The sequence below is a fragment of the Oryza sativa genome, chromosome 2 (assembly GCF_034140825.1).
Source record: "Oryza sativa Japonica Group chromosome 2, ASM3414082v1".
Taxonomy (NCBI): domain Eukaryota; kingdom Viridiplantae; phylum Streptophyta; class Magnoliopsida; order Poales; family Poaceae; genus Oryza; species Oryza sativa.
Window position 1 is genome coordinate 11,904,144 of NC_089036.1, and position 136,958 is coordinate 12,041,101.

The window sequence follows — 136,958 nt, forward strand, 5'->3', positions numbered from 1 at the left end:
AATGTTTCTCGATCACTGTCAACCCCTAATTATATGGGCATGGCAGCAGGGTGATGAAATAAGTGACTGTCAACTGTCAGGTGCGCTTGGCGCTCAGTTTAATTCAGCTGTCCACGTCGTCGTTGCCCCAAGAAAAAGTGCACCGAAGGTCCCTTAACTTGTCAGCAACCTCAACTTATCAACGAGATACAAAAACATCCTCGAACCGTAAAACCAGATATGCAAGATCCCTTAACTATACAAAACTGATCACAACAGATCCTTTAGTGGTTTTCAACCCGGTTTTATCCTACGTGGCGCTGAGTCAGCGTGGGACCCACGTGGGACCCACATGTCAGCCCTCTATCTCTTCCCCTTCCTCTCCCTTCCTCTCTCGACTTGGTGCGGCGCCGACGGTGGACCAGGGCGAGGCGACGGCCACGCAGTAGGCCCTGACCGAGAAGGACCGAGTGCCGCGGTGTCGAGCAGGCTGGGGAGAAAAACGGCGGAGGCCGAGGGAAAGTGGGAGGTGCGCGGCGGCTGCCTCTTTCCACGGCGTGGAGGATGTTCACAAGCTCCGGCATGAACCCGGCGTCGCCCATGGCCTTCTTGATGTCCTCCGAGACGTGGCACAGCCGGTGCGCCGCCTTCAGGGCGCAGTGCTGCAGCGTGACGTCACCGTTGCGGAGGAAGACGAGGACGCGGTCGAGGAAGCCGGCGGCGACGAGCCGGGATGTCGAGGCTAGCGAGGACGCCGACGCCGTCGGCGCTTCGCTCCGCCGACCGGTCGCTCGCTGCAGCGCTCACCCGCTGCGCATACGTGCCCACTGCCGCTCCGCTCCACTGCGCGCCTGACACTCACCGACGCCCCGACCCCTCTGTCCTCGGCGAGCTCGTGTACAGCGTCCCCGGCGCCAAGAACGTCGAGATGCCCCTTCTCGCAGCTCAGGCACGTACATGAACTCTCATGCATGCAATTATCCATTTAATCATTGTGTTTCTTGCTCATAATCATCTACGAGTTCTTGTTAATGGCGATGGATCACTTGACTAAGTTCAAGTGCGGCGGGTTCGTGCTGGGTCTCGCCATCAACCACTGCATGTTCGACGGCGTCGGCGCCATACAGTTCGTCAACTCGTGCGAGGGGTGTGCCGCTCTCCGCAGGTCGCTTTCCCGCACCACGAGTTCGCGCAGATCGACGGCGGCGATAACGGCGGCTCGCCGACGCAGGACGGCGCCGAGCCGCTCCTGCACAGGTCGTTCTGGTTCACGCCCGAGTCCATTGCCCGCGTCAAGGCGCTCGTCGCGGTCGACGGCGGCGGCGGCGGGCGCGCGCCCACGACGTTCGAGGCGCTGGGCATGGGGCACGCGCGGCAGAGCAAGCTCCTCTTCGCCGTGGGCGGGTGCCCGTGGTTCACTTCGCCTCCTCCGGCAAGGAGACGCCGGGCCCAGCTCCACGAGCGTGGGCGCCGCTCTCCGCGTCCGAGCCCGGTGGGGACCTGGTGGTGGTTAGGCCGGTGTGCGCGACGGTGCTGACGCGTAAGAAGTGCGGCCCGCTGGAGGACATGGCGGCGCGGCGATGGGATTCGTACCGGTAGGCACCGCTGCCGCCGCCCTCCCCTTATCCCTTGTCGCCGCCGCCGCGTGGCCGGTCAGCGATTGTGGGACCTCCTCTCCCGCCTCACCCCGGCGACCTCCCCAGTCCCCACCCGCTGGCCGGCCTTCCGAGAGGAGAAAAGTGAGAGAGAGAGAGAGGAAGGGAGAGGAAAGAGAGAGAGGTGATGACATGGCTTACTGACATGTGGGGCCCACGTGAGTCCCACGCTGACTCAACCGCCATGTAGGACAAAATCGGGTCAAAAACCACCGAAGGACCTAAAGTGAACGGTTTTGTAAGTTGAGGGATGTTATATATCTGGTTTTGTGGGTCGGAGACGATTTCGAACTCAATGACAAGTTGAAGGACCTTGGGTGTACTTTTTCCTTGGCCCCAATATATCCATCTTGGCCCGGCCCAAATTCGTCCATCACTTCCCATCCGGCCCATTAAAAGAGGCCCAAATTCTACCAGCTTATCTAATGGGCCTCACTGAAGCACTCCATTTCGGCCCAGACTCTCTCCGACGTCTCGGTGGGCTACCTCGCCGCCGGCGACACCCTCTGCCCAATCGCGCCGCCGCCGCCGCCACCATCGCCCCGCTGACCGCCTCCTCCCGCGGCTGTCCGAGCGGCGCGGCGCCTTCGTCTTCCCCTGCTCCGGCCCGCCTCTTCTCTGGTGAGCGAGCGCCTGCGATTCCTTCCCCACCTCTCTCTCACTCGAGTCCCTCCGACGAGCCCGGATGCAGGAATGGCCCGCCGTCTCCTCCTCCTCCACCACCTCCGCCGCCGCTACTCCGTCTCCGTCTCCTCCGCCGAGGACATGGTCGTCTCCTCCCTCCGCATCCTCTCCTCAGCTAGCCCTAGCGAACCAACCACTCTCCCTCCTCCTACCATTCATCCCGATCCGGATGCAACGGCGACGAGCCCTACTACTGCTGCTGCTGCTGCTCTCCTATCCCCCGCCGACCGCCTCCGCGGGGTCTTCCTCCTCAAGCCCCCCGGCCGCGCCGCCCTCCACCGTGCTCTCTCATCCACGGGCATCGACGCCGCCGCTGCCCTCTCACCGGAGGTGCTTTCCGGCGTTGTCAGCCACGGCAACTTCAGTGGCGCCGCCACTGTCGACTTCTTTGACTGGGCCATCGCAAACAGCAAGCTCCCGCCATCCGTCGATACCTGCAATATTGTCATCAGGGCTTTGGGCAGGAGGAAATTCTTCGCCTTCTTCGAACCCGCCCTGGAGATCATGCGTAAAAACGGCGTGTCTCCTGACATAAGCACGCTGGAGATCATCATCGATAGTCTGATTGCTGCTCGGCATGTCAACACAGCCATCCAACTGATCAACACTGACCATTTTGGACTTGGAGTTTGGCAAACTTGCCAGAGAAAGGAGATCTTTACTGTCCTCATCAACTGCCTCTGTCGGAGGTCGCATGTCGGTCTCGCCAGCTCGCTCTTGCAGGCTTCTCGTGGAGAGACGATTGATCTTGATAACCATATGTATAATGAGGTTATTGGTGGTTGGGCGAGGTTTGGGAGGGTTGATAAAGTGGAACATTTCTGGGAAACGATGCTGGAAGATGGGCTTGTACCCGATCAGGTTTCATATTGCCATCTCATCGAGGCATTGGGTAGAGCAAACCGGGCTGAGGAAGCACTACAGGTGTTTGAGAAGATGGTACATGAGGGATATTGTCCAACCACGATGGCTTACAATGCACTTATTTTTAATTTTATATCGGTGGGAAATTTTGACAGATGTATCAAGTATTACAAAGATATGTTAGACAACAATTGTCCTCCAAATATTGACACATACAGAAAAATGATAAGAGCCTTTTTGAGGGAGCGCAAAGTGGCTGATGCACTTCAAATGTTTGATGAAATGTTGAGTCGAGGAATTCTGCCAAGTACTGGGATGATTACGTTATTCATTGAACCACTCTGCACATTTGGGCCCCCTCATGCTGCCTTGCTGATCTACAAAAGGAGTAGGAAGGCTGGTTGTAGAATATCCATGAAAGCTTATAAACTTTTGCTTGAAAGGCTCGCTATGTTCGGGAAGAGTGGAACAGTTCTACAGATTTGGGAGGAGATGCAAGAATCTGGGCATCCATCTGATAAGGAGATTTATGAGTTTATTGTGAATGGGCTCTGTAATGTTGGTAAGGTTGATGCTGCTGTTTCTGTGGTGGAGGAATCAATTCGGAAAGGCTTCTGTCTTGGTAGAGTTGTTTATGGCAAACTGAACAACAAATTGTTGGAGATGAACAAAGTTGAGACTGCATACAATTTGTTCAAGAAGGTCAGAGATGCACGTGTAATTGCTAATTCACGTAACTATTGGCGTGCTAACGGTTGGCACTTCTGACTTCACCCATTTTCTCATTCTGATGGTAAAAAGTAAGCTATTTGTTGTTACTAGTGAAATCTGATTGGTTTTATATTGGAGATATATAGCGTTTTTTTTTTAAAAAAAAATGCATGGAGCTAAAACTCAAAATGGGTGATGAAATACTGAGTGACAGGGAACTCTTGTTGGCCTGTTACATCATTCAAAGGTCAATTGAGCTAAAAGAAGAAATGCAGCAAATAGGGTGACCTAGTGAGTAGGAATTGACGACAGATACTATTGCCCTTTGCTCTGCTGTTAAAATTGAATGTTTTCATGTTCAGAAGGTTTGAACACTGCTACTACCACTCTACCAGCAAAAAGCAGCTCACGGATCATGCTGGAAAGTGGAAATATAGTCCCATTGAGAAAACTTTCAAGATCATTCTCAGTTTGCTCTTTCAGTGGGAATTCATGAATCCATCTTTTTCAGAGGAATGTCCTCTTCATGCTCATGCAGGCACAATTATTTTATTCTCCAATAAATATTTCATCTTTCTCGGTACGTGTTTTTACCAACATAAAGTTTTGATAGCCTGATCTAACATGTAACATAAAAGTGGTATTGCATAGTGGTTTTGTTGCACTGGAGAAGATATTGGGTCCAATTCTAGTGTTTAGTTACCTAAGCATTGGATAAGTACTGGAGTTTATCATGACAGATTGTTTTTCAATTTAGTTATCGAAAATGCAGCTTTGACATTCTTTTATTAGTATACATTTGAGATAGAATATGTTCATAATAACTTTTTGATAACCACTTTTATTTTTTCTCCTTGCAGCCACTTAAAATATTATCAAAATATTTTTATCATAGGTCAGAAAGGTTGACTGCGCAACTTTTTGCAGTTGCTAATTCTGTCCAGAGATCAGGAGTAAATTATTTACCAGAATGTCATGGAGGTGTGGGGTTTCCAAACCTGTCATTGTTCAATCTGGCATCATTTGGGAAACAAGATTGGCAGATATTTTACAAATTCTAATGCTCTTTGTGTGCAGGGATGTTGAACTAGAAAGAAAGGTTTCTTCTCAATTACCAGTGGCGAGTTATTAGCAGCAAGGTGCTTGAGCAAGAGACTGAGAGAGCTAACTAGAACAGTTTATAGAAGCTCCACAAATTTTTATTTCGGTCCCTGAGTATCTCAATATCAGTGTTTCAACACCCACTGATGAGGCTCTGGTACCAAGAGATTGATCTGATCACTGATAGCAGTGTTTGGAATGACACATACGACAATGTTCTTTTCTCCTAATATTGATACAATCTTGATTGCAAAATTCAGGACTTGTCGGCCTGGGCTCATGGGAGACATCAGGTTAATCAACATTCAGTGAGATCCACATACAGTTTGCTCATTACGGACTGGAGTTGTGCTGAACTGGAAGCAGACTCCAAAGGTGAGGTTTTCTGTTGGAGAGAAGATTTGGCTTCTTGCCTACTTGTTATGTTGTTCAAGTACTCGAGGTGCATTGATCGTCTCACACATGTAATCTGTGGTGCTGAGGTCGAACCTATCACGCGTGTTCCTGTTGAGTGCATAGTAGCCAAGGATTTCTGGGTACTTTTTTTTCCAAAGAAATGATTGTTACTCCCTCTGTTTCAAGTTATAAGACTTTCTAGCATTGTCCACATTCATATAGATTTTAATGAATCTAGGCACACACATATGTCTAAGATTTATTAACATATATATGAATGTGGACAATGCTAGAAAGTCTTATAATATGGAACGGAACGGAGGAAGTATCATTTTCAAACTTGGAGGTGTACGTGTTACCATTTTCATTTGTGGTGTGCGTTCATTATGGATATCCAGGAATAGGCGTTGGCATGGAGACAAGCTGTGATATGGGCTCTGAGTACAGCTTTTGGTCTATGGCAAATACCCTACCAAACAATCCGGGACTGATTAGAAGCTTGCGTTGATTTGAAACACATATAACCAGGGCAGAGATATCTCTGATCGTCAAGAAACCCAAAGAGAGCATAGCAGGAATTTCTTCTAATCATTTGTTTCATGTTTTTTTTTCTCATGATGTCGCAACAGTGTTGAGCACGTACGGTGCTAAGGGTATGAATAGTGGTGTAATATCAATTGTCAGGAAGGAAGATTTGATCCTTTATGATTTGGGTAGCATTATATCGTTCATGTCATTGTATAGACTGCTTATAGAAGTATAATGTTAATCATATGAATCCTCTGTAGATAATTATATGTTAATAGAAAATCTATCATACGAATTATATATATTATATCTAAAAATGAGGTGAAAAGTTTATCCAAATAGCTGATGTCGAAATTGTGCCCTAAGCAGAATGTTTGTAGTAGAGGAAGATGCACGTGGCTTTTTTATCACCTTTCTTGCAAATATGCCTGCAAATCGATTGTAATCCTGCTCAAAGCTACTAAAAATAGGAATTCCATAATTCTAAAAATAAAAAGTAAGAAATTACACGATTCATATCTTGAAGATCGCAAGTAAAGAACCCATAACAAAATTACACGACTGAACGGTGCAAAGAAGCATGACACCAAGATTTCCTAGAAGCATTACACCCATAACAAATTCATATCTAAGTGTCATGCTTCTTTTGGCAACCAAGATTTCAAACCTCACAGGTGAAGTCATACAAGCTTGTCCAGTCCATATCTACTAGCCTACTCCCAGGAGTATTTAAGGCTGTGTTCGGTACTCTGTTTTCCCAACTCTCCTCTCTCGTTTTCCGCGTACACGTTTTTCAAACTGCTAAACAGTGTGTTTTTTAAAAAAAGTTTCTATACGAAAGTTGCTTAAAAAAATCATATTGATTCATTTTTGAAAAAAAATAGCTAATACTTAATTAATCACATGCTAATGGACCACTCCGTTTTCCGTGCACGGGAGATGGGTTCCCAACTCCCACCTCCGAACACAGCCTCGTGCGCGATCATAATATCCCTTCAGGAAACATGTTAAATGTTATTTATAGTAATTAGCTAAAATAAGTGTCCGTATAACATACTTTGTAAAGAAGCGTAGTTATAACAATAACATATATATTCTACGTCGTAATGCGGCCTGTTCACCGTTCGCGTGTCCGATTATAAATTATGTATTCCATTCGTCCACAAATATAATTAGTCCTAGGTTGTTGTTTAGTAGAGTTCAAGATTGAGGTGAAAATACTTAGATACCCCGGAGAATTTACTCGTTTGGAGATCCCCCGTATAATTTGGAAAATTTGAAGACGGACAGAGTAGATGAGAATTTCCATTTTCCAAACGACAACTATGAATAGAGATGTGTATTTAAAATTTATTGGTGCCCAATTACTTCCTATTGAGAAAGTATAATATTTTTATTATTCGCACTTGATGTGAGATCTGGGGTTGTAGTGATTGGCATTGCAATGTTTAATATGCCCTTTTTCACATGGGATCAACCGGTTCTATTTTATGTTTTTAAAGAAGAGCATATAAAAAAATCTCATATGCACTTATAAACATATTAAAAACCAAATCTTATATATATTTATGGACCTATCTAACAGTCAACTAACTCAATCAACAACTATAGGCCCAAGCTCCCTGGCTCGGTGCAGGGATGCGAGACATGGACGATGCTGTAGCTTGTAGTTCTTTTTTTTTTTCTTTTATTTCTTTGCTCTCTAATCTCTACTATTTTTATCTCTTTGCCACGATGAGGGAGTGTTGGAAAAATCCATAATACCCTCAATAGCTGAGATTTATTTTATCTATTTGATCATTTTATGATTCTAACAGATAATATTAATCAGATGATGTGACTTATCCTGGTTGTATTCTCAGATTCATTCTTCACTAGTACTCCCTCTGTCCCCCAGAAAAAAAAAAGGATCCTAGTACAATAAATCTGGACGTTAGGAGAGGTCACATCCCCTCCTAGGTTACCTTTTTTTTTTTTGAACGGAGAGAGTAGAGATTAGAAATGATACTTTGGGATGGATGTAAATCCAAGCAAATTGCTTCATCTGGAACTCTACCAAACAAAATAAAGGTAATGTGGCTATTGCAGGAAAATTGACGCCAGATAGAACAGATAATGTAACCTCATGAATATACCAAACATGGAATTCAATTTTGAAATGTTTATAGTAAGAATCAAATTGGGGGTAATGTTCATTGTATTGTTAAGCACATAATGAAATCATATGGAATAACACAATCAATACAGTAACGCTAGTCGATAGCCTAGCAATCTGAATTGGATTTCGAACATAAATGTTCAGAACTGCTTCCATGACAAGTAAGAGGCCAGCCACATCGGTTCATCATCAATGTCGAAAGGATCAGGAACCAGCCTCCGGTTGGATGAACTGCTTCAGGATTTGGAAGATGCTTTACTTCATCATTCATCCAGAAATGTGTGGACAAAAGGCCCACTCGAGATTCCAGTGCACGGAGCTGCTCTTTTTTTCTTCTGCTAGTCATCAAAAAGGGTAGAGACAAGCAGGTGCTGTACAAAAGATGATCTCACTGCAGCTCGCCTCCGCCTTCTCTCCCTTTCTTCCTGACTAAGATTAGAATCAGAGCTGCAAGAAAGATAGTCGATTAACATACGCTCTTGTTCATAGAGCATGACGAGCTCAATGTCAGTGTGTATAAACCAAATAATAACTTGGTCCCACCTAGATAGATGGTCAGATTTATTAGTGGGAATTTCCTCAGATTGCCATATTAGTATAGTTATAGATAAACCAACTTTAGTGTGGATCAATAGAGCTCACAAGTTTATAGTGACTTATAAGCTGAGTTTACTTACACAATTTATAGCATACAAATGAACTTTAGGATGTACAAACAGTAACACAATTGGTAGGAATGAAATCTAGGCCAAGCAGATCTACAATTTTGAGTATCGGAAAGCATATCTGAACTGGTAAATTGAGGATTATTTGTTCACAAAGTTATAATAATTTTATCTGGGATTAAGACCTAGAAAACCATACAAGGCACAAAAATAGTACTAGTAGCACACAGGAAGGTATTGATCATACCTTGCCTTCCAAGTCTTTGAAGGCAGTGTTCTTTTAAACCAATTATTTTCTACCACAGCTAGAGCAGAAAATTTCGCTGTATCTTCGGCTTCGGATGAAGATAAATTTAAAACAAGTGAAGATAGTAGTGAATCAGTGACTGAACTTGCTGCATTGGTACCACTGCTTCGACTACTGTTTCCAAGAAGAACCTTTAAGTAGGTCTCCTGTAGATCTCTCCCTCCAAGGGAGAGAGCATGGTTGCTAGGAACAGCAACTCTGCGTAATCTGTGATGTCTCTGCAGGTAATACACCATTAAGGAAACATATGAAAATAACAGTTCACAAAACATGATACAGAATTTAGAGACTTTTAACATCTCAAAAAGGATATTCTAAACAGGTAGCTGTGCTGAAGGGTTATGTGATCCAATAAGTCCTTTGAAATCCTAGCCGAGCAAACCGGGCAAGCCTGTGGAGAGTATACAAGTATGGTTAGGGAGTAGGAACTACAGAATATATCATATGGAAGGAGTATTAGGTCCACCTCGTTATTGTACCAAAAGCTGGCTGACTTTTTTAATTTATAAGCCCTGAATCTGGTTTTTGGCTTAATCCTATATAAGAACTGTGTAAATATCTTGCTTGTGTGCATCATGATGTTGTTTTCACTATTGAAATGAACATATTCGGTACTAAATCACGTTACTGACAAATGTTCATGTCTTCAGAAAATTGATAGCACCAAACTTGACTATAGTTCGATACTTCGATGCACCTTCAGAAGGAGCTTGATTTTTTATACCAGCAGTTTCCACAGTTTCCAGTATAACCGTGTTCCCAGTTAGTCCAGCGCAGTATGCCAATCCCAAACCAACCCTTAGTCCCCTTAGTATAGTATCCTTATGGCAAAAGGAACAATTGAGTTCTAATTGTCTGGTCTGGCTAGAAAAGAAGATCTATGCCTTAATTGTATGTTCTGTCTTTAAAATGAATATCTAGGCATTAGTGTTTTCTTTGTCCTAGATCAAATACTGTCTGTTAAATTAATCATTTTAGAGAGAGATTAAACTATGCAAATAACATATTGGTACCTGGGTATTGCAAGCCCAGCCTTTAAACATTCATAGAGAAACCTCTCAACATTTAAATGGATCATTTAAAGAGATGACATTGGATAAGAATTAAAACAAATCATTCCTGCAGCATACAACTATAAATTAAGTAACAAATTATACAGCATATGCAACACAACAAATTAAGGCAATCATATCAGAACGGTCCAATACACATCAAAGTTAAACTTTAACCTAAAGGTTCATGTAGCCAATGTGTAACAACTGCAAAATATGAGTATTTCCATTTAGCTTCTTCTCACAATCTCTCTCCATCATTTATGTATTAATTCAATATCTCCATGTAGTAACAAAACACTGATTATTCACAACGAAATTTAGTAACCTACTCGAGTTCTACAAGGTTAATCTATGGCTATCCAAAATGAAAGAAACAAAAGGAGTGGATATGATTTCTCACACATTTGACTGACTTCAGATAAAAGAAGCATATAAGAAAATACAGAAAGAGAGTAGAAAGCAGAGATACTTACCACAACTTTAGACTCAAAGGGGTGCTCATCCTCTAAATGGGCACAAAGAGATGTAATGTCATGATCTTCATAGCAGTAAGGACATGGGAAGTCTGGCCGTACCTCGTCCTCTGGCTCAACATCATCGTACCCATACCGATCTGCAAGTGAATTAATTTAAGACATGCAAAAGTTAGATAGTATAAAATGAATGTTAATTTCAATCAGGTCTCCATAAGGCAAACAAATAGAACATCAAGAACCAGAAGAAAGCAAACCAATCTCAAATAATTGCAAATATCCGAAGAAAGAAATAACGCAATATTGTCAAACCAAATCCGAAAGCGTCATTTCGCGACTTACATTTGAACAGGGAAAACGTAGCATTTCAAAAACGGAAAATCAATATGAACGCACTGAGTATTCAAAAGATTATCACGTTTGGCATAGGTGCATTTCATCAAAGGTCAAATCTTTCAGACGAGTCAAATAGGCCCCCATCAAAAGTTCAAAACCAAGAAATGGAGCCAAATGAGACGAAACAACGATGCATGCTCAATCCTCCTCTTATTGGTCCTCACCGAAACAACATGAATCCAAACACAAATCAATCGAATTCCTAGAAATCAACCCATCACAAACCGAGCCTCAAAAGACTCAAACTAGCGACGACGAATCGAGAGATCCGGAAAGGGGACATCCATCCTCCGCGGCCAGACCAAAATCTTCCGCTCAGGGAAACAAAAAATCGCGGCTTGGCTTTCTACGCCGGATCAAGAAAGGGGAAGAAATCAAGGCAAGGTATACCGAGGTGGGAGTGCGACGCGGCGGTGGCGGTGGCGGTGGCGGTGGCGTGGTGGTGATTCTGGGCGCGCTGCAGCGCGTACTGGCGCTTGGCGGCCATGAGGCGGGAGATCCAGTGGTCGGAATCCATGGCGCCGCGGGCTCCTCCTCCTCCGCGGGTCGCCGCCCGGATCTCCGCGTATCGTCTCGTCTCCTTCCTCTCGTCTCGTCTCGTCGCCTCCCCCTCTACACGGCACCACCAACCAAAATAATAAAACAAAATCAATGGCCGCTGTTATTTTTTCTCTTCCATTTTTAAAAAAGATATTTTTTTTGTTTGTTTGGTTGATACAGGGGAGTTAGTCGTTGGGAATGGCAGTTGAGATAGTACACTGTACATGCCTACGTATAGCCAGCAAGACAGGGTCTTTCTCTTTTGTCTGCTTTGCACGTTTTCTTTATCTTTTTTCCTTTTTTTCTATGTTTTTACTCGTATTTTATTTTTATTAAAAATAAAATAAAGTATATTATATACTACATATTAAGGGTTTTAGTACGTAAGCAATAAGTTGTAAAGTAGTTATCGGATTGGCTACTCTCTTATTTATTGTGAGCACTGTCGACATTTGATGTCGCGATTCCGTTATTTGCATAGGATAGGGATCGTTGGTACTAGGATATATGCGAGATTGAGGTAAAAGAGACAGAGACAAGGATTTTTATACAGGTTCGGGCCCCTGAATTGTCAAGTAATAGCCCTACATCCTGTTGGCCGAAGCCGGTCATTGCTCTTATTCATCATAATCACACCGGTACAATATTTGGGGTAGCCTATCTAACTATTGTCGACATAGCGGTCTGAAGTTCTGACTTATAGTCGACAATAGGGTAGCCTTCCTCCTCGAATCCGCATCCGGCGAGATCAGAGACAGCGCTATATCTCTCCTGACGGTATCTGTAGGCACCGTAGGGGACTAGCCATGCCTATCTCTGAAGTCGATGTCCGGCATCTTGTCTTGGCGTATGTTGGCTTGTATGTTGTTCCATGTATGTTGATTGTGTCCCCTCTCCTCCTAGGGGGCCTTGTATTTATACCCATAGGTGTCCCCTTGTCCAAGTAGAACTAGGGAAACCAATATGGATACAATCCGAGTAGTCCTTGTCGTTTCCATGTAGAACTCTAGTTGTCTTTCTTTATCCGGAACTACCTCCATATCCGAAGTCAGTTTCCGTATAAGACATGGTATGTGGTGGGTCCTGCCGAGATTTAGTCAACTACTATTAGGTGTGTGGTATCCATAACCCTGACAGTAGCCCCCCGACTTCAATGCAAATGAACAAATTCATATTCTCAACCGCAGACCTTGGAGTAACTGTTATCGAGCTCACGTGACCGTTCTCAGTAAGTTCAAAGATAACTTTAGACTTCCCTTATCAGCCTCGTGCGGGTACCTATAGGGTTTGTCTGAGTCAATCTCCGACGTCAACCAAGAAAGTACAGAAAGTACAGAGCATACGACTAAGTCTCCCGTCTTACTGTAATCGAGAATTTGGATTGAAGTCAAGAAATTTTATCTCGGTGAGTACACCATCTTTTCATTTTGTATTCCTTGTCGAGATCCACCAACCGTTCTCGAATGGTCAAGAAGGCGCAGAGTCTGCGACGAAGCCTTGTCAACATTTATCATACTCGCCTTAGTCGATCTTGGTGTAGAACCATAGAGACATGGAGTCTTCAATGATGTCGAATAGAATTTTCCTGAAATCAATACTCAGAAAAGAATATTAGATGGAAATAGCCCCTGAGCGAACGCTCAAAGGGTGACATGTTATAATATGTATGGAAAACTGAAAATAAATTAAATTTACAGACCAATGTTTTGTGTACGAGCGTCTTCTCTTTTACCGATTTCGGTCAGTCAGTTTGTTGAGTCATACACTCTCCCTAGCCCCTAGCCTTGTCGTCGGAGAATTGTTCTCGGAGGATAAGGCTCTTGGACCCTTGACCTGCCTTGGTTGAAAAAGCACTGACCCTAGCCCCCAGCCGTGAAGTTGGAAAACTAAATTTCCGATTGCACGGCTTGGTTAATACGCACGGTAAGAACTCTTACATGACCAGATCTTACATGGTCGTTTGTCTCTGCATGATCTGACAAGGCCTTATCCGCTCTGGGTGTCCCTAGCCGAAGTTCCCTTAGGTTCCTCGGAGGCCTTGCCAGGACAGCGTAAAGGGACAGTAGGATTGGTTTCAACTCTAGGTGTCGTCGTGGTAAGGGATCTCTGGATAAAACACTTGGTGATATTGTGTACCTGATATCAACTTTGTTGGAGTAGAGGTAATAGGAGGATCGCTACACCGCTGGTCGAAAACCAGTTGTAGCCCCAACTCGACCACTTAAAGTAAAGGTAGTGGGAGAATGGCTACACCACTGGTCGAGGACCAGGTAGTAGTCGTAACTCGACTACTTAAAGTGGAAATGGTGGGAGAATCGCTACACCGCTGGTCGAGGACCAGGTAGTAGTCGTAACTCGACCACTAGAAGTGGAAATAGTGGGAGAATCGCTACACCGCTGGTCGAGGACCAGGTAGTAGTCGTAACTCGACCACTAGAAGTAAGGCGAGAGAGATCACTACGTTTTACTGGTTTGAGAACCAGGAGTAGGAGTCTCTTAATCACCTATAGGGGCGCTAAAGTTGATTTATTACATGTGCATCTCATGTGGCCAGCATGACTCACATACCCAACTTATAGCATATCTGGATGTCCGTTCGCAATCATATCGGGTGATCAAGCCGACGACGTTCACGAGGAATTATCCGTTAACAGCCTTTTCTCGAGTAGTCCAGCCATGGCCGGTGCTATGAGATAGATCGTCGGTCTCCGTTGGCAGGTTGGGCGCGATGACTTTGCATTTGTCAAGATCGTTCTCGATAATGGGGTATACTCGACCACAACCTACTCGAGTGCTCAATTGTTCCTGAAAAATATTTTCTAGAAGGCAAGACATATAGCAGAGAATATCGAGTATGCACTCAAAAAACTGCATGGATCTTCTAGCATTATCAGGATATAACGAGCAGATTAAATATCAAGCATTATGTAAACCGTAAACAAGCATGATTTATACAGAGGAATACAGAGCGAGCCCCCAGCATTAAACCGTAGTTGGTTTAATATAGGGAATATTCGCACAAAAGATATTGTATAAAAAAAACATGCTCTAGGTAAACATAATAAATTATAGATCTGACAATGTTGTATGATCTGATAAATTGCAGATAAAATATTGCGTACCTTTGTAGATACATGCCGGATGTATCTACGAAATTAGTAGATTAATTTAAAAAACCAATCTACCAATTACCTTGTTGCGTACTCGTTCGACATCATACGATCTGACATCTTTTGGTACGCCGCGAAGCTTGAGGCTTGGATGATCTCGATAGACCAAGTTGTCGATGACGATGATGGTTCCGATCTGGTTAGGTTGGATCTCCCCCTCAGCTGAAGTCGTCGAGTAGCTCGTTGTCGGAGAATCCATCTCTTAAACCCATCTCGTCGAAACCTTGAAGCACCAAAAGACCCCCTACCTGGCGCGCCACTGTCGACGTTTGATATCGCGATTCCGGTATTTGCATAGTATGGGGATCGTTGGTACTAGGATATATGCGAGATTGAGGTAAAAGAGACAGAGACGAGGATTTTTATACAGGTTCGGGCCCCTGAATTATCAGGTATTAGCCCTACATCCTGTTGGCCGAAGCCGGTCGTTACTCTTATTCATCATAATCACACCAGTACAATATTTGGGGTAGCCTATCTAACTATTATCGACATAGCGGTCTGAAGTTCTGACTCGTAGTCGACAACAGGGTAGCCTTCCTCCTCGAATCCGTATCCGGCGAGATCAGAGACAACGCTATATCTCTCCTGACGGTATCCGTAGGCACCGTAGGAGACTAGCCATGCCTATCTCTGAAGTCGATGTCCGGCGTCTTGTCTTGGTGTATGTTGGCTTGTATGTTGTTCCATGTATGTTGATTGTGTCCCCTCTCCTCCTAGGGGGCCTTGTATTTATACCCATAGGTGTCCCCTTGTCCAAGTAGAATTAGGGAAACCAATATGGATACAATCCGAGTAGTCCTTGTCGTTTCCATGTAGAACTCTAGTTGTCTTTCCTTATCCGGAACTCCCTTCATATCCGAAGTCAATTCTCGTATAAACATGGTATGTGGTGGGTCCTGCCGAGATTTAGTCAACTACGATTAGGTATGTGGTATCCATAACCCTGACAAGCACGTTTCCTCAATTGATCTAGGAATTTTTATAAAAGAAATTAATACCTTTTGATAATAATATCTAAGTTCGTCTAAACCATTATATTCCTTATAATTAAATTGATAATCATGACCTTCATTTGATATATTTAAGTGCAGTGTGCGTATTATTAGAAATATATTCTAGATAAAAGATAAATCTATTTTTGGCTTTATAATATTTAATTAATCTTGCACTAATGACTCGTTTCGTGTGTCCAAGATAAGCTCAGCTATTGAGCTAGATTAAAGCCTAAGTCGGAGATAGAAGCTACACTTCGACACGGTGTCAAAACAATATATAAGATCTTTAATTTTCAAATATTATACGAATAGAGAAAACACATAATACCTGAAAATACGTTCATGATAATTTAGTAATATCATTTTGACATATTATTGTCTTTTACCTAGGAAATGGAAAATTTTTAGAATTGTTAGTCACAATTAGAGTTGTTTTTATTTTATTTATATTTTTATGGATGTTTGAATGAAATGCGCCTAATTAGAAACTCTATATAACATATATTTTGCATAGTAAATATAGGCAGTTTGATTTTCTATCTAATAAGTGAGAAAGAAAAAGAAAAAAAGAATGATGTGGGTCCAGTGTCGTACGTACGTATCAAAGTATGGACGTACTTTCTTTTTTTTTTGAAATACCTATACGTGCACGTACAATGCTAGTTTTTAGATAAATTTAATTGTATTTTTTATAATAAATCTAATGGTCAGAAATAATGGGTCCACCGGATTTTAAAATTTATTAGAGTGACACGTGACGACTCGAGAGCGTTTATAGGATGCCACATGGCAGCCTTGGAGCGCCTGTAGCAAGTTTAATGGACTTTTAGTATATAATATATAGATGTCACCATATTTATAGGATTTTTTTTAATTTTTTTTCATAATTTCTCGATTTAAATTTACATTTTTCATATTTTATAATTTTTTTCACAATTTTTTACTTACATCCTTCGAAATTCCCGGTGGGATTAGTTCCCGGCCCTGTTGATTTCACGGTTTTTGGGAAAAACCGGTCGGTTTCCATGGGGGAAAGCAAACCCTTGTTAGCCAAGATCATAAGTTCATACTTCATAACCAAGTAGCCAACACATCGTCCATCGGCACGCGACGGCAGGGATTAGTTTTCACTCTTCCTGTGCTTCGATCGCAGAAGCAGCAAGGGTGGTGGTGGCGGCGGCCTCGTTTTGCCTGCAAAAAAAGCAGAGAGGGAAAGCCAGGGGCCCAGGGCTCACCTGATCGATATATATATATATATATATATATATATATATATATATATATATATATATATATATATATATATATATATATATATATATATATATATATATATATATATATATATATATATATATATATATATATATATATATATATATATATATATATATATATATATATATATATACACGCTCTAATCTCACCATATGTCACTCTAGGGAATTATAGAAAATAACAAAACATCTAGCCGTCGATTTTCACTAATATACGGTGGACCCATATTTTCTATCATCGGATTTACTTAAAGAAAAAAAAGGCCCACACCCCACCGCTGCCATTATATATCGTAGGTATATGTACGTATAATTACTTATGTACGTATCATATATCGTCCCTGCTCTCACCCTAATACATGAGGACGATGCCCACCTATTTTCAAGCATTTTTCTTAATTAATATTGGAAAACATATTTTGTATTAAATTATTTTAAACAAATATACCATCTAAATAGATATTTTTTAATCTGTGCACGGCATGAGATTATTTGCAATAAAATTTAGAATTCAATACCCAAATTAAATGCATTTTAAAAGTAAAATAAATGTATTTCCTAGAGACTACATATTGGTTCACTCGATACATTTTTAGAAAAATCACATAGATTTTTAAACTATATGATTAGCAACATTTAGCTTATATTAGTAAATACAATACCCGACATATTTTCTAATAGATCTAAAATTATATCTATCTTTTAAAAATAGATAACTAAAGACTAGAACCCGTTGGAATATGTCTTAGGAAAAAAAATCTCCGCCCCTCATCCTCAACCTGCTGTACATATATCTCCTCTGATCCTCTCCCGTTCTATTTTTTAACTAACAACCTAATATTAAAAAACAAAGCTAAATGGTTTATAATTTCTAAATTTATATTTGATTTTTAATTTGTTTGAACTATTGTTTTATTTACAAGTAATTACATAATTCAATATCCATCATATTTGTTTTTTACTATATAAAAATTAAAATATTCCTTTGCGGGAAACTAAATGACAATGAAAAACTATAACAAAATAACAACATGTATTATTTCATATTAAATCGGTCTACGTAATAAAAACCAATTAAACACCCTTTAGAGCACACTTAAATCACCATATGTCACATTTTAAAATTATAAATATTTCAATTAAATCAATGTCCTGAAAATCAGAAATAATCTTAGAAATTTTGAGAAAAAAATTAAACCTATCATCATTGGTTTTAATGGTTTTAAGTTACATTATTTGGAGAAATTAGAAAAATAAATCGCATCTACCTCCTTGTCCCCCTCACATGCGCGCAGACCACTTCCTATCCCATTCCTTTTTTTGCGTAGGAGTAAACTAAAAGAGAAATAATTAATATATTAAATTAACCATAATTTTTAAGCTGCACGTCTGATTTCTAAAAAAAATGTTGCTCTGATTATAACTAAACTAGGAATTTAAGATCGCTATCCTTATATTTTTCCTATATACAAAATATGACATTCGACCACATCCAGCCCACGACCCTATGCGCTTTGCATACCATCTAAATATGATTGAAATACCTTAAACAAATTGGCTGCATATATTACATCACTATACATCATTCTGCAAACATGTATAGCTAAATTAAATCAATAGTATCCAAACAAAAATTACAAAGTGAATTATAAAACATTTTTTTATTGAGGAAGAACACCCCTACCCTTTTACATGTCATTTGAATTGCTGTAAAAGAATTACGAAATAATCCAATACAGGTTGCATCATCATATGTTGTTTCTCGAACATGCATAGGTAAATTAGATATGCACTATCTAAGCAAATATGACTAACTAAAATATGAAATCCAAACCACCAATACATAGAAAATCCAATGGCTTTAGTTTGAGAAAAAAAATCCAATTACTTCGTGAACTTTTGTAAAATGTGCTAAAATAATCCAAGCATGCTAAATGATCTTTCGTGTATCTGCTCTAAACTATGTTACCATCTAATTGACTTTAGATGATGCTTAATGCACTTTTAGTATCTCATTGATGTATGTTCAAGCGTGCTAATTTGTTCTGGCCTTCTAAGCATTCCGAGTAACTCAGTTTATTTTCTTTGTGCATAGACCATTTAAAAGGTGAATCATCCCTATATATGAACATTAATCATTTGCGAATATATTTTTGTTGATATATATACTTGAATGATTAACTTTGGAGATTTTACGATATAACAAGACATGGAAATAGGACTAACTAAGTTTGACCAAAAATGTGATCACCACTATGATGAATCACAAGGCAACCTCCATAGGTGCAATGACCACATCTCAACACGGTGACTAGGAACTGCGAGCTGCATGAAAACTGTTTGGCGGGGAAAAAGGAACAGTGAATTTAGCAATTCACTAGGTCTTACGTTTTCACCAGCAGGGCCCAAAGCATTCAAAAAACAAAGAAAAAAAAACACCTTGCTTTTAATTTAATAATCATGTTTTCTTAACATACTAGGTGTAGCTCCGATGATGATGAAGATTATAGATAATTGCTTATACATATTAATTAAATACTATATAGTATATAGCGTAGAGAAATTATCAAAGTGATGCCAACGAAGAATATTTGTTGAGGAAATGTACTTCCAAAACATGGCAGAGGCTATCTGATAAATATGATTTGTTTTCAAATGTAGCCCACGATACATGTCCGCGCGAATGCGCAGGCTACCTTCCTAGTTTCACATAATAACCACGAAAACTTTGACCTTTGGAAACATAGAACTACCGCGTTCAAAAACTCGTATTAGAATTTATGGTTAGGTTTTCCTATCATCTTAATAGAGCATTGGCCATCCCGTTTAAGTTCAAATATACCACCGCTCTATTTGGATGATGAACGAGCCCCTATAGTCGATTCTCTTGCGAATTTTCCAAAGTTGTTATCCTCTATTATTATGTATCAAAGTTGTAGTAGTTCCGTAAAATTGCCACAACAAATTGCAGCCATTTGTCATTACATATATTATACCGATATATAGTCGGGAAAATATCTAATGCAAACCACATATAATATATAGTGAAAACATGGAAACTACCTTTGGATCGAGAAATAAACGTTCGAGATTCGTCCACGTCACCCTGAGTTAAAATTTAACTCGCAGATTCACTCATGAGTTGAAATTTTACTAGGAGTTAAATTTTAACTCATGGTGACGTGGACGAATCTCGGACGTCCATTTCTCGATCCAACGGTATCCATGTTTCCACTACATATGTGGTTTGCACTACATATTTTCCCGTGGTTTTGCAAAACCAATCTAAAGAATATGCTATGCAGTCAAACATTATTACCCAGCCAGAAGGGTCTCCTGCACTTTAACCAAGTTTACAAGAGATGGAGGCCTTTCTGAGAGGAAAGCACCTCCTACATTTGGCAGCAGGCGACCAGATATGAATAAGAAACAGAAGCAAAATACTACACGATCAGCAAAGGCTATATGACGACACTGTTACAAGAGCTCCAGTTCGTGCCAGAATATCATGTAAACAAAAAGACAACATTATGTCGGCACCAGGCAACAAGAGTGTTTGCTTCGAACCAGCATCCTTCCACTGAATGGAAAAAAAAAGGGGGAACATTTCAACTGGAACTTCCCCATATCTTTTTTAATCATGGATTTTATTTCGTCAACACTTGAGCCCTCACAGCGGCCTCCATTCATCGCAACGGACCATGCAAAACCGCCAAAAATATAATGCAGGAGGTTCCCAAAACGTTTGTTCGTGAGCCAATGCTGCAAGAAGCCAAAAAAAAAAGGGGTCAAGGAAAGGAAGAGGGGAAAGCAACATAAATATTCAAGCCTATCAATACATTTTTTGTTTCAATAAACCTTTAGTCCTACAAACCTTCACTGCTTCTGGCCGGATCTGTGTTCAGTAATTCTGGTGGCGCTGATACGTCCAATTTTGACACCCAGGAATAGCATATTTCCAAGATCTTGGATCCCGTAGTTTAGGCCCTGAATATGGGAAACGGTTTGATTATTTCACTCCGTACATCAACTACACCGATGCCAAAACAAATTACCATAGAAACTTACAATGGAATGTATTACACCAGTCATAATGAATTGTTCATGGAAAAGAAAAATATTCCCATCTTATTGATGGAAACTGAGAAATGGTGATTCTTTTTCTTTTTTGAGATGGATAAAATGGTGATGCACTACTACTACTACTACCGTGTATTTTCACGTGTACTGAAACACTCTGCAAGGAGAGAAATTGTGTGCAATCCAGATTAGAGCACCGTCAGCATTAGTTTCTAATGGGCCGCTAGTCTGAAAGTAAACTCCCTATCAACCGGTCTGCCATAACAGAAAGGTCACATGGGAATAAGAATTACTAAAAGTGCATCTCAAAACATTGACAAACCAAATGAACACCGTGTAGAGAGAGAGAGAGAGAGAGAGAGAGACGAGGAAATGGAATGATACCTTCAATAGGATCGCTTGAGTGAGCATGTGACAAGTCATGGTAGGTGCTTATAAAGAGGCTTCATATTTATGGCTGGGCAGTATTTGACGAGAACCCTCCTGAGAGCAGAGTAATTCCCAAGATTACCAGGTAATGATGTCAGACGTTTGCAATTCAAAAGTCCAAAGTCTTCTAATGCAGGTAGGTTCCCCCAATCAGGCGAGTCCAACTTATTGCAGCCCCCAATACTCACGTCCACGAGTTGATCCAAATTCCCTGATATGGAGCGAAGCTCTGGACAGTGATAAATTGACAAGTTCTTGAGAGATGGAGGCAGATTTCGAAGCATGGCCAACTTATCGGAACCCATTATGAATAGGGTATCTAGGCAAGGTAAATAGTTATTTCCTGGCTTCTCTGAGACACTTGTGGGCGTGAGGTCATTGCCATGCTCCACCTGTAAATTAATCGGACTCTGTATCACCTGTCCCCCTCCCCCATAAGCACTGGAAGTTAGGACACCCTCTAATACATATGTATGTTATAGATCGAGGAAGGACGAACAGCTATGTTAAGCTTTTGCAATGTCTTATCTCTAGTTTTGTTAGCTGTGGCAGGAGCTGATCCCTTGCTTGTGTTGCCGTTCCATTCACTTGTGCACGGCCAATTATATTAGAGCATAAAACAATGATCAATTCCTTCAAGGATATCAAGCTTAGGAACTCTTCCTCTGGCCAGTGGATGAGAGCATCGCACCGACTAATTTTCAATTTTTGAAGTTGTCCAAACCATTTCCAAATCCCAACCACAGGTTGCAATGGACTTGAGGTGAAGAGAAAGCAGCATCCTGTAATTTTGATTACTGAAATTGATAATTCATGATTCTGATCAAGCTCCAGTGTTGTTTCACTGTCTCTAACTGACAATTTTAAAACAGACATGACGACATGTATCTAGTGGATGTGATTAGGGAAAGGGATAGCTGTGCCATGTCTTCGTTTAGCTTGACAACCTTGACCTTTGGTGGTCCAGGCAGACTCGTCAACTTCGGACAGTTCCTAATATCAATCTCCTCAAGCACTGGAAAGGACAGCTCTTCTTTTCCTGGTGTTGCCACCCAGCTCTCGAAGCTCTCTAAATCATGTAATTGGAGTTTCTTTAATGCTGGAAATTCCACATATGCCATTTTGCTGCACATGCTCTGTAATTTATCTACCTTTATCAAGTGAAGAATTTGAAGGGCCCTCAAATGCGAAAATTCAGGGAAGTCGGTACACAATGTACAGCCAACAAGATGGAGCTCAGTCAGATGTTGCTGAAACAAACTAAGTTCTTTCATCCATGTTGGTGCACCTCTGCCTTTATAGTTAACAATTCTTAGCATCTCCAGCCCACCATGAGGTTTAAGAGCATCTAGCACCTTCGCATGACAATCTTGTACTAGTTCCTCAGGACCCCCACTATTCCACTCAAGAGATAAATGTTAGAATTTCAATGGTTACTCTCATTGAGAAGAGGATGGCACTCGAGATGGGGCAATTTTCTGGTTTTCTTCATTCACTAAACACAAAAGCCATGTCCTCCCAAAGAGGATTGGATACATATTTATAGCTGCTTGTAGCAGCCATGCAGCCATGCTAGTCTAAGAGGGTGCTGTCAGCATCCCAACAAACTGTCCTAGAGCAGAGCATCCCAACAAACTGTCCTAGAGCATCTCAACAAACTGCTGTCCTAACTGTCCTAGAGCATCCAAACTGAAAGTAGAGATGCTGTCCTAGAAAGCTGAAAAGCAGGAAAAAGGCACCACAAGACCAAGACCAACCAGCCAAGACTTATTCCTACATTCTCCCCCTAAGTCTTGTGCGCCGTCTTGTGGGAGAGTTGAGCCATCCCGATCCGGGAGCAAAGCTCAAGGAACTTGATCCTCCCAAGGGGTTTGGTGAGCAAATCCGCAAGCTGGTCCTTGGTGTTGATGTAGCTCGCCTTGATGCTCCCTTCCTCCAAGTAGCTTCGGATGAAATGGTACCTCACTCGGATGTGCTTGCTCCGTTCGTGAAAAACGGGGTTTTTTGCCAGGGCCAGAGCGGACTTGCTATCCACCCTGAGCTCCACCGCTCCAGTATCTCTGCCGAGGAGATCACTAAGCAGTCGAGCAAGCCAGAGCGCCTGGGTCGAAGCGGCGGATGCTGCCATGTACTCGGCCTCGCAGCTGGACAGGGCCACCACCTGCTGCTTGATTGACTGCCAGCTAACGAGGCACTCGCCGAGGAAAAAGAGAATCCCGCTCGTGCTCTTGCTGGTGTCGATGTCGCCGGCGTGGTCGCTGTCGCTGTACCCGACGAAGTGTGCCTTGCCAGGACACCTCGGGTAGTAGAGACCGTGGTCGAGAGTCCCCGCAACGTAGCGGATGATCCTCTTCACAGCCTGCTGGTGCTCCGTCGTCGGTCGCTGCATGAACCGACTGACGTAGCCGACGGAGAAGGCCAAGTCCGGCCGTGTGTGGGTGAGGTAGCGAAGGCTCCCCACAAGACGTCGGTACTGTGTAGCATCCACCTCCTCCGCTGTGCTGTCGCGGCTCAGCTTCAGTCTCTCCTCCATCGGAGTGAGAGCTGGGTTGCAATCGGTGAGCCCAGCCAGCTCAACGACGCGCTTGGCGTAGGCGGTCTGTCGAAGCGTGATCCCGGAGTTGTCCTGGTGCACTTCGATCCCCAGGTAGAAGGAGAGAGGCCCCAGATCACTCATCTGGAAGGTGGCCTTCATCTCCTCCTTGAACGCCGCGACCTCTGCATCCTTGGTGCCGGTGATCACTAAGTCGTCGACGTAGACACCCACCAGCAAGGCATTTCCTCCATTGCCCCGCCGGTAGATGGCCGCCTCGTGCGGGCTTTGCTCGAAGCCCATCCCCTTGAGCGTGGAATCCAACTTGGCATTCCACGCCCTCGGTGCCTGCCGCAAGCCGTAGAGGGCCTTGTGCAGGCGTAGCACCTTGCCCTCCTTGCCGGGGATCACAAATCTCGGCGGCTGGTGCACGTAGACCTCCTCCTTCAAGTCGCCGTTTAGAAACGCCGACTTGACGTCCATGTGATGGACGCCCCAGCCTTCCTGAGCAGCCAGCGCAAGAAGGAGTCGCACGGACTCCATCCGTGCCACGGGAGCGAAGGCATCGTCGTAGTCGATCCCCTCCTGCTGCACGAAACCGCGTGCCACCAAGCGAGCCTTGTGCTTGACGATGGCTCCGGCTTCATCCCTCTTCAGCTTGAACACCCACTTAAGGGTGATCGCGCGGTGACCACGAGGGAGGTCAGCAAGCTCCCAGGTGCGGTTCTCCTGAACCGCGTCCATCTCCGACTGCATCGCGGCACGCCATGCCGCGTGTTTCTCGGCCTCTGCAAAAGACCGAGGCTCACCGTCGTCGCACGCAAGGTGCAACTGCGCCTCCAGGTTGCGAGGCACCAGTCCCGGCACCGGCTGGTCGCCGAGAAGATCCTCCATCGTACGGTACCGTAGCTGCTCGCCGTCATGGTACGCGTCGATGCGCTCCCCGTCGTGGGAGAGCGGAGTAACGAACTCCACCGGGCTGCGCTCAACACGAGCTGGCGTCGGAGTAGACGTGCCCGGAGGAGTGGCTGTTGGTGCTGGAGCGTGTGGGGACACCGGCTGGGGTGGTGTCGACGAAGAGCTCGTCGTAGTCGAAGTCGTGGCCCGAGGGTGTGTTGGTGTTGGAGTCGGTGGAGGCTCGGGGACTGGGGTAGACACGCTCGGTGAAGAAGAGCTGCCTACTCCCCCAGCTCCCTCGAAGTGGACGTACTCGATGGTGAAGTCGTCGTACGTCGGAGTCGAACCATCATCCACCGCCTTGTCCCATACCCACCCTCGCCCTTCGTCGAACACAACATCGCGCGTAATGCGCACACGCTGTGTCTCCGGGTCGAGGATGCGGTAGGCCTTCGAGCCCTCCGCGTAGCCGATGAACACCCCTGGGGTGCTCCTGTCGTCGAGCTTGCCGATGTGGCCAAGCTCCTTGGCGAACGCGAGGCAGCCGAAGACCCGCAGGTGGGAGACCGCCGGCTTGCGCCCATGCCAAGCCTCGTACGGTGTCCTGCCATCGAGGGCCTTGGTAGGCGAGCGGTTGAGGATGTAGGCGGCCGTCACCACCGCCTCCCCCCAGAAGATGGCCGGCATCCCCCTCTGCTTGAGGAGGGCCCGAGCCATCCCCACAACCGTCTGGTTGCGCCGCTCGACGACGCCGTTCTGCTGTGGGCTGTACGGCGCGGTGTAGTGGCGCTGAATGCCCTCATCAGCGCAGTACGACGCGAATTCAGCTGCCGTGAATTCGCCGCCGTTGTCGGTGCGCAGCACGCGCAGCTTGCGGCCGCACTCCGCCTCTGCAGCAGCCTGCGCATGCCTGATGGCGTCCGCAGCCTCTCCCTTGCTGCCGAGGACCATCACCCACATGTAGCGGGAGAGGTCGTCGACGAGCAGCAGGAAATAACGTCGTCCTCCTGGTGTGGCCGGTGTCACTGGGCCACACAAGTCCCCGTGCACGAGCCCGAGCCGCTCCTTGGCTCGGAAGCTCGTCTGCTGGGGAAAGGGGAGCCGCCGCTGCTTTGTCACCACGCAGACGTCGCAGAGCTGCTCCACGTGGTCAAGGCACGGCATGCCTCGCACCATCTCCTTGGCACTGAGCTGCTTCAGGGCCTCGAAGTGGAGGTGCCCGAAGCGCTCGTGCCACTGCCACGCCTCGTCGTCCCGACGAGCGGCGAGGCAAACTGGATGTGCGACCTGCGCGCTGAGGATGTAGAGTCGATTAGTGCCTCTGGTTACCTTGGCAAGAAGGCGACGACGGCGATCCCAAATCCTCATGAGTCCGTCCTCGACCAACACGCGTGAGCCGTTCTCATCCAGCTGTCCCACGCTGATGATAGAATTCCTCAACGCGGGGATGTAGTAGACTCCGGTGAGCAGCCTGTGCTCACCGGACTTGGCGGTGAAGGTGACGGAGCCAACACCCTTGATCTCCACGCCGGAGGCGTCCCCGAACTTGACGGTGCCTCGGACGCTGGAGTCGAACTCGGTGAAGAACTCCCGTCGGCCGGTCATGTGATGGGTGGCGCCGGTGTCGAGGTACCACCCATCAGCCTTGTCGTTGCTGGAGCCGTCACAGAGGGAGACGAGTACCTTCGGCTCATCAAGGTGGAGGAAAGCCGCTGCGGCCGGTGCCGCTGGAGGTAGCTCGATGCTTGCGTGAGCTAGGAGCAGAGCCGGCTCTTCCTCCTCCACCCGTGCGACGTGGGCCTGGCCGCGTCGTGGCTGTCGACAGTCTTTGGCCCAATGGCCAAGCTTGCCACAGTTGCGGCAGGTGTCGTCTCGTGCCGGCTTGTGGTTGCCGGTGGCAACGCCCTGGGCGCCTCTGCGGGCGCCACCCTCGGCACGTCTTCGCGCCCACCGTAGCTGGACACCTCCCCGCGCCTTGCGCGGCTTATGGCCGCCTGTCGGGGAAGATGACTCCCCCTTCCTCCCGTCACCCTGAGAGGCCTCCCACTGCTCCCGAGTGAGATGGAGCTTCCCGCCGATGGTGATGGGCCCCGAGAGAGGCCGTGGCTCATCACCATCGACGACCTTGAGGCGACCTAACGCCTCCTCGATCGACATCGTGGAGAGGTCCAGCAGAGATTCAATCGAGCGAGCGATCTGCCTGTACTTCTCAGGGACGCAGCGGAAGAGCTTCTCGACAGCTCTCTCCTCGTCGTAGGTGTCGTCGCCGTACTGCACCATTTTCTGCAAGAGAGTGTTGAGACGGAGAGCAAAGTCATCAACATCCTCACCTGGCTTGAAGGCCAGGTTCTCCCACTCCTTGCGGAGTGCCTGCAGTGTGGACTTGCGGGCGCGGTCGCTGCCGATGCGTGCCGCAGCGATGGCGTCCCAGGCCTCCTTGGCAGTCCGCTTCTGGGAAAGCGAGAACTGCATCTCGGGCGGAACTGCAGCGATGAGGGCATCCAGTGCCCGCCGATCCTCGTCGTAGTCGACGTCACCGTACCGGACTGCCTCCCACATGTGCCGCACCTGGAGCCTCACCCTCATCACCGCGGCCCACTCGATGTAGTTGGTTTTGGTGAGGGTAGGCCACCCACCGCCGGGACCAAAATCCCTGACCACCGTCTGGACGCCGTGGTGACCATGGCGCCGGTCAGGGGAGAGGGAGCCGTGCCGCCTGCGAGGGCCGCGTGCGGGCTCCGGGCTGCCGCCGGCACGCCCGCGCCCGTCTGGGTTCCCGTCGGCGGGCGCACGGTCCCTTGGGCCGCCGCCGCCGCCGTGGAGGTGGGCTGCTGCCCACCGCTCTGCTCGCTCCCGTGCCCTTCCTCTTGCCAGCTCCTCAAGCTCCCTGTCAGCGGTGATGTCGCCGGCGATGGAGCCGTTGATGCTGCTGCGCAAGGTCTCAACCTCTACCTCCGCCGCACGTGCCGCATCTTCCGCCGCCTCCGCCTCCGCCTCCGCCCTGGCTGCTGCCAACTCCGCTGCCGCCAGTCTGGCCGCCCTCGCTGCTGCTGCAGCGGTCTGAGCCGTTGCTCGCCTGCGCTCTTCTGCTGCGGCGAGCTCGGCGTCCTGCTGACGCCGAGTGCTCGAGGCGACCGAACGCCGAGACCGAGCGTCGGACATGGCGCACCTCCGGGGGGCTGCTGTGTGGAGAGGGGGAAGGGAAAGGGGAAGGAGGGGCAACCGGTGCTGCTGCTGCTGCTGCTGGCTGAGAGCTCAACCGAGCTTGGGAAGGGGTGGAACAAGAGATGTTTAGCCTACAGGAAAGTGTGGCTCTGATACCAGATGTTAGAATTTCAATGGTTACTCTCATTGAGAAGAGGATGGCACTCGAGATGGGGCAATTTTCTGGTTTTCTTCATTCACTAAACACAAAAGCCATGTCCTCCCAAAGAGGATTGGATACATATTTATAGCTGCTTGTAGCAGCCATGCAGCCATGCTAGTCTAAGAGGGTGCTGTCAGCATCCCAACAAACTGTCCTAGAGCAGAGCATCCCAACAAACTGTCCTAGAGCATCTCAACAAACTGCTGTCCTAACTGTCCTAGAGCATCCAAACTGAAAGTAGAGATGCTGTCCTAGAAAGCTGAAAAGCAGGAAAAAGGCACCACAAGACCAAGACCAACCAGCCAAGACTTATTCCTACATTCTCCCCCTAAGTCTTGTGCGCCGTCTTGTGGGAGAGTTGAGCCATCCCGATCCGGGAGCAAAGCTCAAGGAACTTGATCCTCCCAAGGGGTTTGGTGAGCAAATCCGCAAGCTGGTCCTTGGTGTTGATGTAGCTCGCCTTGATGCTCCCTTCCTCCAAGTAGCTTCGGATGAAATGGTACCTCACTCGGATGTGCTTGCTCCGTTCGTGAAAAACGGGGTTTTTTGCCAGGGCCAGAGCGGACTTGCTATCCACCCTGAGCTCCACCGCTCCAGTATCTCTGCCGAGGAGATCACTAAGCAGTCGAGCAAGCCAGAGCGCCTGGGTCGAAGCGGCGGATGCTGCCATGTACTCGGCCTCGCAGCTGGACAGGGCCACCACCTGCTGCTTGATTGACTGCCAGCTAACGAGGCACTCGCCGAGGAAAAAGAGAATCCCGCTCGTGCTCTTGCTGGTGTCGATGTCGCCGGCGTGGTCGCTGTCGCTGTACCCGACGAAGTGTGCCTTGCCAGGACACCTCGGGTAGTAGAGACCGTGGTCGAGAGTCCCCGCAACGTAGCGGATGATCCTCTTCACAGCCTGCTGGTGCTCCGTCGTCGGTCGCTGCATGAACCGACTGACGTAGCCGACGGAGAAGGCCAAGTCCGGCCGTGTGTGGGTGAGGTAGCGAAGGCTCCCCACAAGACGTCGGTACTGTGTAGCATCCACCTCCTCCGCTGTGCTGTCGCGGCTCAGCTTCAGTCTCTCCTCCATCGGAGTGAGAGCTGGGTTGCAATCGGTGAGCCCAGCCAGCTCAACGACGCGCTTGGCGTAGGCGGTCTGTCGAAGCGTGATCCCGGAGTTGTCCTGGTGCACTTCGATCCCCAGGTAGAAGGAGAGAGGCCCCAGATCACTCATCTGGAAGGTGGCCTTCATCTCCTCCTTGAACGCCGCGACCTCTGCATCCTTGGTGCCGGTGATCACTAAGTCGTCGACGTAGACACCCACCAGCAAGGCATTTCCTCCATTGCCCCGCCGGTAGATGGCCGCCTCGTGCGGGCTTTGCTCGAAGCCCATCCCCTTGAGCGTGGAATCCAACTTGGCATTCCACGCCCTCGGTGCCTGCCGCAAGCCGTAGAGGGCCTTGTGCAGGCGTAGCACCTTGCCCTCCTTGCCGGGGATCACAAATCTCGGCGGCTGGTGCACGTAGACCTCCTCCTTCAAGTCGCCGTTTAGAAACGCCGACTTGACGTCCATGTGATGGACGCCCCAGCCTTCCTGAGCAGCCAGCGCAAGAAGGAGTCGCACGGACTCCATCCGTGCCACGGGAGCGAAGGCATCGTCGTAGTCGATCCCCTCCTGCTGCACGAAACCGCGTGCCACCAAGCGAGCCTTGTGCTTGACGATGGCTCCGGCTTCATCCCTCTTCAGCTTGAACACCCACTTAAGGGTGATCGCGCGGTGACCACGAGGGAGGTCAGCAAGCTCCCAGGTGCGGTTCTCCTGAACCGCGTCCATCTCCGACTGCATCGCGGCACGCCATGCCGCGTGTTTCTCGGCCTCTGCAAAAGACCGAGGCTCACCGTCGTCGCACGCAAGGTGCAACTGCGCCTCCAGGTTGCGAGGCACCAGTCCCGGCACCGGCTGGTCGCCGAGAAGATCCTCCATCGTACGGTACCGTAGCTGCTCGCCGTCATGGTACGCGTCGATGCGCTCCCCGTCGTGGGAGAGCGGAGTAACGAACTCCACCGGGCTGCGCTCAACACGAGCTGGCGTCGGAGTAGACGTGCCCGGAGGAGTGGCTGTTGGTGCTGGAGCGTGTGGGGACACCGGCTGGGGTGGTGTCGACGAAGAGCTCGTCGTAGTCGAAGTCGTGGCCCGAGGGTGTGTTGGTGTTGGAGTCGGTGGAGGCTCGGGGACTGGGGTAGACACGCTCGGTGAAGAAGAGCTGCCTACTCCCCCAGCTCCCTCGAAGTGGACGTACTCGATGGTGAAGTCGTCGTACGTCGGAGTCGAACCATCATCCACCGCCTTGTCCCATACCCACCCTCGCCCTTCGTCGAACACAACATCGCGCGTAATGCGCACACGCTGTGTCTCCGGGTCGAGGATGCGGTAGGCCTTCGAGCCCTCCGCGTAGCCGATGAACACCCCTGGGGTGCTCCTGTCGTCGAGCTTGCCGATGTGGCCAAGCTCCTTGGCGAACGCGAGGCAGCCGAAGACCCGCAGGTGGGAGACCGCCGGCTTGCGCCCATGCCAAGCCTCGTACGGTGTCCTGCCATCGAGGGCCTTGGTAGGCGAGCGGTTGAGGATGTAGGCGGCCGTCACCACCGCCTCCCCCCAGAAGATGGCCGGCATCCCCCTCTGCTTGAGGAGGGCCCGAGCCATCCCCACAACCGTCTGGTTGCGCCGCTCGACGACGCCGTTCTGCTGTGGGCTGTACGGCGCGGTGTAGTGGCGCTGAATGCCCTCATCAGCGCAGTACGACGCGAATTCAGCTGCCGTGAATTCGCCGCCGTTGTCGGTGCGCAGCACGCGCAGCTTGCGGCCGCACTCCGCCTCTGCAGCAGCCTGCGCATGCCTGATGGCGTCCGCAGCCTCTCCCTTGCTGCCGAGGACCATCACCCACATGTAGCGGGAGAGGTCGTCGACGAGCAGCAGGAAATAACGTCGTCCTCCTGGTGTGGCCGGTGTCACTGGGCCACACAAGTCCCCGTGCACGAGCCCGAGCCGCTCCTTGGCTCGGAAGCTCGTCTGCTGGGGAAAGGGGAGCCGCCGCTGCTTTGTCACCACGCAGACGTCGCAGAGCTGCTCCACGTGGTCAAGGCACGGCATGCCTCGCACCATCTCCTTGGCACTGAGCTGCTTCAGGGCCTCGAAGTGGAGGTGCCCGAAGCGCTCGTGCCACTGCCACGCCTCGTCGTCCCGACGAGCGGCGAGGCAAACTGGATGTGCGACCTGCGCGCTGAGGATGTAGAGTCGATTAGTGCCTCTGGTTACCTTGGCAAGAAGGCGACGACGGCGATCCCAAATCCTCATGAGTCCGTCCTCGACCAACACGCGTGAGCCGTTCTCATCCAGCTGTCCCACGCTGATGATAGAATTCCTCAACGCGGGGATGTAGTAGACTCCGGTGAGCAGCCTGTGCTCACCGGACTTGGCGGTGAAGGTGACGGAGCCAACACCCTTGATCTCCACGCCGGAGGCGTCCCCGAACTTGACGGTGCCTCGGACGCTGGAGTCGAACTCGGTGAAGAACTCCCGTCGGCCGGTCATGTGATGGGTGGCGCCGGTGTCGAGGTACCACCCATCAGCCTTGTCGTTGCTGGAGCCGTCACAGAGGGAGACGAGTACCTTCGGCTCATCAAGGTGGAGGAAAGCCGCTGCGGCCGGTGCCGCTGGAGGTAGCTCGATGCTTGCGTGAGCTAGGAGCAGAGCCGGCTCTTCCTCCTCCACCCGTGCGACGTGGGCCTGGCCGCGTCGTGGCTGTCGACAGTCTTTGGCCCAATGGCCAAGCTTGCCACAGTTGCGGCAGGTGTCGTCTCGTGCCGGCTTGTGGTTGCCGGTGGCAACGCCCTGGGCGCCTCTGCGGGCGCCACCCTCGGCACGTCTTCGCGCCCACCGTAGCTGGACACCTCCCCGCGCCTTGCGCGGCTTATGGCCGCCTGTCGGGGAAGATGACTCCCCCTTCCTCCCGTCACCCTGAGAGGCCTCCCACTGCTCCCGAGTGAGATGGAGCTTCCCGCCGATGGTGATGGGCCCCGAGAGAGGCCGTGGCTCATCACCATCGACGACCTTGAGGCGACCTAACGCCTCCTCGATCGACATCGTGGAGAGGTCCAGCAGAGATTCAATCGAGCGAGCGATCTGCCTGTACTTCTCAGGGACGCAGCGGAAGAGCTTCTCGACAGCTCTCTCCTCGTCGTAGGTGTCGTCGCCGTACTGCACCATTTTCTGCAAGAGAGTGTTGAGACGGAGAGCAAAGTCATCAACATCCTCACCTGGCTTGAAGGCCAGGTTCTCCCACTCCTTGCGGAGTGCCTGCAGTGTGGACTTGCGGGCGCGGTCGCTGCCGATGCGTGCCGCAGCGATGGCGTCCCAGGCCTCCTTGGCAGTCCGCTTCTGGGAAAGCGAGAACTGCATCTCGGGCGGAACTGCAGCGATGAGGGCATCCAGTGCCCGCCGATCCTCGTCGTAGTCGACGTCACCGTACCGGACTGCCTCCCACATGTGCCGCACCTGGAGCCTCACCCTCATCACCGCGGCCCACTCGATGTAGTTGGTTTTGGTGAGGGTAGGCCACCCACCGCCGGGACCAAAATCCCTGACCACCGTCTGGACGCCGTGGTGACCATGGCGCCGGTCAGGGGAGAGGGAGCCGTGCCGCCTGCGAGGGCCGCGTGCGGGCTCCGGGCTGCCGCCGGCACGCCCGCGCCCGTCTGGGTTCCCGTCGGCGGGCGCACGGTCCCTTGGGCCGCCGCCGCCGCCGTGGAGGTGGGCTGCTGCCCACCGCTCTGCTCGCTCCCGTGCCCTTCCTCTTGCCAGCTCCTCAAGCTCCCTGTCAGCGGTGATGTCGCCGGCGATGGAGCCGTTGATGCTGCTGCGCAAGGTCTCAACCTCTACCTCCGCCGCACGTGCCGCATCTTCCGCCGCCTCCGCCTCCGCCTCCGCCCTGGCTGCTGCCAACTCCGCTGCCGCCAGTCTGGCCGCCCTCGCTGCTGCTGCAGCGGTCTGAGCCGTTGCTCGCCTGCGCTCTTCTGCTGCGGCGAGCTCGGCGTCCTGCTGACGCCGAGTGCTCGAGGCGACCGAACGCCGAGACCGAGCGTCGGACATGGCGCACCTCCGGGGGGCTGCTGTGTGGAGAGGGGGAAGGGAAAGGGGAAGGAGGGGCAACCGGTGCTGCTGCTGCTGCTGCTGGCTGAGAGCTCAACCGAGCTTGGGAAGGGGTGGAACAAGAGATGTTTAGCCTACAGGAAAGTGTGGCTCTGATACCAGATGTTAGAATTTCAATGGTTACTCTCATTGAGAAGAGGATGGCACTCGAGATGGGGCAATTTTCTGGTTTTCTTCATTCACTAAACACAAAAGCCATGTCCTCCCAAAGAGGATTGGATACATATTTATAGCTGCTTGTAGCAGCCATGCAGCCATGCTAGTCTAAGAGGGTGCTGTCAGCATCCCAACAAACTGTCCTAGAGCAGAGCATCCCAACAAACTGTCCTAGAGCATCTCAACAAACTGCTGTCCTAACTGTCCTAGAGCATCCAAACTGAAAGTAGAGATGCTGTCCTAGAAAGCTGAAAAGCAGGAAAAAGGCACCACAAGACCAAGACCAACCAGCCAAGACTTATTCCTACAATAAATGCGTTAGTTTCTCTTTACTTCCAAGACTGGCAGCTTTTGCTTGAGCTTCCGTTACATTTTCTAGACCAGTCAACTCTAATTCTCCGACAAGATTTATGTTTTCGAGTTCGGAAACATTGCTGCAACTAGAGCTAGAACCCACCACAAAAAAGGTTAATGTCTGTAGAGAAGTCAGTTGTCCAAGGTCAGGAGGCATGCATTCCAATGATTCACATCCACCAGTGTAGATATGGCGAAGGTTTTTCATATACTTCATAGCATTTGGAAGCCGGCATAGAGAGTCACAATCAGAAACGTCCATTGTCAGTAGATTATATAGTAAACTTATTTCTTCAGGAAGTTTTTTGATCCACCAATTGTTGGAAAAGTTAAGATACCTAATGTATTGCAAGTGCCTTGGCCTGATTGGAAGTTTTCTCAATCGACAGAGTTGCATTGCCCGTAAAGAATTGTGCTTTGATAACCGTGGTGGAGAGACATAAGTGTAGGGATCTGTATATAACAACGTTTGGAGTGTTGGAGATTGCTTCTTCAGCATACCATCCAGATGAGTGTGAATTTCTCGGTATGATATGAACAAGTGGCGAGTAGGATTTATAAATGACTTCATGTCGGGCATATTGACTATGGTTGCACATTCTTTCCCCATAACAGATAGAGCCACATCATGCATAAGATCATGTATCTTGCACACCATTATGTAACGGAATTTTGGTCTTCTTACATAATAACCAGTCGGTGGAGGGGCTTGTTCCACATCTTGAAAGAATGATCTCCAAGCTAGATCATTAAAAATTTCTTTGCCTACCATGTCAGGGTTATCTTCCTCCCGTGCAGGTATAAAGTCATGAGCCATCCAATGTTGGATCAATCTCTCCACATTAATCGGATAATCTTTGGGAAACAAAGCACAAAATGCAAAGCATTGCTTCATGTGTGGTGGTAGGTCATCGTAGCTGAGCTTTAGTATAGGTAAAATCTCTGTCTTCTCATTGCAAATGTTGCTTTTGACTAATATATCCTTCCATTCTTGCATGCTAGTCTTGGTACTCAACATAGAGCCAAATGCTTTGGCTGCCAAAGGAGAACCGACACATCTGTCCACAATCTTGTCAACAATTACATCTAGCTCGTCACTGTTTGGCTTTTGCACTCTGAATGCTCTGCTCTGGATTATTTCCTTCATATACTTGTTACCCAATTTTTCAAGGTTATATGCTCCAGGTACACCCATGGTCATAACTCGAGCTACTTCTGCATCACGAGTTGTTGTCAGTATCGTACTGCCCCTGCCACCTTGCTTAAGGCATGTCAACAGTTTTCCCCACTTGTCAGCATCCCGATTCCATACATCATCCAGCACAATAAGGTATCTCTGTCCACTTAATTCTTTCTGGAGATCCTGCAAAGCTTTCTCATGATTTTTCTCCTGGCTATGGCAGATGTTTCTTGCAATGTTACCAATGTCGAAATCATCTGACACACAACACCACCTTTGGAGACTGAAATGCTCCTTGACTTGAGGTTCATTGTAAATGAGTTGCACAAAAGTAGTCTTGCCCAAACCACCCATTCCAACGATAGGAAGAACCATGAGACCCCCATTTCCCTCCTGCTCAACCAATATCTTTATGATCTTCTCCTTCTCCTCGTTCCTAGATCTGCTGGCAATGTCCTTGTCAGAGTCAATCATTATGCTATCAGTCTGCCGCCACTGCATCGATGGTGTCACTTGCTGCCTTTGTGTGAATCCAAAGTCATTCATCTGTCTGACAAGGACATCCATGGTACGCACAACCTTGCTCAGCTTCTTGCTCATTCTGTAACGGAATACAATAGGGTTACGAGAAGGGAAGAGGCTTATAACATCCATACCGAGCTTGTTGTAGTGCCCCTTTTTCTTGGCATCACGCCGGAGCGCTTCATACTTGAACTCATCAAAGACATCGATCACTTCATAGGACACATTCTTGAGTGCTTCGAGCCAAGCACTACTCCTGGTCGGCTAGCCCCCTTCTGTGCATCTTCAATGACATCCAGGATGGCCGGAAGCTTGCGTGCCAGGCTATCACGCTGCTCTTCCATGCCTTTCATCACCTTGTACTGCTCCACAAGGTAGCTCGACACCTTCTCCTTCAGCAAGGAGACCAGCGGCCTGATCACCACCATCTCTGCCATTGTTGCTATCGCCACTCACGAGGTCACGCTTACAGAACACACAGCAGCTTTGGAGAGCTCAAAGGCGAAATTATTTGGGACGAAAGAGCGCGTCAAAAGGCATTGGCTTTCTGAGTCAGTCAAGCAATGTTCGATCATAGAATATTATTCCTGCACAAACGCACAAAGGTCTCGAGGAAGGAGGCCTGAAGCTGCCAGAAAGAGAAGAATCAAGGAACCCTACGCGTTGGCCTCCTAAATGCTCTTTTACTGTTGCATAGCTGAATAGTTGAATGATTTGTGATAACTATTCGAGGCTATAAAATTAGAGAATGGATTCGAAACATTATTCATATATAAAAAGTTCTTTTAACTCCCATCGCGCTGTTTAGGAGTTCAGAAAGCTGGCCTTTAATCCATTCATCTATCCAATAAAGAAATAGGAGAATTTAGAAAAAGAACAGAAGAAAATGGATAAGATTAGGCATCAGATTAACATCAAGCAACACAAAGATGGGACCATGATAGCTCAAAAGAGCGATTTCATTCAGAATAGTCGCTCGTAATGATGATTCGATTTGGAAAGTAATCGCCAACAATTAAAATTCAGGCATTCGTGTACTTGATAGCACTCTACACCTAAGCAGCTCCAACAATACCATGGTAGTAGTGCAACAAATGCAAATTCTTAACGCAACAAAAAGAAATGTTCTTCTGTTACAGAAGAACTACACTTATTGTAACAACTCTATGAAGCCAAAAACATTTTTTTTTGCTGCTTTCGAGAACTAAACATTACTTGCATCAGCACTCGAGAAACTGATTTGCAACAAAATACAGAAGTCAGTACAACAGTACGAGAAAGATGCTTTGGAACAACTAAAAACTATATATTTGCAACGTACAAAGAGCCCAATTTGCAACATTACGACAAAACCATTAAAAATAATTCGGCTAACCTTGTCTTATCTCAGCAGGAGGAACCACCGCAACAAATTGCCGCAGCTCCGCTGCTACAGTAAATCCGACCAAGCCATCAGTGGCAAAGCCCCGATCTCCTCCTCCTCCTGGCGTCCGCACGAGAGGCGGCTGTACCTCCTCTTGCTTGCAGTAGCCATGGCTCGTAGGTAAGGTTGGATCTACGGGAGTGTCCAGATCTAGGGAAGAGTGAGATAGAGCAACAGGGAGAGAGATGAAAGGGGAAGATGAACGGTGAACGGAGAAGAAAAGAACTCGTTTGGATGACGATTATCAAAAATTCTAAAAATAAATTTACTACACTCTTACTACCCCCATAAGTTTTAGAGGTAGACACGGTTATTAACAAAAATAGGTAAAATTAAATGGTGAAAAAATTATGATTGGTTGAAAAGTGGAGGTAGATGGGAAAATTGAACAGTGAAGGGTTATGATTTGTTGATAAGAGAATGTTGATGAAAAAGTTGTATTTTGGGATAAATTGAAAAGGCTAAAAGTTATTATATTTTGGAATAGAGAGAGTACAATATATTTATACAACTCCACGTAATCTTAGGTCCAAAATGAACTCACACGTTGAGATCTTTATCTCTATCTTTGTCTCTACTACTATATAAAAATTGAAGATGTTTCCGCAAAAATTTTAGTATATCATGCGTGTTTCAATCAGTTTTGATTTTATTTTTTCATCGTATTCTTTCTTTTTATTTATGCTATAGTGTTCCTCTTATCCTAGATGTACACGAATTAATTTGGTCCGCACCTTTTTACGCACGCCGCGATCAGGCTGTTTTCCAAATACGCATTTCGCGCCGCCGCAAAACTTTATCAATCAAATCAGAACCAAAAAAAAAATACGCAAAACTTCACGCGTCGCGCGTCCTGTTTTTGTCAAGGATTTTCGTCCATCTCCGATAGATCATAGCGCGGGAAAAAATAGAAGGCACCCCATCGTATATTGTGGATGTGTTCAGTTTACGAAAAGAAAATTTTTCGATGTCATGAATGACATTTGATCGGATGTTGGAAGGGGTTTCGGACACAAATGAAAAAAGTAAAAAACTAATTTCATAACTTGCCTGGAAACCGCGAGACGAATTTATTAAGCCTAATTAATACATCGTTAGCACATGTAAGTTCCTGTAACACTTATGAGTAATCATGGACTAATTAGGCTCAAAACATTCGTACCACGATTTCCATGCAAAATGTGCAATTAGTCTTTTTATCTATATTTAATGCTCCATACATGTGTCCAAAGATTCGATGTGACGTTTTTGAACTAAACAAGGCATGTATTACACCATACTCCCTCTGTCCCCAGTATAAGAGATTTTAACATTTTACTTCTACTGTTTAACCATTTGTCTTACTAAAAAAATTTAGAGTTATTATTTATTTTTTTACTTACTTTATTATCCAAAGTACTTTAAGCCGAACTTTTCGTTTTTTATATTTGTACAAATTTTTTTTAATAAAACGAGTGGTCAAACAGTGCAAGTAAAATGTCAAAATCCCGTATATTAGGGGACGGGTGGAGTATCAGCTGTTTGGATTGGTTCACTATGCACGAGTATTTCATCATCCTTTCGCCCTTTGCGATTCGTCGGTTTGGATATTTTAGAGCAAGTATAATAGTAGGCTATAAGTTGGCTAAATGTTAAGGTGGGGGAGAAAAGAGAGGAGAGAGAGGAGAAGCGGGCGGTAAACTTACAGCCGGCTTAGACACATGAACCAAGAAACTCTGTGAGAGAGACAAGTGGATCTTGTATTAATTGTAAAAAGCTAACTATTATATGAGTAGGTGTCGGTGACATGGGATCAGGAGTATCATGACTAGAGGTTTGAGGCAGACACAATCGCACACGTGGCCTGGCACCCCCGAGGGACGTCGGGCCCGAGGGTGATGTGTTCGCCCTCCTCTTAGTCCCCCCGAGGGGGTCGGGCCGCACCCGCCTCGGCCCCGAGGGCCGAGGCGCCCCGACCCCTCGTGGGTTTTTGCTCCGAGTGTATGGGTTAGGTGAGCACAGTGGGGCTCACCTAACCACATTTTTTGCGGTTTGGCTGAGCGTGTCACGCCGCATGTAACGCAGTGCAGTGCACTCATTTATCCGGTCTGTGACCAGTCACAGACCGGTCAGATCGCGGGTTAGGTGGCGACAGGCGATCTGACGCACGCCTCGCCCCATCCCGTCAGGACGAGGGCTTCTAGGCGCTCGCCCCCAGCTGGAGCTAGCGTGTTACCTCCCAGAGATGGCACGATAGTCCTGGTCAGATATATGCCAGGCTTCATCCTAACCATTACAGGCAAGATGTTGTGTGAAGAAGGGCGAACATGTAGATTGCTAAGCTGACACGTGGTGGACAAGAATGACCGACGTGACTGGTCTGACACCGGTCATGTCGTCAGCGGACAGCCACGATTCCACGTCGCATCTGCTCCCGGCGAAAGTGGAGGTAGTTGTGGGCCGTCTCATCAGAAGGTGACTCGGACGGCAACTATACAAATCTACGTCCATTTATGAAAAGGTGGGGTAAGTCCCCACAAAAAAGAGAGAAATGGTGCATGTGGTATCCCCTTAAGATATAAAAGGAGGACCTTGCCCACTTAGATGGGGGACTGGACTTTTCCAGATTAGGAACTCAGAACAAGGGAGAGGCTGGCATATACTTTGTAGCTCCTTCATACACAGATCTCCCAAAAACACAGGAGTAGGGTATTACGCTTCTCAGCGGCCCGAACCTGTATACATCGCCCGTGTCTTGTGTGTTTCCTGTCTCGCGAACCTTCCACATACAGAGAGCTTAGAATCTCACCCTGAGTCCCCGGCCGAACTGGCAAAGGGGGGCCTGCGCGGTCTCCCGGTGAGGAGCCCCACGCTCCGTCATCTGGCGCGCCAGGTAGGGGACTCTGCGAGGGATTTTCTGAGCTCTCGCACTCTTTCGTGTGCGCCAAGCTTTTCCTGTTCAGCCCAATGGCCGAGCCAGCAAAGGCGCACGACCTCTCCCCGAGTATGAGCGGTGACGACGGGGAGCCAAACCCACGCCGTCGAGCTCGTACTCCACCGCCCCCTCCACGCCAAAGTCCTAGGCGGGAGAAGGCGCTCGAGAGGGCCGAAGGATCCGCGACTTCGACACCCACTGGAGGTGGAGAAGGGCGGCGAGATGGGGAGCGTCGCCTCCTCGTCTACGGCGACGGCAGCACGCCCCAGGGCGCGCTCCAAGCTGCGGGCGCGCTCCTACGTCACCCGCCCGTCGCCCATGACCCGGAGTCTCCAGCCCAACGTTGGCTGGACGATGTGGCCAAATTGGTCATGACTGCACGGCAGCGCCTAGATGCTGGTGGGCGGTCCTCCGCCACCAAGGCCTCTGGTGCTGCTACCACCGGCTCCGCGTCGTCAAGACGGAGGGCGCGGCGAGCGGCAGCCGCTGTTCGCCATTCGGCCGCCACTCCTTCGTCAACGCCTCCGACCCGGGAAGATCTGCGTGGGGAACCGGATGCCCGCATCAGTATCGAGCGTCGGCGTAATGGCCGACGTGCTCCCCACGCAACGGAGGGCGCCTCCTCGTCCGGAGTGTCACCTCACCACGGACGCGGGGATTAGTCCTCCGTGCCCCCGGTTGGTGGTGTCGGCTGTAGAGCCTTTGTGGCGAGCCTTCGGAATGTCCGTTGGCCCCCAAGGTTCCGGCCCACCATCGCCGAAAAATATGACGGGAGCGTCAACCCCGCCGAGTTTCTCCAGGTCTACACGACCGGGATCGAGGCCGCCGGGGGTGACGACAGGGTCATGGCGAATTTCTTTCCCATGGCCCTGAAAGGACAGGCGCGGGGTTGGCTAATGAACTTGCCACCCGCGTCTGTCCACTCTTGGGAGGATTTGTGCCAACAGTTCACCATGAACTTCCAAGGCACATATCCGCGCCCAGGTGAGGAAGCGGACTTGCACGCAGTACAGCGAAGGGATGATGAGTCACTTCACTCGTACATTCAGCGGTTCTGTCAAGTCCGCAACACCATACCATGCATCCCTACACACGCGGTGATTTACGCGTTCAGGGGGGGTGTGCGGCACAACCGCATGCTCGAAAAGATCGCCTCCAAAGAGCCCCAGACTACCGCGGAGCTTTTTCAGCTCGCGGACCGAGTGGCTCGTAAGGAGGAGGCATGGACCTGGAACCCCTCCGGTTCCGGTGTGGCAGCTTCGGCCGCCCCCGGATCCACCGCTCGGATAGGGCGGCGTGATAGGAGGAGGAAGAAGAGGTCAGCCCATACCGACGACGAGGGTCATGTCCTCGCCGTCGAGGGCGCTTCGCGGGCCACCCGAAAGGGGAGGCCTGCGGGAGACAAAAAGAACGAGGCCGGCGCTCCCAACAGGGAGCGCCCAACCGGCAAGTGGTGCACCGTCCACAACACTTCCCTTCACGACCTCGCGGACTGCCGTGCAGTCAAAAGTTTGGCTGAGCGGACGAGGAAGTGGGAGGAGGAGAGGAGGCAGGAGCGCCGAGAGGGCAAATCCCCGGCGGTTCCTTCCGGTAATCGGCGAAGTGAGGCCAAGCAGAAGGCCCCCGCCGAGGACATCGATGACGGCGATGATGACCTAGGTTTCCAAGAGCCTGGAGCCACCATTGCCACCGTCGATGGGGGAGCGTGTGCTCACGTTTCTCGCCGGAGCTTCAAGGCCATGAAGCGAGAGCTTCTGGCCGCGGCCCCTACTCATGAGGCGACGTGTCGGGCGCGGTGGTCGGAGGTTGCCCTCACCTTCGACCAGACCGACCACCCACCGTGCGTTGCCCGGGGAGGGCAGATTGCGATGGTGGTTTCTCCCACCGTTTGCAACGTGAAGTTGGGGCGTGTCCTCATTGATGGGGGAGCGGCCCTCAACATCCTTTCCCCTGCGGCCTTTGACGCCATCAAGGCCCCGGGGATGGTGCTCCGGCCGTCCCAGCCAATTATCGGTGTGACGCCGGGGCACACGTGGCCGTTAGGTCACATCGACCTACCGGTCACCTTCGGTGGATCCGCCAACTTCCGCACGGAGCGGGTGAACTTCGATGTGGCGGACCTCAGTCTGCCCTACAACGCGGTCCTGGGGAGGCCCGCGTTGGTGAAGTTCATGGCGGCGGTCCACTACGCCTACCTATAGATGAAGATGCCAGGCCCCGGTGGCCCCATCTCTGTCCATGGCGACCTCAAAATCGCGCTCGCTTGTCTGGAGCAGCGCGCGGACCACCTCGCCGCTGCGTCCAAGCCCGAGGGTGGCGACGAGAGGCTTGGCGCCTCCGCCTCCGCCACCCCGAGGCAGCGGATGATCACAGGCGACGAGGTCCCGGTCAAGGAGGTTGCCCTGGGCGACGGCCCGTCCAAGACCACACGGATCGGTGGTCTTCTGGACGGCAAATAGGAAGACGCGCTCGTCTCCTTCCTGCGGGCAAACGCTGACGTCTTCGCATGGAGACCGGCGGATATGCCCGGGGTCCCCAGGGAGGTGATTGAGCACCGTCTCGCCGTGCGGCCGGGCGCAAGGCCGGTCCGGCAGAAAGTGCGGCGGCAGGCCCCGGAACGTCAGGCCTTCATCCGCGAGGAGGTGGCGCGACTTCTGGAGGCCGGATTCATCCGTGAGGTCATCCATCCGGAGTGGCTGGCGAACCCGGTGGTCGTTCCCAAGGCGAACGGCAAGCTTCGGATGTGCATCGACCACACCGACCTTAACAAGGCATGTCCTAAGGATCCTTACCCCCTGTCTCGCATAGATCAGATTGTCGACTCCACTGCGGGGTGTGACCTTTTGTGTTTTCTAGATGCATACTCTGGTTACCATCAGATTCGCATGGCTAGGGAGGATGAGGAAAAAACTGCGTTCATTACCCCCATAGGAACCTATTGTAATATGACAAAGCCCTTCGGGTTAAAGAATGCAGGTCCTACTTTTCAACGTACTACTCGAATTTCTTTGGGTAGCCAATTAGGACGTAATGTTGAGGCTTATTGTCACGTCCAGATAAATTCATCCCGAAAATAAAAATCATTCTCTAAAAGGAATAATAGAATTAATTAAAATTCGAAAAGAAATTGGCAAACACTAAAATACGTACAAGAAAAATCCGAATGTGGCCCGGAGAATTTTTGTTAAATTCTCCTTGGTCTAAAAGGAGCCCTCAAATTTTACTTGAATTTTCAGAGCACCGGAAATAATTATTAAGCAACAAAAACAATTATCAAAGTTTATTAAAAAGAAAATCTAAAAATAACCCTCTCTTTCCCTTTGGGCCAAGTTTGGCCCAAAGTCCTCTCTCTCTCTCTCGGCCCGCGGCCGAAGTCCCTCTCCCCTCCCTCTATTCCTCTCCCTCTCCTTCTCTCTTGGGCCTTCCCTTCCCCTCGGCCCAGCTCCCTCCTCCCTCTCTCTCCCGGGCTGTCTCTCCCCCCCCTCCCGGCCTGCCCGGCCCAAGCCGCCTCCCCCTCCTCTCCTCCTGGGCCGGCCGCCCGGCCCAACCCGAGCGGCGCCCTCCCACCCGTGCCGCGCACGTGCGCGCGCGTGCGCGCCGTTGCCGCGCGCTGACCGCGCGCCCGACCGCGTGGGGCCCACGCGTCAGGCGCGTCGTCTCCCTCCTCCAGCCGCCCGGCCACCTCTCTCTCTCTCCCGGAAACCTAGCTCGCTCCCTCCTCCAAATCCGCTTGATTCAATTGGCCAATTCCAAAATTAATTGGGGGGTTTTAATCCCCATTGAATCCTCTTCAAATGCCCCCAAATTCCCCCTTGATTCGTGCCTTCAATCCCCGGGAACGGACGCGCCAAGTCCGGCCGCTTTCCATGGCCGTCGGCCGCCATTCCCGCCGCCGTTCCGACCTCCCCCGTGGCCGGCTCCCTCTTCTCTCATATAAAATGGGATCCTCATCCCCCGTTCTCTCGTTTTAGCCCCCTCCCGAGCCTCCCCGTGGTCCCTAGCCATCTCCCCGCCGCCCTCCTCTCTCTCCCACGCCGCCGGCCGCCTCCAGCCGCCTGTGCCGCCTCGACCGTGCGCCGGCCGGCCGCGCCGTCGCCTCCTCCAGCGTCGCCGCCACCTCCTCCACCCCGGCCTGCCCTCCGTTTCGCGCGGTGACCGCCGGAGGCGCGTTCCCGCCGTCGCCCTTCTCTTTCCTCCGCGCCGGCCGCCTCCAGCCGCCTCTCCCTCCTCGCCGGAGCACCGTCCGGCCGCGCCGTCTTCTCCCTCGGCCTCGCAGCCACCTCCTCACCCTCGGTCAGCCCTCCGTTTCGCGGGGAAAGCACCGGAGACGCGTCCTCGCCGGCAAAACAGTGGCGTTGCCGCCACTGTTCCACCTCCGGCCGCCACTGTCGCGTTTCCCGTGCGCCGGCCGACGTCGCCACCACCTCCCTCGGCTCCGCGACGCCGCCCTCCACCCCGGCTGCTCCTCGGTTTCGCCGGAACGCCGTCGCCGCGCCGGCCTCTCCATCCTCTTCGTCGCCGGCGTCCTTTCGGCCACCCATTCCTCCTCGTCGGCTCGTCGCCCCGCTGCACCACCACCTTCTCCAACATCGCTGCGGCGTGTTCCACGCCGTCCTCGTCTCCGTGCAGCCGCTGCCGGCTGCCCTCGTCGCCTCCTCGCCGGCTCCGGTCGTCGTCGTCGTCGTCCTCTCGTCGTTCCCGGTTTCGCTCGTTGTGGCGTTCGTCCCTCCGTCAAGCCGTTCTTGTCCGTCGTCCGCGTCCGTCAAGTGTGTCGCTGCAGCCCCCGTCGTCGTCTTCGTCCTCGGCTCCGCGTCGTCAAGCCTCGTGCCGGCCGCGTCTCGCCTTCGTCCAAGGATCGCCGCCGAAGTCGTCCCCTCGCCGTTCGTCTCCGTAGTTCCCGGCCGCCTCCGCCGCGCCCGTTCGTCGTTGTCGTTCCCACGCCTCGTCGCGTGGTGGTAAGGATCCCTCTCCCTCGCTGCCCCGTCCTCGTCTTTTCGGTGTCGCCCGTACCCGTTGTGCGGTCGTCGACCCCGGTACCCGTGTACCGGTGTCGGTAGTCGTTCACGTGTGCGGGTGGTGACCGTGTAGTGTCCGTGTTAGTGTGCCCGCTCGGTAGCCGCGTGGTTTCCACGTGTGCAACCCGTGTGGTGTCTAGTGGAGTCTGTTTGTCGGCCACTCGCCTCGGTTGACACACGGGGTCCGCTTCCGTCGACCCGTGGACCGTCTCTGTGTACCCGGTCTACCGCGGTCCTTTAGGTTGACATGTGGGGTCCGCATGTCAACGGCGCAGCCTTCCTGTCTTTTCCAGGCTAGCGCTTCCACATGTTTTATATTTGCAAAGCTTAATTATAATAATCCGCAAATCTCCATATAACAGCACTAAACTTCGGATGATCATATCTTGGTCATACGAGCTCCGAATCGACCGTTCAAGTCTCTTAATGTTTGATATAACCTAAAGAACCCTGTGCTTTCTTTTTATGTATTGTTATTGCTTCTTTATAGGCTTGTAGCTTTGCTTGTGTGCTTCGCGTAGCTTCTGTCGTTCCGGAGGTTCCCGAAGCGTGGTTCGTGGTCGTCGCCGAAGGTTCGGAAGTCCGTTCTCTCTGAGCAAGGCAAGTCACATCATCCTTGAGCATATTGAATCCCAGTTTATAAAATTATTTTGATTTAAATTAATGCATTATCGCTTTATTTAAATTCCCGCGTTATCACTGTTTTATTTAGCCATGCCTATTTACCTTTGTTATGACCTTATTATTATTGCTATTGTTATTATTACCTTGTTCACCCTAGAATAAACAAAACCCCAACTAGTGGGTACTCTATTTATGGTTCCACTAGTATGAACTTAGGTAGATGCTTCGCTGGTTAATTAGGCAACATTAGGTGGTTTTTATAACTTTAGACTTTGGGAATTCTCATATCATTTGGACACTATGGAATTGTTGGATTATGGTGGAATTGGACATACCCCTCTCTTCCTCTTTCAAAGCCCCTAAAATCTGTTTTCCGGTGGGGTTTGGGTGCATGCCAGTTGTGGGAAGTAGCACCCCGGCCACTATAAGGATTAAGCTCGGGCCTCTGTTGCAAAGCACTACCGTACTTCCACATGTCTAGTGGGTAAGGCTTAGTTTGTGGCTCAGTCTGGTTATAAACAAAAGTACACGGATTGGAGATGGATGAAGTCGGGGGTCGATGGACATTCTCCAGGGCAAATGAAGGCTACACGAGCTGCGGCCCGGTAGTCGAGATGTCATGGCACAGGGCTGGCGTCCTGCTGCTAGGGGGCTCAATCCTGCCTGCCTGTCCCGGGGGTTCCGGCCGTAGGTGGGGTTGGGTCGGTACTCTTGTCTATGGCTAGGATGGGTTGGAAACTATGTCACGTCTTCCGTCCATATACCGTGGTGGTATGTGGCACGTGGTTACACGTGAGGAAGATGTGTCTTGTGGGTAAAGATGTACACCTCTGATCAGAGTATAATCTATTCGAATAGCCACGCTCTCGGTTATGGGCAAGCCGAGCAATGTACCCAAGTTAGTGTTTTAATTCTTAAAACCTGCTTAACAACTAAAATGTGGAATGGTTGGCCTGGGTTGGCTTGGGACGAGCTGGGACCCAGGGTCGGGTTGCCAGTTCGGTCTGAATCATCGTAGGCCTTGGGTTAAGGCAGGTTCGTGTGGGTTCACGACCTTGTTTAATAATATTGTATAGCTCTAGAATCGTGTTTATAAAATGGCTTTGGGTAACTAGGTGACTTTTAAATGCGGTTTACTGCAAAACTTAACCCCTATTATTATCCCCTTGTACCCCCTTGCATTAATCATGCATCTGCTGGTGTGACTTGCTGAGTACTGTGGTTGTACTCACTCTTGCTCAATCTTTTCCCCCCCTTCAGTAAGAGAAGCTTTGGAGAAGAAGTCTTAGGTGGAGTCCTGGCTTATACCCCAGTTGAGCGCCTATGAAGATGGAGCCGTAGGCCCGCTAGTCCGCTGCTGTTTATTTTTGATTGCCAGGCCTGAAGTGCCTTTGTAATAATGTAAATATTATCGATATAATAAAGATGTGTCTTTTATATCATGTTTGTGTGGTGTACCCCGGCTTTTCCTGGGACGGGGATTAATACACTAGCGTTCGGGAAAATGCAAATTTTCTCGGTCGCGACAAGCTGGTATCAGAGCCATCTCGACTGTAGGATAAGCCAAGTGGATAAAACCTAAGGACATATTTTATAAATGAAACTATTTGCGAAAGTTCCTTTTCCTCCTTTCCCTAATGCTATTTGCAAAATGTTTACTTCCTTCTTCCTTCTTCGGATTTCAACTAGTACTAGATGGTCAGGTCAGTGAAGAAGAAGACATCGTCAGTTGTTTGCCGAAGCTCCGGAAGACTGCAGGATCCGCTAGCGAAGTGGAGGAAGCAGTGAAGCCAGCTGTGAAGCAGGAGTGAAGATCTTGGGAACCAGTCGTAGAACCTAAGCCGTCCTCTAGGATAGAGTCGTTTGTCGTGTGTTTCCTTGCTTGTGTGTGTAGCGCGTGGTTTGCATCGGTGGGTTGTGATGTAACCATGCTAGGTTGTTTGCTTAATCAACTTGCAGAATAAGCAAAACAAACAACACATCAACAAAAAGAGTTAGTTCCTTTAAGGTCTTGTCCCTAGTTCTGGTCGATTCTTTCCTTGTATGCTTCCCCTCTCAACCTCTACCTTGTGACAGATGGATAACACTGGTAACAAAGGCTATGGGAATGATGGATCCGATGACTCAAGAACCCAAGCCAATGGGAATGAGAAAAGCATCAACGAAACCTCACCAGAGCTAATCCAAATTGTGGTTAACCAAACCAACATGTTGGCAACAGCCTTTCAACTATTACAGAATTGGAACAACCCAGCAGGGGCAACCAACGTTCAAGTACCTACAGTCCAGCAACAGTGCAAGTTATCAGAATTTCTCAAAACTGAGCCTCCAACCTTTGCCATTGCCGTCGATCCTATGGAAGCCAGTGATTGGTTGCGCACAGTCGAGAAGAAGCTAGGGTTGATTCAGTGCACCGACCAGGAGCGGGTTGGCTTCGCAACTCATCAGTTGGTTGGACCGGCTTCAGAGTGGTGGGATAGCTACGAAGCATCACGGCCAGAAGGATATACCATCACCTGGAACGAGTTTTCATCTGTATTCAAGAGATCACATGTTCCCGCAGGAATGATCACACTAAGAAAACGAGAGTTTCGCTACCTGAAGCAAGGAGATTTGACCGTCACAGAGTACCTGCACGAGTTCTATCATTTGGCTCACTATGCACCAGAAGATGTGGAAACGGATGAAGACAAACAAGAGAAGTTTCTCCAAGGGTTAAAAGATGAGCTTGCAGTGCAACTACTCCTAGAGGATTATGAAGATTTTGAGAAACTTGTGGACAAAGCCATGCAACTTGAAAGTGAGCATAATCGGATGACGAACTGCAAGAGAAGGATTGTCAACATCCCAGTATTTCCAGGTGGTAACCAAAGACAGCGCACTGAGCCACTTCAGATCACCGGATCTTCTGTTGTGCATCAAGAGTTCCTGCCCCAAGAAGATGGACGCAATGCAGACAACAACACTAGCAATACTAATGATGATGATACCACCAACAACCATGGTTCTTGCCCCATTAGTGACCACTCGAATAAAGCGTGCAATGTCAGTAGCATTCACCAAGATGTCAACGATAGTATCAATGTTGGAACCCAGAATGACAACCTTAGCAATTTTGACACTGAGAAAGACTCCAATGGTGATAGCAACTATGGTACCACTGATGCCAATGTTAGCAAGGATTTCCAACCACCAATTCCAACTCCAAGTCAAAATGATAGTCCCCAGATGGACAGCTCAGTAAAGAAGACGTTGATTTGTTACAACTGAAAAGAACCAGGTCATTTCTCTAGAGATTGTCCACAGCCGAAGCGTAACCTGCGCCATCACTCCGGCCATTATGCAAGAAGAAGACAAGTCACTCGCCTTGTGGTCACTGGAGCAAACGCCGTACCTGTGAGGCCTCATGTTAATCCTAACCCATAGTAGAAACAATGTACCGATGTTAAGCATCTTCCCTTTTTGTTTAAGGTAGTGCCTTGTATTCATGTAATAAGGGAGAAATGGGTAATGCAGACAAGTTCTATTAGGATTCTTTTGGAAGATGCGGATATGTGATTATGTGTATAATTGCTTACTGATAAAGGAGACCTAGGGTCTCATTTCAGAGGAATCATATACTAATCTCGAGTTAATAACCAACCTGTTGATGGAAAAGAAAACCAATTAAACTGTGTTGGATTAAAAAGCCAAAGAGACTTTTGTTTGGACTGAGAGTTTCAGATGTGTCCTCTTTGGATCAAAGGCAACAACCGCCAGTCTAGCTTTTGACGAACCACTTGAAGGTTTCTCTGAAAGGCAGCAGGCTCAAGTACCACATCGTCACCAGAAGCATCCGCAACTCTCGGAGTGAAGAGTACTTAGTTGACAAAGGTCAAAAGATGATTGATAAAAGATATCGAAAAAGATGTTTATTACCAGGCAAAGAAGTAGGTCGAAAGGTGATTGATAAGAGAAATCGGGAAAGAACACATCAAGGTCAAAGGTGTAAAGGAATACGTTGAATGCTAACGGAGGACAACATGAAGAGAATAGTGGGAAGTAAACTGAATGTAAAGAAAGTGAATCCGAGTTGCTTGTTCATGGGAGCTATTCCCAGTTATGAACCAAGTGATATGTTCGAAGATAGTTTACAGAGGTCAGATTAAAATCACATGTAACAGCGAAGCTTCAGATTTGGCAGGGTAACGATCAAACAATAACAAGTCCAGCAGTAAAGTCATCTGGAAAGGCGTCAAAGCATGTCAAGTGGGATAAGTTGGCTCTGTTGAGAAACATAATTGAAAAGCGAAAATTATCGACCCTCGCATCGAATAGCGGAAGTAGCTAGCACCCGGAGACCAGGAAAGCTAATATGAGGCAATTTGTGGCAACTTAGAAGTAAATGACAAGCATGATATTCTCATGATGACAAGCATGGTATCCTAGTAATGACGAGCTGATCTCGACGCATAACGTGAAATGGGTAACTTCTATGAGGTTGACGCCAAAAATATGAACTATGCGAAGTTCTGGAACTGAAGCACCATCTTCAAGTGCCGCAACCCAGTCGAAGTCAGCTAAAGGTTCAACCAGGGACAAGTCAGGTGAAGAGAAGATTCCATCTGCAACAGGAGATCGAGCCAAGCAGTCCAGAGTGGAGGAGTTCTGCTAGGCAAGTTTGTTATAGAAGACGGAGCGGAAGAAGTCAGACAAGAAGAGAAGACCGCTCAACCTATCTTCTTGCTAGCCTCCTCGAATCTCGGGGACGAGATTCTTGTAAGGGGGGTGGATTTGTCACGTCCAGATAAATTCATCCCGAAAATAAAAATCATTCTCTAAAAGGAATAATAGAATTAATTAAAATTCGAAAAGAAATTGGCAAACACTAAAATACGTACAAGAAAAATCCGAATGTGGCCCGGAGAATTTTTGTTAAATTCTCCTTGGTCTAAAAGGAGCCCTCAAATTTTACTTGAATTTTCAGAGCACCGGAAATAATTATTAAGCAACAAAAACAATTATCAAAGTTTATTAAAAAGAAAATCTAAAAATAACCCTCTCTTTCCCTTTGGGCCAAGTTTGGCCCAAAGTCCTCTCTCTCTCTCTCGGCCCGTGGCCGAAGTCCCTCTCCCCTCCCTCTATTCCTCTCCCTCTCCTTCTCTCTTGGGCCTTCCCTTCCCCTCGGCCCAGCTCCCTCCTCCCTCTCTCTCCCGGGCTGTCTCTCCCCCCCCTCCCGGCCTGCCCGGCCCAAGCCGCCTCCCCCTCCTCTCCTCCTGGGCCGGCCGCCCGGCCCAACCCGAGCGGCGCCCTCCCGCCCGTGCCGCGCACGTGCGCGCGCGTGCGCGCCGTTGCCGCGCGCTAACCGCGCGCCCGACCGCGTGGGGCCCACGCGTCAGGCGCGTCGTCTCCCTCCTCCAGCGGCCCGGCCACCTCTCTCTCTCTCCCGGAAACCTAGCTCGCTCCCTCCTCCAAATCCGCTTGATTCAATTGGCCAATTCCAAAATTAATTGGGGGGTTTTAATCCCCATTGAATCCTCTTCAAATGCCCCCAAATTCCCCCTTGATTCGTGCCTTCAATCCCCGGGAACGGACGCGCCAAGTCCGGCCGCTTTCCATGGCCGTCGGCCGCCATTCCCGCCGCCGTTCCGACCTCCCCCGTGGCCGGCTCCCTCTTCTCTCATATAAAATGGGATCCTCATCCCCCGTTCTCTCGTTTTAGCCCCCTCCCGAGCCTCCCCGTGGTCCCTAGCCATCTCCCCGCCGCCCTCCTCTCTCTCCCACGCCGCCGGCCGCCTCCAGCCGCCTGTGCCGCCTCGACCGTGCGCCGGCCGGCCGCGCCGTCGCCTCCTCCAGCGTCGCCGCCACCTCCTCCACCCCGGCCTGCCCTCCGTTTCGCGCGGTGACCGCCGGAGGCGCGTTCCCGCCGTCGCCCTTCTCTTTCCTCCGCGCCGGCCGCCTCCAGCCGCCTCTCCCTCCTCGCCGGAGCACCGTCCGGCCGCGCCGTCTTCTCCCTCGGCCTCGCAGCCACCTCCTCTCCCTCGGTCAGCCCTCCGTTTCGCGGGGAAAGCACCGGAGACGCGTCCTCGCCGGCAAAACAGTGGCGTTGCCGCCACTATTCCACCTCCGGCCGCCACTGTCGCGTTTCCCGTGCGCCGGCCGACGTCGCCACCACCTCCCTCGGCTCCGCGACGCCGCCCTCCACCCCGACTGCTCCTCGGTTTCGCCGGAACGCCGTCGCCGCGCCGGCCTCTCCATCCTCTTCATCGCCGGCGTCCTTTCGGCCACCCATTCCTCCTCGTCGGCTCGTCGCCCCGCTGCACCACCACCTTCTCCAACATCGCTGCGGCGTGTTCCACGCCGTCCTCGTCTCCGTGCAGCCGCTGCCGGCTGCCCTCGTCGCCTCCTCGCCGGCTCCGGTCGTCGTCGTCGTCGTCCTCTCGTCGTTCCCGGTTTCGCTCGTTGTGGCGTTCGTCCCTCCGTCAAGCCGTTCTTGTCCGTCGTCCGCGTCCGTCAAGTGTGTCGCTGCAGCCCCCGTCGTCGTCTTCGTCCTCGGCTCCGCGTCGTCAAGCCTCGTGCCGGCCGCGTCTCGCCTTCGTCCAAGGATCGCCGCCGAAGTCGTCCCCTCGCCGTTCGTCTCCTTAGTTCCCGGCCGCCTCCGCCGCGCCCGTTCGTCGTTGTCGTTCCCACGCCTCGTCGCGTGGTGGTAAGGATCCCTCTCCCTCGCTGCCCCGTCCTCGTCTTTTCGGTGTCGCCCGTACCCGTTGTGCGGTCGTCGACCCCGGTACCCGTGTACCGGTGTCGGTAGTCGTTCACGTGTGCGGGTGGTGACCGTGTAGTGTCCGTGTTAGTGTGCCCGCTCGGTAGCCGCGTGGTTTCCACGTGTGCAACCCGTGTGGTGTCTAGTGGAGTCTGTTTGTCGGCCACTCGCCTCGGTTGACACACGGGGTCCGCTTCCGTCGACCCGTGGACCGTCTCTGTGTACCCGGTCTACCGCGGTCCTTTAGGTTGACATGTGGGGTCCGCATGTCAACGGCGCAGCCTTCCTGTCTTTTCCAGGCTAGCGCTTCCACATGTTTTATATTTGCAAAGCTTAATTATAATAATCCGCAAATCTCCATATAACAGCACTAAACTTCGGATGATCATATCTTGGTCATACGAGCTCCGAATCGACCGTTCAAGTCTCTTAATGTTTGATATAACCTAAAGAACCCTGTGCTTTCTTTTTATGTATTGTTATTGCTTCTTTATAGGCTTGTAGCTTTGCTTGTGTGCTTCGCGTAGCTTCTGTCGTTCCGGAGGTTCCCGAAGCGTGGTTCGTGGTCGTCGCCGAAGGTTCGGAAGTCCGTTCTCTCTGAGCAAGGCAAGTCACATCATCCTTGAGCATATTGAATCCCAGTTTATAAAATTATTTTGATTTAAATTAATGCATTATCGCTTTATTTAAATTCCCGCGTTATCACTGTTTTATTTAGCCATGCCTATTTACCTTTGTTATGACCTTATTATTATTGCTATTGTTATTATTACCTTGTTCACCCTAGAATAAACAAAACCCCAACTAGTGGGTACTCTATTTATGGTTCCACTAGTATGAACTTAGGTAGATGCTTCGCTGGTTAATTAGGCAACATTAGGTGGTTTTTATAACTTTAGACTTTGGGAATTCTCATATCATTTGGACACTATGGAATTGTTGGATTATGGTGGAATTGGACATACCCCTCTCTTCCTCTTTCAAAGCCCCTAAAATCTGTTTTCCGGTGGGGTTTGGGTGCATGCCAGTTGTGGGAAGTAGCACCCCGGCCACTATAAGGATTAAGCTCGGGCCTCTGTTGCAAAGCACTACCGTACTTCCACATGTCTAGTGGGTAAGGCTTAGTTTGTGGCTCAGTCTGGTTATAAACAAAAGTACACGGATTGGAGATGGATGAAGTCGGGGGTCGATGGACATTCTCCAGGGCAAATGAAGGCTACACGAGCTGCGGCCCGGTAGTCGAGATGTCATGGCACAGGGCTGGCGTCCTGCTGCTAGGGGGCTCAATCCTGCCTGCCTGTCCCGGGGGTTCCGGCCGTAGGTGGGGTTGGGTCGGTACTCTTGTCTATGGCTAGGATGGGTTGGAAACTATGTCACGTCTTCCGTCCATATACCGTGGTGGTATGTGGCACGTGGTTACACGTGAGGAAGATGTGTCTTGTGGGTAAAGATGTATACCTCTGATCAGAGTATAATCTATTCGAATAGCCACGCTCTCGGTTATGGGCAAGCCGAGCAATGTACCCAAGTTAGTGTTTTAATTCTTAAAACCTGCTTAACAACTAAAATGTGGAATGGTTGGCCTGGGTTGGCTTGGGACGAGCTGGGACCCAGGGTCGGGTTGCCAGTTCGGTCTGAATCATCGTAGGCCTTGGGTTAAGGCAGGTTCGTGTGGGTTCACGACCTTGTTTAATAATATTGTATAGCTCTAGAATCGTGTTTATAAAATGGCTTTGGGTAACTAGGTGACTTTTAAATGCGGTTTACTGCAAAACTTAACCCCTATTATTATCCCCTTGTACCCCCTTGCATTAATCATGCATCTGCTGGTGTGACTTGCTGAGTACTGTGGTTGTACTCACTCTTGCTCAATCTTTTCCCCCCCTTCAGTAAGAGAAGCTTTGGAGAAGAAGTCTTAGGTGGAGTCCTGGCTTATACCCCAGTTGAGCGCCTGTGAAGATGGAGCCGTAGGCCCGCTAGTCCGCTGCTGTTTATTTTTGATTGCCAGGCCTGAAGTGCCTTTGTAATAATGTAAATATTATCGATATAATAAAGATGTGTCTTTTATATCATGTTTGTGTGGTGTACCCCGGCTTTTCCTGGGACGGGGATTAATACACTAGCGTTCGGGAAAATGCAAATTTTCTCGGTCGCGACACTTATGTCGATGACTTGGTTGTAAAGACGCGTAACCAGGAAACGTTACTCTCAGATCTAGCGGAAACTTTTGAGAGTCTCCGCTCCGCCCGCATAAAACTAAACCCCGATAAGTGTGTGTTCGGTGTACCTGCGGGCAAGCTTCTCGGGTTCTTGGTCTCTACCCGAGGCATTGAGGCCAACCCCGAGAAGATACGGGCTATAGAGCGGATGCGCCCCCCCAGCAAACTTAGGGATGTGCAATGCGTCACCGGTTGCATGGCCGCCCTAAGTCGGTTCATATCGAGGCTGGGAGAGAAGGCGTTACCCTTATTTAAGCTTCTCAAACGCTCTGGACCGTTTACCTGGACGGAGGAAGCCGAAAATGCTCTCACCCAGTTGAAGGCGTATCTAAGCTCTCCCCCAGTTCTGGTCGCCCCGGAGCCAGACGAGCCCTTGTTACTCTACTTAGCGGCGACCCCGCAAGTAGTTAGTGCGGCATTGGTTGTGGAGCGCGATGAGGACAATTCTCATTTCACGCTTCCCCACCCTGTGCCGACTTGGCCCGGGAGAGAGCAGGGAGGAGAGGCTCCCGAGCCGAACGGTGGCCCAAGGCCCCCGACGACCGGAGTTGGCCCTCTGCCCGCTTGTCAGACGGTGCTAGGAGCCCCCGACCCCCAGGAAGGCCCTGAGGCCACTGTGGGAAGGCCGCACCTATCGCCCTTTGACCCCGAGGCTAACCCTGTGCTGACTCGACCCGGGAAAGAGCAGGGAGAAGAGGCCCCCGAGCCGAACGGAGGCCTAAGGCCCCTGACGACCGGAGTCGGCCCTTTGCCCGCTTGTCCGACGACGCCAGGAGCCCCCGACCCCCAGGACGGCCCCGAAGCCACTGTGGGAAGGCCGCCCCTGTTATCCTCCGACCCCGAGGTCATCAGCACAGAAGACAAGTGCGCCCCGCGAGGCTGCTTGGACGAAGAGTGCCCCAGGGATGCGGCCCCTAGCGAAGAGGATCGGCCCCACCGAAAGGTGCAGCGGCCCGTCTACTTTGTTAGTGAGGCCCTCCGGGACGCCAAAACCCGATACCCTCAGGCCCAGAAGATGCTTTACGCTATTCTGATGGCCTCGAGGAAACTGCGCCATTATTTCCAGGCGCATCGGGTCACTGTAGTTACGTCTTACCCCCTCGGTCAAATCTTGCATAATCGAGAGGGTACAGGACGGGTGGTGAAATGGGCAATCGAACTTTCTGAGTTCGATTTGCACTTTGAACCACGCCACGCTATCAAGAGCCAGGCCCTCGCCGATTTTGTGGCAGAGTGGACCCCGGCTCCCGAGCCCGTCTCGATCCCCGAGGCCAGCACGGACCCCTCGCAGCTGCCTCACACCGCCCACTGGGTAATGCAGTTCGACGGCTCCCTGTCTCTTCAGGGCGCCGGTGCGGGGGTCACGTTGACCTCTCCGAACGGAGACGTCCTCAGATACTTGGTCCGCCTCGACTTTCGAGCGACCAATAATATGGCAGAGTACGAGGGACTCCTTGCCGGACTCAGAGTGGCAGCTGGACTGGGGATCCGCCGCCTCCTGGTGTTAGGCGACTCCCAGCTGGTCGTTAACCAAGTCTGTAAGGAGTACCGGTGCTCTGACCCGCAGATGGACGCCTACGTGCGCCAAGTACGGCGTATGGAGCGCCATTTTGACGGGATTGAGCTTCGGCATGTGCCCAGATGGGATAACATGATTGCCGACGAACTCTCACGGCTCGCGTCCTCGCGAGCCCAGACCCCACCGGGCGCCTTTGAAGAAAGGCTTGCCCAGCCGTCGGCGCGACCCGACCCCTTAGGGGAGACGGATGCGCCTGACCGGCCCCCGAGGCCCGTCGGAGTCCAGGCCTCGGGACCCGAGGGGAGTGCTCCCAACTCCCTTAGATTGATTGCTTGGATCGCCGAGATCCAAGCATACCTCATAGATAAGACTCTACCCGAGGACCGCGAAGGGAGTGAACGCGTCCATCGCATTTCCAAACGCTACGTGCTGGTAGAAGGGACCCTCTATCGGCGCACGGCTAATGGAATCCTCCTGAAGTGCATTCCTCGGGAACAAGGCGTTGTGCTTCTTGCCGATATCCATGAAGGCGAATGCGGAGCCCACTCCGCTTCGCGCACCTTGGTTGGTAAAGCTTTTCGCCAAGGTTTCTATTGGCCGACAGCTCTTAATGATGCGGTCGACCTGGTCCGGCGATGTAGAGCGTGTCAATTCCACGCCAAGCAAATCCATCAGCCGGCCCAGGCCCTGCAGACCATACCACTTTCGTGGCCATTTGCTGTCTGGGGACTCGATATCCTGGGACCGTTTAGGCGGGCCCCGGGCGGGTTTGAGTATCTGTACGTCGCGATCGACAGGTTCACTAAGTGGCCCGAGGCTTATCCGGTCGTCAAGATCGATAAGCACTCCGCACTTAAATTCATTAAGGGCATCACGGCCCGGTTTGGAGTGCCTAACCGTATTATTACGGATAATGGCACCCAATTCACTAGTGAACTCTTCGGCGACTACTGCGAAGACATGGGCATCAAGCTCTGCTTCGCCTCACCTGCCCACCCCAGAAGCAATGGCCAAGTGGAGCGCGCCAATGCGGAAATCCTCAAAGGCCTTAAAACCAAGACCTTCAACATACTCAAGAAGCACGGCGATTCATGGATCGAGGAGTTGCCAGCGGTGCTCTGGGCAAACCGAACTACACCAAGCCGAGCAACCGGGGAAACGCCTTTCTTCCTCGTCTACGGCGCGGAAGCGGTTCTCCCATCCGAGCTCACCCTGAGGTCTCCTCGGGCCACCATGTACTGCGAGGCTGATCAAGATCAGCTTCGCAGAGATGACCTCGACTACTTGGAAGAGCGAAGGCGGCGCGCGGCCCTCCGAGCCGCGCGCTACCAGCAGAGCCTGCGGCGCTACCATCAGCGTCACGTCCGAGCCCGATCACTCTGCGTCGACGACCTCGTCCTACGCCGCGTCCAAACGCGTGCTGGATTGAGCAAGCTTTCACCAATGTGGGAGGGTCCGTATCGAGTGGTCGGCGTCCCCCGGCCGGGCTCCATACGGCTGGCCACGGGCGACGGCACTGAGCTCCCTAACCCGTGGAACATCGAACACCTTCGTCGCTTCTACCCCTGAGGGGGGGGGTCGGGTGTCAGGTTTCGGGCTCGGGCCAACCCCGCACCCCCTCGGGCGTGTAGGGTTGGCCGGGGGCTGCCACACATGCACATTCTTATTTCTTTTTCAGTATTTCAATAAAAGCAGTTTCAATTTCCTAAAGGCTGTATCTGTGCTGTTTTTTCCTTTTGAAGAATCTTGACTTGAAATAGGTCACTCGTGCTCAATCCTGCCCTCGGGGGCTCGGGTCGGCTAAAATCGCCAAACGGGGCCCAGAACCGAGCCGTGCCCCGAGGCGTGGTGAACTCCGGGGGGGAATCGGCAAAAACCCACAATCGGGTCACCCATAACCCTCGGTCACCACGTTCCCGGCCTGGCCAGTCTCGACATGTGGATCTCCCCAGGCACTAGCCCCGACCCGCGCCTTTTGAGGACTAGAACCTGGGCACGAGCCCTTATTCAAGCTAAGACACAAAAGGACCACGGCACAGATCATCCTCATCTCATACTCATAGCAAGATGAAATTAACACAAAAATTTCTTCATTTTTGATTACAGATTAAGTTGATCTATACAAAAAAGAGGCCCGAAGGCCTTAGAAGAAAGAAAAGAAGAAAAAACTGAAGAATGGCGGGGGTCTGGGGGCTCAGTCCGATGCGCCCGGATCGCCGGCCTCGTCGTCACTGTCGTCTGCACCACCGGCATTGCCCTCCTCGTCGGAGTTGGGGGCGAACGCGAGCCGAGGAGCCGAGCCCTCGAAGCTGTCGACGATATGGTCGGCGGCATCCCGGACCTGCGCGCGCGCGCGGTCCTCGGTCCCAGGAGGGAACTCATCCAGCGCCATCCATGGAGAGAAATTGGGGTCCCTGGCCTGGTAACTCGCCAGGACGAGCTCCACCGCTCCTTGGGCGAGGTTACTCGAGGATGACTTAATCGTCTTCTCGAGCTCCTCGGGGAGCCGTTGGAGAGCCCCAGCCATCTTCGAGAGGCGCTGGGCGAGGCCTCCCTGGTTGGCGGCGTACTTTACGGTCCGCCCTCTCCAGAGGCCCACTTGCCGACCGGCGCAATCTAGGCGGGAGACGGCGTCCCAAAGCATGCCGGGCCCTACCTCGCCTGCCAAGCGGAGGGCTTCGACCTCCCCGGCGGACGAGTCTAGCGCACCCTGCAGATCGGCGATGGTGCGTTCGGCAGCTGCGAGGCGGGCGGCTAAGTCGCTTTCGCCCGCGGCCGCCCCGCCGCTGCGCGCCCTCGCGTCCAGCTCCTTCGCCCGCGCCTCGAGCTCAGCGGCCCGTTGGTTCAGTACGGCCCTCTCGGCGCGGGCACCTTCCAGATTACGGCGCGCCTGCTCCTCCTGCGCTGCCTCGCGGAGGGACAGGCTGTCCGCCAGCTGTTGCGCCGCGGCCTCGGCCCCCTCGAGAGCTCGCTCCCGCTCGGTGAGCGCGTCCTCGCGGAGGCGGAGCGTGAACTCTTCTTCGGCGCAGGCAGCCTCGTGCGCCGCCAGCGTTGCTTCCCGGATGGTGACGGCGGCCTCGCGGTCCGCCAGATCCCTCTCCACGACGCAGGCGCGCTCTTCCAGCGCCATGGCGCGCGCCTCAAGGGCCTCTTCGCGCCGCCGGGACGCCGCTTCGGTCTCCGCCGCCCGCTGTTCTCGGGCAGTGGCAGCGTCAAGCACCCCCTGGGCGGCGTCGAGCTTCTTCCCTAGCTCCGCCTCCCAGCTCCCGTATTGAGGGCGGAGGGTGTCCTGCGCCTCGTTCATCACGGTGGTGGCAATGAGGGCAGCCCCCCGCTCCTCCTCCACTTCCTTGGCGATCTCCGCCAGCACCTTCTTACGGGTTTCAAGCTCCGAGACGTGCCGGCGGTGAGCCTTACGGCCCACCTCCACCATGGCCTCCACCGAGCGTCGCCCCTCTTCGACACGCGCCCACGCGGCGTCGAGCTCCGCCCGCTCTGCCTGCAGGGCCTCCACCTGGGCACTTAACCCATCCAACACCGTGGTGTTTGCGGCGGCCAAGGCCTGCAGAAGGGGCTCTGCGTTCAGTGGGGCGATAGAAGGCGTGGGGAAGAGCCGCCTTGGAGAGGATGCCACGCGGCTCGGGCCGCCGATGGAAGTGCCGGACTCGGGGATGTCCCCCGGACCCGGTTGGTCCTGAGCGTCGCCCGAGGGAGTGGGCCCAAGCGACGCGCCCGCGGCCTCGTCACGAGCTGCCTTGGAAGTCTCCATCGCCTCGTCCTGGCGAAATCCGGCCTCCTCCCGAACGGCTTCCTCGGCCTGGCGGGCCCGGGCGACTTCCTCCCGAGCGGCTTCCTCGGCCTGGCGAGCCCGGGCGGCCTCCTGGGCGGCCTCCTCGGCTTCCCGTAGGCGATCCACGGCCTCTCGCCGGTCAGATTCCCGCCTGCGGGCCTCTGCGGCCGCCGGATCCTCGGCCTCAGACTGGCCAGACTTGGAATGGCGGGAGGGACGCGACGGGATCTCGCTGAAACAAAAGAAAAGACCAGAAGATGAACAAGATGGGTGAGTGAAAACTCGCGTTGAGAGAATGAATACAGCCACGATGGGTGAGAGACGAACCTGCGAGGGGGTCGGTTAAACGACCACTTTGGAGGGGAAATGAGGTTTCCCCGAGATGGTTCTGTCTCCCCCATCTTGCGGGGCCGCTTCTTCTTGCGCTCCCCCTCGGGCTGCGATGTTGGCGCGGCCCCCTCCGGGCGCCTGCTGCTGGCACGCGCCACCCCGCCCCCTCGGGGAGGAGATGGGGGAGGTGTTCCTCCCTACTTCCTCTTCCCCCGGGCGTCGGCAGGGCGGCTGCTCCCCGGGCCCCTGTCGCGGGACCCAGAAGCACGACCCCCTCTCGGGGTAGATTGTTCCCCCCTGCGGCTCCCGCCTGCGCCGTCGTGGCCCTTTGGAGCTCGCTCCTCTGAGGCCCCGACCACCATCATAATGGTCAGGATGGAGGCGCGGTCTGGATCGCTGCAGAGGGGGAGGATTCCTTGGGGAACGAGGGCCGCCTCTATGGAGTTGAGATTCAGCACCCGTTGGACCAATATCTTGAAGTCCTTAGGAGCCCAGTCCCATCTCACTTCCTGGTGGGTCCTCGTGAAGTCTTCGGACCCGGTGTACTCCCAGGCGCCCCGAGCGCATCGCTGGAGCGGCGCAATCCGACGACGGAGGTAGTCGCCGTACACCATGGCCCCTGTGAGCCCCTGGGATCGCAGGCCCGCCAGGCGGTCGAGGACGGCGTCATAGCCATCCCCCAGATCTACCGGCGCCTGCCAGCTGGAGGCCTGCGCCGGGGGCTGGCTCGGAAGTCGGAGGCGCGCTTCGTCGGCGAGGGGAGTGTAGAACCAGTCGCTCTTCCAGTCGTCCCACTTCTTGCGGAGGGCGCAGGGGATGTAGCGGTTCAGCACCGGCCCCCGTGGCTGGAAGTAGCAGCCACCGACTACCGATGGCGGCGACACCGACTGCACGGTGAAGAACCACCGGAACAGCCGAAGAGATGGGCGCACCCCAATGAACATCTCGCACAGATGCGCGAAGATGGCCAATGTCATCACCGCGTTGGGGGTGAGGTGCGCCATCTGGAGATCGTAGAACTCCAGAACATCCATGAAGAAAGAAGAAAATGGCGGAACCAGCCCTGCCATTGCAAAGGGGAGAAAGAAGACGGACCGCCCCGGGTAGTCTGGCGCCGGGCGTCCCTCGCCCAGCGTGACTATCTCCCGGCCGGTGGCAGATTCCGGCATGAAGCGGCGCGGCAGCCCAGCCTGCCTCTCGCTCACGATGCGGGAAGGCGGCAGCACGCTACCATCGAGCAGAGCGGAGCCCCGTGCCATGGCGCCGGAGGAAGAGAAGATTAAGAGCGAGCGCGTGTGGCGAAGGTAGGGCACAGGAAAGAAGGAGTTAGGGCGCAAGCGGCGAAGACAAGGGGAATAATGGCGAAAGGAAGGAAACAGATCCCTTCCTCAGTGCCTTTATACTCTTGCCAACGCCGTGCCCGGCTCCACGCTTCTCGCGCCCACTATTTCGCCCCCTCGTTTCTCGCGCCCACGCTTCCACTAATCCCATTCGCCCGCTTGCGGCGCATGAGGTGGATATGCGGTTGTGGCAGTCGAGATAGATCATATCGTGCGTGCGTTAATTACGCTCGCCGACCGAAGCGACGTTACCATATCTCCAGACGAAACGAATCGCCATGTCCAGATTCGTGTGCTACTCAAGTAATGTGGCGGTATTGAAGAGACCGCTCATTATTGACAGCCGAGTTACCATTGCCGATGTGCGTGGTTTGTGACCGTTGGTTTTCTGCCCAATTGTGGAGACCGGTCCCACCTGTCACCAAGCCTTAGGAGTGGCGTCACGCCCGACCGTTTCCCTTAAAGAGGGCGATTGCCCTGGCATAACGCCGGGGGCTACTGTCGGTGACATGGGATCAGGAGTATCATGACTAGAGGTTTGAGGCAGACACAATCGCACACGTGGCCTGGCACCCCCGAGGGACGTCGGGCCCGAGGGTGATGTGTTCGCCCTCCTCTTAGTCCCCCCGAGGGGGTCGGGCCGCACCCGCCTCGGCCCCGAGGGCCGAGGCGCCCCGACCCCTCGTGGGTTTTTGCTCCGAGTGTATGGGTTAGGTGAGCACAGTGGGGCTCACCTAACCACATTTTTTGCGGTTTGGCTGAGCGTGTCACGCCGCATGTAACGCAGTGCAGTGCACTCATTTATCCGGTCTGTGACCAGTCACAGACCGGTCAAATCGCGGGTTAGGTGGCGACAGGCGATCTGACGCACGCCTCGCCCCATCCCGTCAGGACGAGGGCTTCTAGGCGCTCGCCCCCAGCTGGAGCTAGCGTGTTACCTCCCAGAGATGGCACGATAGTCCTGGTCAGATATATGCCAGGCTTCATCCTAACCATTACAAGCAAGATGTTGTGTGAAGAAGGGCGAACATGTAGATTGCTAAGCTGACACGTGGTGGACAAGAATGACCGACGTGACTGGTCTGACACCGGTCATGTCGTCAGCGGACAGCCACGATTCCACGTCGCATCTGCTCCCGGCGAAAGTGGAGGTAGTTGTGGGCCGTCTCATCAGAAGGTGACTCGGACGGCAACTATACAAATCTCTGTCCATTTATGAAAAGGTGGGGTAAGTCCCCACAAAAAAGAGAGAAATGGTGCATGTGGTATCCCCTTAAGATATAAAAGGAGGACCTTGCCCACTTAGATGGGGGACTGGACTTTTCCAGATTAGGAACTCAGAACAAGGGAGAGGCTGGCATATACTTTGTAGCTCCTTCATACACAGATCTCCCAAAAACACAGGAGTAGGGTATTACGCTTCTCAGCGGCCCGAACCTGTATACATCGCCCGTGTCTTGTGTGTTTCCTGTCTCGCGAACCTTCCACATACAGAGAGCTTAGAATCTCACCCTGAGTCCCCGGCCGAACTGGCAAAGGGGGGCCTGCGCGGTCTCCCGGTGAGGAGCCCCACGCTCCGTCAGTAGGCTAAGAGAAAATTACAAATAACCTTATAGCCAACAACAGGTTAACGGTATTATTAGCCTTGCTGTTAGCCGGACGAAATAGCAAGGACGGTCGGCGCCGCATGGCGTCGCTGTTGTCGCGGGATAAATACCGTCTGTCAGGATGACTTGCCGAGAGAGTCGTACCTGCGCTCTGGTTCAGTTTGATGTTCCCGAGCTGGCCAACAAGTGAGAACCCCACGGTCGTGCATGCTGGAGTGGGCATCCTTCTAGGCACGTCGACGCCGCCATGCACCACCATTGCCGACCCGGAGTACGTAGCCGCGCGCGTGCACTCCTTGGATCGTTAAGCCGGTGATCGTGGCCAATGCGAGCGGCAGGTAGCTTCTCGACGTGACGAGTGACGACACGGGGCGCACAACGTGTGATTGCTCACGCTCTCGGGTACGAGATCGATGTTTCCTGCTCTCCATGGACAAAGCTAGCATGAACTAGTCATTGGTATAGACGAGTTAATATACCGCAAAGCATATGCTCTACGTACATCATCCAAAAATTCATATATAATTGACAAAGTGAAGCTTTGATGCGCCGGTCATGACGTTCACTGGTGGAAAAACCATTTTTGGTCGGTCGACCAGATTTCACAATAGTCCCGGTTATATTAAAAACCGGGACTAAAAACATCTTTAGTTCTGATTTAAAAGCTCCAGGGTATTTTTCAATCTTTAATTACCAACCGGGACTAAAGATCTATTTGTAGTTCTGGTTGATAACACCAACCGGGAATAAAGATCTCCATACGTTTTACTCCCGACCAAAGATTTGTAGTTCCGGTTGGTACCAACCGAAAAAAAGATCGACGCAGATATCGGAGAGATGTGCCGATCGGATAGAGGCCATCTCCGCCTCTCCTTTTGACTCCTCTCCTCTCCTCAACATTATCTTCTCTCTCCTTTAACTCCTCTCCTCAACCTTATCTCTATTCCTCTCCTTATCTATTCCTCTCCTTCTCCTCTCCTTCTCCTCTCTACTACAGCGGCGGGGCGCGGAGGGCCGGCCGGCGCGAGGGCGGCGGGGTGCGGAGGGCCGGTCGGCGCGGCGGTGGCTGGCGGCCTCGCGGCGGCGCGGGGCGCGGAGGGCCGGCCGGCGTGGCGGCTGCGGCATGCGGTGGCGTTTTTTTTTTTTGGAGAACTTGTGATTCGTATTTGAAATTGTTGTGTGATGTATTTGATTTGTGTGTGATGTGAATATGTGATGAATTTTTCAGAAGTTGTGATGTAATTTTTTTAAGATTTTGTGATGTATTTGAGATGATCGATTTGTGGATTTGGAGGCAATTTGAGGATGATTGATTTGGGATTATGGGGACAGGATGGGGTGAAATCAATATATTAAAAACAGTGAAGAAAAGAAAAGAATAAAGAAGCAACCGGATCTAGCCTCTTTAGTCCCGATTGGTAACACTAACCGGGACTAAAAATGCTTTATCTTTAGTCCCGGTTGGTTTTTACTCCCGGTTATTTCACCTGGGACTAAAGATAGCGTCCCAAATTCGTAGTCCCGGTTGAAAAACCGGGACTATATAGGGGTTACGAATTGGGAGTAAAAACCACTTCTCCACCAGTGGTTGCACGGTAATTAATCTGATCCAGCATGTTTAATAGGATAATTAAGATTGTGACAAACTGAAGGGTTAATCTGTTAACAGAAGTGTAATTGCACAAGTGCTAATCAGACACTACACGTGCATGTGTAAATTATTATCGGAGTTGGTGTAAGATCGCTTGCTGATTAGCTTAATAATAAATACAAGCTTTAGTTGCTTGATATTAATATCTCTCATCATCATTCATATCAATGCATTTCAACGGACGGGCATTTTCTAGTATATATAAAAAAACAAATTCAATGTACGAATAGTAGTGTACCGTTAACATCTGAATTTCTCTTTTTTTCCCTTCATGTATAGATCGAATTTGAACTTGATTTTTGATGGATTGATAGATATCACTATACTCTACATGACTTCATTTTCATTTATAAAAAAATCATAATTTTGTATCGAATTTAGAAGAAAAAGGTACGCGTGAGACATCCCCTCGAGAAATTAGAATCCACTCCCATTGCTAAACCTAGCATCATTTTTTTTATATAGATAGGAGAAAATGAGTTGTGATCGTAAAGAAAAATAAGAATGGTGAATATAAAATGCTAAATGATTTATGATAATTTTATTAGTAGTTTTGTGATATTTTATCTTAAAATATATAGTTGTGTGATAAATTTATTGTTCAATTTATAGTTTGTAATATTTTGATTAAAATGTCTGTAGTTTTGTGAAATTTACCAAAATGAATCTGGAAATCATAATTTATATAGCATGATAATAAATAAAAGCTAAGCTACATTATTTAGGAAAATAAAAAAGCACACAAGAAATTAAAAGTTAAACTTCATTTGTTCTGTAGTTACAATTTTTTCTGCAAATTTTGTTTTAGAACATAAAAGTTCACATTTTCGGTTCTATACTATCAAGAGTTATCGGTTACTTTAATAGTATCCAAAGTTCCCTCTATTCCCTCTATTCCTTTTCTTAAGGACTCCCATCATGTTTTCAATCATTTGCCATTCACTTTGACTCTGTTTAGGAAGCTTATGATTATTGGAAATGTAAGCAACCGGCTGGGCAGAATGTAAAAACATGTTTTGGAAGCTTTAGATTCTTTAAAAAAAAAAGCTCTAAAGAAGAAGCTAAGCTAGAAAGTTTTTCTAGCTTTTAGTTTATTTTCTAAATTTACAGCTATAGCTTCTTAAAATCTAGAAAAAAAAACTAGAATATTCAAGGGAGCTATTGATTTTAGAAGTTGTATCTACCCCAAGCTACCCTAGACATGCTCTAGAAAGGCAGGTTTTTCACCTTCTAGCTTCTAATTCATTTTTTTAATTTTACAAATACATCTTCTAAAATATAGGCGAAAATATGAAAAGTTTGAAGATTCTAGAAAAAAAAAACAACAGCAAGAAAACCCCCATACAGCACATTTGGCAAAGATTGACTATATAGAAAATTCCCTTTCTATCCAAAAGGGTTGAGCGTCCATCTATTTCTGTCCCCGTCCCATTTGTCCGTACCACAAGTACATGGACACACCGATGAAGAAATCATATCTCGATCTGTATATAGTAGAAACAACTCACTAAATCAAGAATATCGAGCAGATAAGGAAGATGCATTTTTGAACGATCAAAAAAAAATGCTTCTTCTTTGAAGACCTAGGACTGCCTAAATCAGTAGACAAATTTATCCATCCAAGTCCCTGAAGAATGCGAGCGAGCTAGGGGTATAAATACACCACCCCGCAAAGGGGAGGTTCCATGGGGAATGTGATACAATGTGCTCGATATAAATTACAAGATATAATTATACGCATTTTCCACCATCTCATGCAACTCTTCTATACTTGTAAAATGTAAAAACATGAAAACAGTATATGCAACTCTTGTTTTATGGCAACTGGTCATTTCTTTGAGCCAAATCGCGTTGAATAGAGGAACCACAGAATCCACATTGGAGATATAACAACAAAATATGCCTGCAGTTTGGTCAGGGAGAAACTTAAAAGGTATTCCAACAGGAGTAACACCAACGAGACAAAGGGAGTTGTTGAAAAGTACTCACCAAGCAGAACGTAATTATCTCAGTTGCGAAACCTCTACTGTAACTATTGGATCTCATTGCATCCTGGAGAAATATCTGGACCTACATATATGTAATTCATGAATTTAGTTACATATTCATGCGTTGGAGTCACAGGATAGCAAGTTAACCACCGTCATGTGAAGCCCTTTTGGACCCATTAGAACATGTTCAATCGTCAAGACACTGTTGTATGTAATTTTTCTTCCACATTATTTATAGACAGCACATGAGACATGATGTACAATAAGTTGCTTCCTCCGTTTCATAATGTAAGACTTTCTAGCATTGCTCATATTCATATAGATGTTAATATGATTAAGACAGTTAAAAACAAGTCAACCAAATATATCAAGGGCAAAGGACTAAAAGATGATATTGGAAGATGGGTACCTTATGATGAAAATTTTGAGCCAATAACATGAAAATCTTGAGTTGTTTATAAGGTGCAGAAATACATGATCGGGAGATGGATCCACCCAAGAAGAAGACATTAGGCTTATCAACATCGCGAATATGCTGGCCACATATTGCCTTACAGAACCGTGATACCTGTAAAAAGTTGGAACATATGTCAGGAGCAATGACACAAAATCATTATCCATCAAGAAAATTAGGTACCGCTAGCTTACCAATGCTTCTACATCAGTAATACAAAGAACTTTTATGGAAGCATGAACTAAGAAAACTTCAAGGACTTCGAGTGCTTAGCACAATATTTTCATAGATACCATCCAACCATTTCAATATGTTATATATATCACTTATCAGTATATTTTGCATGCTTAATGCAGCTAGGTGAGAACATGGTTTGAATTGCATACTTACAAATATTAATAATGCATATTGCCTAATAAATAAGAGGTGAACACATATATGGGTTCACCAACATGGAAACATAATCATGTAGGCACCTCATGGTAGGGTCTGTTCATTGCTTGTATGAAACTCCTGCCATGTTTATATGTATGAGAAAAGCAGGACTTTGTGTATGATACCCCCATAAGAAAAGTGCCATGAAGATTCCTGAAATACTGCAGATAATAAAACCATCAACAAAGAACTCTTGGAAATCAGAAAGGGATAAAGATTCCAGTTTGCACATCATTTACACAACAGGTGATTAATGATGTGTAAATTAACTGTGGTACTGAATGACTGTAGCTCAATTTGCATAATGATTCTAAGTGCCTAAATAAACTTAGGAATTTAATCCCATTGGCTTATAAATCATATAAGCCAAAAATCTGACTTAGAAAACTAAGCCAATAAGCCTAAGTAGCCCTTAGTATGGCAGTATAACGAATTTTAACATAAATAAGTGAATGTAGTCGTATTTTAAAAATGTAAATAATCAGAGTCTCAGATGAGCGTGTTTAATTAAGCTGTGAAGAACAAATTTCTGGAAGGTTTTGATAATGCGATACAAGACCAATTCACATCAAAATATTGCAATAAACTTGTAATATTTAGGAAAAGAAACATGCAAAATATATACATTGTATTTGGACCGCAAGATGCAGAAATTATATAATTCACAAGTATATACTGAACGCGAACATATTAATATATATAAACTGTCAATATACCTTAAGGACTAAATCTTTTCCAGGCCATTTATAAGCAGTCTCGGATAACCTGCTTCTTTGATGAACTTTTGATGTCATCATCTGCATTCATTTCACTTGATGAATAAACTAGTGAACTACTTCTGCATAATTTATAGCAGCACAAATATATGGTAAATTACCTTCGTCAACACAAATGCCTGTTCAAGTTGCCGAATTTGGATCCATTGTTCTGCAATTACACCTTCCATCTGATTCAAAAATTGTGAAACTAACAGTTGTTAAGCTTTTGTGAGATAGGTATAAAATAAATCTAGTAGCAGTGTAGCACCAATGAACATTAAGGTCAATCATAACGACGAATGGCTGCTTTATAAGAATGTTCAGCACTTCTTATGTGTAAGGGTAGCTCTTTGAAAACTAATTCTAGATAGCTCAACTGAACCACATAGTTTTTGCTCTTCATTGTTAAGACTTAAAACAAGCTACAGAAGATGATTTATATATTTTTTTACAAATATCTTTATTACACCATAGCCTCTTGATAAGCCACAAATGAGCACTTTGAACTTTACAAAAATAAGCATTAAACATGTTATTTTCCTCTGTCGAAATAATTAATACAGGTGACATGAGTAATGAGTCAAAGAAAAAAAAATTAAAACAGTAGCATTCAAATCCTACAGAGCATGATTCTGTTTATCTGATGACGAAGAAGGATAAAATAACTTAACAAATTTCCGACCTTGTCTGAAGGAAAGTAGATATTACTCTATTAAAGATTCAACTGATCAGTTACATAATACCTTTTTGACTTCTGAACTCAGAGATTCAACCCTTTTCTCAGCACCATTTGCTAGGGATTCTATTGAGTCAGCATTCTCATTCATCTTTCTGACCACTCTCCAGAGGAGCTGCACCTGCACAGGAACACTGTCAGGAGTCACATGATGAATTTTCCAATTGAAGTCTGATCTCATCATGTTCAAAATTTTGGTGGAGTTTTGTTTGCAACTTCTGCTAATTTGCACTTGTGGAATTTAGAAAATTCTAAAAAATATATATATGCTGACAAGTAATTTATACAAAATATGATATTATGTGTGTGATACAACAAAGACATAATTTTCCAATCTTCTACAAGTTTTTGCTCAAATAGATTAGTGTGGCATGATCTACATTTACATTTTTTTCAGAAGTTTCTAAATTACACAAAAATTAATTTGCAAATGTCCCTGGGACTAGCTGCAACTTCCTCATAATATTTTACTAATACTAAAACATTATACTGAAAAATATATGTAGCTTTAGCCAGCAGAATATAGAAACAAGTATATATATGTAATATATCATTTCAAAGATATGATTATATAATACACCCAACAAAAGAGGGAAACCCAATTATGGCATGTTATATCATGGATAATAATTAATAAATTATTCTAAAGATAAAGCGAGAGGTACCTCATCTTCCAAAGCTTTCACATTGCTTTCTGGGTAGGATTTGCTTTGAGATTTCTACATCCAGAGAGTGTAAATATTAGCATATGCGAGGAAAGAAATTATATGTACATCAGCAGTTGGACAAAATTTCTAGAAAGATGACAAATAGTTGAATACATCCTACTGCAGACATTTTCACAATAGGAGACATAAAATCATCAGAGTAAATGCTGAATAAGTCAGTTGGATGGGTCGTGCAGTGGTGGTTAAGGTCAAACATACACATTAAGTTTTAAGCAATCCCCACTAACATGTCATCTCACTAAGCCATTGAATTTCAAATATTGATAGAGAACATAGAAACTGAGATCTTTTAATTGTAAAAAAGATTCATAAAAAATAGTATATGAAGAAAATTATCCACTCATCTACAGATCTACTATTGCAGTGCTCATCTTATCTGCTCCCCAAGTCCCCACTAATATAGCCATAGATATTTGTTTCGGTAAGAATAATATGACCAGCTAATAAACGAAGTTATACGAGAACGATACTGTACACTCCTTTTTCAAAAAATGTAATGTGTGCATGTAGATTTTAATTGATATTCTACTTCCTTTGCCCCTATTTATCACATCTTCTCTTAGCTGCATTATGATTTAATACTCATACCAATTATTTTCTCTCATATTTCCTTTGTACTTAAGTATGGAAGACATGATTATTTCCTCTTCACTTTTTTCTGGTTTCATACCCTTCTTCATCTTTGTTCCCATCCAAAGTAAGTCTTATATTTTGAAGAGGAGGAAGTACATAGTTAGCAATGATACATCCACACCATTATTCACTTTATTAGTCCTAAAGTGGTTTTCTACAAAAAAGAATTCCATGATTTTTGAAGAAGAGATTATGTACAGTGCAAGTGATGTTTATTCATCTACAGCGAGATGGCTAACTTGTTACAGAGCAACATAACACAAGCATTCACTGATATAACCGCATACCTTGGTACTCTCATATTTGTTCATTAAAATCTCAATATCATGTTCCATAGTTCCAATAAGATTGCTGTTCTCTTCCAAATTGTTTGCTTTACTCTTCAAAGTTTTTGTGTTTTCCTCCAACAAAGATTCTGGAACAAAAAATATAAATTTTGTAAAGGTTGAAGGATGATATATTTATCAAAATTCAAAACAAATGCCATTGGCTCAATCAGCAGTAAAGAATTCCAGATGCAATTAAACTATATTGTTGACAGTGTCAAAGAAGCTTCGTAAGTTAGATTTTGCAAACAGAACTAGAGCATAAAGGGTCAAAAACATATTGGAAAACCATTACATATGGTGTTGATATGATATGCTACCAGGTAAGCTATTTCGATTCAAAGGAGAATACAATGTAAATGTGTGACCACGACGCACAGCCAGCTGCAGAAAGGCAACGACTCCAGCACAGCAGCAGCATTTTCAACCAATCAGGATCCGGTAAATTGATTCTTTCATCTCTAGTTCTCTTTGTTGTTAGGATTAGTTAACTATTGCAACGATCCAGTCCATATTTACTATTCCATTACAATGGGTGTTAGGACACTCGGTATGTAATGTGGTTCGATATCATTGATCAGGAATAAAGCAAAAGGAGATTAATCAATCTAAGTATTAGATCCCTATTGGAAATCCCAGCATCTAGCCTATTCTCTCCCCTAGCTAGCTAGTAAATACCACCCAGCTATGACAGGCTGTCCTCCCGGTGGTGTTTATCCCCTAAGGATCCAATAACATATTAACATCACAGGCAGGTAACAGTCTACAGTTAGGCTTAATTCAACTAAGTCTAGGAAAGCTTAACCGGTCTCATTGTGATAGATTGAATTCAACCACAGAATGAACCGACAACGAATAATTAGAAATTTGTTCGTCAATAGCATACCGCCATGAGGATCATGTTTATGGGTTTCAAGTTTTATGACCAAACCCAACTGCAGAAGAGTAAAAGACCAAATCAATGGATTTGGCAAGCAGTTTTAAAATCATAACACTAACCCTGCAGGTACAAACAAACAAAACAGGAACTAGAATAGCATAAATAACTCACAAGTACACAAAATAGCCAGAAGAATCACAATCATTCAGGTCCTTGATCCACTTTTTACTTCTTGGTCAGATTATAGAAAACTCATTGAATTGTGATTCTTATATTCATATAATGCAAAAAAGTACACTGCCAATAAATTTAAATGAATAACAAATTATAAGTGCAATGGAACTTGAAACAGAGTTTTCAAATTCTATGTTAGAAACAGTTGTACTTTTAAATCCAATTATTGTGGAAACGTTTACATTACAAACGATTAAAACTGCAAATAGTGTTACAAATTAAAATATTATAACTTCAGGAATAGCATATAATGTAGAAACAATAGCATAAATAATCCCTGAACCTGGAGTCAATATCGAAAGCTGAAATAAGTACAAGCATTGGTCAAATAACATTGTAGTTCCAATTCTGAATAAGTTTTTTTAAACCCTATTATTCAGACGGTGTGATTCAAGCAAAGTACTCGTCGACTCGTCGTTTACTTAGTACGCCCACGCAAGTTTTCGAGCACTAATATGTCAGTGTACGCACGATGAGCACAAGACATTTCAAATCTAAGATATGGCAAGAACACCAAACAGCGCGCAAGAAACAGCACTCTGCCGAGGTGGGAAAGGGGAGAGGGCCAAAGCAAGCGGTGCCTCACCCAAATGCAGAACCCTGAGCCTGAGCTCGTCGACCTCCGACCGCAGGGCGTCGGCGGGGCGCGACTCGATGGTTGCGGACGCGGCATGGGTGGTGGCGGTGAGGAGCGCGGCGACGACGACGACGGCGAGCAGCGCCACCTCTCCGGCGGAGCGGCGGCGGGGCGAGGGGACGGAGACGGAGGGCGAGATGCGTAGCCCGAAGAAGGCGAGGTGGTGGTGGAGGAGGAAGAGGACGGCCTCCGCCGCGGCGGCCATGGTTTTAGGGTTTTACGGCGGGCGGCGAGGGGGGTGGCGGGGGTTTGCGCTCTCCGCCGCCGCGGCGGTGTCCAAATATGAGCGGGAGGCGACAGGGGGGGGGGGGGGGGGGGGGTGGGGGAGTGGGAGGTGCTGGCCCGCCGCGACGTTGACTCATGAGATGAGAAACCCATGCCCTATTTGCAATCCCGAGGATGTCGCGGGTATAAGTTTTGCATAAATTTTCCCAGAAAGTTCAAATTCTAAATCAAAGAAGAGATAAAATGCTCGTACATTATATGAATATTTGTTTGACTTTAATATTCATCCTACTATAATTTCATATGAGTTGACTTAAGCCTAAATTACAACATAAGTCACTCTTGGAGTCTTTCTCTGTGCCATCAAGTAAACCCCTCTCTACTCATCTAGTGCAAAATAATATAGTCGACCGTTTGCTCTAAGAGCAGGTACAATAGTAGACTATAAGCCGGCTATAAACATATTTTAATGAGGTAAAAGAAGAGATATAAGAGCAGCGGGCTACAGATTTATAGCCAGCTGCAGCACAGACTCCAAGATGTATGTGTGTATAACATCTGGGACCTGACATTAATTATACAGTACATGTTTATTGGTAACTATTGTATCAACTAGCTATTAGCTAATTTGGAGCCCATAGTTGGCTGTACTATTAAACTTGCTCTAATTGATATAGATAGTATGTTATTTAAGCAATAGTTAATATGTTATACGTACAACAAACATTCAACACTTTTTTATTTTTTAATCAAGCTAATCTCTACTTCCAAGTTACTAGCCACCACTTCACGTTCATATTATACTACCTATGTCCCATAATAATTATATTTTTAGGAAATTAAAGACATATTAACAGCAAACATAATTTACCACAATAACCCTATTTAATAACTATATTGTATGCGTATATTCCATATGTATACTTGATTAAAAGGAATGTTAAGCGACACACCATATGTAATCTTAATTAAAAGGAAGGTTGTGGGTACACATTCCATTTGTTGTGTCCCATCTTATTAGAAATACAATTTTTTTTGACAAATTTTGCATGATAGAAATACAATTATTATAGGACGGAGGTAGTATTTTTCATTCCTTGTTGTGAGCAACAGATGGGTCATGGCAGGCAAAATACCTCTACATGCACGTAGAGCCAGTGAATACTTGAAGCCGGCGACGGCGCGGTGGAAGAGCCGTTAGCGAGGGAAGAGAGGATGTGGCGCTGTGGGTGGGGGGCGCGGTGGCACGATGGTCGGCGAATCGCGGGCATGGGCGGGTTGGAGATTGGTGGCGGCGATTATGGAGTCGGACTCGGGAGGGGAAGGGGAACCTGCGGGGTAGGAAGAGGTTGGAGGTGGGATGAATCTCAAGCATTGGATTTAATATGGACAATTTGAACCATTGCATTGAGTGATGAATGAAAGATAGATAAATAGATAGATAGGCATAGAGAAAATTCCTATATACCCTTAAAAATTTACTCAATCCCTTTAATACCCCTGAATTTGACCTCATCCCTTATATACCCCTGAGTTTTCATTTTGATCTTCTCTATACCCATCTCCGTTAGTTAACCATTAGTTGACCGTTAAATATTTTAAAATGACTATATTACCCATCCTATACATATGTGGTACCTACCCAATAAATTTTCATATGAAAAAATTAACTTATACAAAATACAAGCAATATAATCATTTGATGCCCAACTTAAAAAATAAAACTTATTATTTTTTATTATTTTTAAAAAAATGATTAAATACATACATTAGTTTCACCAGAAAATTAAGAGCAAAAACTAAATGTTATTTAGGTTTAATTTTTTGGGAAGATATACGAAATTCATCAAATTTGATCTGAAATTTATTTAAAAATTTTAAATTTGTTTTCTAATTTGTGATAAACTAATTACATCCCCTTTGTTTTTTTACAACGAATCTTTTTTCACTAAATATTTGTTGAAAAGTAATTTTCAAATTTTATGCAGAACTTTTTTTACAATAAATCTTTTTTATTTTCATGAAATAATGTTTTGTTTTTAAAAATTCATAACAAATATTTAGTAACTTATTCCTTATTGGTTTTCACAACTCAAATAATTTACACATAAAACATTTCTAGCTTTTAACAATATACCAAGGACAATAAAGTAATTTCTTCAATAACTAACGGTCAAACTAATGGTCAACTAACGGAATGGGTATTTAAGGGATGCAAATAAAAACTCAGGGGTATATAAGAGATCAAACAAATTTATGGGGCGTAGAAGGGATTGGGTGAAATTACAGGGGCATGTAGGTAATTGGCCCATAGGCATATGCTTGTGGTTATAGGGCTTGTTTGGTTCTTTACCCTACCAATTCATTGGTAGTGCCAAAGTCTAGGAAAATTTTGGCACTACCAAAATATTGGTAGGGTAAAATTATTTAGCTAACATTTGGATTGCTACCAATTTAAAGCCAAATTCTTATAGCATAGTGAAGAAACTTCTAGAATATGACCAAATATTTTAGGGGCACTACCAAATATTTAGTCTCAATCCAAACTAACACACAAACTATTCAATTTGCCAATAAATTGGTAGGGTATGTTTTTGGCATCAAACCAAAACGGCCCATAGTTTTGTCAAGGTCTAAGATATAGAATAAGTTTAGTAAAAGGGGTAAAGTGTAAAAATTCCTGCCACCCCAATCCTTCTCCCGGCCGTACACCATTTCGTTCCGACGCGAGTAATTCCTCCCCACGGGCGGCGACTAGGGCGGCTAGGGTTCGTCGGGCGCCGCCGTGCCGGAGATCGCCTCTCGCCGCCGACACCCGGATCTCCGCCGCCGCCGGTCGCCCCAGGTTATCCCGCTCCCGCAGTCACCATCCCGTCTTCTCCGCCAGTCGCCTCACGCCCGGCCTGGACGCCCCGGAATCCATTGTCGGTCTCGCCCCGCCGACTGCCGTTGACGCCACTGGCTGAAGGTAATAAGCCGCTCACCTCTCCCTCTCCCCCTCCCCCTGCGAGCTCATGGATTTAATCCATTCGCTCGTGCGTGTTCTCCGTACTTGGGTGAACTAAACCTAGTTCGTGTTCTCCCTACTTAGGTGGAGTAAAATAGTTGAACGTTTGTTCTCTGTACAACAACTGTCACCTATCTTCTCATTTAGGAGCTTCGATTTATCCTAGAATGAACGGAACCAGCGGTTTTGGATGAGTTCAGTACTGTGGTACTCTTGTTCTCGTGGACGATTTAGAGGAGCCACTCCTGTTGAGAAGAATTATATTTCATAGTTCCCCGATGGTAATGAATCACTAGAGCCCGTATTTTGCTAGTATATATTGATTAACTTCCACAAATGTGAAGGATAATCATGGTGCATAGTTTTTGTATGTCAAGTTTTCTCAATCAGGTGGCAGCTGTATTGCTTGCTAGTAAAAATGTTGTGCTGATTGGTTGTTTTTAAAGGCGATACGCAGATTGGTTGCTTTTCTTAGATGAAATTCTGATTGGTTGCTAGACAAGCAGTTTGCCCTTCAAATGCTATGGCCCACCTGCAAACGCCCTAGAGTGCTTTGGTGCTCTAATCTAAATGACCTAGGAAAGGATTAGGATGCTGTTGCTTAAGTTGTTTGGGCTGCAATGGATACAAGTTAGTTAGGGCTGGAAATGATGATCTCCATTTTCAGAACATATAAGGCTGGGAATGGGCCTTGGCCTGTCACCAGGCCTTCAAATGGAGAATAGACAAACTATGTCGACTTATTAGTTGTGTTTTCTCTTGCTCTTCTTTTGTCTGTAAGTGTTGGGTGTTCTATTTGTTTTTATACGGAATTAATTGCACGCAAAAAACCGAGTGCTCACTTCTGCAACGTTCTAATGGTTGCGACCTTGGGTCGTTCTCCCGGTGGACTCGTACCACAAAATCCGCAACTGCCGCTGCACATTAATCACTTCCTCCTTGATTTTTCAATTTTAAAATTGAGGCCCCCCCACCCCCGCAAACGCCAATCAGATGGATCGGAATTCCTTAATTATTGCCGAATTATTATGGAATCCTATGGGTTGTTTGTCGTACAAAGCCCTTTGGAAACTTCATTTTGCTCAGCGGAGGACATGTGCTGGTTAGTTACATATGGAATTATAAGCAGGAAATCAGCTGCATTTTGCATTCTCGTTAGTAAGATTTTCTTTTTATATAAAAAAGAACCCATATTAGGACCGTTATCTCGTTCTCACCCCACAGATTGCGTATCTTCTGCTTCTTCTTCTTCTTTTTTTTGCTAAACTGTGAAATCATCGAGAAAATCCCAAATTTTTAATATCATTTTTACAGTTTAAGCTTCAAAACCTCCAATAACATGAATATAAATGTTTATCCATAAGATTTTTTTGTTAGTTCATTTGTTTTTTTGTCGCCTTATCAATGATAGTTCAAATGATTAGAGCTTAGCAATCCTTTTTTCAATTTATACTCTCATTTTCCACGTGTTTCCCGAATTGCTAAACGGTGTAATTTTCTTTTAAAAATGTTCCACAGGAATGCTACTTTAAAATTATATTATTTTTTATTTTAGTTAATAATTACTTAATCATGCGCAAATAAGATACATCGTTTTTTTTCGGGAGAAATGGGCTAGCAGCAATGTTGCAAGCTACTACATCCGTTTTAGATTATAAGCTATTTTGACTTTGATCAAAATTAATCTACTCTAAGTTTAATCAAGTTTATACATAAATATACTAATATCTACAACACTAAATTAGTTTCATTAAGCTTATAATTGAATATATTATTATAGTATATTTGTATTGCGTTGAATATGTGACTACTTTTCTAAATTTAATCAAATTTGAAACAATTTTACTTTAATCAAAGTCAAAATGACATATAATCTAAAATAGAGTGAGTATCTCTGTAGGGTGTGTTTGGATAATAGGAAATAGGGAGTGAGATTGGGATTGAAAATTGAATGAAGAGTTAGGATTAAATGAAAGAGAGAGAATAAATGGTTAGGATTTAAATATGTTTTTAGTAGGTGGGAAATCATTTCCATATCCTATTAGCCAAACACTGGCCTAAGCTAATACCAACATTCTTCAGGAGCTGGATGCAAATTTGGCAGACCAAGTCCAAAACACGACAGCCAGCAGCAGCAGCAGGACACCAACGCGACGCCACCACAGTATAACTCGACGCCCCCACTCGCTCTCTTCCCCAACCCAATGACAGCATCAGTATTCCAGTAGCAGCGGAGAGAGAGAGGGAGCGGCCAACCAAAAGCCCAAGCCAAGCCAACGCCGCGTCGCGTCTCAGCCAGCCAGCGAACTGCCTCCCCGCCCCCGCGCTTGCCGGCGAACTCCCCCCACCTCCGGCGGCCCGGCCCCGCCTCGCTCCCCGGCATCAGGCGATCCCCCCCATCCCCTTCCCCGCCCCCTCCCCTCCCCGCGCGCAGCATTCGCAGATCGCATCTGGCTCGCTGGCCGCCCGGGCCCTGCTCTCGCTTCGCGTGTGATGTGATGTGATGTGATCTCTTCCCCCCATCTCTCGCGGCGGGATTTTCTGGGGGATTTTGTTTTTTTTTTTTTGTTTGTTCTTCTCGGGATTTATGGGGGTTGGATGGGATGAGATCTCGCTGCCGGACTTAGGGATGGAGTACAGCTGAAATGGCGCCGTCGGTGTAGTGTGTGTGTGTGTGTGGACAGCGTGCGGCGGTGTGGGGGTAGTTGTGAATTAGCGGTGGTCGTGGCGGCGGATTTGGAGGGGAGATCTAGCCCCCGCTCGGTGCTTCCTAGGTTTGTTTTCCTAGGTCGTGGACGGAATTGAGGAGGTACTGATTCGGATGAGGGTGTCGGTAGAATACGGCGTTCCGGACGACTTGCTGGTTGCTGCTTGTTGTTTCGGGTTGTTGAGTTGACTGTAGCTGAGTTGCTGATCCAGTTCGTTGTGAATTATGCGCTAATGCAGTGGTACTTCTCCATGATGATGATTTTGCCTTTTTGTTTCCCCTTATTATTACATGATTCCTCAGTACAAATGAGCAATCATTCGCTTTGTTTGCTTTGGAGTATGGATATTAGTGGCGGTTTAATTATTGTGGTACACAGTGGTGGAAGGATTGCAGAGTTATATATATACCTGGTGGAATTTGGATTAACGAGAGCTCAATAACAACCACATTGTGGTTGATTTGGTCACCTATAGTTTCCTATGAGCATCTGAGGGCTGACTAATTGCTGGACTTTAGAAATTAGAATAGCTGTTGTTGCTTATTGTATTTACATTGCTGTTGTTATATTGTTCCTATATGGATTTGTAGGCTACAGCTGTACCATATTTTAATTGAAAATGCTCCAATTACTTGTCAGATATGATTCACTAGCTGCATATGAAACTTTAGGAGAGGTCTGAGTTGTACATGGCCTTATTTTTCTACAATTTCTCTGCACAGGTGTGAATATGTCGGACAGTGCGTTGAAAGATCTGAATCTAGCTCAGTGCTGGGACTTCACCTGGTGACTCTCCCTCTCCCTCTCCCTCTCCCTCTCCTTCCGAATGGTGACGATTTGCGCGGTCATATTTTTTTTCAACGATTCGTGCCTTCTCGATGAGCAATTTTGGATGATATTTCTCCTACCGGAGTGCATATGCTGCTGTGGTGCTGTGCTATCCCCGTGTTGCTTTCACCTGCGCTCGTGGTGTTCGACGAATTGCCTAAAAGAAGCATTTGCTACTGTTTATGCTTTCTTTGGCTAGGCGGCGGTTTCATTTCAGTTTCCCTGCCTATCAATGTGTTGCGCATACTTCCTTATACCTTTTTTTTTACCCCCAAATTCATGCAAATTTGAGACCTATTGATACTATGATACATAGTATAGGGCAATGACTGCTATTTTCGAAGCATTTTGAACTGAATCGGTGGGAATACCTGATTATTTTCATGGAGTAAATATCCTGTCGTAATTGGTAAAGCTATTATTTTGCGAGGGTACGCAAAGCTTTGTTCTCAATGTAAAGCCACGAACTGATGGATCATTAAATAAACCACTTCCATTGGCGACATTTAGTTTCTTAAGAGTTAAGACTGGAAGCCAGAAATTCTGTAATAATTTATCGTAGTGTTCAGAGTTCAGACAACACAGAAGAAATGAAAGTGTGCAGCATCTGTTAGGAAGTTACAATGATGTCCCACTGACGCACAAGCAAATTTGCTGGGTTATGGAAATTAGAGCAGAATAGTGATTTTATCGTTTGACCATATAGTGTTATTAAATGATGTATTTTCATGAGCGAATGATCAATGCCAAAAAAAAAATAGCTTAAAAACTTGTGGCGAATGGCTGTTTCATGGCTATAGTCTCACAAACCCAGCCTTGCAGAAAACTCTTGGAGCTAGTAGTAATCAACTTGATATATGTTGCTTTTATGCATACTGAATCATCTGCTACCTTTAATCATCCTGTTCCTCAGACATTGCTACTTACGCATAGTATTGCATCAACTATGTAGCTCATATGTAGAGAAAATTTATCTTGCACTAACAACCTTTTTGTATGGCAGTGACTTTGAAATTGATTATGGATCCGAGGAACGCGCATCCATAGTTTACAAAACGCTAGCTGTTGATAAGGAGGTAAGAAGTTATAGTACACTTTAACATGGTTCTTGTTTTCATAAGGAGTCCCAATGTTTCCTCTTTTCTTCATGCTAGCTTGTTGAGAAAAGAACTCGAATCCTGTGGTATTTATCTTGCAGTTGCAACCTGACAAGGTAAAGAGGGAGATGTCTGTTTCTGGTGGCAAGCTCGTCGTGTCAGTAAATCCATTCTTAACAATTGCTATCGATTGTGTTTACTTTGATTCACGATGTGTACTGATACAAAATTTTCTGAATCTAATTCAGGCACTTTGAAGCTGTAGAGGCTCGGTTCCTGCGAGCATCGTTCAGCGCGTTCGTCGATCTTACAGTACTGGTTACCAAGCTTGTTGAAGAATATGGCATCAGCAAGGAAGGAGAAGGCAGTATCTAGCTAGTTTTACTCCCCTGTATCTTAGAAAAATGTTTTACAACACCTTTGAGCATTCATACCTTCTTTTATATCATATTATGTGTGTTCTTCGTTTCTTAGGCCAGAAATCTACAAGATAGAAGCAGCTGTTGTAATTCCAGATTTCTTGAATCTTGGTATGGGATTTGCCTCTCAAGAGTAACTCTGAACATACTTGGTTGGGATAGTAGTCAGTTCTTGTCGCCTTAAATGAAAAATCATGCATGTATAGCTCACTGTATTATATAACCTGATAATGATGATGATGAATCGTAAAAAATGGACGGAAATCCAAGAATGCTTCGTAAATATATGTAGCTGAAAATAAATTGACTCGGATAAAGCTAGGAAAAAACAGAAACAAAGTCTCCCCTCATTAATTAATTTAGTAGGAAGAGAAGATGACAAGAGTGCTATCTCATTGATAGAAAAATAGAATTGGCGGAATATTACTCCCTCCTTCCCTAAATATTTTTGATGCCGTTGATTTTTTTAAACATGTTTGATAATTCGTCCTATTAAAAAATTTAAGTAATTATTAATTCTTTTTCTATCATTTGATTCATTATTAAATATACTACTACTATAGTTTTTAATAAGACGAACGGTCAAACATATTTAAAAAAAAATCAACGGCGTTAAATATTTAGGGACGGAGAGAGTATTACCCAACAATACAATTAAACACGACGTACGCACGATCATTAGACTCAATTTAAATTACGACAATACAATTAGCCAGTCTCTCATAGCCGACCGATCAGCTAAGCGACATACACGCGTACATGCAACTAAATTTAAATTACGACACACACAAAACCTAGACACACAGCAAACTAAATTTAAATTGCGACACACACACAGAAACGAACCTTAGCTAGCTCTCTCCAACCTCACTAAATTGAACATGACACGAACACACACAATTAGTACAGCTACATAGTACTACGCTACTACTCCTATATGGGACACAGGTGCATGCGTGGCACGGATCGATCACACTAGAAAATGATCGAACTACGAACGTCGGCCTGCAGGAGGTATCTTCCTGGGCGGCGTAGCGTCCCTGGGGCTGTCCGACTTGATGGAGCACAGCTCGTCCGAATCCTCGCCATCTGAAGTCCGAGTTATGATCAAGTCGTCTATGTCCAGATACATCGGTGGCAGATCTGCAAAGTTTATTAATTTTACAGCAATTAATGCATGCAATAATCAAGTAAGCAATTGAAGCTATGGCAATAATGCAAGAAATCAAGAATCAAGAAGAAGAAGAAGAAGAAGAAAGCTAGAAGTTATATACCGTGTTTCTCCCTCTCTCGTTGTGTTTCACTCACGCTCTGCTGCTTCTGGGATGATGAGGATCCCTGACTTTGCTCACCTTCACCTCCATGCTGCTCCCCGGTGCCCTTCTTTCTACCAGACTTGAGAGCTACCCTGTGGGCCGCTAGATTTCCTGTAGGTTCCACAGCCAACTCACAGGAATATTAATTTTCTTGACGGGGTTACTTATACCCACAGAAAAATTGTGTTATTTTTGTAGGTTTTCACACAGACCCACAGAAAAATAGCGCTGACAAGTAGGCCTCAAGAACCATCAAATAAAACTCAGGCAGCCAAGTCCCAAAACCTAATTCCCCACCCCTCTTCCCAAACCCTCGAGCCGTCGCCGCCCCTCTATTCTCTCCAGATCCGCATGGCGAGCGCCTGTGCGATACCTTCGACGAACGGCGGGTCGGCTACCGAGCCTCCGCCCAGCGCCATCGGCAAGATGCAGCCGACCATCACCACCATCTCCTGCCGGCGACGAGCTTCCACCATCCCCTCCACTGCCGGTGCTAGCCACCCCAAGGCCCAAGCTCAGAACCTCTAGATCTGGATGCCCCAACCCTGGGAACCACGGATCCAGCCGTATCGAGTGTGGGTGCTCCAGATCTCGCGGTTCTCGGCTCCGGCAGCGCCGGCAGGAGAATGGGCGCTGCCCCTCCTTCCCCTCCTCTTCAGTAAGTAAAAGCATCCAAAAATATGTGTTTCAATGGTGAGGAAACGGTTTGGAGCACCTCTGTCCATGCTAGCATGTGTTTCCGCTGCTAATCCCAAACACCGATTTGTTCAGATAGCCGCCGGCGGAGATTTCTAGGAGTTCAATTTAATCTGCTCCAAAGTTGCAGCCAACCATTCTCCTTCAGGATGAAAAAGTGTAAGTCATACTAGTTTACACTTGTGGATTATTTTGGCTTTGATCCGTATTACGTGACTGCCCAGTAGTAGATCTAGATTGGGTTATTGGCCCTTGACCACAAGTTTAATGATTGTCAGTGGAATGTCAGTAGATCTAGATTGGGTTCTTGTGTCAAAACCTGCGTTGCTGCATTCATCAACTAATCTAGATTGGATTAGTTGATCCATTACTGTTGTTGCCAATTATTATTTTTTCTCAGAGCTCTGATTCCCAGATATTAAGCAAGACAAGTTGGTTCCCATATTGTCTACATTATGTGATTTAGTTTCTATAATAGAAATTTAATTTTCTTGGATTACTTACTCCTAGAGTATAATATTTATTTTACATCTAAATGATTTGTTTCTTGTTTCAGCCTTGTAAGACAATTATGTCTGGACCAACTAATTTTCCTCTAGCCATTTTGTGAAGACCTAATGTTGTGGCATGACAGATTGACAGGTACTCCCACACTAGAGTCCCTGCTATTCATAAAACTTTGTTTGTGTCTGGTACTGAGTTGTTTGACATGGAATTAATCTATCAGTGGATTATCATGCACTATGCTTTCTTGGTCACATTTAGTTAGAATGCAGATGCTTTTCTTATGCTATTTTTACCTTGCAATTCATGGTAAGGATTGTGTGAATAATGAGTATTATAGTGTTTTATTTTCTCTGTTTTAGTAGCTAAGAAAACATATTTTTAGCTCAGGTTGTATGCATGAAATCATTAGTGCTTTCTAGTCTCTACTAGTGCATATACATACTTCACAAGTCCAAGTCCATGTATATCTTTTGGCAAGTCACATACTGCTACATGTGTTGGATAGATACATGCCATCAGAACAATAAATTAGTTTCAGTCTCTTGTTTTTAAAATTTTCTTATGTACAAACCCTTTATAATTTACCTTGTTCATGGCACTTTGTATTTTTCTTAACAGGCCATAGCTTGAATCTTTAAGTGCTGCAGTTAAATATCTACAGAACGTTGCACATGATGAAAATCAAGGTATGCTTCTCATTCAGTGGATGAAATCTTTCTTAGTCTAAGATGTCCTAGCATTTGCACCATGAAACTTGTCATTTAAGCATCCATAGAAAATGAGTTTGATCCTATTATCCTAGCATTTATGTCTTATCTGAATTGGCAGAGTACTACAGGAAGTATTTTCATGGTCACTTTTCATTTCAGTTGCCATATTTCATTTTCATGCTTTGTAGTTGACAAATTTATGTTGCTCACTTCAGTTTTTCCTGTACTAATCTATTTGTTTCTCTATAACTGGGGTATTCAGAATCATTGTTATTTATTTTGTAATGAAGAAAATTATGAAATTGAACCTCTTTTTTAAAACCTTTTAGCTTCCTTTGCCCAAGGTTGAAGCACCACGGAACACGGACTGCTGCTGGAAGACAATGTTCTTTTACATATGTTTGATGAATTGTAACTGAACACATTTATCTTTTCTATGGACCCTTTGTATATTACTAAATCCGGTTTGAATGAATTTGTATGTACTGAACTTAGATGGACTATTTATGTAAGCTTTGCAGACTTGAATTTTGATGTATGGATTGTGATTGATGTTCATATATTTATCCAAATCACCATGTGTTTTTTTTTGGGCGTGGAACTCATTTTTTCTGACGGTGGATGATGGTTTTTCCTGACGGGTCCACGTCAAAAATAAGCTTTCACAAACCTGACGCCAGTTGATTTTTTTTGTGAGCCAACCGACAGGAATTCCCGACAGAAATGATATTTCTGTCAGGAAAACGACAGAAAAATTTATTTTCTCCGTGGTCTTTTTTCTGTCGGCAAACTCTGACGGTGCACCCACAGAAAAGTATTTTCTGACGGTAATTCATATTATTCTGACGGTTTTCGGCCTACAGGGTAGACCTCTTGATCTTCTTTTTCTTCTCATCATCCTCCTTCTTGTCTTCCGACGACTGTGGCTGCTCAGCACGGTTCTTCTGCCTGTCCATTGGAGCTTAATTTGCTAGCTAACTAATAACTATAGCTAATAGCTAGGCGCTGGCTAACTCGATCGAAAAGAGCTGCTTATCCCACAGCTTGTCTGCAGGTTGCGATGACCTATATTTATAGTCAGTGTACATCGATCATTGAATTGATCTTTGTTCATGCTTACCTTTAATTTGCTTCTGACTTGCTGCATTATATATAATCCAGGTCTTGAGATGACCAGATCAGTGCGGCGCATGGATGTGTCAAAAGAGATCACTGAACAAGTATAGTACATGCACGTGAACTAGCTAGCTACTGTAAAATGGATCGGAGTACATTGCGACAGAGAGCACATACGTACTGTGAAACAAATTAAACATCATAATCTAATTCTTGCACTTAAATGTCCAAATGCTAGTTTCTCGCAATCTCTGGTTGTAGCAGAAAGAGCCTTAATTTTGGATCTTAAGAGCTGCTATTATTACTTGATGACGAGAAGTCTCTGTACTTTAATTAGCCGTGCATCCAACCAAAGAGTGCCTCCATGCTGGTTCTCATTTCGGTTTAGAAGAAAACGGAGACGGCCCAGCAAACCAAAACGACCCATCTGTGAGCATTTAATTTGCATGTGTACGCCTTACGCATTTCTTCGCTAAAAAAATAGTTAAAATTTTTCGGGCTTGGTTTTGTATATATATCTCTCTCCCTGCCCAAGCTCGTCCAATAACTATCGTGGGCCTTTTTTTTTTTTGGCCAGACTTCTTCGGCCCCGGGGAGGCAAGCCTAGGGACAATGCATATTTATAAATGAACAATAATCCAAATGATTTAAGTTATTTATATATATTATTATACGGTTGGTCAGTGTTGGAGAAATTTATTACTTCTTTCCAAAACAAATTAACCAAATATAAAATGTTTAAATTCATAATATTATGATGTATCGCATCTCATATTTAATTGGTTTATTGTAAGATAGAGGGAATACTATTAGGTACGCTTGATCATGTGGTGTGTGCCTTGCATTCATATGAATACTACTCTCTTCGTCCCTTAATATAAGAGATTTTGACATTTTAGTTACACTGTTTGACTACGTCTTATTTAAAAAATTTGTGCAAATATAAAAAGCGAAAAGTTGTGCTTAAAGTACTTTGGATAATAAAATAAGTCACAAATAAATTAAATAATAATTCCAAAATTTTTTTGAATAGGACAAATGGTCAAACAGTGTAAGCAAAATATCAAAATCCCTTATATTAAGGGACGGAGAGAATAGTATTCATATCAAATGGACCAAATACAGGCAGCTGATAGATATAGGGATATGCTACACAAAGACAAGCTCAATGTTTGTGTGGTGTGATGTAATCTTAGGAGTGAGCCCATAAATAGTGGGATAATGTTAAAGCAATTCGCACAATGCTATTGCTATGGCTAGGATTTAAGTAACCATAAGATAGGGCCACATGAGATAGAAAAAAAAATACTTCAGCTCTTGTTTATGAGGTGAATGAGAGAGATAAAAATATTTTAATTTTGTTTGTGATAGACCTTAAGTATAATGTGCACCATAAACTAATGCTACTTACCACAATATATGTGACTTATTTTATAAGTGTAATTATTATTTTAAGATTATATTTTTCATAAATTATTATTGTTGTGCTAACGCCATATCGATCAAAAAAAGTGAGCAGAGGGGAATATGCATGATATATAGCATATCACGGGTATGATTTTGACTGCTAGCTGCTGCTGTATGGTACTACCTCCGTCCCATATAAATTATAATTCTAGATGGTTGCATATATTAAGGATTGAGAAAAAAAACTATAATCGATGCTCCTTATTAAATGTTCTATATATAGATAAAAGTGGAGGGGTAGTTGAGGGTAAAATAGAGATAAATTTGAATGAGAAGTGATTAATGAGACCATTAATACTATATTGTGATAATTATTTTGGGACAAATTTAAATCCTAGAAATATAACTATTATAGGACAGATAGTAACTAGCACTCTTTTTAAAACTAATTAATATGGGTGTTAAATGCTGCGTGCATCTTGGAATGCGTTATATATAGGAGTATACTACTAGTAGCTTGTGTGCCTATAAATATAATCGTATGTCATATTTAACCATATTAATTGTGATATATATTATCACGATTGCATGCATGGTCAATATAATTCTTTTATTTATTAATTAATGTAAGAGTTTCTGGCATTTAGAGTAAACGCGATGTTACCTTTATTTTACTATGTTTATAATATATATAGTCCAGTATATATATGTGATACATTGGTTGACAAACTTAGTATTACTTAAAAAAAGATGACATCAATAGCAGTTTATTTCACGTACGGTAGATCAATGCGGCGTACGTTGCTAGACAAAACTAGTGCGTAAAAAGTTTCGAGCACACGCAGTCATAATAATGCAGTAATGCAGATGACCAAGGTGAATGGGGTAGTGCATGCATATATACACTTGGTCAACTCTGTCGTATACAGTAGTAGACATGTAAAGTACTAAACTTTATTCGGTCTCGTCATCGATATATCGTCATACTACTTTACTGTAGTTCATCAGCTCTGCATTTGCATATGCATGCAGATATGATTCGACGACCAAAATTAATTAAGGCTGTGTTTAATCCAAAGTTTGATCCAAACTTCAGTTATTTTTTATCACATCAACCTGCTATAAACACAACTTTTCAGTCATATCATCTCCAATTTTAACCAAAATTCAAACTTTGCGCTGAACTAAACACAGCCTAAGGTGATGTCAACCACACGACGAAGACGCGCGATATGAAGCGGTCCTTGTTGGGATAAGACGTACTACGAGCGATCCTTTTGGACCTCATGGTCAGTACTCCGCATATCCGTACTGACGATTATATTGCTGGATGGAGCGGCTTGTTGCATTTCATTTCCAGTAGATATAGATTAATTGTTTATTTCTTTATTTTTTCTTAAAAATCCAGTTAATTAGATTGCACAGATGGTTTTATATATGATCTTCATTTTGGACGTCAACGAAATTACAGGAGAGTGAATCGTGTTAGCCTAGATAAAGTATGGTTGGGCTAGTTTGCCCATATAAATATAGTTTCCGTTTGGTCCACTATGAACTCTGCTTGTCTACCTACCCCACCACCACCACCCTTTTCTCTCCCTTGGTGAATAATCCAACATTTTTTTTCGCGAAATACATTACAGACGGAGACACTCATATATACAAACGTGCGCATGTACCCTATATATCTCTATGAAATATACAAAAATGCCAATAAGGAGTACATGACATAAAAATTGCAAATTAGCTCCATCAGCATAGACTACGACCTTCTTTTTTGAAAGTCATGGGGATACGCAAATGCAAAGCATTCGAGTGGCTAGTTATCTACTCCCTCCTTCCCTAAATGTTTGACGCCGTTGACTTTTTTAAACATGCTTGACCGTTCGTCTTATTCAAAAACTTTTATGAAATATGTAAAACTATATGTATACATAAAGTATATTTAACAGTGAATCAAATGATAGAAAAAGAATTAATAATTACTTAAATTTTTTGAATAAGACGAACGGTCAAATATGTTTAAAAAAGTCAACGGCGTTAAACATTTAGGGATGGAGGGAGTAATATAGAATTTGGACGGAGGACACATAAACTACTATTGCCCTCTCTGCAAATATACCTTCGAAACTTACTTCCATCTCCACACGAAAGGCAGATACACAAGTATCTGGAACATATTAGCAACTTGGATCGGCTGCGAGGAGGGACTTCTGAAAGGTTACAAATACGGTGCACAAGTACGTGGAGTGCCCACCTAAAGGTCCTGTCTAGACCTATGATGGTGAGGCGAAGACTGAGGCACAGTTACACGCTGTTCTATTGTGAGCATGAATGGGATGATGTTGCGTGCCGGGCGGCTGGCTTGGGTCGCTGTGTGTCAACCTCGAACGACCCAATAAATAGTGGAACCCGATTAGAGCAAGGATAATAGTGAGATATGCTTATGTGGAGGAGAGAGAAAAAAAGGTGTTGGCTCTCATGCAAGAGCTAGCTTTGCACGTGCTCCAAGACAAATACATTAAATGTATAAATGAGAGAAAAAGATAGGAGAAGAAAAATCAAAGATAATCTTAGAGCTAGCTCTGCACGTGCTGTTTTTCGGAAAAACCCCTTTATTTTTTATCTTTATAGCGCTACCTCTAGAAGCGGAATTTTCTTTTCTTCGCATTGTATTTCTGTGAAATAGGAGGGCTTTTTCAGAACAAACACAACAGGGTGTTGTCCAGTTTGAGGACATATGCGATATTTTGTGCAAATACGAGGAGTTTTTTTTTTTTTGCAAAATAGCCTTTTAATGAAACCGGCTCCAACCCACGGTGCAGACCCATAGCGCCTAAAATTGCGTTTGGCCGGTTACCGCCTACAAGCGGTCACTCGTGCGCGCGCGAGGAGCCAACTACAGCAAATGGGCGACGTGTAAATTTACGGGATAGCTAAAAAATAAAAAACATGAGAAAAAGGGTACGGTTAGGCTGGTTATTGATTGATGATACCCCATCTACCATGGGGCATAGAGAGAAACAACCAAGCAAGTGGTTGTGCCGGCTCAGGTACGCACGGAGTCCAGCATTGAGACCTCATACATCTACAACAGTTGGTATATATAAGCAGTAGATGGAAATACATTGAAATCCCTAAGTTAAGGAGCTGCAAAGACAGATGAAGTAGCACTGCAAAACAAATGTCCCTCTTAGGAGGATGAAATGGACTACATAAACACGAGTTTCTTAGTGCCCAAATATATCAACCACAAAGTTCTGTAATTGAGCATAGCTGCCCCTGATTTTAGATATGCAGACCACAGTGAATGATTTTCTTACAAGTTCCAAGCTAAGATCATTCTACAGTTAAACTCATGATCTCACCATAATACGCTGGGTTTTCTCTGGGTTGACAAATACACTGATTATATTCATGAAAATCATTAAGCAGTGCAATACTACCTACATGACTCAGCGACACACAGAAGGCAACGACGGACGAAGTTATGGCAGAAACACTCTTAATTTTGTAAGTGTTTTTGTATTTGGAAGATCAACAAATCTTCTTTTGGATAGGGAAGGTCAACAAATCATTTGCTCAAGCTTAATGTTCTCGCAATATCTTCTCATTGTAAGTGATAAAACGAAACCTGTTAGAAACTTCCGTTTGAAAGAACATGTTATTGACCCTAAGGAAAGAATGTGGTATTGAAGCATTCCAATCAACACAATAAGTTATTAAACAGTTGCTATGATCACAAAAATGTTCGTTCTTTTAGAAATCAAGGTACAAAGGAAAATATCTGGTTTCATGTTGGAGACATGGCAGCATCTGATTCATATTCATGCGGATAAATCAGTTATCACATCTTCTGATTATGTAGAGCTTGTTTTTATACACTCAACAAGCTGCAACCAAATGTCAGTTCGACCAAAGTGTTCTGCTCACATTTCCTAATTAAGTATGTCCCTGTTTCAGCTAATATATAAAAGAGCACTCTATAAAGCAACCAACCTCATCCTCAGTTTTTGTGATTTCTGAAATTTGCTTCTTTCCTCTAAGAAGCGGCTAAGTTCAATCCCTAAGATTGAACCAGATTATCAAATGAGAGACACGCCAAGATGTGTTAGCTGCTCGATTTACACGGTTTCTCTAGAATTTATGTTAGCCGTACAAAAGAAAATTAACCAGTTGTATTAGCACTATCAGTTGTATTATCACTGTGTAATTAAGTACACCTCTGAAAACCTGGCGAATTTTGTTTCACATTTACCTGCCCCTGCAGAGAATTGTGGTGTTGAGATTGCTTGAAGTAGGTCGAGGTAAGTAATTATCTGAAACATGAATAATAGCACGTACAGTTTTGCATCAATTTAGGGTTGAATTAACATTACGATCAAGAGCTGGTGGCGGAAGTAGGGCCACCAGGGGCGTAACCGCCACTCTGTGCTGCAAGGACGGAGCGACGTACGCATGGCGAGATGAGGCGAGGTGGTTGGCAAAGAAGACGCGGCGTTGATTGAACCGCTCCTTGCCGGCCGTCCAAGTGGTGAAAGGCGGACGGCGGAGGTCGGCGCGAGGACCAGCAGATTCAAGTGCAGGTTTAGCATCGACGGCAGATCAACCGGTGGCCGGCAATTGAGCGGGGTGCGGGAGTGGAGGCAATCCAGCCGGGTTCACTCGACGATAATGACTTGAAGCCGGCGACGGCGCGGTGGAAGAGCCGTTAGCGAGGGAAGAGAGGATGTGGCGCTGCGGGTGGGGGGCGCGGTGGCACGATGGTCGGCGAATCGCGGGCATGGGCGGGTTGGAGATTGGTGGCGGCGATTATGGAGTCGGACTCGGGAGGGGAAGGGGAACCTGCGGGGTAGGAAGAGGTTGGAGGTGGGATGAATCTCAAGCATTGGATTTAATATGGACAATTTGAACCATTGCATTGAGTGATGAATGAAAGATAGATAAATAGATAGATAGGCATAGAGAAAATTCCTATATACCCTTAAAAATTTACTCAATCCCTTTAATACCCCTGAATTTGACCTCATCCCTTATATACCCCTGAGTTTTCATTTTGATCTTCTCTATACCCATCTCCGTTAGTTAACCATTAGTTGACCGTTAAATATTTTAAAATGACTATATTACCCATCCTATACATATGTGGTACCTACCCAATAAATTTTCATATGAAAAAATTAACTTATACAAAATACAAGCAATATAATCATTTGATGCCCAACTTAAAAAATAAAACTTATTATTTTTTATTATTTTTTAAAAAATGATTAAATCCATACATTAGTTTCACCAGAAAATTAAGAGCAAAAACTAAATGTTATTTAGGTTTAAATTTTTGGGAAGATATACGAAATTCATCAAATTTGATCTGAAATTTATTTAAAAATTTTAAATTTGTTTTCTAATTTGTGATAAACTAATTACATCCCCTTTGTTTTTTTACAACGAATCTTTTTTTACTAAATATTTGTTGAAAAGTAATTTTCAAATTTTATGCAGAACTTTTTTTACAATAAATCTTTTTTATTTTCATGAAATAATGTTTTGTTTTTAAAAATTCATAACAAATATTTAGTAACTTATTCCTTATTGGTTTTCACAACTCAAATAATTTACACATAAAACATTTCTAGCTTTTAACAATATACCAAGGACAATAAAGTAATTTCTTCAATAACTAACGGTCAAACTAATGGTCAACTAACGGAATGGGTATTTAAGGGATGCAAATAAAAACTTAGGGGTATATAAGAGATTAAACAAATTTATGGGGCGTAGAAGGGATTGGGTGAAATTACAGGGGCATGTAGGTAATTGGCCCATAGGCATATGCTTGTGGTTATAGGGCTTGTTTGGTTCTTTACCCTACCAATTCATTGGTAGTGCCAAAGTCTAGAAAAATTTTGGCACTACCAAAATATTGGTAGGGTAAAATTATTTAGCTAACATTTGGATTGCTACCAATTTAAAGCCAAATTTTTATAGCATAGTGAAGAAACTTCTAGAATATGACCAAATATTTTAGGGGCACTACCAAATATTTAGTCTCAATCCAAACTAACACACAAACTATTCAATTTGCCAATAAATTGGTAGGGTATGTTTTTGGCATCAAACCAAAACGGCCCATAGTTTTGTCAAGGTCTAAGATATAGAATAAGTTTAGTAAAAGGGGTAAAGTGTAAAAATTCCTGCCACCCCAATCCTTCTCCCGGCCGTACACCATTTCGTTCCGACGCGAGTAATTCCTCCCCACGGGCGGCGACTAGGGCGGCTAGGGTTCGTCGGGCGCCGCCGTGCCGGAGATCGCCTCTCGCCGCCGACACCCGGATCTCCGCCGCCGCCGGTCGCCCCAGGTTATCCCGCTCCCGCAGTCACCATCCCGTCTTCTCCGCCAGTCGCCTCACGCCCGGCCTGGACGCCCCGGAATCCATTGTCGGTCTCGCCCCGCCGACTGCCGTTGACGCCACTGGCTGAAGGTAATAAGCCGCTCACCTCTCCCTCTCCCCCTCCCCCTGCGAGCTCATGGATTTAATCCATTCGCTCGTGCGTGTTCTCCGTACTTGGGTGAACTAAACCTAGTTCGTGTTCTCCCTACTTAGGTGGAGTAAAATAGTTGAACGTTTGTTCTCTGTACAACAACTGTCACCTATCTTCTCATTTAGGAGCTTCGATTTATCCTAGAATGAACGGAACCAGCGGTTTTGGATGAGTTCAGTACTGTGGTACTCTTGTTCTCGTGGACGATTTAGAGGAGCCACTCCTGTTGAGAAGAATTATATTTCATAGTTCCCCGATGGTAATGAATCACTAGAGCCCGTATTTTGCTAGTATATATTGATTAACTTCCACAAATGTGAAGGATAATCATGGTGCATAGTTTTTGTATGTCAAGTTTTCTCAATCAGGTGGCAGCTGTATTGCTTGCTAGTAAAAATGTTGTGCTGATTGGTTGTTTTTAAAGGCGATACGCAGATTGGTTGCTTTTCTTAGATGAAATTCTGATTGGTTGCTAGACAAGCAGTTTGCCCTTCAAATGCTATGGCCCACCTGCAAACGCCCTAGAGTGCTTTGGTGCTCTAATCTAAATGACCTAGGAAAGGATTAGGATGCTGTTGCTTAAGTTGTTTGGGCTGCAATGGATACAAGTTAGTTAGGGCTGGAAATGATGATCTCCATTTTCAGAACATATAAGGCTGGGAATGGGCCTTGGCCTGTCACCAGGCCTTCAAATGGAGAATAGACAAACTATGTCGACTTATTAGTTGTGTTTTCTCTTGCTCTTCTTTTGTCTGTAAGTGTTGGGTGTTCTATTTGTTTTTATACGGAATTAATTGCACGCAAAAAACCGAGTGCTCACTTCTGCAACGTTCTAATGGTTGCGACCTTGGGTCGTTCTCCCGGTGGACTTGTACCACAAAATCCGCAACTGCCGCTGCACATTAATCACTTCCTCCTTGATTTTTCAATTTTAAAATTGAGGCCCCCCCACCCCCGCAAACGCCAATCAGATGGATCGGAATTCCTTAATTATTGCCGAATTATTATGGAATCCTATGGGTTGTTTGTCGTACAAAGCCCTTTGGAAACTTCATTTTGCTCAGCGGAGGACATGTGCTGGTTAGTTACATATGGAATTATAAGCAGGAAATCAGCTGCATTTTGCATTCTCGTTAGTAAGATTTTCTTTTTATATAAAAAAGAACCCATATTAGGACCGTTATCTCGTTCTCACCCCACAGATTGCGTATCTTCTGCTTCTTCTTCTTCTTTTTTTTGCTAAACTGTGAAATCATCGAGAAAATCCCAAATTTTTAATATCATTTTTACAGTTTAAGCTTCAAAACCTCCAATAACATGAATATAAATGTTTATCCATAAGATTTTTTTGTTAGTTCATTTGTTTTTTTGTCGCCTTATCAATGATAGTTCAAATGATTAGAGCTTAGCAATCCTTTTTTCAATTTATACTCTCATTTTCCACGTGTTTCCCGAATTGCTAAACGGTGTAATTTTCTTTTAAAAATGTTCCACAGGAATGCTACTTTAAAATTATATTATTTTTTATTTTAGTTAATAATTACTTAATCATGCGCAAATAAGATACATCGTTTTTTTTCGGGAGAAATGGGTTAGCAGCAATGTTGCAAGCTACTACATCCGTTTTAGATTATAAGCTATTTTGACTTTGATCAAAATTAATCTACTCTAAGTTTAATCAAGTTTATACATAAATATACTAATATCTACAACACTAAATTAGTTTCATTAAGCTTATAATTGAATATATTATTATAGTATATTTGTATTGCGTTGAATATGTGACTACTTTTCTAAATTTAATCAAATTTGAAACAATTTTACTTTAATCAAAGTCAAAATGACATATAATCTAAAATAGAGTGAGTATCTCTGTAGGGTGTGTTTGGATAATAGGAAATAGGGAGTGAGATTGGGATTGAAAATTGAATGAAGAGTTAGGATTAAATGAAAGAGAGAGAATAAATGGTTAGGATTTAAATATGTTTTTAGTAGGTGGGAAATCATTTCCATATCCTATTAGCCAAACACTGGCCTAAGCTAATACCAACATTCTTCAGGAGCTGGATGCAAATTTGGCAGACCAAGTCCAAAACACGACAGCCAGCAGCAGCAGCAGGACACCAACGCGACGCCACCACAGTATAACTCGACGCCCCCACTCGCTCTCTCCCCCAACCCAATGACAGCATCAGTATTCCAGTAGCAGCGGAGAGAGAGAGGGAGCGGCCAACCAAAAGCCCAAGCCAAGCCAACGCCGCGTCGCGTCTCAGCCAGCCAGCGAACTGCCTCCCCGCCCCCGCGCTTGCCGGCGAACTCCCCCCACCTCCGGCGGCCCGGCCCCGCCTCGCTCCCCGGCATCAGGCGATCCCCCCCATCCCCTTCCCCGCCCCCTCCCCTCCCCGCGCGCAGCATTCGCAGATCGCATCTGGCTCGCTGGCCGCCCGGGCCCTGCTCTCGCTTCGCGTGTGATGTGATGTGATGTGATGTGATCTCTTCCCCCCATCTCTCGCGGCGGGATTTTCTGGGGGATTTTGTTTTTTTTTTTTTTTTGTTTTTTCTTCTCGGGATTTATGGGGGTTGGATGGGATGAGATCTCGCTGCCGGACTTAGGGATGGAGTACAGCTGAAATGGCGCCGTCGGTGTAGTGTGTGTGTGTGTGTGGACAGCGTGCGGCGGTGTGGGGGTAGTTGTGAATTAGCGGTGGTCGTGGCGGCGGATTTGGAGGGGAGATCTAGCCCCCGCTCGGTGCTTCCTAGGTTTGTTTTCCTAGGTCGTGGACGGAATTGAGGAGGTACTGATTCGGATGAGGGTGTCGGTAGAATACGGCGTTCCGGACGACTTGCTGGTTGCTGCTTGTTGTTTCGGGTTGTTGAGTTGACTGTAGCTGAGTTGCTGATCCAGTTCGTTGTGAATTATGCGCTAATGCAGTGGTACTTCTCCATGATGATGATTTTGCCTTTTTGTTTCCCCTTACTATTACATGATTCCTCAGTACAAATGAGCAATCATTCGCTTTGTTTGCTTTGGAGTATGGATATTAGTGGCGGTTTAATTATTGTGGTACACAGTGGTGGAAGGATTGCAGAGTTATATATATACCTGGTGGAATTTGGATTAACGAGAGCTCAATAACAACCACATTGTGGTTGATTTGGTCACCTATAGTTTCCTATGAGCATCTGAGGGCTGACTAATTGCTGGACTTTAGAAATTAGAATAGCTGTTGTTGCTTATTGTATTTACATTGCTGTTGTTATATTGTTCCTATATGGATTTGTAGGCTACAGCTGTACCATATTTTAATTGAAAATGCTCCAATTACTTGTCAGATATGATTCACTAGCTGCATATGAAACTTTAGGAGAGGTCTGAGTTGTACATGGCCTTATTTTTCTACAATTTCTCTGCACAGGTGTGAATATGTCGGACAGTGCGTTGAAAGATCTGAATCTAGCTCAGTCAGCAGAGCTGGAGAAAACCAAGGACAGTTCTGCCAAGTCTTGCATCACCAAGCCTGTCTTGAATGGCAACAAATGCAACAATACGGAAGAAAATGCTCCACCTGTACTCCCTGATGCTGTGACTAATGGGTGTGAAGCTGGAAATGCAGATGTTGAGTATATTGATTCTGAGAGTCTGACAGATCTTGAAGATGCTGGTGCAACCCTTAGTGTATGCCACCAGATGTTTATATTCATGATCTTTTTTGTGCTTGGCATTTTTCTGATTGGACCAGCCCTAACATTTGATCATTTCTTACTGCTTGATAGACTTTAGTTGCAAGGTTGGATTCAAAAGACTGGGTTATGACATGTGAAGCTCTAAATAATGTTCGTCAGTTGGCAATATTTCACAAGGATAGATTGCAGGAACTTCTGTAAGTTGCTTACCTTGTTATTCAATCAAAAGGATCTTTGTTTTTGGGCAAATGTTACTTATCCATGCCTGAAGCTATAGAATTACATCATTCTCTGTATCTTAATTTTTGGATTTGAATTATAGGGAACCTCTAGTTCCTCTTATCATGAAATCTGTCTGAAGAAATTCATTCCGGTTTTTTTATTGGACCCAGTTTTATTCTCTTCGATTGATTGTATCTCAAAACACTCAAGAATCCAAGGAGCGCTGCCTGTAAAGCTGCACTCATGACCTGTTCTAATCTTAATTTTTGGATTTGAATTACAGAGAGCCTCTAGTTCCTCTTATTGTGAAATCTGTCAAGAATCCAAGGAGTGCTGTCTGTAAAACCGCACTCATGACCTGCGCTGATATTTTCAAGGCATACGGTGACCTAATGGTTGACTCAATTGATCCACTGGTGTGTGTTTCTCAGTTCTCAAACTTCCATTCACAATTACACTAGTTCTTTTTCCTGTACTAACTACGCTATTTCTCAAAACATCTTTTCTGCCAAATTTGTTCTCAGTTAGTGCAGCTATTTCTGAAATCTTCACAAGATAAGCGTTTTGTCTGTGAAGCTGCTGAGGCAGCCCTCATATCGATGACAAGCTGGATCGCCCCTTCTGCTCTGTTACCAAAAATGCAACCTTACCTTAAGAACAGGAATCCACGAATTCGAGCAAAAGCATCAATGTGCTTCAGCAAGAGCGTCCCACGCTTGGTAAGTGAAAATCTCACCTGAAATTTATTTTAAGCTAACCGCTTTTGTTTTGCCTCAACTGTTATCTGATTATCTCCTAATTAACCTAGGAGAGGCCAAAGACAAACTCAACATAGGATTTAGCTCTCTTTTCTCACATTACAAGTACTCAATGAATATCTTAATTCGTGGTCTTGTTGGTTGGCTTAGAGTTAACACGCAGTTTTCTCGACCTTTTTTAGTCTATTTAGATATGCAGATGCGGGATGAGGTTTCTGTATTATAAGACAGACCTGTAGCTTTTCCAAAACTATGGGCTAGTGTGTTTGGTAGAGATTCTATATGCCGAGAATAATTAGCTGACAAATGATTTTTACCTGTGGCCTTTTACTTCGAGGAACTTCATCTACCCTAAATTGCCTGGCCATTATTAGTAGTGTGACGGTATCTGGAATTTTTTTTTCTTAATTGGCTTTTATGTAGTTTGTATATCAATGGTTCCATGCTCTAACCAATGCTGATAACATCAGTTTTAGATGTTTTACTTAAATTGACCTATTTTGTTTCCAGGGTGTGGAGGGAATTAAAGAATATGGAATGGATAAGCTTGTTCAGATCGCAGCAACTCAGCTTAGTGACCAGCTTCCTGAATCCAGGGAGGCTGCTCGCAAGCTGGCTTTGGAGCTACAAGCATTCTATGAGAAATCCCAAGCTTCGAGTTCTGGTGAAGTTGACGACGCACCTGCTACCTCACCTGATGCTGATGCTGATGCTGGTGCTGAATCATGGGAAGCTTTCTGCCAATCAAAGCTTTCCCCATTAAGTGCACAGGCAATCCTTCGTGTCACCTCTACGACGAAAGAGGGTGTGGCTGTGGGTGTCACCTCTACCCCTCCGAAAGAAGGCGTCACTGTTGGTTGCTAGCATCAGGAGGTAGTAGATGCAATGAGGTTGTGGTTTTTCCATCCGATTCACCTTTTGCTGTACATGGTTATGGTTGTTCTTTCTCTACATCCAATCTGGGATTCGTTCGTTAAGCATCGGTTCGAGAGTTGAGGTGTGACCTGTGGGTGTTAATATTGGTGCGAGATATACCTGTTATAGTTGACTGTATGATCTTCCTTTTCTCCCACTGCTTGGTATTGATTGGTCAGGCGAATTGTAGAATTTCTTCCACTATTCAATATTACTACACAGTAATTTTTCCATCTCGTGGCCTTGTGTTTATTTGCTGGTGTTCACTATTTCGTGTTTTTGAATTCTAACTTCTTCCATTATTCAATATTATCGAATCAATTCTCATCAGTGCTTTCTTCCACTGGTTTCTATTTTACTGAAATTTTTATGCTGTTCTATGAGCAAGAAATAACTAACTGGGCTCAACCAACTGGTACTCCAAAGAACTGTGACTTGTGAAGTTTGATCACTGTACAGTTGTACATATGTCACAGACTCATAGTACACGTTAAACATCAGAGAACCCCAGATTATCACAGCTGCACGAAGATTAAGATGATCATGTATGCATGCGTCGCCGGCAACACATTCTGTGCACAGAGAAAAACTTGGACAAGAACATGCCAACAGCTAGCCCATCAGCCGGCGATCACCGCCGGCGACCGGCCTTGCCGCACCGGACGCTCAGCCAACGATCATCGGCGGCGGCGTCGCCGGAGCAACCAGCATGAGGTGCGCCGCCGGGTGCAGCCTGAACACCAGGCCGCCGGCGCACCCGACCGTCCTCTCCTCGGCCATCTCACGCTCGATCCTCGCCAGGACGGCGACGAACTCGCCGGCGTCGCAGGGGAGCTCGAGCGGGCCGTCCGCCACGTACCCGTACTCCTCCTCGGCCTCCTCCAGCAGCGCCCTGAACAGCGGGTGGTTCACGCACTCCGTCCTCACCACGAACCTCTCCCTCGCCGCCCCTCCGCCGCCGCCGCCGCCGCCGACGTACACCGCGAAGCTCCCCTCCGGCGGCTCCGGCCGGCCACCATTCCTGTGCTTGGACAAACACCTGTCCAGCAGGGCCTTCATGATCACTCCCTGCTTGTTCCTCACACCTCTCTCCTTCATCAACACAACAGCAAATTAACCAAAGCTTATCTGAACACAACTATCCTATCTAATTTACAACTTAGTGAAGGTTGGGTTGTATTAATTAGCTGATCAAGTGTTGCTAATTGCTATGGCCTTGTCCTTAAGTGACATCAGATCAAACTGAGATAAGATGGTTAGTGATCAAAGTTTTGGGAGGGGGTCAGCTAAGACCTGGCCTGAAGAAAGAGTGTTGCACTTGCACCCCTGCACCATATATAGACTGTACTGTGTGGGGCCTTCATTTTATTTTAATTATTTGGTGTGTGTGACAATTAGGAGTAAGATTGTATATTTGGTGTAGATGATGAGATCCTGTGGGTCTTTCCTAATCCTACCCATCATTAGATATTTAATCCATGGTTAGGTTAATTTTTACCATCTTGTCCTCATATTGCACAAGGGACCTGTTCTTGACAAGGGTTGTGTTGGCAAGATGGCACCATGTTTTGTGAAAACCAGATTATATTGCAAGGGTAAGTTAGTAATTTCACATCACGTTGAAGACCTTTGTGTACTTGACCGTGGTACCGGTTCAAAGTTTAGGATGGAATTGACAAAACTGAAAATTTGTTTAGTGTGAAGCTAAAATGGCTAATGCGAAACCAGAGGTTGGACAGGATTCCACCATCTCATTGTCAACCCACTTAATATCCAATGTCATCAGGGCAATAATACACATGTTAGTATAAGATCATAAGAAAAATGTCACTTTATTGGTTGCAAGTTGACTTGGAGCTTTGCATCGGTCAGCAAGTTTAAGTGAAACTCTCCAACCATGACTAGTTTACTCTAATGAATTTCCTTCTTCAGAATCTGCCTTTTCATTTCTGTCAGCTTGCATCGAGATCTGTCTGAAGGATTCAGAGAACGGCACATCGACATCCTAAATCTGCCCAAGGGTTTAACACCTGGATCAATGCATGTCTTAATCCTATGAGATTAGTTTAGAATTCTTGTCTTGATTAATGGTGCTCTAATGACACCTTGACCGACAATGAGCACCACTTGTCTTGATTTTTGTGGTGCAAAATGATACTAACAAACAATAGTAAAGTAAGGGTTAATTTGGGAGGTAGAGTAAAAGATTGTTCGAACAAGACATTGTTTAGATTAGATAAAATCATAAAATACAATTCATTTCGTCGTTTAGCGTGCTAGTCTACTTCACCTTCCATCATCCGCTCAACGGTGAAATTTTTTTTATCGCCCAAACCAGCTATTATTACCGCGGAATTGCGTATTCTACTCTATCTTTGTCAAATCACTCCACGATAATCTGCTTGTTAATTCACCTGGTAATGCTGTCTTTTATTAATTTGGAAGGTTGGACCCCCTACTGCAAATCTGCAATGATGCAGATTTTTCATGCGTGCTGAATTTTGTGCTCTAATGGTGGATTGTGATAGCGATTTGCACCATTTTGTGCGAAGAACTTACATGAATCAGATAGATGAAAAACCTCGAGCTGTCAGATGATGCTGGAGAGGCATATGCTATTCTCCTGAAAGCTCAACTGCCTGAAGTCTGAACTCTGAACATGTTGTTCAGTTGGCCTCGTTTTCTCACCTTTGCTGGAACAGGGGTAAATAAATGGTGACGAATTGATACCAGAAGAAAGTGTGGTAATTAATTAATTAAAAAGCATAATTAACAAGCTCAAATCACGATGCTCAATATAATAATTACTCTTTTTTTTTGTTCTTCCTCGAACTCGAAGAACGCACACCGTCTCCCTCTCGACTGTGACTCTCCCCGTGTTTGGGCCACACGAAATCGAGATCAGAATCCGTTCCGGCCCAATGAGTAGCATGGGCCGCACATAAGTCTAATCCTACTCCTTTGCAGAAGAGCGTTCCACCACCGCGTCCGACCGCCGACGCGACCGGCGGCGACCCTCCCTCTTCAGCCGTTCGCCGGACTTGCGGCCAGACTGATCCCCTTCGCCGCCGGGAGCAAGATCAGGCGGTGTCCGCGGCGGGGCTCGTCGGGATCTGCCCCCATCCATGGTCGCACGGCGCCGCTTCTGACTGCTCCGCCCCCGCGTTGATGCGCTGCCCGCGGCATCGAGCCGCAAGGTAATTCCTCGTCGGAGCCCTCCTATTCGCAGCAAATTAGACAAGCAGATGTTCATCTAAAGCGTTGGGGGTTAGAAATTTCGGAAACTGATTGGTCTCGTAAAGCGTCTCCCTCCCCAGACTCCAGAGAGTGATGGGATTTGGGGGGGGGGGATGATTATGCTGTACAAGAGTAGTTTGATAGCAATGTTAGTGGTAGAAGTGAATAATCTTGTATGGTCTGATGTTGTGTTTGCTGGGATGTTGCATAATGGTGTGTCTCTTTTTTTTTACTGCTTGTGTAGGTTTTTGTCATATTAATCATGGTGCTTAGCAAGGTTGAAGTGAACTTGATAAGGCTGCTTGAGGCAGCTCCTCGACAGCAGAACCAGACTAAGCTTGTCCATGTAAGTGTACCTCGTACGGTTTTTTCTTAGATACGAATTTTTCCATCATACTTTGTTTATGTTAATAGGCTAATTATATACCTTTAGTTAGGAGAACAAAGAATCCCTCAAGTGAGTATTTTTGTGTGTGTGTTGAAAGTAAGAAGGGAATATTTCTGGATTACCTCATGTGTTTCAATTTTAGCACTTACTAGTAGCTAATGCATGTTCTTTTTAATCTTCTTCTCTATCATTTTGAATGGAATCTGTGGTTGCACTGAGATTCTCCAATCAACTGCAGTATGTAACCACAGCCAGGGAACTGTTGGAGCAGCTAGGATCAGAAACTACTCCAGAAGGGATATCAAGGTATTCATTCATGTTTTATTTGTTCTCTATAGCACTACACATATCTTTGGGAATATCGACATGTTGGCTGTAGTATAATCTTCAGTCTGTGACCCAGCTATAATCTGTTGAGCATCCATACTTAAAAAGCACTCCAGTTAGTATATGACAAGGCAAAAACCACCAAATCTCTGATCCAATATAAAACTGTTATAGGTGAATCTGATCTCTAGATCCTACACTGTATTTCATGACACTAATATGACCAATTCAGTGAATTGTTTTTTTTGTTAAAAGACTACTGGATGCTAATTTTGTTTACATGATGCTGCTAGTTTGCTTTGGTGGATGGTGTGTTCATACTTTCAACCTCTGTACATGAATGAATCAGGCATAATCTACTGTAATACTATTCAATGAGCGCAAAAATTTGATGCACTAACTACTTAGCTACACGTATCTTAAGTTAGTTCCTAGTCAATAATTGATCTTCTTCTACTAGTATAATTCTTTAGTATGCACCATGCTTTCCCACATGATAAATACTCTGTGGGAGAGCATTGCATATTTTGTAGCTCTGTTTTCATTTGGTAGCAGTTGTTCTTGAAAATCTCAATACTCCTTTAAAGATATGCTTTTCTGTGCGTGAGAAAAGAACAGTTATATGAATGTTTACAACGTAAATTTTAGTCACCTTCCTTCATTTTGATGAACCTCAGTTTATTATGTAGATTCCTGGATTTTTGCTACCTTTTCCATTAGCAATCTTATACCTTGTTTAATTGTCCTGTTACCCAGTGGAGCAGAGCAAGCATTTACCTACATTGAGTTTTCTTTTTTTTTTTGTGTTACTTGTGTAATATAATATTTTTCCCCATGATCAAACGATGTTCATTCATGAATTTCTTCTTTGTCCAGTGTATCAAAAGCTAAGACAAGTGAGTATTCAGAAAAGATTGAAGCATTGGCTGCCCGGCTTGCTGCTCCAGAGGTATGCTGTTGTCGTGCTAATATCTTAAATTCCTCAATTGATACTTCAGTTCTTTTTTTGGGTGTGGGGAATAGTTCAATTGAATGCAAAACCACCAACTGCAGCATATGGTTTACTTAGTTTTTTCTTCAAACAAAATCAACTTACTTTTCAGAACATATGCAGCCACAATAACTCAGATGGATTATACTTTTGTTTGATTTTTCTTTTGTTCAGCCAGAAAATGAAATGCCAGTTGATGAGAATAGAGAGGTAGAAAGCTCTTATGAAGGAGATAAGCCAGGAAGTCCAATATCATTATCATCAGGATTACGTAGGAGACCAATGTAAGTTTTAAAATTTGTATGTTTCTTTTTCATAATTATTACAATTAGCGAGCTAATAATGGATGTAAATTGAATAGAGCTCACAACGTTGTTGGACCTAGCAGTCATGAGAGAAAAGACAGAGACATTGGAGCACCTATTAAATTGGATGAAGAAGCACAGGCTCATATTGAGAAGCATAGGTACATTAAACTCTTCTGTATCGGCAAAGTTCTTTTCTTTCCTGGTCTCTGGTTTAGCTTCTGCGTTATTCTTAGCGGCAAATTCCCTTGTTATTTTCTAAACTCATCTTCTAATCGCGCAGGAAGCTGCAAGAAGATCTGACTGACGAAATGGTTGAGTTAGCGCGCCAACTGAAAGAGAGCAGTCTCACCATGCACCAATCTGTTCAAGAAACAGAGAAGGTAGTATGCTTCTTTCCTTCACCTCTTTTTCCTGCAGCTATGGTATGTTGACATTGGCAACTGTTTGGGTAGATCCTTGATTCCACCGAGAGAGCTGTCGAGCATAGCTTGGCGAGCACTGGGCGTGCAACCACGCGAGCGGCAGAGGTATACTCGCTGGCTTCCAAGACGACATGCTTCCAGTGGCTGCTCATCTTCATGATGACCTGCATGTTCATTATGGTGGTTCTGCTCATCCGGGTCACCTAAAATATTGTAATTGGTGTTGTTTGAGACTGACTGATTGAGTTTTGTATTCAGTTGTGACAATGAGCATGAACGGAAACGAAGTAAAAAAAAAGTTTGGAGAACCTCTGCCCCTTGGTTGTCACCGCAATTCCTTATCCAGTTTTCACATAAATATACTTGCATTTTGGATATTTATATGCAGTATATTTTCGGTGCAAATTAGATTATGGAGCTGCTTATTTTGGCTCTGACGACTCTGTGTTGCCGAAGCACATGCATATATTACAAACTGCATATGAAATGCATATAGTACTATAGTAGCACTTTCTCAGTTTTATGTTATAAGACTTTCATTGGTTTCATATTATAAGACTTTTATTGACCACATTCATATATATATATACGTTAATGAATCTAGACACACGTATATAGAGTCATTAACATTTATATAAATGTGGACAATGCTAGAAAGTCTTATACTCCCTCCGTATTTTAATGTATGACGTCGTTGACTTTTTGATAAACGTTGAACTTTCATCTTAATCAAAAAATTTATGTAATTATAATTTATTTTATTGTGATTTGATTTATCATCAAATGTTCTTTAAGCATGACATAAGTATTTTTATATTTGTATAAAAATTTTGAATAAGACGAGTGGTCAAACATTGATTAAAAAGTCAACGGTGTCATACATTAAAATACGGAGGGAGTAGTAGTGTAGTGCCCTTTTTAACGTGGATGGGCTGAAAAGCCCATAAAATTCACGTGGCCCATCAAGTCACCATCAATCCATCTCCAATTCTCCATCTCTCGTGCGGCTGTGGCGTTGAGCTGAGAAGCTGAGCACCCAAAAAGCAGCGCGCGCGCGCCGGCCCTAGCCACGACGCACCACGCGCGCCGGCCGCCGGCGAGGCCCACGACCGCCGCCGCACGCCTTTGGCCAGATCGCGCAGGCGAGATCCTCCTATGGCCGCCTCCGTAGCGCCAGCGTCGTCGTCCGGCTGGGACTTCACCTGGTGACTCTCCCTCTCCCTCTCCCTCTCCCTCTCCCTCTCCTTCCGAATGGTGACGATTTGCGCGGTCATATTTTTTTTTCAACGATTCGTGCCTTCTCGATGAGCAATTTCGGATGATATTTCTCCTACCGGAGTGCATATGCTGCTGTGGTGCTGTGCTATCCCCGTGTTGCTTTCACCTGCGCTCGTGGTGTTCGACGAATTGCCTAAAAGAAGCATTTGCTACTGTTTATGCTTTCTTTGGCTAGGCGGCGGTTTCATTTCAGTTTCCCTGCCTATCAATGTGTTGCGCATACTTCCTTATACCTTTTTTTTTACCCCCAAATTCATGCAAATTTGAGACCTATTGATACTATGATACATAGTATAGGGCAATGACTGCTATTTTCGAAGCATTTTGAACTGAATCGGTGGGAATACCTGATTATTTTCATGGAGTAAATATCCTGTCGTAATTGGTAAAGCTATTATTTTGCGAGGGTACGCAAAGCTTTGTTCTCAATGTAAAGCCACGAACTGATGGATCATTAAATAAACCAGTTCCATTGGCGACATTTAGTTTCTTTAGAGTTAAGACTGGAAGCCAGAAATTCTGTAATAATTTATCGTAGTGTTTAGAGTTCAGACAACACAGAAGAAATGAAAGTGTGCAGCATCTGTTAGGAAGTTACAATGATGTCCCACTGACGCACAAGCAAATTTGCTGGGTTATGGAAATTAGAGCAGAATAGTGATTTTATCGTTTGACCATATAGTGTTATTAAATGATGTATTTTCATGAGCGAATGATCAATGCCAAAAAAAAATAGCTTAAAAACTTGTGGCGAATGGCTGTTTCATGGCTATAGTCTCACAAACCCAGCCTTGCAGAAAACTCTTGGAGCTAGTAGTAATCAACTTGATATATGTTGCTTTTATGCATACTGAATCATCTGCTACCTTTAATCATCCTGTTCCTCAGACATTGCTACTTACGCATAGTATTGCATCAACTATGTAGCTCATATGTAGAGAAAATTTATCTTGCACTAACAACCTTTTTGTATGGCAGTGACTTTGAAATTGATTATGGATCCGAGGAACGCGCATCCATAGTTTACAAAACGCTAGCTGTTGATAAGGAGGTAAGAAGTTATAGTACACTTTAACATGGTTCTTGTTTTCATAAGGAGTCCCAATGTTTCCTCTTTTCTTCATGCTAGCTTGTTGAGAAAAGAACTCGAATCCTGTGGTATTTATCTTGCAGTTGCAACCTGACAAGGTAAAGAGGGAGATGTCTGTTTCTGGTGGCAAGCTCGTCGTGTCAGTAAATCCATTCTTAACAATTGCTATCGATTGTGTTTACTTTGATTCACGATGTGTACTGATACAAAATTTTCTGAATCTAATTCAGGCACTTTGAAGCTGTAGAGGCTCGGTTCCTGCGAGCATCGTTCAGCGCGTTCGTCGATCTTACAGTACTGGTTACCAAGCTTGTTGAAGAATATGGCATCAGCAAGGAAGGAGAAGGCAGTATCTAGCTAGTTTTACTCCCCTGTATCTTAGAAAAATGTTTTACAACACCTTTGAGCATTCATACCTTCTTTTATATCATATTATGTGTGTTCTTCGTTTCTTAGGCCAGAAATCTACAAGATAGAAGCAGCTGTTGTAATTCCAGATTTCTTGAATCTTGGTATGGGATTTGCCTCTCAAGAGTAACTCTGAACATACTTGGTTGGGATAGTAGTCAGTTCTTGTCGCCTTAAATGAAAAATCATGCATGTATAGCTCACTGTATTATATAACCTGATAATGATGATGATGAATCGTAAAAAATGGACGGAAATCCAAGAATGCTTCGTAAATATATGTAGCTGAAAATAAATTGACTCGGATAAAGCTAGGAAAAAACAGAAACAAAGTCTCCCCTCATTAATTAATTTAGTAGGAAGAGAAGATGACAAGAGTGCTATCTCATTGATAGAAAAATAGAATTGGCGGAATATTACTCCCTCCTTCCCTAAATATTTTTGATGCCGTTGATTTTTTTAAACATGTTTGATAATTCGTCCTATTAAAAAATTTAAGTAATTATTAATTCTTTTTCTATCATTTGATTCATTATTAAATATACTACTACTATAGTTTTTAATAAGACGAACGGTCAAACATATTTAAAAAAAAATCAACGGCGTTAAATATTTAGGGACGGAGAGAGTATTACCCAACAATACAATTAAACACGACGTACGCACGATCATTAGACTCAATTTAAATTACGACAATACAATTAGCCAGTCTCTCATAGCCGACCGATCAGCTAAGCGACATACACGCGTACATGCAACTAAATTTAAATTACGACACACACAAAACCTAGACACACAGCAAACTAAATTTAAATTGCGACACACACACAGAAACGAACCTTAGCTAGCTCTCTCCAACCTCACTAAATTGAACATGACACGAACACACACAATTAGTACAGCTACATAGTACTACGCTACTACTCCTATATGGGACACAGGTGCATGCGTGGCACGGATCGATCACACTAGAAAATGATCGAACTACGAACGTCGGCCTGCAGGAGGTATCTTCCTGGGCGGCGTAGCGTCCCTGGGGCTGTCCGACTTGATGGAGCACAGCTCGTCCGAATCCTCGCCATCTGAAGTCCGAGTTATGATCAAGTCGTCTATGTCCAGATACATCGGTGGCAGATCTGCAAAGTTTATTAATTTTACAGCAATTAATGCATGCAATAATCAAGTAAGCAATTGAAGCTATGGCAATAATGCAAGAAATCAAGAATCAAGAAGAAGAAGAAGAAGAAGAAAGCTAGAAGTTATATACCGTGTTTCTCCCTCTCTCGTTGTGTTTCACTCACGCTCTGCTGCTTCTGGGATGATGAGGATCCCTGACTTTGCTCACCTTCACCTCCATGCTGCTCCCCGGTGCCCTTCTTTCTACCAGACTTGAGAGCTACCCTGTGGGCCGCTAGATTTCCTGTAGGTTCCACAGCCAACTCACAGGAATATTAATTTTCTTGACGGGGTTACTTATACCCACAGAAAAATTGTGTTATTTTTGTAGGTTTTCACACAGACCCACAGAAAAATAGCGCTGACAAGTAGGCCTCAAGAACCATCAAATAAAACTCAGGCAGCCAAGTCCCAAAACCTAATTCCCCACCCCTCTTCCCAAACCCTCGAGCCGTCGCCGCCCCTCTATTCTCTCCAGATCCGCATGGCGAGCGCCTGTGCGATACCTTCGACGAACGGCGGGTCGGCTACCGAGCCTCCGCCCAGCGCCATCGGCAAGATGCAGCCGACCATCACCACCATCTCCTGCCGGCGACGAGCTTCCACCATCCCCTCCACTGCCGGTGCTAGCCACCCCAAGGCCCAAGCTCAGAACCTCTAGATCTGGATGCCCCAACCCTGGGAACCACGGATCCAGCCGTATCGAGTGTGGGTGCTCCAGATCTCGCGGTTCTCGGCTCCGGCAGCGCCGGCAGGAGAATGGGCGCTGCCCCTCCTTCCCCTCCTCTTCAGTAAGTAAAAGCATCCAAAAATATGTGTTTCAATGGTGAGGAAACGGTTTGGAGCACCTCTGTCCATGCTAGCATGTGTTTCCGCTGCTAATCCCAAACACCGATTTGTTCAGATAGCCGCCGGCGGAGATTTCTAGGAGTTCAATTTAATCTGCTCCAAAGTTGCAGCCAACCATTCTCCTTCAGGATGAAAAAGTGTAAGTCATACTAGTTTACACTTGTGGATTATTTTGGCTTTGATCCGTATTACGTGACTGCCCAGTAGTAGATCTAGATTGGGTTATTGGCCCTTGACCACAAGTTTAATGATTGTCAGTGGAATGTCAGTAGATCTAGATTGGGTTCTTGTGTCAAAACCTGCGTTGCTGCATTCATCAACTAATCTAGATTGGATTAGTTGATCCATTACTGTTGTTGCCAATTATTATTTTTTCTCAGAGCTCTGATTCCCAGATATTAAGCAAGACAAGTTGGTTCCCATATTGTCTACATTATGTGATTTAGTTTCTATAATAGAAATTTAATTTTCTTGGATTACTTACTCCTAGAGTATAATATTTATTTTACATCTAAATGATTTGTTTCTTGTTTCAGCCTTGTAAGACAATTATGTCTGGACCAACTAATTTTCCTCTAGCCATTTTGTGAAGACCTAATGTTGTGGCATGACAGATTGACAGGTACTCCCACACTAGAGTCCCTGCTATTCATAAAACTTTGTTTGTGTCTGGTACTGAGTTGTTTGACATGGAATTAATCTATCAGTGGATTATCATGCACTATGCTTTCTTGGTCACATTTAGTTAGAATGCAGATGCTTTTCTTATGCTATTTTTACCTTGCAATTCATGGTAAGGATTGTGTGAATAATGAGTATTATAGTGTTTTATTTTCTCTGTTTTAGTAGCTAAGAAAACATATTTTTAGCTCAGGTTGTATGCATGAAATCATTAGTGCTTTCTAGTCTCTACTAGTGCATATACATACTTCACAAGTCCAAGTCCATGTATATCTTTTGGCAAGTCACATACTGCTACATGTGTTGGATAGATACATGCCATCAGAACAATAAATTAGTTTCAGTCTCTTGTTTTTAAAATTTTCTTATGTACAAACCCTTTATAATTTACCTTGTTCATGGCACTTTGTATTTTTCTTAACAGGCCATAGCTTGAATCTTTAAGTGCTGCAGTTAAATATCTACAGAACGTTGCACATGATGAAAATCAAGGTATGCTTCTCATTCAGTGGATGAAATCTTTCTTAGTCTAAGATGTCCTAGCATTTGCACCATGAAACTTGTCATTTAAGCATCCATAGAAAATGAGTTTGATCCTATTATCCTAGCATTTATGTCTTATCTGAATTGGCAGAGTACTACAGGAAGTATTTTCATGGTCACTTTTCATTTCAGTTGCCATATTTCATTTTCATGCTTTGTAGTTGACAAATTTATGTTGCTCACTTCAGTTTTTCCTGTACTAATCTATTTGTTTCTCTATAACTGGGGTATTCAGAATCATTGTTATTTATTTTGTAATGAAGAAAATTATGAAATTGAACCTCTTTTTTAAAACCTTTTAGCTTCCTTTGCCCAAGGTTGAAGCACCACGGAACACGGACTGCTGCTGGAAGACAATGTTCTTTTACATATGTTTGATGAATTGTAACTGAACACATTTATCTTTTCTATGGACCCTTTGTATATTACTAAATCCGGTTTGAATGAATTTGTATGTACTGAACTTAGATGGACTATTTATGTAAGCTTTGCAGACTTGAATTTTGATGTATGGATTGTGATTGATGTTCATATATTTATCCAAATCACCATGTGTTTTTTTTTGGGCGTGGAACTCATTTTTTCTGACGGTGGATGATGGTTTTTCCTGATGGGTCCACGTCAAAAATAAGCTTTCACAAACCTGACGCCAGTTGATTTTTTTTGTGAGCCAACCGACAGGAATTCCCGACAGAAATGATATTTCTGTCAGGAAAACGACAGAAAAATTTATTTTCTCCGTGGTCTTTTTTCTGTCGGCAAACTCTGACGGTGCACCCACAGAAAAGTATTTTCTGACGGTAATTCATATTATTCTGACGGTTTTCGGCCTACAGGGTAGACCTCTTGATCTTCTTTTTCTTCTCATCATCCTCCTTCTTGTCTTCCGACGACTGTGGCCGCTCAGCACGGTTCTTCTGCCTGTCCATTGGAGCTTAATTTGCTAGCTAACTAATAACTATAGCTAATAGCTAGGCGCTGGCTAACTCGATCGAAAAGAGCTGCTTATCCCACAGCTTGTCTGCAGGTTGCGATGACCTATATTTATAGTCAGTGTACATCGATCATTGAATTGATCTTTGTTCATGCTTACCTTTAATTTGCTTCTGACTTGCTGCATTATATATAATCCAGGTCTTGAGATGACCAGATCAGTGCGGCGCATGGATGTGTCAAAAGAGATCACTGAACAAGTATAGTACATGCACGTGAACTAGCTAGCTACTGTAAAATGGATCGGAGTACATTGCGACAGAGAGCACATACGTACTGTGAAACAAATTAAACATCATAATCTAATTCTTGCACTTAAATGTCCAAATGCTAGTTTCTCGCAATCTCTGGTTGTAGCAGAAAGAGCCTTAATTTTGGATCTTAAGAGCTGCTATTATTACTTGATGACGAGAAGTCTCTGTACTTTAATTAGCCGTGCATCCAACCAAAGAGTGCCTCCATGCTGGTTCTCATTTCGGTTTAGAAGAAAACGGAGACGGCCCAGCAAACCAAAACGACCCATCTGTGAGCATTTAATTTGCATGTGTACGCCTTACGCATTTCTTCGCTAAAAAAATAGTTAAAATTTTTCGGGCTTGGTTTTGTATATATATCTCTCTCCCTGCCCAAGCTCGTCCAATAACTATCGTGGGCCTTTTTTTTTTTGGCCAGACTTCTTCGGCCCCGGGGAGGCAAGCCTAGGGACAATGCATATTTATAAATGAACAATAATCCAAATGATTTAAGTTATTTATATATATTATTATACGGTTGGTCAGTGTTGGAGAAATTTATTACTTCTTTCCAAAACAAATTAACCAAATATAAAATGTTTAAATTCATAATATTATGATGTATCGCATCTCATATTTAATTGGTTTATTGTAAGATAGAGGGAATACTATTAGGTACGCTTGATCATGTGGTGTGTGCCTTGCATTCATATGAATACTACTCTCTTCGTCCCTTAATATAAGAGATTTTGACATTTTAGTTACACTGTTTGACTACGTCTTATTTAAAAAATTTGTGCAAATATAAAAAGCGAAAAGTTGTGCTTAAAGTACTTTGGATAATAAAATAAGTCACAAATAAATTAAATAATAATTCCAAAATTTTTTTGAATAGGACAAATGGTCAAACAGTGTAAGCAAAATATCAAAATCCCTTATATTAAGGGACGGAGAGAATAGTATTCATATCAAATGGACCAAATAGAGGCAGCTGATAGATATAGGGATGTGCTACACAAAGACAAGCTCAATGTTTATGTGGTGTGATGTAATCTTAGGAGTGAGCCCATGAATAGTGGGATAATGTTAAAGCAATTCGCACAATGCTATTGCTATGGCTAGGATTTAAGTAACCATAAGATAGGGCCACATGAGATAGAAAAAAAAATACTTCAGCTCTTGTTTATGAGGTGAATGAGAGAGATAAAAATATTTTAATTTTGTTTGTGATAGACCTTAAGTATAATGTGCACCATAAACTAATGCTACTTACCACAATATATGTGACTTATTTTATAAGTGTAATTATTATTTTAAGATTATATTTTTCATAAATTATTATTGTTGCGCTAACGCCATATCGATCAAAAAAAGTGAGCAGAGGGGAATATGCATGATATATAGCATATCACGGGTATGATTTTGACTGCTAGCTGCTGCTGTATGTATGATAGGCACAAAGCTGGTTGGCCATGCATGTACTGCGTTTGCGTGGTCCATTTGACCAGATCGACGTGAGCCAAAGCTTAAGTGCGGTATCTCCAATAGGGAAGTTTTTTTTGCTAGTATCATAACACTTATCGTTTTGCTAAAACTGAAATCAAACTTTGTACAGCTTTAACTATGAACAAAATTTAAAATATTTATTTTAGAAGCATGGAAACTATATGTATATATTAATATTGAAATATACTTTAATAAAATCATACATTCATGATATTTATTTAAATATTGTAATAGAAAATAGTGATAAAGTTGCTTCTTAAGATTGTGTCCCTTGTTCAAAACAACAAGCATATTTTTAAATGGTACTACCTCCGTCCCATATAAATTATAATTCTAGATGGTTGCATATATTAAGGATTGAGAAAAAAAACTATAATCGATGCTCCTTATTAAATGTTCTATATATAGATAAAAGTGGAGGGGTAGTTGAGGGTAAAATAGAGATAAATTTGAATGAGAAGTGATTAATGAGACCATTAATACTATATTGTGATAATTATTTTGGGACAAATTTAAATCCTAGAAATATAACTATTATAGGACAGATAGTAACTAGCACTCTTTTTAAAACTAATTAATATGGGTGTTAAATGCTGCGTGCATCTTGGAATGCGTTATATATAGGAGTATACTACTAGTAGCTTGTGTGCCTATAAATATAATCGTATGTCATATTTAACCATATTAATTGTGATATATATTATCACGATTGCATGCATGGTCAATATAATTCTTTTATTTATTAATTAATGTAAGAGTTTCTGGCATTTAGAGTAAACGCGATGTTACCTTTATTTTACTATGTTTATAATATATATAGTCCAGTATATATATCTGATACATTGGTTGACAAACTTAGTATTACTTAAAAAAAGATGACATCAATAGCAGTTTATTTCACGTACGGTAAATCAATGCGGCGTACGTTGCTAGACAAAACTAGTGCGTAAAAAGTTTCGAGCACACGCAGTCATAATAATGCAGTAATGCAGATGACCAAGGTGAATGGGGTAGTGCATGCATATATACACTTGGTCAACTCTGTCGTATACAGTAGTAGACATGTAAAGTACTAAACTTTATTCGGTCTCGTCATCGATATATCGTCATACTACTTTACTGTAGTTCATCAGCTCTGCATTTGCATATGCATGCAGATATGATTCGACGACCAAAATTAATTAAGGCTGTGTTTAATCCAAAGTTTGATCCAAACTTCAGTTATTTTTTATCACATCAACCTGCTATAAACACAACTTTTCAGTCATATCATCTCCAATTTTAACCAAAATTCAAACTTTGCGCTGAACTAAACACAGCCTAAGGTGATGTCAACCACACGACGAAGACGCGCGATATGAAGCGGTCCTTGTTAGGATAAGACGTACTACGAGCGATCCTTTTGGACCTCATGGTCAGTACTCCGCATATCCGTACTGACGATTATATTGCTGGATGGAGCGGCTTGTTGCATTTCATTTCCAGTAGATATAGATTAATTGTTTATTTCTTTATTTTTTTCTTAAAAATCCAGTTAATTAGATTGCACAGATGGTTTTATATATGATCTTCATTTTGGACGTCAACGAAATTACAGGAGAGTGAATCGTGTTAGCCTAGATAAAGTATGGTTGGGCTAGTTTGCCCATATAAATATAGTTTCCGTTTGGTCCACTATGAACTCTGCTTGTCTACCTACCCCACCACCACCACCCTTTTCTCTCCCTTGGTGAATAATCCAACTTTTTTTTTCGCGAAATACATTACAGACGGAGACACTCATATATACAAACGTGCGCATGTACCCTATATATCTCTATGAAATATACAAAAATGCCAATAAGGAGTACATGACATAAAAATTGCAAATTAGCTCCATCAGCATAGACTACGACCTTCTTTTTTGAAAGTCATGGGGATACGCAAATGCAAAGCATTCGAGTGGCAAGTTATCTACTCCCTCCTTCCCTAAATGTTTGACGCCGTTGACTTTTTTAAACATGCTTGACCGTTCGTCTTATTCAAAAACTTTTATGAAATATGTAAAACTATATGTATACATAAAGTATATTTAACAGTGAATCAAATGATAGAAAAAGAATTAATAATTACTTAAATTTTTTGAATAAGACGAACGGTCAAATATGTTTAAAAAAGTCAACGGCGTTAAACATTTAGGGATGGAGGGAGTAATATAGAATTTGGACGGAGGACACATAAACTACTATTGCCCTCTCTGCAAATATACCTTCGAAACTTACTTCCATCTCCACACGAAAGGCAGATACACAAGTATCTGGAACATATTAGCAACTTGGATCGGCTGCGAGGAGGGACTTCTGAAAGGTTACAAATACGGTGCACAAGTACGTGGAGTGCCCACCTAAAGGTCCTGTCTAGACCTACGATGGTGAGGCGAAGACTGAGGCACAGTTACACGCTGTTCTATTGTGAGCATGAATGGGATGATGTTGCGTGCCGGGCGGCTGGCTTGGGTCGCTGTGTGTCAACCTCGGACGACCCAATAGATAGTGGAACCCGATTAGAGCAAGGATAATAGTGAGATATGCTTATGTGGAGGAGAGAGAAAAAAAGGTGTTGGCTCTCATGCAAGAGCTAGCTTTGCACGTGCTCCAAGACAAATACATTAAATGTATAAATGAGAGAAAAAGATAGGAGAAGAAAAATCAAAGATAATCTTAGAGCTAGCTCTGCACGTGCTGTTTTTCGGAAAAACCCCTTTATTTTTTATCTTTATAGCGCTACCTCTAGAAGCGGAATTTTCTTTTCTTCGCATTGTATTTCTGTGAAATAGGAGGGCTTTTTCAGAACAAACACAACAGGGTGTTGTCCAGTCTGAGGACATATGCGATATTTTGTGCAAATACGAGGAGTTTTTTTTTTTTGCAAAATAGCCTTTTAATGAAACCGGCTCCAACCCACGGTGCAGACCCATAGCGCCTAAAATTGCGTTTGGCCGGTTACCGCCTACAAGCGGTCACTCGTGCGCGCGCGAGGAGCCAACTACAGCAAATGGGCGACGTGTAAATTTACGGGATAGCTAAAAAATAAAAAACATGAGAAAAAGGGTACGGTTAGGCTGGTTATTGATTGATGATACCCCATCTACCATGGGGCATAGAGAGAAACAACCAAGCAAGTGGTTGTGCCGGCTCAGGTACGCACGGAGCCCAGCATTGAGACCTCATACATCTACAACAGTTGGTATATATAAGCAGTAGATGGAAATACATTGAAATCCCTAAGTTAAGGAGCTGCAAAGACAGATGAAGTAGCACTGCAAAACAAATGTCCCTCTTAGGAGGATGAAATGGACTACATAAACACGAGTTTCTTAGTGCCCAAATATATCAACCACAAAGGTCTGTAATTGAGCATAGCTGCCCCTGATTTTAGATATGCAGACCACAGTGAATGATTTTCTTACAAGTTCCAAGCTAAGATCATTCTACAGTTAAACTCATGATCTCACCATAATACGCTGGGTTTTCTCTGGGTTGACAAATACACTGATTATATTCATGAAAATCATTAAGCAGTGCAATACTACCTACATGACTCAGCGACACACAGAAGGCAACGACGGACGAAGTTATGGCAGAAACACTCTTAATTTTGTAAGTGTTTTTGTATTTGGAAGATCAACAAATCTTCTTTTGGATAGGGAAGGTCAACAAATCATTTGCTCAAGCTTAATGTTCTCGCAATATCTTCTCATTGTAAGTGATAAAACGAAACCTGTTAGAAACTTCCGTTTGAAAGAACATGTTATTGACCCTAAGGAAAGAATGTGGTATTGAAGCATTCCAATCAACACAATAAGTTATTAAACAGTTGCTATGATCACAAAAATGTTCGTTCTTTTAGAAATCAAGGTACAAAGGAAAATATCTGGTTTCATGTTGGAGACATGGCAGCATCTGATTCATATTCATGCGGATAAATCAGTTATCACATCTTCTGATTATGTAGAGCTTGTTTTTATACACTCAACAAGCTGCAACCAAATGTCAGTTCGACCAAAGTGTTCTGCTCACATTTCCTAATTAAGTATGTCCCTGTTCTGCTCACATTTCCTTAGCTCACAAATAACAGAGGATTTTTATTTCGAAAATACTGCTAAGGCTTGGGATCTACGGCTCGTCCTAGGGTCAAGGGGGCTCTGATACCAACTTGTCACGACCGGAAATAACCCAACGGGCGTTCCTTACGTGCGTGCATTAATCCTTGTCCCAGGAGGCAAGGTACACCAAAAGTTGATACAATTCAGAGTTTAACAAGCGGAAGCGTAAATAGTTAATTTATTACATGGGCAGCGAAGGCCCAGCACACACAAAGACAAACGAGAAACAGCGGAAGACTAGGGCGACGACCACAGGCACTTGACGGCAGGCACGAGCTAGACACCAAAGCCTTCATCTTCTAGGAGCTCCTCTTCTGAGTTTGGGAAAAATTGAGCAAGACTGAGTACAACCACCGTACTCAACAAGACACACCCACAAGTGCAGAATAAATGCAAGGGAGTACAAAGGAGTTATACTATAAAGGGTTAGGGTTGCAGTAAACAGCATTTAAAGACATTAGTTGCTCAGGGCTATTTTGCAAACACGATTCTAGTACTATACAATATTATTTATCAAGGCCGTGAACCCACACGAACCTGCCTTAACCCAAGGCCTACGATGATTCAGACCGAACTGGCAACCCGACCCTGGGTCCCAGCTCGTCCCAAGCCAACCCAGGCCAACCATTCCACATTTTAGTTGTTAAGCAGGTTTTAAGAATTAAAACACTAACTTGGGTACATTGCTCGGCTTGCCCATAACCGAGGGCGCGGCTATTCGAATAGATTATACTCTGATCAGATGTGTACATCTTTACCCACAAGACACATCTTCCTCATATGTAACCACGTGCCACATACCACCACGGTATACAGACGAAAGACGTGACATAGTTTCCAACCCATCCTAGCCATAGACAAGAGTACCGACCCAATCCCACCTACGGCCGGAACCTCCGGGACAGGCAGGTAGGACTGAGCCCCTAGCAGCAGGACACCGGCCCTGTGCCATGACATCTCGACTACCGGGCTGCAGCTCGTGTAGCCTTCATTTGCCCTGGAGATGTCCATCGACCCCCGACTTCGTCCATCTCCATCCGTGTACTTTTGTTTATAACCAGACTGAGCCACAAACTAAGCCTTACCCACTAGACATGTGGAAGTACGGTAGTGCTTTGCAACAGAGGCCCGAAGACCGGTCCTTATATGGCCGAGGTGCTACTATCAAAACCATGCACCCCGAGCCCAGCCTAAAACCATTTTTTGGGGATTTTGAGTAGAGGGGGCGGTGTGAATCCAATTCCACAATACTCCAACAATTCCATAATATCTAGGTGATATGAATATTCCCAAAGTCTAGAGTTGTGAAACCGCCTAATGTTACCTAATTAAAGCGAAGCATCTACCTAAAATCATACTAGTGATACCATGAGTAGAGTGTCCACTAGTTGGGGTTTTGTTTATTCTAGGGTGAACAAGGAAATAATAACAATAACAACAATAATAAGGTCATAACAAAGATAAATAGGCATGGCTAAATAAAACAGTGATTACGCGGGAATTTAAATAAAGCGATAATGCAATAAGTTAAATCAACATAATTTTACAAACTGGGATTCAATATGTTCAAAGATGATGTGACTTGCCTTGCTCGCTTTCCCAAACGCCGGCTTCAACCTCCACGAAGAGCGGATCTTCCGAAGCTGCAGCGTCTACACGTCCAACAGAAAAGAAACGGCTTTTACTCTACTAAACTCCATATAACAAGCAGAAACAAAGCACAAAAATGGGTTCTTGACTTCTTAAGGAAAAATTAGAGACTTGAACGGTCCAATTCCGAGTTCAAATGGCCAAGTTATGGCCATTTGAAGTTTATATGCTCTTTAAATGGATATTTACGAATTTCTTCATTTAAATTTTAATTTAAAATCGGATTTATTGCGTCAGCCGGGAGAGAGGAGCGCGCGGACCGGGTCCACGGGAGTGGGGCCCACGCGGCAGCCTCTCGGTCCACGGTGGACCGGGAGCACGCGGCTTACGCCGGCCGGCGCCGTGGGTCCCACGCGTCAGCCGCACCTGAGGGCGCGGGCGGCTGACGGCCGGGCCCCACATGGCAGCCACGGGGCGCGCCCGAAGGCGGCCTTTCCGGCACAGCCGACGGGAGGCGGCGTGCCCGCGCCCCTATGGTCGCCGGCGGCGGCCATAGGCACGGCGGAGCGGCGGCCGAGAGAGGGGAGGGGAGGGGGAAACGAAATGGGCGGTCCACGGCTCACCCCGGGTCGACGGCGACGACGGGAACGGCGACCGGAGCGGAAGAAGGCGGCGGCGCGGCACGGGTCGACGGGGACGGCGGCGTTCTGGCGGTCGGCGGGCGAAACGGAAGGGTGGACGAGGTCGGCGAGGACGCGGCGGAGCCGAAGGAGGCGACGCCGAGGCGGGAGGAGGTCCGAGGCGACGACGGCGGCGGACCGGAGCTCGGCAGTGACGGCGGAGAGAGAGAGCGATGGCGCGAGCTCGATTCCGGCGGAGAGAGAGAGCGGCGAGTGGCGGAAACGGTGGAGGGAGGCACGGGGAGCGTTTATATAGTGTTGGGAGGGGGAGAGAACGGCCGGATAAGGGGGAATCGGCCGCGGAAGATCCGGCCGCCATTGATGCGCCGGCGAAGTTAGGGGAGGAGTTTCCAAACGAATCCGAGGGAGAGAGAGAGAGGGAAAAGTGGGGGAAAAGAGGGAGGGAATCACGGGGAATATTTCCCCCCTCTTGATTGCACGCGGGGCGGACGGGAGCGGCGGGATTCGCGGCGGCGGCGGCGCTAGGGCACGGGCGAGGCGACGGGTGCGGCGGGAGCGGCGGAAGGTAGGGGATGACGGGTGGGCCCCACCCGTCAGCGAGGGTGGCGGGCGGGCCCGCCCGTCAGCGGCACACGCGCGGGGAGGAGGCCGATTGGGCCGCGGGGGAGAGGAGAGAGAGGGAGGGAAGTGGGCCGAGCCGGCCCAAGAGGTAGAGGGGGAGGGAAAGGGAACTTTTTAGGGTTTTTCTTTTTATAAAACCATTTTAACTTTGTTTATTTCTTAATAATTATTATTTGTGCTCTGAAAATTCCACTAAAATTTATTTACGCATTTTAGGCTTTTAGGAAATATACAAAAATCGTCCAAGCCTTATTTGACTTTTAACTTTGCACATTTTAATTGTTGGAGGCTTTCACATGGATTTTACTTATTCTATGCATAATTTTGAGGATGTATTTTAGAGTCGTTTTAGGACGCGACAGTGAGTTGACCTTCTTCCTCGGGCTACAAGTGAAGCAAGCACAAGAGGGCACTTTCATCTCTCAAACCAAGTATGTAAAGGACATTCTCAAGAAGTTTGGGATGGAAGATGCCAAACCCATCAAGACTCCTATGCCTACTAATGGCCACCTAGACCTCGATGATAATGGTAAATGTGTGGAACAAAAGGTATATCGCTCCATGATAGGATCCTTGCTTTACTTATGTGCATCTCGTCCCGATATCATGCTTAGTGTATGCATGTGTGCTCGCTTTCAAGCGGAGCCTAAAGAGTGCCATTTGATTGCCGTCAAGAGAATTCTAAGATATTTAGTTCTTACTCCTAATCTTGGCTTGTGGTATCCTAAGGGTTGTGACTTTGAGCTTTTGGGCTATTCCGATTCGGATTACGCCGGGTGTAAGGTTGATAGAAAAAGCACAACCGGGACTTGCCAATTTCTTGGGCGGTCCCTTGTTTCTTGGTCCTCCAAGAAGCAAAATTCCATTGCATTATCCACCGCCGAAGCCGAATATGTCGCCGCCGGTTCTTGTTGTGCCCAACTCCTTTGGATGAAACAAACTCTAAAAGACTTTGGCTACAACTTCACCAAAATCCCACTCCTATGTGACAATGAGAGTGCTATCAAAATAGCCAATAATCCCGTTCAACACTCTCGAACCAAACACATAGATATTCGCCACCACTTTTTGAGAGATCATAAGACCAAAGGAAACATATGCCTTACACATGTGAGACCGAGAGCCAATTAGCCGACATTTTCACCAAGCCTTTAGATGAGAAAAGATTTTGCGAGCTTAGGAGTGAGCTCAATATCTTAAATTCTCGCAACATTAGGTGATGGGTGGTTGGCTAATTTATAGTCAAACATGTATCACTAAAATGTAAATTAAAAAAAAATTGAGCTTTTGTGTCTTGAGATCACTTCTTGGTAGAAGATGATCTTGATACCAGGAATAAAGCTCAAACATTTCCCCTTTATCCAAAAACCCCTTTTGTGATAAGTTTTGCAAAATCCTTTGTGTGCCTTTTATTGCGAAAATTTGGTTTTTATTTTCTTCTTGTGATGTATATTGACCATGGTTATGTAATGTTGACTGTTGACTGGTCATATGCATCATAAGTCTCTGCATGTCCTTAGTTCTCTATTTCCCTTCGTTGAATTCTCATCTCCTCCTTGTTTTTGGGCCTGACTGCCCTTTTTCTGTCAGGCCGGAAGTTCCGGGCCTCCCTGTCCGGAACCTCCGGGTATCGGGGAGTATATATACTCAGGGGGAGTTAGAAACCCTAGTCTCTCTCCTCATTTCTTCTCTCTCCCCGACGCCAGCCCTAGCCGCCGCTACAGTGCCCCTAGTGGCGATTTCCTCTTCCAACCGTGAAAATTTGATTCTTCTCCGTGGAATCAACCACATTGGTGGTAGGAGGATCTTCCTGCGATCATTCTACGATTTCCTCTCTCAAGGTAGCACTTTTTGATTCCCTCTCTCGGTTCATTGTGTTTTTTATCCCGATCTCTTAATCTGTGAACCTAGGGAGAAAACCACTTGGATAGTCTTGTTCCTGCTACCTTGTAGATCAGCGATCTATAGGATTTGTTCACATGCACTGGCTATTTTTGAGACCCCTGTTCTTCATTTTTGCCGGCCGGAAGTTCCGGTGCTCTTGCACCCAGAACCTCCGGGCGCTGTCCAGCCAGCCTGCAATTCTTGATTCTCTCAAATTTTGCCTAACTACTGCACTCCAATTTGTTGATTCCTGTTGCAGTAAGCACTATGCCTCGTGAGAAAAGACAGAAAGCCTCTCAGGATGTGTCTGGTGATGAGAGTCCTCCTATTCGGTTTCCTCGTGGTCGTTTGGGTAAAGAGAAAGTGGTTGAAGGTGGCAGTGGCAGCGGCACTCGTACTTCTCCTAGGTTTACCAGGCAATCCAGCAACCGTCCAGTTCAGATTCGAGATGTTGACAGTGGTCAAGGAAGTGATGCTCCTTCTTCAAGAGGTCGTGGGAGAGGTGGTGGTCGCACTTCTAGGGCTGGAAGGGCGTCTCATGATTTCCCTGTTGGATCTCGTGAGAATCCCGTTCAGCTCTACAAGACTCTTGGATTTGACACCACTCCTATGCACCACATTGGAAGACCCAAGTCCAACTACCTTCATCAGCTTGCCAAGTGCAGAAGGGACCGTTTGCTTGATCCAGAGACACAGCCTGAGGAGTCACAGGATCCTCGTTTTAGGACGTTCACCCAATTGGATTGGTATAACTCAGTGATTATAGCTAGAGACAATCCAATGGTTGAGATGAAGTGGATTGATTGGACTTACATAAGGAAGAAGAACAATGAAGTGTTCAACCAAGCAATGCAAGTTTGTCACAACAAGAATCTTGGAGATATTCTTGCCTTGGAGTATGATTGGAATGAGGAGGTCATTGCACAATTCTATGCGACAGCATTGTTTGGTACTACTAGGAAGGGAACTCCTTATGTAAAGTGGATGACTGAGGGTGTTAGGCACAAAATTTCCATAGCACAGTTTGCTAAGATATTGGGCTTAGAGGATGAGGATCTCAATAGCCCTAATATTCATAGTGAAGCACCCCTCCCCATGATCAAGACTAAGTTCATGTATACTAAGGATGCTCCTCGGACTTGTATGGGAACTACTCATGGTTTGCATTCAAACTACAAGGTGCTGTACTCCATCTTTCGTTGGTCTCTGCTTCCAAAGGTTGGAGATGCTACTGCTTTGCCATCCAAGCATGCTCATCTTCTCAGTCGCATGCGCTACAATCAGCCTCCTTTCAGTGTGATGAAGTTTATTTGGTATGAGATTGCCAACACCATTCTTGAGCCTAAGCGAGGTTGCATTTATGCTCCTTTCATTATGAAGATGATTGAGACAGTCACCGGAGTGTTCTACATCAAAGATGGGCGCCACAATCCTTTTCATCCTCGTGTTCCACCTTCCTCTTATCCAGTGATACCTAGATCCATCCCTTCTACCTCAGCTGGTCCTTCTTCTAGTGCCCCACCGCAATCCTCGAGCTCTTCTCCCATCAAGAAGGCACTTCAGGCGATCTTCTGTATGTGTGCTAAGACTGCAAAGAAAGTGAAGAAGATCGAAAGGCGTCAGAAGGAAGATAGAAGAGAGGCTGGGAAAGAAGTGTAAGATGATTGTAAAGATGAGGTCTATGTGGATCCTTTTGAGGCTTATGAGGCAGCCCGCAATGTTGCCGGTGAAGGTCCATCCACCTATTTCAATGAAGAGTCTTCCCGATCAGATGATGATGAGGAGGAGGATGACGCCGAGGCAGCTGCTGAGGATGCTCCCACTGATGTTGACACCGCTGCACAGTCCGATGAGTCTCATCTCTCCGGTGATACCGAGATTGTTCCCTCCGATGGAGATGGAGATGAGTGATCCTCTTCTTCTCTTCATGGTTTCTTGCTTTTTGGTGCCTTGATGCCAAAGGGGGAGAAATTGTGAATTGAAGGGGGTTATTTAAATCATTTTGCGTTCCGGGTCCTATGATCTGGAGGTTCCGACCAGGCAGATTCCCTCCCTTTTATCTCTCTCTCTATGGACATGTAATCATATTCTTTTATGATTGGATGTAATGACTGTTAGATGCTTTATTATCCTTTATGTCAGTAAGTTAGTCCATATGAATGTTGCATTTTGATGTGATGTAGTGTTCTTTTCATCTTTTTGAGTGATTGCCATGTCATCTAGTCTTTCTTCTTGCGTATCACACATCTTTTAAGCACTCACATCTGCATCTTATTTGATGAGGGTAGTGTGAAGTTTCTTTTGAGGTTTCCTTCATCTTATGCATATTGTATTCATCTCATTTCATTATATGCATATCTTTAGGGGGAGCTTCATACTTCTCTCATCATTCCAAATTTAAATTCTATTATCTTTTTGTGTGCTTTAACCATGTTGTCATCAATCACCAAAAAGGGGGAGATTGAAGATGCACTTAAACCCCCTAGTGGGTTTTGGTGATTAATGACAAGGTGGTTAAAGGGGACTAACGTGTTTATCAAGTTTATTCACAGGAGTTTAGTCCCAAAGCAAGTTGTGATGGCTAAGAATGTAAGGAGACCCCCCCAATTTGAATGTTCCTAAGTGCAAAAAACATCGAAGGTGATTAGACTAGGTTTTTCACTTTCGAAATTGAGTTTAGGAAAAACCGTACTATTAAGAGGGGTTTCAAGTGTGGTTCCAAGGTATACAAAGTGCTCTTAGTCATATCCATGAGTCTAAAGGTTTTTGGAATCATTTTTGGAAATGATTTTCCCCGAGACAGAGAGGCCTACCCGGAGGTTCTGGCCGGAACCTCCGGACACCAAAGTTTATTTTCTCCCCGAGACAGAGAGGGCTACCCGGAGGTTCTGGCCGGAACTTCCAGGCACCGAAGTTTAGCTAGATTTTTTCTAAGTGCTACCCGGAAGTTCTTCGCACTTTTGCCCGGAACCTCCTGGCAGGTTTCTAGTTCAATCTTGTGAGTAACGGCTAGATGACGTCACCTAGCCGTTATATATATGGATTTCGTCCCCAGGTCACCCTTTAGCCATTCCACTTCAGCTCTTTCATGTTCTAGGGTTTTCTAGCCACTCCCAAGCTTCCTTTGCTTCCTCCACTCTAATCTAGAGCCTATCTTGTGAGATTGAGAGATTAGATTAGAGTGTAGGAGTGTTTTGGAGATGGCTTGAAGATTAGGTTTGATTGAGCACTTTGGATACCTTGTGGGCTGTCACTTGGGCTTATTACTCTTGGAGATCTTCTCCTAGACGGTTAGGTGTCGCCCGTGAGCTTCCAAAGATCTTGTGGATGTCCCGGGAAAGTTTGTGAAGATTTTCCTCACCTCCGCAAGGAAACGAGGTAAGTGAGTAAAGATTCTTGTGCTGAGTTTTCAGAGGTTATCCTAGGTAGAGCAACTTGCACTTGTGGTCTTTTCTAGAAGGAATTGTGAGTTGGATCTTGGTGGTCACTCAATTCTAGAAAACGACCTAGAAGTGTTGAGTTGAAGGCTGTGGACTTCTTCTGAGATCTTTTCATAAGTGAGGCAAGGGGTTAATCGAGACCCGGCTCTTTGAGCACCTCAACGGAGAGTAGGATCTGTGTGATCCGAACTTCGGGAAAAAATCGCCTTTGTCTCCCTTGTGCATGATCTGTGTTTGAATCTGCTGGTATCTTGAGAATTACATCTTGTGCAACTCTGTGCCTGATCATCTCTAGCTAGGACCTGTTATACTTCCCCTAATTTCGTTTTTCTCTGCTGTCCGGAAGTTCCTGGCTCAAGAACTTCGGAAGTTCCGGGCTACTCATCCTACCCGGAAGTTCCGGTGTTCATCACCAGGAGGTTCCGGGCCCTGTCAATTTAACCGCTGCGATTGTTGAGAAAATTTCAGGAAAGCCTATTCACCCCCCCCCCTCTAGGCTACATCTCTGCACATTCAGAGGAGAGGAGGAGGTACCTCGATCCGATCGTGCACACCTCTCCGATCTCAGCGTCGATCTTTACTCCCGGTTGGTTTTACCAACCAGGACTATAAATAGATCTTTAGTCACCAACCGGGAGTAAAGCGTATGGCGATCTTTTTTCCCGGTTGGTGTTATCAACCAGGACTACAAATAGATCTTTAGTCCCGGTTGCTAACACCAACTGGTACTAAAGATTGAAAAGTACCATGTAGCTTTTAAACCGGGACTAAAGATATTTTTAGTCCCGATTTTTAATATAACAGGGACTATTGTAAAATCTGGTCGACCGACCAAAGATGGTTTCTGAAAATGCATCTAGGCCCCTAATGATTTTGATGATTGATTACTATGCGATTAGAGAGGACTAACATTTTTATTCAAGCAAATGTGAAGGTTGTTAAGTTCTCAACGTGTTGTAATACAATGCATATCCCGTGAATGCGACATCGCGATGCAATGCGGCAATGATCAAATGGTATATTGTATCTTTTTCCTCGCATTGTGTCGTAGGAAAGCCGTACTATTAAGGGGATGATGCATAGACATATAAGGAGTGATGCGTGTGCTCAAAATCAATTTTACTTCGAAGCATTTCTCTTTTGGAGCGTTCTGGAAATTTTCGGATGTTCCGAAAATACACAGAACCGCGTTTGGGCGTTCTGGAAATTTTCGGAAGTTCCGAAAATAATTTTCAGAAGTTCCGAAAATACACAGAACCGTTTGAGAGCTCTCTGGAAATTTTCGGAAGTTCCGAAAATACACAGAAGCGTTCTGGAAATTTTCAGAAGTTCCGAAAATTTTTTTCGGAAGTTCCGAAAATTGCGTTGACTTCGATTTTTCTCAGATCTGGAATTTTCGGAAGTTCCGATAATTGTTTCGGAAGTTCCGAAAATCCCTTTTATTGCACTCTAACGGGCAGATTTGTGCTGTGGGTATAAATACCCACCTCCCCTCACTTGTGAGGGTTGCTGGTTCCATTCCAATTATTTGTGCCCTTGGCTTGCTCTCTCTCTCTCTAGTTCATTTGAGCCTTGCTTCCTCGATTCATCTCTCCACCCGTGTTTGATTTGGATTTGGTGTGTGTGTGAGAGTGTGGATTCGAGCTTGTGTGGGTGCTTCTTGTGGTCTTTGTGAAGATTTGTGAGCAATTGCATCATCTCCGGGAGTTCTTTGCATCATCTTTTACTCTTGGAGGTTGAGGACTCCTAGACGGCTAGATGTCACTCCCGAGCCACCGATCTACTTGTGGTTGGCCAGGAGAAGTTTGTGAAGGCCGGATCTCGCCTCCGCAAGGGAAGAGATACCTCTTAGTGAAAGGAGGAGTGCTTAGTGCAACCTCTTGAGAAAAGGGTTAGCTAAGACCCGGCTCTTAGTGAGTTCCTCAACAGAGAGTAGAATCCCCTTAAGGATTTGAACTCCAGGGAACAACTTTGGGAGCTACATCTTGGTGATATTTCTTCATCCCTCTCCTCTAGCTTTGCTTGCTTGTGCCGCTATTGGTCTAGTTGCTGATTGTGCCTTGTATTCCCTGTTATAGTCTTATAGATCTAGAGTTTTCATTTTGTGTGCGCTGCTCTGTGCATTTTCGGAAGTTCCGAAAATTCCCAGCCTAGCTCCAAAAATTACTGCTTCCGTATTTCTTAAGTTTTAAATTAGCCTATTCACCCCCCCTCTAGGCCTAATTGACCCTTTCAGTTTCTCCACCAGTGTACTATAGCTCCCACGCGTGCACTATGAGTGCCTCCTGTTTTGCAAATACGAAGGCACATTTTACTACTTGGGAAATGTAGACATGTGAGACCAAGCATGTGGCCCAAGATGTCAAATAATTGATGCTAATTTTGTGGAATGGCAAAGTACCGAAATTCCTAATTTGTGTGCCATCAACACAAACTAAATCATTGCAATAAATGGCTTAAGTGAGAGTATACATGTGGGGTTGTGAGATAATTTGGCAAATATAAGGGACTATTTCACCAATATGCTGTTATTTTAATCTCTGGTTCATGTGGTATATGCCAATATTTTATTTATTTATTGGAGTTTTAAGAAAAGTATGTTACCATTGGCAAATCATAAGACTAATTAGAGGTCCCATAACATATAATGGGCCTTCAAAATGTAACAAAGGTAAATAAAAGTCCTTGATGAGAAGTAACCGTCAAGTCTATGTAAACTACATGTGCAACTTTTATAGATGAGTTCATTGACACATATGAATTTGTAAGCTTTATTCATAGCAAATTAATAGTTCCATTTTGGTGACAACAGGTATAAAGCACAAACATCACAATTAGTACTGATCATTCCAATCCTAGTACAATCTAGATATAATTTAAAGGGTTTTTCTTCTTGTGCCTTTGGCAGAAGGATTTGATCCTCTCAAGACCATCCAGGAGAGAAGATGAATCAATAGCAAAAGTAATGCGAACCCAATTCTTCATTCCCAGCACACTCCCTGCATTTAGGCAACATAGTTAAATTAGGATACGTAAAGTATATGTATAAATACATTATTCGTAAAATAGAAACATTAACAAGGCTATAACATTTACTTTATTTAAGATATTATATTAAATCTCTAGCTTAATTTACTACTACAGAGTTAACTAATATTTAAAGTGGTAGCATAATATTAGATCTCTTTGTTAGTTTTTCCTTCAGTACTTAAAGTAATCAACATCCATAAACTAAAAGGACAAAGTACGTGTACCCAAATATTGTTGGACATTGAATTATATTTTCTCATATAATTAAGGCATACGCAATTTTTATTTACATGTGATTGGCCCTGTTCTTTTCCTCTTACAGATTATGGATTCTTACAAGCACACTTTCCAAGCTCATGGATGGTGCGGTTTTTGCAAAATGTTTTCTACATATAAGTTTCTTGTATTTTAAAACAACTTTTATCTTTTAGATAGTCAATATCCGTTTGTATTCTCAAATATTATAAAAAAAGCAGATGATCTTTCATTTGTTCATCCATAAGACAAAAACAACAGGTAGGGATATAATGTGCCTGTCTGAATATCATTGCATCACTTTGCTAAATTTTCTTTCATATATAGAAATAAAATAATGTCGTCATATTCATATATCACATATAAAAAGTTTACATGCAATCAATAAAAAACTCATAACCACATATATTTAAATATTCTAACTAAACTATTATCTATTAGTGATTAGAGATGCAAAACTAAAAGTAATTAACTATTAACTTTTTTTAAGCAACAAAATCATAGAATAATTTTCAAAGTTTCATAACAAAATTAATTAATAAGCATAAATGTTTAGCCAAAAAGTAATCATTAGATTTGTGAGAAACTAAATAAGGTAGCATCACTTATATGTCATGGTATAGCGTTAGAGAATTACAAGAACATAACAAGTGAATTGAATAATATAATATTAAATTTTTAACTTTCTTTAATTAAATAGGCACATACATATCCATTTATTAACAAAAATGTTAGATGTACCTGGGCAAAGAATCACCGACTCTTCTTTCGCAAGTTGGCAACAAAAATCAACATCATCATGGATTCCCTCCAAAAGATATAGGTTCAATTTCACCTGTTTATAGGATTTCAATGTAAGATTACTGGAAGTGAAGCTTAAGTGACAAGTATGTTGTAGCAACAAAAGAAAATTGATGTTAACATGGCAAACTACAACTTCCTAATTATAGCATTATTCTTCAACACAATACACCAAAAATTTCTCATGACTCTGAATTAAGTGTTTTAGGTGCCAACTAAATTAAATATAGCATAATTATTTTTTGAGTGTGATAAATTGATGCTAGTACAGCTCTAATGATAAAATGATTTAAGAGGAAATCTTACCATCACAAACATGGATCCTTCGGGCTTGTGAGGACAAGTGATGCATTTAATATCCTTTATTCCTCTATAGCAAATATCTGATGTTTCCGTAAGCAAATCAATTATCCTCTTAAAGAATTCTTCCTTGGTATTCTTAAGAATATTCGGTAGAGCTCCCTAAGAAATTCAACAACAAAACATGCACAATTCAATTATTTGAGATAAAATGAATACACGAGGCCAATATAATATTTTTAAAGCAAGATACCAATAAATAATCTCAGTATAAGAATTGTATGCTTACTTTAACGTAACATTGAACTTCACATTATCACTTAAATAACTACGCACCTCAGAGTGAACACAAAATACAAACCTCATCTTCTCAATTAATTTTTAAAACATATTATTATGTTTTAACAGAAATAGGATGAAATGAACATAAAAAACTGAATTAAACTTTTTTTGTTACTTTGATGAACTTATGTTTGATTATAACTCTGATTCATAAGTACTATTTATTTGGTAAGTATTCGATAGTATATTTTAAACCAGTAGTTTTTCTCAGCTACAAACAATGCTAGACACCACACTGTGCATTTTGAACAGCCATCCAATTTCCGAAGAGCGACCACAACACATAGTCCACCAAACATTACATAAAGCAGATAAATGACCAAAATTATAACCCAAACATTGGCTTGTTAAGGAAAAAAACACTAACCTGAATGAAAGTTGCTGGATCAGTTGAAACATTAAGGAAATTAGTAATTAATGTTGCAATCTACAAAGAAAGTAGTATACACTTAGAAAAATATATATTTCAAATATCAATTCACAAAAAAAGTATCAAAACAGTATTAAATATATATTTTACCTTGGTTTCTTGTAGAGTCTTCTTGGGGTCACATATTGCTACCCAACCAAGTCGCCATCCCGGCACTATCCACCTCTTTGATAGCGATCCTATGGTTAATATTGGTACGATGTGCCCAAAGCAACCCATTGGGACAAATGGGGAACTCCCAAAAACCAAATTACCATACACCTCATCAGTAATTACCAATATCCCAAGCTTCCTTGCTACCTCTGCCACCTAAATAACAATAATACATATGCACATTAATAAGTTGCCCATAATATTATTTAAACTTTTATCAAATTTAAATAAACCAGCTGAACCTTGGATAAATGCTCGTAAGTGTACACATTCCCGCATGGATTATTGGGATTTATGATGACTATCGCAGTAGTGTTCTTGTCCGCAATAGATTCTAGGGAGTTAAGGTCAATCTCCCAGCCCTTCTCAGGAATAAGATCAAAGTGACGAACTTCAAGGTTGTTGAACGCGGCTCGAGCTTCATAGTTTGGGTAGCCTGGTCTAGGAAGCAATATGTTTGTGCCAGGTTGGGCAAGGATTGAGATTACGACCTCGATGGCCTGAGTTCCTCCAGCGGTTAGGAAGATGTCATCAGAAGATAGCTTGTATGGGAGGTCGCGTGACAAATGATCTGCCACAGCACTATATTCAAAAGAAAGGCACAAGATTAATCAAGATATATTATGATATAATTAACAATCACATAAGCAAGCATGAACCAACATCACGTAAATGCCTCTTTCAGGAAGAACTGCATCCTCGGCGCAAATAAAACATTTAATTAATAATCATACATGAAAAAAAAAACATAATGAACAACATGCCATTATTAAAAAAAACAGCATGTAAAATCCTTTCTAAAGAAGAAATGCATCATCAACCCAGAAAAACCGAATTATTGGACTATATATTCTTCTCCCCTGCTTCTAGTCCACAAAAGGCACGATTGTTCTCAATTCAAAAGAGAGCACATTTTCCTTCCTTTCTTTTCCTCCTCTTTCTTTTGTTTTTTCCCCCAGAAATCCAGCAGCTACAGCCTTCAGTCCTACAGCTAGCACAGATGCACAATGAAGGCTCCATCCAGGCTGTGCGCCCGCCACGTCGGACGAGCCGCAGCAGCCGGGGGGCGTGCCAGCACGCGGTGGGGGCGGGCGTGGACGACGCGGGGCTCGTGCTCCCCCGCCGCGGGCGCGTGCGCCGCTCGGGCCGTACGTCCCGTCCATCGCCAGCCGTTGGTTCCACTTCAGTTCTCCTCCCCTACTAGCTCTCGCCGACCACGGGAGTAGTACGCCTCGAGATCGACGCCAATACAGTATTCGCGCACATGTGACATGTGTAATAACACTACTTCAATAATTGTTTTCTTCATCCAGTTTAAATTCAATTAAATCCATGGTTCTATATGGGTTTGAATCGAAACAAATCTTCCCCGGGATTACATTACAGGGAGGTTGTGAGTTGTGACCCTACTGACCTCGTGTTGCATATGGGGTTGTTGTTTTGCCGGTTCTTTTTTTCAACTCTGAACTCCAAATTTCTCATTTTTCATTAGCACACTTTTCAAACTGTAAAATTATATATTTTCATAAAAAAATTATATGTGCAAGTTGTTTAAAAAATTCAAATAAATCTATTTTTCAGTGCTACAGTCCTTAAAATTATGACCAAAGTGTGCTCACTACAACAGAGAAGACCCATGCAGCTTAATTATAGGTGCCTGATGATGTGTATATGAAATATATATCACCCGTACATGTTGCAAAATAGGAATCGGATCAAAGTGAACAAATTATATAACTGGTGGGTAAAGTAGCACGCTTTTGTTAGTAAACAAAGAATGGTACGCAGACTAGGGGACTGTTTTAGTTTATTGCCAAACTTTATCACGTCTAAAGTAGGCAGCTCCGGTTCTTCTGGCAAAACGTTTGGCTTATAACTGCAATTGTAGCGTTTTTAGATTTGCTTATAGACTCAATTTGCAAGCTGATTTATTTTGGCCATAAGTGTGGCGAGCTTTTTGTCGAGTGTCGAAAAACTATAGCTTGCTAAATTGGTGATATATGCTGTTTGGCACACAAAATAAGCAAATGAACCAACCAGTCCCTAAACACTATTCGTATAATTCGTATTATAATTATCATTAATGAATAAAATAAGCACTATTAGTAAATACGTGTTATCACTGGCTCGATTCGAAAGTACTCTAGTTGATAAATTTTTTAAACTAAACTATTCAATTTTGAACGAAAACTGGCCTCACTATATATGGCTCGCCTCGGCTCAGCTTGCTAGTTCTCGTTAACAAACAAATAGTTGAGAAAATTTAATAAACTAATTTTAATAAAGGCCATAAAAGGCAAACATGAACCATGCACACGTAGCGAACAATTAATCGGCAAAGAAACGGAAGCGGAAAAAAAACATAAAACCAAAACCGAATATTTGAACTCGCCGGAAAATAATGAAAACAAAAAAAAAACGGAAGTGGATGGCGTGGGTGGTACCGTCGCGCGGCGGGGAGGCCGACGCCGGCGGGGTAGCAGTTGAAGTCGCCGGAGCGGAGCGCGTCGGCGACGGCGTCCTCGGCCTCGGCGGCGGTGCGGAACTCGGGGAACACGGAGGGGTCGCCGTGGGCGAGCGGCAGGACGGGGCGCGGGCCGCGGTCGTCGACGCTGGCGCTGATCTTGTACCGCACCGCCCGGATGCTCATCTTGTCCCCCGCCGCCGCCATCGCGCCGCCCCTCGTCGGCGCCGTCAGCCTCCACTCCTTGCTGCTGCCGTCGCTCTCGCCGCCGCCGTTGCTGCTCGCCGCCGCCGCCGCCGTCGTCGGTGCCATGGCCGTGCTCTGTTTTTTGTTGGTGAATTCCGGTGCAGAGGAGGAGGTGGTGGTGGTGCGCGTCGGATAGCTAGTGCCGCTATATTTGTAGGAGATTCTACGGGTGTGGGACACGGACTCGGGTGGGGCACAGCAGCATGAAGCATGCATGCGCGCCTGGTGCTTGGTGGTGGTGCACGAGGAGTATATAAGCCCCGTTCGACTCGAATTAGATACGAATGCGAGATTTTTCGGAGCACGCCAAACGAGATAATTATTATAAATTTATTTATAAATTTAATAAATAAATTTATTTAGTATTTTTATATATTTTTTAAAAAGGTTTTCGCACGAAACATATATTTAATAAACGTGTTAATGGGAAGTGAGATAAAGATAGAGGCCCATTGCGACCTGATCGATCAATGTTGGTCAGACGCAAGCCCCGGCAACATTTTGGCTTATTTTTGGGGACCGTTTCGGACTCTTGTGGACCGTATATCGTCACGGAGGATGCGGCAAAGCATGATCCATGCATGCTATGCGGTGGTTCTCCCCTGAGCTGAGTGACGAATGCTTGCTGCTATTCTTTATGGAAAAGAATTATGTGACCATTGCACTAAGGCTATCCCCAATCCTTCATATCATCTAGTATCCATAACATTAAATATATTGTCACATGAGTAAAAATCTGATGTGGCAAGAGAGTTAATAAGTAGAGAGATAAAAAGATGAAGAAACTATTTCTCATTCAAGAAACCATCTCTACACAAGAACCAAGAATAAAAATAAAGAGATTGGTTGATAAAATGAGAGAGAATGAAGATGATTGGATGAAAATTTAATTTAAAGACACAATCCATTGGATATATAGTTTATATATATACTGTCTAAATGATATGGTAAGTATGGAAAGTTGGAAACTACTTGATAGTTTCTGAGTAAGACTGAGTTTTAGGCGGTAACTTCAACCAACAACTTTCTTATTTTTGGTTAACACGCTTTTAAACGACTAAACAAAATTTTTTGTGGAAAAAATATAAAAAAGTTTTCTTTAGAAAAATAAAATGAATCTAAATTTTAAATTTATAATAGCTAATACTTAACTAATCATGTATTATTGAGTTTTCTTGTTTCATTTGCGTCTGAAAATCTCCATCAAAGCCACCCTAAAATATGAGGCCTCGTAGGGTGTGTTTAGTTTGAGGATAAGAAAGGATGGGTTAGACCCATCCGTATTATTTAGAATTGGATGATTCCATTATCTGTTTGGCATGAGGGTTAGACTGGTCTCGTCTTTTCTTATAGATGGGAGGATGTAGTCCACTTGTCAGTGAGAGAGAAATTATGTTGGACTGGTCTGCCAAATTTTGAGGTGTGAAGCTCATCCAAACCTTGGAATATTCCTTTTTGGAATTAACTCATCCTTATCAACTATTAAATAATCATATTAAATTATAATGTATTAGGACATTTCGGCCAATACAATTGTAACCTTTTGGGTTTATAATAAAAAAATACAATAATTATATTATTATAAAATGGATCGTTCACCTCAAAATAAGTGCACCTAGGTAAAAGGTATATAAGCGGGTTTGCAAGCCTGCCCGCTTGCACCCTTACACCTAGGTAAGGATGTGATACACTAGACCTATGAATCTGTACAGGCTATTCAGATTCGTAGTTCATATGTTACATCCTTACTTAAGTACACTTATTTTGGAGGTTTTTCCCTCTGTGCCATTAAGAAAGATGGTGCCTGCTTCTGTGCCACTAAAAAGTTCGAGCCTCCCTCTATGCCATCGTCAAACTTTATTGCGCTCTTCACACCATTCCGTCTGTTTTTGGTCGTAACGGTGGGTAACTGCACAGCCAAATGACTTAGTTGTCCTTAGACTTGAGACGGCACACAGGGAAAAACCTGCTCTCTCTTTCTCTCTTTGCTTTCTTCGTTTCTCTCCCTCGCGCCTTGCGTTGCTTGGCGCGGCGAGGCTAGGTGCAGCGGCGCGGCCGGCGATCGGGCCGAGGCGACGGCGGCCCGGTGTCCCGGCTGGGCGGCGGCTGGGCGGCAGTCAGCCCTACGCGGCCGGTGCAGCGGCGAGGCTAGGTGCGGCGGCGCGGCCAGCGACCGGGCCAAGGCAACGATGGCGTGAGCCGTGGCGACGGCGGCGCGGTGTCCCGGCTGGGTGACGGCGGGCGGCGGCGAGCCCTGCACGGCGGCGGCGGCCTGAAGGTGGCCCTGCAGCATCGGGGAAGAAGGCCGGGACAATGAGGAGGATGGGGGAAGGCCGGCGATCGGGCCAAGGCGACGGCGGCGCGGCGCCCAGGCGCCGGTCGGCCCTGCGTGGCGGTGACCTCTCGATATCTCTCGCGGGGGCCACACGGCCAGATCGTCAGAGGCGCCGTGGCGGGCCCGCTCGTTGCCGCCACCACCATCGTCATCATGGCCATCGCGTTCACCAGTCCCATGTTCCACCGCCTCCCCGCGGAAGACAACGACGCGCCGGCGTCCGTCTCCGGTAGTAGCGCTGACACTGATGAACACCGTGGCCTGAAGGTGGCCCTGCGGCATCGGGGAAGGAGGTCAGGGCGGCAAGGAGGATGGGGGAAGGCCAGCGCGGCGGTGATGGAGGCCGTCAGGCTGGAGGAGCCGGAGCGGCGCCGGGCAAAGGAGGAGGTCGGGCGCCGGTTGGAGGGGTGGCCAGCGGCGCTGTCCGCTCGGCTCGGCGGAGACGATGGCGACAAGGGAAGACGAGGCAGACGTTGATGCCAGCGATTGAAATGGCAAGAACGATATTTTTCTTGCCCGGGCCCACATGCCAGAGATACCAAACGGTTAAACCTAAACAGAATAGCGACGGAATGTTGTGGAGGGCGCGATAAAGTTCGACGATGGCATAGAGGGAGGCTCATAAGTTTTTAGTGGCACAGAGGCAGGCACCATCTTTATTACTGGTGCACAGGGAAAAACCTACTTATTTTGAGAGATTATCATGTAACTATATTTAAAAGTGGTACTCCCTCCATCCCAAAATGTTTGACGACGTTGACCTTTTTAAAAATGTTTGACCGTTCGTCTTATTTAAATTTAATTATTAATTCTTTTCCAATTATTTGATTTATTGTTAAATATACTTTTATGTATACATATAGTTTTACACATTTCACAATAGTTTTTGAATAAGATGAACGGTCAAACATGTTTAAAAAAATCAACGGCGTTAAATATTTTAGGAAGGAGGGAGTAGTAACGAAAGAAAGTATGACGTAGATAAATAAGTTTTTACCTATACATAATTTAATTATCAACTAAGCCAAATTCGATGGAAGAA

At 45.3% G+C, this 136,958-nt stretch overlaps 9 protein-coding genes and 1 pseudogene across 18 annotated transcripts; 5 read left to right on the forward strand and 5 right to left on the reverse strand.

The window, feature by feature from the left end:
- The first annotated feature begins 2,086 nt into the window (after positions 1–2,086).
- On the forward strand, positions 2,087–6,126 carry LOC4329106 (putative pentatricopeptide repeat-containing protein At5g43820). Of its 6 annotated transcripts, none has more exons than XM_015767219.3 (4): positions 2,087–4,473; positions 4,754–5,032; positions 5,255–5,369; positions 5,789–6,126. In XM_015767219.3, the coding sequence occupies exon 1, from the start codon at positions 2,328–2,330 to the stop codon at positions 3,948–3,950; it is 1,623 nt and encodes a 540-aa protein (XP_015622705.1). In that variant the 5' UTR covers positions 2,087–2,327; the 3' UTR covers positions 3,951–4,473; positions 4,754–5,032; positions 5,255–5,369; positions 5,789–6,126. The 6 variants fall into 6 exon arrangements, with proteins under 6 accessions (XP_015622705.1, XP_066164141.1, XP_015622704.1 ...); XM_066308044.1 differs by having other exon boundaries at positions 4,754–4,874; positions 4,971–5,369; XM_015767218.3 differs by having other exon boundaries at positions 4,754–4,874; positions 4,971–5,032; positions 5,255–6,126.
- A 1,898-nt stretch (positions 6,127–8,024) lies between these two features.
- Positions 8,025–11,625, reverse strand: LOC4329107 (protein DEHYDRATION-INDUCED 19 homolog 4-like). The gene is made up of 5 exons (NM_001416523.1): positions 11,363–11,625; positions 10,577–10,716; positions 9,362–9,439; positions 8,989–9,272; positions 8,025–8,523 (listed from the first exon to the last, which is right to left on the reverse strand). Exons 1-5 carry the CDS (start codon positions 11,487–11,489, stop codon positions 8,415–8,417), a joined length of 738 nt encoding a protein of 245 aa, NP_001403452.1. The 5' UTR covers positions 11,490–11,625; the 3' UTR covers positions 8,025–8,414.
- A 21,985-nt stretch (positions 11,626–33,610) lies between these two features.
- On the reverse strand, positions 33,611–36,251 carry LOC4329108 (putative disease resistance protein RGA4; annotated as a pseudogene).
- A 30,217-nt stretch (positions 36,252–66,468) lies between these two features.
- On the reverse strand, positions 66,469–72,947 carry LOC4329109 (uncharacterized). 2 transcript variants are annotated; one of them, XM_015768276.2, is made up of 10 exons: positions 72,602–72,947; positions 70,863–70,990; positions 69,880–69,933; positions 69,222–69,329; positions 68,598–68,666; positions 68,437–68,517; positions 67,762–67,881; positions 67,241–67,399; positions 66,830–66,910; positions 66,469–66,743 (listed from the first exon to the last, which is right to left on the reverse strand). In XM_015768276.2, the coding sequence occupies exons 1-10, from the start codon at positions 72,855–72,857 to the stop codon at positions 66,669–66,671; spliced, it is 1,131 nt and encodes a 376-aa protein (XP_015623762.1). In that variant the 5' UTR covers positions 72,858–72,947; the 3' UTR covers positions 66,469–66,668. The 2 variants fall into 2 exon arrangements, with proteins under 2 accessions (XP_015623762.1, XP_015623761.1); XM_015768275.2 differs by having other exon boundaries at positions 69,222–69,335.
- Positions 72,948–75,579: 2,632 nt separating this feature from the next.
- LOC9272617 (uncharacterized) lies at positions 75,580–81,128 on the forward strand. 2 transcript variants are annotated; one of them, XM_015767152.3, is made up of 6 exons: positions 75,580–75,845; positions 77,967–78,048; positions 79,315–79,378; positions 80,424–80,496; positions 80,619–80,674; positions 80,766–81,128. In XM_015767152.3, exons 3-6 carry the CDS (start codon positions 79,323–79,325, stop codon positions 80,890–80,892), a joined length of 312 nt encoding a protein of 103 aa, XP_015622638.1. In that variant the 5' UTR covers positions 75,580–75,845; positions 77,967–78,048; positions 79,315–79,322; the 3' UTR covers positions 80,893–81,128. The 2 variants fall into 2 exon arrangements, with proteins under 2 accessions (XP_015622638.1, XP_015622637.1); XM_015767151.3 differs by lacking the exon at positions 77,967–78,048.
- Positions 81,129–92,904: 11,776 nt separating this feature from the next.
- On the forward strand, positions 92,905–99,043 carry LOC4329110 (uncharacterized). Of its 2 annotated transcripts, XM_015770426.3 has the most exons (7): positions 92,905–93,170; positions 95,292–95,373; positions 96,648–96,907; positions 97,006–97,112; positions 97,421–97,553; positions 97,662–97,856; positions 98,406–99,043. In XM_015770426.3, the coding sequence occupies exons 3-7, from the start codon at positions 96,656–96,658 to the stop codon at positions 98,757–98,759; spliced, it is 1,041 nt and encodes a 346-aa protein (XP_015625912.1). In that variant the 5' UTR covers positions 92,905–93,170; positions 95,292–95,373; positions 96,648–96,655; the 3' UTR covers positions 98,760–99,043. The 2 variants fall into 2 exon arrangements, with proteins under 2 accessions (XP_015625912.1, XP_015625910.1); XM_015770424.3 differs by lacking the exon at positions 95,292–95,373.
- A 433-nt stretch (positions 99,044–99,476) lies between these two features.
- Positions 99,477–99,908, reverse strand: LOC9267829 (auxin-responsive protein SAUR50). Its single transcript, XM_015768909.1, has one exon. The coding sequence runs from the start codon at positions 99,906–99,908 to the stop codon at positions 99,477–99,479; it is 432 nt and encodes a 143-aa protein (XP_015624395.1).
- Positions 99,909–101,783: 1,875 nt separating this feature from the next.
- LOC4329112 (uncharacterized) lies at positions 101,784–104,791 on the forward strand. Of its 2 annotated transcripts, none has more exons than XM_015770428.3 (8): positions 101,784–102,007; positions 102,292–102,393; positions 102,674–102,741; positions 103,639–103,711; positions 103,928–104,037; positions 104,115–104,219; positions 104,342–104,441; positions 104,514–104,791. In XM_015770428.3, the coding sequence occupies exons 2-8, from the start codon at positions 102,310–102,312 to the stop codon at positions 104,688–104,690; spliced, it is 717 nt and encodes a 238-aa protein (XP_015625914.1). In that variant the 5' UTR covers positions 101,784–102,007; positions 102,292–102,309; the 3' UTR covers positions 104,691–104,791. The 2 variants fall into 2 exon arrangements, with proteins under 2 accessions (XP_015625914.1, XP_066163964.1); XM_066307867.1 differs by having other exon boundaries at positions 104,142–104,219.
- Positions 104,792–105,455: 664 nt separating this feature from the next.
- Positions 105,456–107,444, forward strand: LOC9266043 (uncharacterized). The gene is made up of 4 exons (XM_015770430.3): positions 105,456–105,688; positions 106,740–106,812; positions 106,935–106,990; positions 107,082–107,444. Exons 1-4 carry the CDS (start codon positions 105,639–105,641, stop codon positions 107,206–107,208), a joined length of 306 nt encoding a protein of 101 aa, XP_015625916.1. The 5' UTR covers positions 105,456–105,638; the 3' UTR covers positions 107,209–107,444.
- A 20,863-nt stretch (positions 107,445–128,307) lies between these two features.
- Positions 128,308–133,805, reverse strand: LOC9267778 (nicotianamine aminotransferase A). The gene is made up of 7 exons (NM_001404790.1): positions 133,316–133,805; positions 131,114–131,453; positions 130,809–131,027; positions 130,656–130,715; positions 129,953–130,108; positions 129,587–129,680; positions 128,308–128,559 (listed from the first exon to the last, which is right to left on the reverse strand). Exons 1-7 carry the CDS (start codon positions 133,795–133,797, stop codon positions 128,426–128,428), a joined length of 1,485 nt encoding a protein of 494 aa, NP_001391719.1. The 5' UTR covers positions 133,798–133,805; the 3' UTR covers positions 128,308–128,425.
- Between the last annotated feature and the right edge of the window lie 3,153 nt (positions 133,806–136,958).

What these genes read in the sequence shown, in the direction of transcription:
- LOC4329106 (XM_015767211.3), top strand. Translation starts at nt 2,328, where the DNA reads ATGGCCCGCCGTCTCCTCCTCCTCCACCACCTCCGCCGCCGCTACTCC.
- LOC4329107 (NM_001416523.1), bottom strand. Translation starts at nt 11,489, where the DNA reads ATGGATTCCGACCACTGGATCTCCCGCCTCATGGCCGCCAAGCGCCAG. An exon ending in CCTTTGAGTCTAAAGTTGTG is followed by an intron (nt 9,440 to 10,576) that starts GTAAGTATCTCT and finishes TACTCTCCACAG; the next exon opens with GCTTGCCCGGTTTGCTCGGC. An exon ending in TCAAAGACTTGGAAGGCAAG is followed by an intron (nt 8,524 to 8,988) that starts GTATGATCAATA and finishes TCTTTCTTGCAG; the next exon opens with CTCTGATTCTAATCTTAGTC.
- LOC4329109 (XM_015768275.2), bottom strand. Translation starts at nt 72,857, where the DNA reads ATGGCCGCCGCGGCGGAGGCCGTCCTCTTCCTCCTCCACCACCACCTC. An exon ending in GCTCAGGGTTCTGCATTTGG is followed by an intron (nt 70,991 to 72,601) that starts GTGAGGCACCGC and finishes TTTTTGTTCCAG; the next exon opens with AATCTTTGTTGGAGGAAAAC. An exon ending in AGGCATTTGTGTTGACGAAG is followed by an intron (nt 68,518 to 68,597) that starts GTAATTTACCAT and finishes AAATGAATGCAG; the next exon opens with ATGATGACATCAAAAGTTCA.
- LOC9272617 (XM_015767152.3), top strand. Translation starts at nt 79,323, where the DNA reads ATGTCGGACAGTGCGTTGAAAGATCTGAATCTAGCTCAGTGCTGGGAC. An exon ending in CAGTGCTGGGACTTCACCTG is followed by an intron (nt 79,379 to 80,423) that starts GTGACTCTCCCT and finishes TTTGTATGGCAG; the next exon opens with TGACTTTGAAATTGATTATG. An exon ending in TCTGGTGGCAAGCTCGTCGT is followed by an intron (nt 80,675 to 80,765) that starts GTCAGTAAATCC and finishes AATCTAATTCAG; the next exon opens with GCACTTTGAAGCTGTAGAGG.
- LOC4329110 (XM_015770426.3), top strand. Translation starts at nt 96,656, where the DNA reads ATGTCGGACAGTGCGTTGAAAGATCTGAATCTAGCTCAGTCAGCAGAG. An exon ending in ATGCTGGTGCAACCCTTAGT is followed by an intron (nt 96,908 to 97,005) that starts GTATGCCACCAG and finishes ACTGCTTGATAG; the next exon opens with ACTTTAGTTGCAAGGTTGGA. An exon ending in TTGACTCAATTGATCCACTG is followed by an intron (nt 97,554 to 97,661) that starts GTGTGTGTTTCT and finishes ATTTGTTCTCAG; the next exon opens with TTAGTGCAGCTATTTCTGAA.
- LOC9267829 (XM_015768909.1), bottom strand. Translation starts at nt 99,908, where the DNA reads ATGAAGGAGAGAGGTGTGAGGAACAAGCAGGGAGTGATCATGAAGGCC.
- LOC4329112 (XM_015770428.3), top strand. Translation starts at nt 102,310, where the DNA reads ATGGTGCTTAGCAAGGTTGAAGTGAACTTGATAAGGCTGCTTGAGGCA. An exon ending in GGATTACGTAGGAGACCAAT is followed by an intron (nt 104,038 to 104,114) that starts GTAAGTTTTAAA and finishes TAAATTGAATAG; the next exon opens with AGCTCACAACGTTGTTGGAC. An exon ending in GCTCATATTGAGAAGCATAG is followed by an intron (nt 104,220 to 104,341) that starts GTACATTAAACT and finishes CTAATCGCGCAG; the next exon opens with GAAGCTGCAAGAAGATCTGA.
- LOC9266043 (XM_015770430.3), top strand. Translation starts at nt 105,639, where the DNA reads ATGGCCGCCTCCGTAGCGCCAGCGTCGTCGTCCGGCTGGGACTTCACC. An exon ending in TCCGGCTGGGACTTCACCTG is followed by an intron (nt 105,689 to 106,739) that starts GTGACTCTCCCT and finishes TTTGTATGGCAG; the next exon opens with TGACTTTGAAATTGATTATG. An exon ending in CGCTAGCTGTTGATAAGGAG is followed by an intron (nt 106,813 to 106,934) that starts GTAAGAAGTTAT and finishes TTTATCTTGCAG; the next exon opens with TTGCAACCTGACAAGGTAAA.
- LOC9267778 (NM_001404790.1), bottom strand. Translation starts at nt 133,797, where the DNA reads ATGCATGCTTCATGCTGCTGTGCCCCACCCGAGTCCGTGTCCCACACC. An exon ending in AAGGATCCATGTTTGTGATG is followed by an intron (nt 129,681 to 129,952) that starts GTAAGATTTCCT and finishes TCCTATAAACAG; the next exon opens with GTGAAATTGAACCTATATCT. An exon ending in GTCGGTGATTCTTTGCCCAG is followed by an intron (nt 128,560 to 129,586) that starts GTACATCTAACA and finishes GCCTAAATGCAG; the next exon opens with GGAGTGTGCTGGGAATGAAG.